Below are 144,179 nucleotides of genomic sequence, written 5' to 3'. Positions count from 1 at the left end.
AACTTCAGCCGTACGTTACTTCCTGGTTAACCTACAGACGTACGAGCTACCAGACCCGGTCTCATGATTGGCTAACTCTAGAGATCCCTTCCGTCTCCACTGACTTAGAGAAATCTGCTTTTAGTTTTTTTGCACCTCTGTATGGAACAATCTACAGGACTCCCTGCAACTTGACGTTCTGGTGTCTCTGAGGCAGTTCAACTTGTTGATTACAGACCTCTTTGCTGAGGGATGTGATTGTTTTACTTGAATGGCTTGTAGTTCTTCTATGTTTTTGTTATGTTGTAAATAGTATACATTGTGTAAATAGTATGACTTGTGTATATGTAGGGCTCCCTTGTGAAAGATGCCTTGGTCTCAATGGGACAAAAAGAATGACTTCACTGGGCCTTGTGCTGTGTAGAGCCATAGTCTTTTAAGCCTGTTTGTGTTCCCACCTACATACGTACACTGTTCACCAAACGTTGTTAGTGCATTTGCTTTCCTTTGCTATACTGTAATATGATCCGGAATCAGTAACTTTTGAACCAAGCTCCTCCATTCATCCCCCACTGTGCTGCATCCTCATTGGCATACCAGTCTGTACCACTGTGCCCTTCTATTGTCTGGCATGAGGCAATCTGGGTCTGACTCTCCTGGGTCAGTTTATGCAATACATTAGCTTTTGTAGTTTTGAAGGTTAAGCTGTATCAGTGGCTTCAGGGAGTGAGCTCCAATTTAGACACACATACACACACACAAGCAAACACACACACACACAAACACACAAGCAAACACACACACACACACACACACACACACACAAGCAAACACACACACACACACACACACACACAAGCAAACACACACACACACACACACAAGCAAACACACACACACACAGTGACATGTAAACACACACGGTGAAATGTCAACACACACACGCACACACACAGTGACATGTCAACACACACACACACACACACACACACACACACACACACACACACACACACACACACACACACACACACACACACACACACACACAAACACACAAGCAAACACACTCATCTGTTATTTAGACACACTCACACTAGCAAATATATGCATGTACGAAGCACACAGTCCTGCAACTCTCCTGTTTTTACACACACACACACACACACACACACACACACACACACACACGCAAAAGGAAGCGGGGAAATGCATCGTGTTCTGTTTATCTCCTTGATTATTTACCTCAACCTTCGGCAGTGCAGTTCCGTTTTTATTGTTTGAAGGTCTTTCCCTCCCAGAGAGATGACTCATGTTACAGCAGGCGGTCTCTTTAATTCTAATTACTGTGTGATTAGCATAACCTGGATTAGCATAGTTAAATTGTTTGTTTTTCTCTGTGACTGGCTGTGTGTGCGTGTGCGCATGTGTGTGTTCTGCGTGACTGACTGACTGCCCTGGGAAGAGGACGCCATGAGGCCGTCGGCGTTGACCCTCTGGGTTGGCGTGCTTGATATCTGACCCCGACATGACCTCCTGACCTCCCAACTGTTTGATGGGGCTTTACTTTATGTGATTTGTTGTTTTAATTCAGATACAGTTGATTCAGATACGGCCAAGATGAAAAATCATGAACTTGTATATAATGCTTAGTAACAATTTAGGCTAGTCTGAAGGAGCCTCTATGGTAGTATCCAATGTGAGTTACTAAGGGGGAGTATTTGCATATGACGTTTTCCCATTAAATATCCCTCATTGACACCACCTTTTTTTTTGCCACCAGCCCACATCAGTCAAACAAGACTCCCACTGGAGAATTCAATCTCACATTTCATTTGCCATTGTAATGCAATTTGCAACACACATTTATTTTCCCCCTCTGAGGGGAAAAAAGGGGACATTTGTCATCATCGTTTCATCTTCGAACACCGGCGCACCAATCTCCTGCCCCTGCCACCTATAACATATCAGTGTATCAACTTCAACAGTAATTCTTCCCAAGGCAACCACACACGTTAGTTAGAAAAACAGCCTCAGCACCAAAGGCTGTTGGTTTGGTTATCTTGTTTATGCCCTGGGAATGGATGTCGTTAAGTAAGTTGTTTTCGTTCCACCCAGAAGCTGTCCGCCCTGTTTCTGTTGTAGTCTTTGTTAGAAAGAGCTAGTCTGTGTTCATTCGGGCACATCGTTGCAAAACGGAAACCAAAAATGAGCATTTCTTATTGCATAGATAGTTAGTCCATTCCTGTTTCAGTCTGTTTTCTTCTGTTTCGTGCCTAATGAACATGACCCAGGAGAGTACCTCCTAGCTAAAGTGAATACATCATCTCTATCACACTGTGCTCTGAAATGTGATTATCCACTTTGTTATGGTGAGAGCTCCCCTACTGTGAATTTAAATGGCTGCCTTTGGGAAATGATCATTACATTTTATCTAGCCCAGTGGTTCACAACTCCTCAATACCCCCAGCAACACATTGTTTTTGTAGACCCAGACAAGCACACCTGATTCAACTTATCAACTAATCATCAAGCCCTCAAGGAGTTGAATCAGGTGAGTTTGTCCGGGGCTACAACTCAAATGTGTGCTGTTGGGGCTACTGGAGGATTGGAGTTGGGAAACACTGCTCTAGCCAGTGTTTAATCACAAGGGGAAATAACCTGAGCTTATTGTTTAACTTGTATCTAGCAGGACCTTTAGTGAGGCCAGTTGGTTGATTTATACCCTTAGCCTGGGTACCAATTTAATTTAAATTCAATTTAAGGGGCTTTATTGGCATGGGAAACACATGTTAACATTGCTAAAGCAAATTAAATAGATCATTAACAAAAGTGAAATAAACAATACAAATAAAACATTTAGTCCAAAAGATTAAAGACATTTCAAATGTCATATTATGTCTATAAATAGTACAGTGTTGAAACGATGTGCAAATAGTTCAAGTACAAAAGGGAAAATAAATAAACAAAATTATGGGTTCTAGTCATCGGTCCTGCTATGGCCTGCAATCGTCTGGGTCGTATTCATTGGGGCACACTGTAGCAAAACGCTTTTCAGCGTGAAATGAAACAAGTGCTTCCATTTTGGACAAAAAAAAAACAATGTTTCAACAGAACATGAAAACAAGGGGTTCTTATTGGACAAATCCAGGTAGTCCCTCCCTGTTTTAGTCTGTTTGGTGCCCAACTAAAATAAGTTCTTTATGACACTGTAGTTGGTACCCTCTTTTCAGAGATGAAGACCAACTTATATATCAGTGGAAAACATAGTGAATCGCTTAAAAAGATGATTTAAGTCAACATTTTAATAAAGCAATTTTATTATAAAGTTAGGAAATAGGCCTATTCACAACTAAAATTATTATCAATTGATTAAGTGATTCAACAATTATAAGAACAATATACATAGTAGGAAAAGTATTCATACAAGTATTAGCAGAAATCCCATATGCAAAACAATGAACTATGTAGAAATAAAGAGAATGCTAAATTGATCAAGGATATAGGAAGTAAAGGTTAGCTTTCAATTTGGAATTGGTCTTCAGTAGCAGATAAAGTTGAGGCTCTCCTGGCAGTCCCGGGCTTCCCATGCTCCCTTTGTTGCTATGGCACCACAGCGGAGGTTCCAGGCGGGGCATTGATGCAGTCCACCCTGGGGCCAGGCCTCGTACTCCAGTGGGTCCCCGTTCACCCACAACCAGCGGTTGGCCAGGTAGCGCAGGCCCGTCCACAAGTGGGTTGTTGTGGTCTGGGCCTCCCTGCTCTCCCTCTGGGCCAGAAGCAGCTCTGTCTCAGACACCAGGCTGGTGAGGTCGGTGTGCTGCTCCCTGCAGTACTCCAGAGCCTCCTCCCACGTCTTGCTCTCCCTCACCACAATCAGCTTCAAGCAGAAGAAGGGTATCTGAAGGTCTTCCAACTCATTATGCCATGTATTTCCTTTAATCATACCATAGTCTTTTCCATCGTCGTTGTTTGGTTGATCCTTGTCCCAGGTACCAAGGTAGGTTGCGTATCCACCTCCCGACCACCTCCAGCCTGTTAGGTTGTTGGGCTTTCTGTACAGACCAATCCAGGTGGAATAATTAATCCACCAATCTCCCTGCCTTTGTAGCTGCTGCTGTTCCCGCACACTGCTGATGGAGGACAGGTCGGTGTAATGTGTTTTGCAGAACTCCTGAGCTTCTAACCATCTTTTTCGGGCATGAACATAGACGTGCTTCCCAGACACAGAGATGTATGGTTGATTCCCCCCGTATCCCGTCTTAAATAATGCCTCCAACACATTGGACAGGAGGAGTACTGTGCAAACGGTCTTCTCCATGACAGTGTTGTGGTTCCGATTTGAGGTGAAGTGTGTCTCTTCTGCTGTTGCTGCTATGTCTGATGCTCTGACTGATGACGCTGGTCTGTTTAAAGGCGTGATGGACCAATAGAAGAGCTTTACAATTTAAATTTTTTTTTGTGCAAATATGCTCACCTGCACAAACATAAGGAAGGCAAATCTAATATACAAATGATGTCTCTTCGGGGGGCTCACTGAAGATGGGTGGAACAAGTTTAACAGGAGTCAGCAAGTGACACGTAGAACTTTGAATGAGGGGCCAAAGTTGTTTGCCTGGTCATTGTGTCTCCACCAGTCAAACAAATTCTCTGACACATGAAAAGGCTGCTCGTAGAAAATGGATGGAAAAGGTTGAGGTCTGTGCAAATAACACATATAACTTTGAATGAGGATTAACAGTTGTTAGTTTAGCGCCACTGCTTCGGGAGTGTCTTCCCTTGACACCCCGGCCAGTTCCTCCCTGCCCGGCTGCCTGTGCAAAATAGCCTAGAATCATAGCAAAATAGGATCTGATTTAGAGGGAAATGTAATTGTATTCGCGCTTTTTAATTACTTTCAATCGACAAATTGACTTTTAACTAACTCAAGATGGGACAGATGGGCCTTTTACAGTGGGGACCACACAGTGGGCAAAACAACCAAGGAGGTGGGCAGAGCCAAGCAAGAGCTAGCGAAATCCAATTGGCACATTCTAGCATGTACTGTATTAGCATATTTCCGTTAGGGAACGTCTCTGAAGTGCGTATGTGCAAGAACTTGAATTCGCCCTTGGATTCCTTCTAAACAACAACAATTTTAGAAATTCTGGCAAAGGGAAGAGCTGAGCGATTAGTGTTTTTTAAGGTCCATTCGGTTTACTCACGAAGTGACCCTCTGTGACCAAGAGAAAGTGGGCGTGTTTAATTTCTTCAAAATTATTTTGTATTTTTTAATGTTGAGAGCTCTAAATCCGTCTGAGAATAACACAGAGAGATGAAACCACAATTGCCGTCTCCTAGGCTGGGCTCCGTCGCTCAGAGGCAGATTAAATTGATTCTTTGTCAGCTTGGGGCCAGAAATTGTGACACGTCACTCCCTATGCAAATGTGGGGTGTGAAACCTGGCACTTCAAGTTAGCTCTGCTGACAGCGGAAAGTAGGCGGATGGGCCTTTCTGGCTGTCACACACTGGCCTCTGTTATATTGATTCTCTTTATTAGTTTAGTTAGGTCAGGGTGTGACATGGGGGATGTTTGTGTGTTTTGTCTAGTTTAGGGTGTTTGTATTGTATAGGGTGTTTTGTTGAGTGTATGGGGTTGGGCTTAGTATAGTTGTCTAGGCAAGTCTATGGTTGCCTGAATGGTTCTCAGAGACAGCTGTCATTCATTGTCTCTGATTGGGAGCCATATTTTAGGCAGCCATAGACAGTAGGTTTTCGTGGGTAATTGTCTATGTTGAACGTTAGTAGCTTGTGTGTGCACTTTCGTTTATAGCTTCACGGTCGTTTATTGTTTTGTTAGTTTTTTGTAAGAGTGTTTCGTTTTCGTGTTACGTCTAATAAAAGGAAGATGTATTTCTCTCACGCTGCGCCTTGGTCCACTCATTATCCTCAAGACGATTGTGACACTGGCACTTCAAGGCACTGGATCCTGCGACGTTCACAGAGCACTTTGTACACCAAAATGTCAGTCAGAACAGGTCCAGAACAGCTTAAATATCCCTTTGAGCATGGTGAATGAAGTTATTAATTACACTTTGGAGGGTGTATCAATACACCCAGTCACTACAAAGATACAGGCATCCTTCCTAACTCAGTTGCCGGAGAGGAAGAAAACCGCTAAGGGATTTTACCATGAGGCCAACGGTGACTTTAAAACAGTTAAAACTGAGTTTAATATCTGTGATAGGATAAAACTGAGGATGGCTCAATAACAATGTAGTTACTCCACAATACTAACTTAAATGACAGTGAAAAGAAGGAAGCCTCTACAGAATACAACATATTCCAAAACATGCATCCTGTTTGCAATGAGGCACTATAGTAAAACTGCAAAAAATGTGGCAAAGAAATTCACTTTATGTCCTGATTACAAAGCGTTATGTTTGGGGCAAATCCAACACAACACATCACTGAGTACCACGCTTCATATTTTCAAGCATGGTGGTGGCTGCAACATGTTATGGGTATGCTTGTCATCGGCAAGGACTAGGGAGCGTTTTTTTATAAAAAGAAACGTATTAGAGCTAAGCACAGGCAAAATCCTAGAGCAAAACCTGGTTCAGTCTGCTTTCCACCAGACACTGAGAGATGAACACCTTTCAGCAGGACAATCAACTAAAATACAATGCCAAATATACATTGGAGTATCTTACCAAGATGACAGTGAAAGTTCCTGAGTGCCCTAGTTACAGTTTTGACTTAAAGTGTCTTGAAAATCTTTGGCAAGACTTGAAAATGGCTGTCTAGCAATGATCAACAACCAACTTGACAGAGCTTGATAATAATGTGCAAATATTGTACAATCCATGTTTGCAAAGCTCTTAAAGACTTACTCAGAAAGACTCACAGCTGTAATCACAGCCAAAGGTGATTCTAACATGTATTGAGTCAATACATGTTAGAGGGTTGGACTACTTATGTCAATGTGATGTTTCTGTATTTCATTTTCAATAAATATGCAAAATGTCTAAAAACATGTTTTCACTTTGTCAGTATGGGGTGCTATGTGTAGATGGGTGGGAATTATATATATTTTTTTATCAATTTTTTAATTCAGGCTGTAACACAACAAGATATGGAATAAGTCAAGGGGTATAAATACTTTCTGAAGGCACGGTAACATCTAAAGTTAAAGTCATCTCCTCTCTGGCCGGGCATTAGCAGCCAGACAGACAGCCGGACAGCCAGACAACCATCAAAACATTATCTCTGTGCTCCACAACTAGCCAAGCTCCCCTTGGCTAGAGAAAAGTGTAGCCCGTAATCATTGGGTTGCCACAGCTGCCAATGCTGCACAGCTGTCTGACCAAATCCCTATTTAAGTAGTTCTTCAAAGTAGATAAGGCATACTATCAAGATTGCTACAACTATCAATCGGGTAGAGCTACCTCACGAACTGTCTCTTTCCCTCTCGTCACTGTGTTTTGTACATTCATCTCGCTCTCATGCGGTCTGTGATCGGGGCCAAGAAGAATAGGCGCAAGGGATTCTGGTGATTGTAGTTAATTGCCACATTTTCTGCACTGACCTCGGTTGAATATTTGCCTATTGAAAACTACAACTCCCTACAGCTTCCCACAGTTCGTTCTTGATTTGATTCTTGATCTCGTGTTTGATATGATTTCTCTTTCGAGAAACGGCACGTTCGGCACATTCAGCTCACTTTCAACATGCAACAATTTCAAAGATTTTACTGAGTTACAGTTCGTATATACAAATCAGTCAATTGAAAAAAATCGATTAGGCCCTAATCTATGGATTTCACATGACTGGGATTACAGATATGCACCTGTTGGTCACAGAACCCTTAAGAAATAAGGTAGGGGCATGGATCACAAAATCAGTCAGTATATGGTGTGACCACCATTTGCCTCATGCAGCGTGACACATCTCCTTCGCATAGAGTTGATCAGGCTGTTGATTGTGGCCTGTGGAATGTTGTCCCACTCCTCTTCAATGGCTGTGTGAAGTTGCTGGATATTGGCAGGAACTGGAACAGACTGTCGTACATGTCGATCTAGATCATCCCAAACATGCTCAATGGGTGACATGTCTGGTGAGTATAGAGGCCATGTAAGAACTGGGACATTTTCAGCTTCCAGGAATTGTGTAGAGATCCTTGCGACTTGGGGCCGTGCATTATCATGCTGAAACATAAGGTGATGGCAGCGGATGAATTGCATGACAATGGATCTTGTCACGGTATCTCTGTGCATTCAAATCACCATTGATAGAAATGCAATTGCGTTCGTTGTTCGTAGCTTATGCCTCCCCATACCATAACCCCTCCGCCGCCATGGGGCACTCTGTTCACAAAGTTGACATCTCCAAACCGTTCTGTGGACATACTGCCAAATTCTCTAAAACAACATCGGAGGAGGCTTATGGTAGAGAAATGAACATGATCAGCTCTTGTGGACATTTCTGCAGTCATATTTTATTTCAGCTCATGACACATGGGATCAACACTTTACATGTTGCATTGATATTTTTGTTCAGTGTAAATGTAAACTAATATACATTTGGTTAATCGTTCAGCACGAGCAAAGGGTCAAGTCTATTAAACTTGGTTCACTCTATTCCTACCAGATGTTAGTTTTGAACAGAAAACTGTACTGAGATAGGACGTCATTCGTGAGAACATTTGCAGAATGTCAGCCCAGCTTAATCTTCTGCCTCTGCCTTGCCACTGCACTTCCTCTCATCACCATATTTGGTAATGATTGGATGCCCCGAGCAGACGCTTCGAGTTTTTCTACATGTGTCCAATCTGGGTTTCCACTGTTACGTTAACACTAGTTATTATTTACCACTTAGCTACCCCATTTTGTTTGCCTTCTGTTGAAAGAGCTAACCTGGCTGGGTCAGGTAGTTTAATTTAAAGACAATCATTGAGCAAGTTCACCTGTGTAACTTTCAGAACACTTTTTCCAACCACTTTTGCATGTGCCAGGTTTTCCATACAATTTTGTTTTGGAGGAAGACACATACAAAGACATGACTGTTGCTCCTCATTCAAAATGATGCACTTCATTTGCACACACCTGTTCAAACTTTCCTACCCACTGTGTACCCACTGCATCCGTCACATTTCCAGACGTCAGACAAGGAATTTGTTGGGGTGGAAAAAAGAACACCATTTGTGTTTCTAGATTTGCTTGTCGCATGTTTGAATGAGCATGCAAAGGGACTTTCCTTTCGTCTCAAAAACAACTAAGAAATGTCCATTGTGCCTCCAGACAGACCAGCCTCATCCTCATCACTCATCAGTCAAATCATCAGACGGATCCGACACAGCAGCACAGACACACTTTACTTCACACCTCACATCTGAACACAGCACCGCCATGGAGAAGACCATCTCCACAGTGTTCCTCATGTCCAGTGTGTGTGGGGGGTATTTGGGAAGAGACTGATGAAAAAAATAATTTTGGCACAATCCAAATGATCTGGTATCTGGGAAGCACATCTATGTTTATGTTGACAAAACTTGGGCATTAGCTCAGAAGTTCTGCAGAGATCATTATACTGACCTGTCCTCCATCAGCAGTGAGTGGGAGGAGGAACAGCTAAGAATTGTTGCAGGTGGTTGGTTGTACCATTGGATCTGCATTGGTCTGTACAGAGAGCCTTACAACCTAACAGGCTGGAGGTGGTCAGGAGGTGGATACGCAACCTACCTTGGGACCTAGGCATCCGAACGAACAAACAACACTCTCTTGGAAAACTATGGTGTTCTCTATTGTGATGGGTGGCATGATAACTATGAGAATGTTCCATCCCCCTTCTGCTCTGAGCTGATTGTGGTGAGGGAGAGCAAGATGTGGGAGGAGGCTCTGGAGTACTCCAGGGAGCAGCACACAGACCTCACCAGCCTGGTGTCTGAGACGGAGCTGCTTCTGGCCCCGAGGGAGAGCAGGGAGGCCCAGACCACCATGGCCCACGTTTGGACAGGCCTGCGCTATTTGGCCGTGAACGGGGATCCCCTGGAGGGCGAGGCCCCAGGGTGGACAGCATCAGTCCTCCCGCCTGGAACCTTCTCTGTGGGGCAATTGCAACAGAGGCAGGGTGGGAGGACTTGCCAGAAGGGACTCAACTTAATCTGCTACTAGAGACTGAGACCTTTTTAGGGAAGAGGGACCTGAGAATCTCATTGGGTGCATCTCAATAGTCCAAAATGCTCTTCTCTCAAATTCGAATAAGATTTTAATAAAAAAATACATTTTACTTCACACCTCACATCTGAACTCCTCATGTCCATCTGTGCTCCTCATGTCCAGTGTGTGAGGGGTATTTGAGAAGAAACTAATGAAAGACTCACCTTGGGACAATGAAAATTCTTTGGTATCTGAGAAGCACATCTATGTTTGACTAAACATGGGCACAAGCTCAGGGGTTCTGCAGAGAGCCTTATACTGACCTGTCGTCCTCCATCAGTGAAGAGGATAGGGTGCATCTCAAAAGTTCCTCTCAAATTCTAATAACATTTTAAAAAAAATAATGATTAAAAAAATCCACCATTTTAATTTAAACATGCCCTATCTTGTGGAAATGTTCCTACGACAGTGAAAAAGTACACACACTGTAAAGTGCAAGCTCGTACAACTTTCCAATGAGAGCTATATTACTTTCAACACAGCCCTGTTCCTCCTTCAGGTTTAACTTTACTGTGAGAGTTGGAGGTAAGCAATTATGTCTGCTTTATGATATTCATATAAGCAGCATACAGTATGCCTTCGCTATTAGGCTCTAATACGCACTTCCCCAGAAAAATACCCTTCTGACAGTGAGGCTGAATATGAGCCAATTACGACTGCTTGTGCATTTCCATTACTAGCGTGTCGGGTTCTATATTTACTGTGTCAATTGAAGTAGCCGCCGGGGTGCTAATAGCTAACAGAGTCTTTGACACGAACACATTGGAGGTGAACAACAGGTTATGACCGAGGGTCCAACAGAGACCAGGCGCTAATAGGAACATGTTGCACCTCACTGCTGTACTCCTTCCCTTACAGAACGGACCTGAGTACACTTAGTGATGATCAAACCCAGTTGGTGGGCAGACGGAGGCAGCAGAGCGCCATTCAGTGCTGAATCAACCAATTGGAGACCTCTGCACCTCTTTCATGAGGTTATTAGACAGGAAGTGTGCCTCACAGTGGGTGCTTCCGCAACGCCAACCTGAAGTGATTGCCAAGGCAACAAACTGACAAGGAGACCTCAGCATTAAAAATGTTTATATTATTAGAAAAGGTTGGATAATCCATTAACTTTACACTGTTAGTTGAGATTAGAAGTCCGCCCTCACTAGTTCTTCTTGTATCTGAGTGGCTCACTGGTTGTAATAAATTGAAATATTCTTCAATTACACCAGTGTGGCTGCCCGAAGCCTTACTGCAATCTGATTGTTAAAGTGCCCCACTAATTTGATTTGATGTTGCCATACCAACCACGACCAGACAACTCTACGGGGATTTTTAGTTGGTGGCAATTCAAGTAGTTAGTCCTGTATTAGATGTTCAATTATGCAAAACAATGTATCTTTTTCAAAGGTCGATTTGATGGACGGTCCCTGTTGCAGATGATACTGCATGTATTAGTGAAATGGATCGTTTTGCGTCAAAACAGAATCAAAAGTGGAGAGTTTTTCTTCTGGGCCCTGTAATCACAAAGCGTCTCAGAGTAAACGTGTTGATCTAGAATCAGTTTTCACTTTTAGATCATAATGTTGAAGATTCTATGGACTGGTAGGATCTGATCATAGATCAGCACTCCTAGTCTGAGACACTTTGCCAATACAGGCCCTGGACCTTTCATGTCTTTGCACCTGCTTTGTCCATCACAGTGTTATAACTGCCAGGCAGGAAGAATCCCATTAGCCATCACTGTCACTGTTACAATGGTGACATACCATACCCTGGCCATTTGTTTGTTTTTGTCTGACTGGGGCTGAGGAGATATCCTTGAATGGCCCACTACGGGAACAGGCACTTCGCATGTGAGGTTAAAGAACAGGTGTGAGTTCGTGTGAGGGTGTATGTCTGCATGTGCTGAGGGGGTAATGCTCAAAAATCATACTTATCATGTGAGTTTAAAGGGCAGGTGTGTGTGTGTGAATGAAGTGCACATATGTGTGTGTGCATGCATGTGTGTGTCTCTGAGAGTGTGTGAGAGATCTGCATGTGCACACACACGCACACACACTTTCGGAGACACACTGACTATCAAAGGCACCTCGGCAACATCCAATTTGACCAGGTCCATAAATGATTGAGTGGGGAGAGGGTCAGGTGTTTCTCTTCTATTTATGCCTGTGAACAAAGGCGGCAAAAAAAAGTTCCTACCCACTCGTTTCATTGCCGCCAAGCCTGTCACTAGGGACTCCAGAGGTGCCTTTGTTCAGACAGATTACACTACAGAGAAATTAATCAAATAAATCTTTCAAATGTTTCTCCATGAATATAAACACTGTTTGACTGTAATCAACATTGGATCGGACAGACTCAGTCTAGACTTGGAGCTTTCAAATGGAAGATGTATTCCACTGAAGTGGAATAACAGAGTTTTTTTCCCTTCATTTTGAGTACAAATGGGCAGAAGAAGCACACACTCACTTTGAAAGTGTGCTTCAAAGCGCTTCAAAGTTAATCCCAATAACACAATCACTATGTACAATCAGTCACCCAAGCATACGGCTATCATTTTTATCAACATTTACTCTCCTATGTATTTATTTAGACAGTGAAACTAACATTGGTAAATGTGTCTCTATACCCCAGCATTTTGGATTTGAGATCAAACGTTTCATATGAGGTGACAGTATAGAATGTCACCTTTTATTTGAGGGTATTTTCATACATATCTGTTTTACCATTTAGAAATGAAAGCACTTTATGTATCCTGTCCCCGCATTTGAAGAAGTATTTGGACAAATTCACTTATAGTGTTTTAGAGTAGTCGAAGGTTTAGTATTTGCTACTATATTCCTAGCCAGCGATGTCTACATCAAGCGTGTGACTCTACAAACTTGTTGGATGCATTTGCAGTTTGTTTAGGTTTTGTTTCGGATTATGCAAATTCATCCAAAAAGCAAACGCTTCCAACAAGTTTGCAGAGTTACAAGCTTGATGTAGACATTGTGTGCTAGGGGACCAAATACTAAACTTTTTGGCTAAATGTCTAACTCTAATTTGTCTAACTACTTATGACACTTTCAAATGGAGGGACAAGATACATAAAGTGCATTCGTTTCGAAACGGCAAAACAAATGTATGAAAATACCCTCAAATAAAAAGGGACATTTTGTACATTCGCCTCATAAAACATTTGATCTCAAATACCAAATTAAGAGATTTAGTTTCACTGTCCAAATAAATATGTAGGGGAGTGTACCTCTGTACTAGCATTTATTTTCTATCAAAGAACCAGATAGATGCTCGGAAGGCGGGACTACAACACACACACACACACACACACACACACACACACACACACACACACACCACACACACACGCACACACGCACACACGCACACACCCACACACATTCACACTCACACACTACTTGTAATGCAGCAGCTGTATCCCACCAAAGCCAGGCACATTTTTAACCCTCGTCCATCGATTTGGAGAGATTTATATCCGATCCTACAGAGCTTTGATTGACAGTTTTCAGGGAGAGCGATCACCTATCCCTCTCCCATCCCGCCCCTGGCAATACTGTTTCTGTGCAGTTTAACGCCCAGCCATTGTGCTGGGTTATGTGTGCGTCCATCTCTGGTCCTTCTCATGAATCTCATATCGGCCCAGTGGAGTGAAGAACTGCCAGGACTTTCCTCCTTCCAGAACTTGACACTAACATAGAATACACATTTTTACGGCTTCTTCACTCCTCATTGCAGTCAATCATGCGACTGGATCGTGTTTTAATAAAGGCAGTGTTCATGTGCGGGCATATTCTACCTGTCAATCAAACATTTTTACCCCCATAATTAAAATGTCTAACAAGTTGAAGGCAATGTCCATGGGCAGCATACTCTACCTGTCAATCAATTATTGTTCACCGCCACAATCAAAGTGAATCGTTTTTCGTATGAGAAGGTGATCTTCTTATGAGAATGTGATATTCCTATGAGAAGGTGATATTCCTATGAGAAGGTGATATTCCTATGAGAAGGTGATAATCCTATGAGAAGGTGATATTCCTATGAGAATGTGATATTCCTACGAGAACGTACATTTTTAGTTCTGCTTTCTAGTTGTATAATTGCTCTACGACGGTGTCAGATCAGGTCATGTGGCTAGGGGCTAGGGAACTGGTAACGCCACGCTACATCTCGTGGTGTTGAAGCATATGTTGCCTGCCAGCATATGTCGACTGCCGAGGGAGACCAGCCAATTTAACAGCAGTCTGTGGCAGGAGGCGGCTGTCTGTAACACCGTCTCCCAGGTGCATTTGTAGCGCAGGATCACTGAATTATTCTAGACCAACCCATTGGCTGCCTCCCTTTAAAAGTGCTGCCAGAAGAGGAGTAGGGTGAGCTTATGTTTTGGCTGTGCCTTTGAGATACAGGATGTGTATAGTGTGGATGTAGTAAAAAGTCCCTGCATCCCAAACCAGCCAGTGGAACCAGCCAGTGCTGCATCCTTCCTGAGACCTAGAAGTACTGCCACCCCGGTTAGAGAAATGCTTTTCAGGGCCAGTGTTGTAGACGATGTTTCAGGAGTTTGTTGTGTCGCAGTGCGGAGGGTTGTGAGTTCGCCGTGCGGAGGGTTGTGAGTTCGCAGTGCGGAGGGTTGTGAGTTCGCCGTGCGGAGGGTTGTGAGTTCGCAGTGCGGAGGGTTGTGAGTTCGCAGTGCGGAGGGTTGTGAGTTCGCAGTGCGGAGGGTTGTGAGTTCGCAGTGCGGAGGGTTGTGAGTTCGCACCCCAGCCAGGGAGGAATTTCCACTCCTTCACACTTCCAGAGAGAGAAAGTCCAACAGTGAAGAGTTGAATTTGACCTTGGAATAAACAGAACATTACTCATCTGTGGCCGGTGAGACTTTATACGCAGGTCGGCAGGAAGACATAAATCTATGTCTTATTTATGCAAGTGTCCTTCGTCCTCCAGATTGAAAACACTTTTGTGTCAGACAGTGGTGCATCCCTGAGATGTTATTTTCGATTCTCTACAGCTCCATTCAGTACATTTGTGCTCTTACTGTGTGATCAACACTAGATAATAACAGAAGCATTTGAGATGGCATGTCTCAAGTGCAATCTTTCAGGAAGTCAGGTGTCTTTCTCTAACTGGCTATATTGTTTGGTGAGTGTGATTGGACCATTTGAGCATCCTGTAGTTACTTTGTATGCTACAAAGACGCACAACGAAAGGCAAACAAAAGAAGTCAACATCAGCACCCACCAGAGCATCTGCTCTGTCGTGCGCGCGCGTGTGTGTGCATGTGTGTGTGTGTGTGTGTGTGTGAGATACTGACCTCATGTTGAGAATTGTATGGGATATTATAATATTAAATCTGCATGGAGAAGCCTGACACAGATTCTGCTGCCGAGGTTCATACAGTGCTGACAGAGAAAGAAGCCCAGCCTAGTTAACTGCACTGGCCCACTTGGCAGTGTCTCAGCATGGGCTCTCTCTCTCTCTCTGTCTTTCTCTCACTCTCTCCATCGCTCTCTCTCTCTTTCTCTCCACCATCTCCCTCTCTGTCTGTCTCTCTCTATATCTGTCTCTCTCCCTCCCTCTCTTTCTCCACCATCTCTGTCTGTCTCTCTCTCTCTTTCTCGCTCTCTTTCTCTCTCGCTCTGTCTCGTTCTCTCTCTCAATTCAATTCAATTTGCTTTATTGGCATGACGCAACAGTGTACATATTGCCAAAGCTTATTTTGGATATTTACAATATAAAAATGAGAATCAAAATTGTCAACGGGACAACAGTAACAACAATAACCAAGTGTCAAAATAACCATACTTTCAACAATAACAATAAGCATACAGTAGAGTACATGTGTAGGTTGATTGGTCTGTCAGACACTGTCCCTCAACTCTCTCTCTCTCTGTCGCTCTCTCTGTCTCTCTCTCTCCCCACTATCTCTGTCTCTGTCTGTCTCGTTCTCTCTCTCTCTCTGTCTCTCTCCCTCTCACTCCATCTCTCTCTTTCTCTATCTCTCTCACTCTCTCTCCATGCACTCTCTCTCCATCCCAGCTGTGTTCTACAGTGTTATTTATCCTGGTCTTCTGGAACAACAGCTTATCCCACCACCCAAGCCTGTTCCAATTAGCTCTACTTCTGGGGATCATCGACACACTCTCTAAGCATCTGCTCTGTCGTGCGTGCGCGCGTGTGTGCATGTGTGTGTGTGTGTGTGTGTGTGTGTGTGTGTGTGTGTGTGTGTGTGTGTGTGTGTGTGTGTGTGTGTGTGTGTGTGTGTGTGTGTGTGTGTGTGTGTGTGTGTGTGTGTGTGTGTGTGTGTGTGTGTGAGATACTGACAGGGTTCAAACCCATGTCTCATGAAAAGTGCATTGGCCCGCTAAGCCAAACGCCTACGCCTAATTGAAAGGGTAAGGTGTGTGCTGTGTAGACACCTGCGTCTCAGTCTTTGTGTGCTATGCTTCGTTTGATAAATGTTGCTTAGCTCAACATAACTGCAAATCAGTACCTCATTTATTTCATTTGGAACCATGTCTCTCTCATTCCTTTCCAAGCTAACGTACATGATATAAGGCCGTTTTTCCCCCCGAGCTACTCTCTCGTGTTGAGACCGCACCACCAAACAAAGAGAGGAAGGAAAGAGAGCGGAAGGAACGGGAGAGGAGTGAAGCAGTAATTACTGGCTTGGTTGCTGTGTTTCAGGGCTGCTGCCTGTGTTAGTGGCTCAAGGTGCCTAGCTAAGTGAAATAGACGGCTTTCTTTGAAGGGCATATAGAGGTGTAACTAAGAACACACACACACACACATACACACACTAACTTACACTTACTTAATGAAAGAGAACGACTCTCTGGGCAGATATGTGACCCGCTAGCACCTCCCCTGGTAAGAGGGGAATGAGGCATCCTCAGAGTTCCACACAAGGATACTTGATTGACACACACAGGAGTGAAATGGTAGGGGTTCTATAATGGACAGAAAAAAGGGGTAATGAATACACTGTACACAATACAATAACTAATAGCACAAGTAGAGTCACAAAGCTATTAACAAAGGAAGGACTGTAGACTGCAGTGTATCAATGGAACATTATATCAATCTATACAGTATTATCACCTCTACTCCCAATGCCCCGCTCCGGCGCTCAACGTTGCCGGTTTACTAAACACCAGACCTGGCAACCCATCATTACGGACACCTGGCAACCCATCACTACGCACACCTGCGCCCCATCATCATTACTACCTTGATTACTTACCATTTATCTAGCACTCTATTTCTGTCAGTCATCAGGTAGTATTGTTTATATTTTCTTGTTAGACGCTTCTCTTGTTTTGTATTCCTTCCATGCGTCTACTTAACAAGTATCAGTATGTGTGATATGTGAAGTAACCCAGACTGCTATGCATTGAAAGTTACATGTGAAGCCTCGTACAAGGGATTCTTTTAAAATTGTCCCATCACTAGTGAAGTTAGTTTAATTCATGCATGTATTTATGTGTTCAGCTGGAGTAAGAACCTCTGCTGTTCAAAAGCAGACCCACTGAGAGAGAAAAACTGATCGAATGAGCGTTGTCTCCACGTCACTTCATCGTCATTTCAACTAAATGATTTGTGATGAAGTTGGATCAGCGTGGAAAACTGATTGGATTTGCAAAAAGTCATCAATGTATTGGAAAATTAAAATTCGCCCAATTCTTTTTACCGAAATCCTGTGACATGGTGAAATATTTGGTTAATTTGACGTCGGTTGACAACTCAACCAAAGTGAAATCAAAACTAGACGTTGAAATGACATCTGTGTCTAACCAGTGGGGAGTGCATGGGACTCTTGATGCTTCACCAATCCTTTATTATCAGCCTTGTCATCTTGGTATCATAGAACCAAAATGACCTTTGAACCCTTCTGTCAAATGACTTGTCTAATTCTCTGTTTGCTTCATCTGCAATTGAAATCCACTGAGCATTGGACTTTAGAAGCACGACCATGACTGATATCCCTCTATCTGCCTGCGCAGTTTTCCTACCCCATTTGTAATCCCATCCAATTCCAGGCTTCCAGGTGCTAGACCCATACGGAATACCGGGAAGAAATTCCCAGGGATTTTCTGCCTCATCTGTTCCTGGGAAGCAGATGGTGATGGAAAACTGAAAGGAGTCGTTTGTCTTCATCAGCCTCCCACTCCGTGAGGGTCGAATGGAGAGGAAGAGGAGGAGGAGGAGGTAGAGGGAGGAAAGGAGGGTGCAGGTTATCTATAAATGGCTGTGACTGAGATTGTCGTGTGAGCTGGGAGCTTGAGACATGAGACATGTCAGCTCCCGAGATTACTAATATAGATTTTCCCATACAGCCTGGGATATGGAGGGACAGAAGAACGGAGAAAGGAGGGGTGGAGTGTGTTGTGGGGGGGCGGGGGTGCTCCCAGCTAGAACATTCGGTTCTTTGGAAGTTGTGGGAACGTACGTTTTTGGTTTTCCATTGGTTCTGGGTACAAAGCCCTATGTTTCCTGACTGGTAAAACTTTCTGAGAAGTGAATTACAGTTCCCTGTTCTGGGAACCTTAATGTTTAGGTTGCAGGGAGGTTCTGAGAACGTTTTATTATGGTTCACTGAACGTTTCTTTGAATGTAAATTATAGGTTATTTGAAGGTAATAAAAATGATGTTCTGAAAACAACATGTTTTTTGATAACAATGCTAGCTTAGTTTGGGTTAAATGTTTTGAACTCCAAGCACAGATGGAAATTGATTTGCTTTGGCATTAATCATGCAAATATTGATTTATTTATTGTGGCACAGCATCGGTGAATTTCTAAGCTATGCTCTTCTGTTTTCTAGTCATGGAATTAGTCCATGGATAGATAGAGTTTTGTTGATGCTGACAACGGAATGTATATGTTTTCCATAACATTCTTAGAACATTCTCTGAAAGTTACTAAAGTTTTCTTGTGGTTTTCATGAAAAGTTTTCTTAACGTTCTCTGAACAATGTGAGAACATGAACTTGTAGGAAACGTTATACTGAAGCACTAAAATTCCCACAGAAGAATGTTGTTTCTTAACGTTCTCTGAACTATTTGACAACATTCCAATGTCAAACCAGTTGGAGAACGTTTGTAGAACATTACCAAATTGAAATAAAATGTAAACATGTTTGAACTTTCAGGAAACGTTCTGTTAAAGTAATGAAGAAGATAATGTTTTTTTGTCAAGTTCCTGAAAACCTCTAAAAAACAATCATTTAAGCTTTCTGCCATTATCAGATATATTTATGTCCTGGGAAATGTTCTTGTTACTTACAACCTCATGCTAATCGCATTAGCCTACGTTAGCTCAACCATCCCGTGGACGGGACACCGATCCCGAAGAAGTTTTCATTAATCTTCAGGATCGGTGGGTCCCCTGCGGGACGGTTGCGCTAAAGTAGGCTAATGCGTTCAGCATGAGGTTGTAAGTAACAAGAACATTTCCCGGGACATAGACATATCTGATATTGTCAGGAAGCTTAAATACTTGTTAATCTAACTGAACTGTCCAATTTACAGTAGATATTACAGTATACCATGCTATTGTTTGATGATATTACACAGTTTTGAACATGAAAAGTTATTAATAAACAAATTAGGCACATTTGGGCAGTCTTGCCACAACATTTTGAACAGAAATGCAATGGTTCATTGGATCAGACTAAAACTTTGCACATACACTGCTGCCATCTAGTGGCTAATATCTAAATTGCACCTTGGCTGGAATAAATAACAGTATGGCCTTTCTCTTGCATTTCAAAGATGATGGTATACAAAAAATGCAAAAAAGCCAAGCAACTATCCTGCACCATTCCCAGAAAGTTGTGGGTAGGTTTTATGCAAAATAACTATAGAACAACCACACTCTCACGAAGCTCTAAGTAATATATGGTTCTCAGAACATTATATGCTAGCTGGGTTATCTCTTATGTGTCTCTCTCTGTCTCTACCCACTCCTCTTTCTCCTCTCATTTATCTCTTTCTCTCTCCCTCCCTCCCTCCCTCCCTCTCCCCCTCCCCAGCGCCTCCTCTTTGACATGCTGCACCACAATTGTTTATCACTGTGCCATCTGTCCCATCAAAAGTGAATAATTTTACAACCACACTTTCTCTCTCTGCTGAGACACACAAACACATACAAGTAGCCTCGAGGTTAGAGCATTGGGCCAGTAACTGATAGGTTGCTGGTTCGAATTATGGAACTGACAAGGTGAAAAATGTGTCAATGTCAATGTGCAAAGCACTTAACCCCAATTGCTCCAGGGGTGCAGGACAATGGTGACTCTGGCTGTGACCCCACTCCCTGCTGGTGTCTCAGGGGGAGTTGGGATATGGTGACCCTGGCTGTGACCCCGCTCCCTGCTGGTGTCTCAAGGGGAGTTGGGATATGGTGACCCTGGCTGTGACCCCGCTCCCTGCAGGTGTCTCAGGGGGAGTTGGGATATGGTGACCCTGGCTGTGACCCCGCTCCCTGCAGGTGTCTCAGGGGGAGTTGGGATATGGTGACCCTGGCTGTGACCCCACTCCCTGCGGGTGTCTCAGGGGGAGTTGGGATATGGTGACCCTGGCTGTGACCCCACTCCCATGCGGGTGTCTCAGGGGGAGTTGGGATATGGTGACCCTGGCTGTGACCCCACTCCCTGCAGGTGTCTCAGGGGGAGTTGGGATATGGTGACCCTGGCTGTGACCCCACTCCCTGCAGGTGTCTCAGGGGGAGTTGGGATATGGTGACCCTGGCCGTGACCCCACTCCCTGCGGGTGTCTCAGGGGGAGTTGGGATATGGTGACCCTGGCTGTGACCCCACTCCCTGCGGGTGTCTCAGGGGGAGTTGGGATATGGTGACTCTGGCTGTGACCCCCACTTCCTGCGGGTGTCTCAGGGGGAGTTGGGATATGGTGACCCTGGCTGTGACCCCACTCCCTGCAGGTGTCTCAGGGGGAGTTGGGATATGGTGACCCTGGCTGTGAACCCAGTCCCTGCAGGTGTCTCAGGGGGAGTTGGGATATGGTGACCCTGGCTGTGACCCCACTCCCTGCAGGTGTCTCAGGGGGAGTTGGGATATGCAAGAAACACATTTTCATTACGCACTTGTACAAGTGTGTAACAGGACAAATAAAAGCACCCCCCCCCCCCAAATAGTTTTACACACCTGCCCTTTAACCTTGCATGAGAATAAAATAAAATAAAATGTGCCGAATACAACAGGTGTTACCGTGAAATGCTTACTTACAAGCCCTTAACCAACAATGCAGTTTTAAGAAAAATTATAATTAAGAAAATATTTACTAAATAAATTAAAGTAAAAAAATGTAAGAAATAAAAACACAATACAATGACAAGGCTATATACAGGGGGTACCAGTACAGAGGCAATGTGTGGGGGTACATGTTGGTAGGGGTAAAGTGACTATGCATAGATAATAAACAGAGAGTAGCAGTAGCGTAAAAAAAGGGGGGGGGGTCAATGCAAGTAGTCCGGGTAGCCTGTTACCATAGTGTGGCGCTCCAAGCTAAGCTCTCTGCCCCAATCAGATAGGTCATTTAGAGAAACAAACAAATGGGCAGGGTGTGTCACCATGACTGTGGTCATCCTACAACACATCTCAGACCAGTGAGCAGCAACTAGCAATGCTATATCAACTGCGGACATTCACTTGATCAGCTAGCTATGCAGGTAACTTGTTTGGTCCAACGGGACCAGTGGCTCATTCTAGTTAGTCTAGTTAGTCCTTTCTAGCTATAGAAACTACCCCAAGGTTCCGTGGGGTTTACAGCTACACGACAACCCCCCCCCCCCCCCCCTGTCCATGCTGGGAAGGATCCTACCCTCCCTGGGGCCTTTATCAACCTCCCTCAGTCTCAGTCTGCTCCGGAAGGTTGCTGTTCTAATGTTCTAATCAGCAGGACAGGAGTAATGGCAGACAGGAGGGGGTGCCCCGTGCCCGGAATAAAACAGGGATCAAAAGAGGGACACTCTTCGTCACTCACTCGCTGGTGATTGGCCTCCACAGAGGGAGGGAGGGTGCTCACAGCTGCAGGCAGACAGACAGACACCCAGTCAGCCCAGAAACTTTCAGTCGAGAGTAAACAGCTCCACCACAACCACCCCTCTCACACATAGCTCCGCTGATGATTGGAGTTGAATTGGAGAGGAGAGGAGAGGCATGCAATGCACCATGGTAATCAATGGAGCTGTGCTCTGGCTTTGCTCTAGTTTAGTCTGCAACTCTTGATGTCGGGGAACATCATTGTGCTGATCCTTTTTATTTTCCCTCTAGAGTTGACCTTATTAAAGGGATGCTGTGATGCTGTGGGGCTTAAGTATTATTGATATGATTGTTGTACAGAGGGAATGTAATATATGTAGACCTCCCGGGTGGCGCCGTAGTCTAGGGCTGGTTTCTGGGTTCGCGCCCAGGCTGGGCTGGGTTCGCGCCCAGGCTCTGTCGCAGCCGGCCGCAACCGGGAGGTCCGTGGGGCGACGCACAATTGGCATAGCGTCGTCCGGGTTAGGGAGGGTTTGGCCGGTAGGGATATCCTTGTCTCAGTATGTAAAAATGTAATAAAATGTATGCACACTACTGTAAGTCGCTCTGGATAAGAGCGTCTGCTAAATGACTAAAATGTAAAAATGTAAGGTAAAGGTTGGTGGTGATGGTGATGATGATGAAGCAGGTCTAGTGCTGCTGATCTCAGAACTGGCAATCTTCTTGGGACGGTAGTAGTTCCATGTAGTCTATCTTATGGCATCGCGTGATCTAGAGGGACAACATTTTCAATGGTCCATCCGTCAATCACCAAAACAGCTATCTTTAGAAGGACTTTTTCATTTACAAGTTCTGTTCATAAAATGGTCTATGGCTCCATCTAGTGGCTATTTCTTTTTAAAGAAACAGGAGACAGAAGTTCAATGAACAATGATCTATTTTTGGCATGAGTTTTACTCACAGTAGTTTACGTGATATGGATGTGCAATGTGACTGCTGTATGACGCACTCAATTAAAGAAGTTCCCGTACAGGGAAATATAGTTACTATTTTAATTGATTTTCATAGACGACATGACAAATGGATCAAATATACACAACGCAATAGGCTACCCTTGTGCACGCGCTACGCTTCCACGCGTAATCCCTCTGAGTGCCGGGAATAAAGAGGATGTTATATAACTGGATATTCTAAATCCTAACCAATGAAAATAGCTTTCTCTCCATTTTTCTTATGGCCAGAGTGTGTAGCAAACAAAGAATTTAGAATTCCATTTGGATTCCTAAGAAGTAGCCGAGGGCATAACGTTCTAGAGATTACCTAATGTTCTAGAGATGGCCCACGGTCACTGTTATATAACTGACCATGGCTCGATTTTCTCATCTCATAAAATAATAAGAGACTGATGTAAATGAGTGAAGATGAACAGATCGTATTCAGTAGCTACTACTGTAGCTTATGAAATGTAATGATGTAGAATATAACTATAAGGTCATGAAGACTTGATGAATGAAACCACAAATGCAGCATATTGCTTCATCCATATCTTTTGTTGGTTTTATACAGAGAAAAAGGCATCATACCAGAACCAATAAGGTGAGGGGGTGGAGAAAATAGACAAAAATATATTCTTAGCAAAGAGCAATTTCTCAAGCAAGAATTTTTCCTGGGAGTGGTCTGAGTATGGAAGGGGAGAAAAAGTTGTTATTGTCAGAGAGGTTTGGAACTCTTTCTTATTGGTCTATGACCTAATTTACCACCTGGTGATGTAACCAGGCAGGCCAAAATTCCAACCTACCAAAACAGGCTGAAATTTCAGGCGGCCTTTTCAAACAGCTCTTACACTAAAAGGACATTATCATTATTTTCACAATTTCACATTATTAATCAAACCTCATAGTGTGGAAATATATATAAAACACAGGAAGTGTTAGTTTTTGACTGCATTTAATGTTTCCTCTTTCCTCTTCTGAAGGGAGCAACACCCCCTCCTATTGTTGAGCATCTGAAAGAGAGTATAAAACATTATAATCACACATTGGCTTGTGGCACAATTAACATAAACAGGCTAACTCTTTAAGTAACAAATTACTTTGGTTTATCTCAATCAAATCTTTAAAGCAGTGATTTCTCCTCTGCAGCCTGCTGCTGGGCTGCCAGAGTCTGCCGATCTCCTTCTCCGTTTTCACCAGCTTTGAGGCCAGCTCAGTGCTGGCCCCAGGCTGTTTTTCGGAATGACTCTCTTCATTATTGCCATCTTGCCCTCCAGCTCAGCCTTGAGCTGCTCAAAGGAGGTCCTCTTCGCCCGCCATTGCTACACTTTGGCCACATTAGCCTGGATCTCCCTCCTCAGCTGGGTGCAGATAGTCGAGACTGTATCCCTTTTCAATCAAGTTGTTCTCCAGCTCACTCTTCTTCTCCATTTTCCCTGGCTCACTCCTTAGCTCGTCACAGGCGTTCTTCTCCTCATTCAAAGCTCTGGCCAGCTGAGAGGCCCTGCTCTCCTCGTCCTGCAGTCGTCCTGGCCTCCATATCTGCCATCTCCCTCTCCAGCTGGGAGGCCCTGGTCTCAGACTCCTCGTTGATTTTAAGTGTGTCTTTCAGAGCCTTCTCCAGCTGGGAGGCCCTGCTCGTCCTTCAGTTGATGAGATGTCTCTTCAAGGCCTCTCTCCGTCCACAAGGCTCCTCCAACTTCCTCTGCCGCTCCTCAATGGTTCTCTGCTGCATGGCCCCACGGAGCTAGCTTCTCTTCAGGCTGTCCTTGACTTTCTGCAGCTCCCAAAACATGTATTTGAACATTTTATCGTTGGTGTTCTGCTATAGATACGTTTCAACGCAGATCCTAAAAACGATCATACGATCATTGAGAAAAACTGTAAGTAAACAGATCTTATACAGCCAGCTTATATACCTCACTGATAGAATCTATTGTATACTAGTTTATAGGATGACATTTTAGTCATTTAGCAGACGCTCTTATCAAGAGCGACTTACAGTTTGTCCCACCTCGCTATGAATGCACTATCACATATCACAGGAATAGTAAGTACACATTTCTTCAATAAAGTAGTTATCAGCAAAGTCAGCGTTACAAAGGGGTGTGGTGGGTGTGAGGGGGGGGGGGGGGTGAGGAGGGGGATTGTCTATTGTAAGTATTGGTTATTCAGTACAGTACATTCCTTTGACATTCCTTATAACATATAACATAAAGTGCTATGTGTGTCAACTTATCAGGATTGAGAAGTTTTGCTATCACCTCCAGATGGTTTGATGTCTTTTCAGTACTGGCTGTGCTGCGCACTGGCCATCAGCAGGGGGATGGTTTATGTTTGTGGTAGGAACATAGCGTTTGGTGTGTGCGCGTCTGCACTAAACATTAGGAACACCTTCCTAATGTTTAGTTGCACCCCCTTTTGCCCTCAGAACAGCCTCAATTCGTCGAGGCATGGATACTACAAGGTGTCGAAAGAGTTTCACAGGGATGCTGACCCATGGTGACTCCAAAGCTTCACAGTTGTGTCAAGTTGGCTGGACGGCGGACCATTCTTGATACACATGGGAAACTGTTGAGCATTAAAAAAAATACCAAAAGAAACACCAGCGTTGCAGTTCTTGACACACTCAAACCAGTGCGCCTGGCATACCCCGTTCAAAGGTGCTTAAATCTTTTGTCTTGCCCATTCACCCTCTGAATGGTACACATACATAATCTCTCAATTGTCTCAAGGCTTAAAAATCCTTATTTAACCGGTCTCCCCTTCATCCACACTAATTGAAGTGGATTTAACAAGTGACATCAGTAAGGGATCTTAGCTTTCACCTGGATTCACCTTGTCAGTCTGTCATGGAATGTTTTCCTAATGTTTTGCAAATGAATTAACTTTTTATTTTTTTATTGGGCATTCATTCACTACAATACTGTAGCTAATGTAAAAAAGACATACATAAAGTTGGAATACCTTCAGATAAGAACCAAGTGCAGACTGTGTTGAAGTAACAATGTTTATTGCAACAACAGAGGCAGGCAAACAGGTCAAAGAAGGCAGGGGTCAATAATCCAGAGTAGTGGGGCAAAGGTAGAGGACGGCAGGCAGGCCCAGGCAAAGATCTGTAATCCAGAGTAGGGGCAAAGGTACAGGACGGCAGCCGGGCTCCGAGTCAGGACAGGCAAGGGTCAAAACCAGACGGGCGAGGAAAAAGAGTGACTTGGGGGAGAAAAGCAGGAGCTGAGACAAACCACTGGTTGACTTGACCAAACAAGACAAACTGTCAACAAACAAACAGAGAACGCAGGTGTAAGTACTCAGGGGATAATGGGGAAGGTGGCCGACACCTGGAGGGGGGAGGAGACAAACACAAGGACAGGTGAAACAAATCAGGGCGTGAAACTTTACATTAGATTTTTTTTGGCCAACCTGGAGGATGGTTTTCCCAATGGTGTATTTAAAGAGAAAGTTCAGTATTTTACAACTCCATGTTAGATGGTTCAGGCGAGTTAATTAAGAACAAATTCTTATTTACAATGACAGCCTGGCCACTGACAATTGGGAAGTGCAGAGCAATACATAAAATAACAAAACAACATTGAAATCACAGGACAAGACAGACAGAAGGACAGGGACATATGACAAACACAAAAGTCAATACAGAACAGTTATAGCACAAGGTGAACAGATATCACAACAAAACGGGACAGAAACACATGGCCACAACACAACACTTAATAAAAACAGTCAGCATAGATAGTAGATGGTCAGCAATAAATATGATAGAATATTAGGTACAGTATCTATATGAAACATTTTAAGCGTCCATTGGAATGTCCATAATTCACATGCTATTTGTTAGAATAACACGTTTTCCGTGAAAGTGTCTATGAATGACGTGATTCTGCAGAGTAACAAGTTAAAGTCAGTGAGAATGACCATGAATGACATGATAGGTTGCTGTGTATCCACGGTGGAACTCAGACCGGTACATTGATTGACCAGCTGATGGAGTGGAGGCCACTGTGGAAATGCGGGACCAGCGAATGCAGGAACAGGCTTGTACTAAGCAGCTGGGCAGCCAGAAAATGCCAGGACCGCAGAGGGGACGGTCGCCAGGTAACCACAGGTAGTGGGTGTGAGGAGCTGCGATTCAGTTTGTTGACAATCACTAATTAGGAGGAGAAATCTTCTATAATCCTAAAGATGCTCCAATCAAATCCTAAAGCTGCTCCAAAGGCCATGGTGTGACTGTGAAGCCTCCCTTTTTCTCCTCAGCCTGTTAAAAAACGTGATGTGTTTTCTCTTCTCTAGATATGAGACCCCCTTAAAGGATGTTACCTAGAGGAAGTTTCCTCCTTGGCTACATCCTGTGGCAGTTTATTGCATTCTTCTGCGTCCACGTTAAAGTGAGTATCGTCAGCCAAGTATTGGTTCATGATGAAAAGGATGATGATTACAGAGTATGCTGTGTACATCTTGGATAATGTGCAGCTCCTCCCGGTGGTTCAAAGTACTCCTGAGAAGAACCTGAACCAGCCTACCCAGGAGATGAATACTCCATCCAGCGATGATGTCCTACAGAACTCTACGGAGGGTTAAGCCAAACCCCTGGACGACAAACGTATCGATAGCCCACCTGTCAATGAACCACCACTATGTGACAACATACAGGCCTTCCCTAGGGGGAGCGAAAAACCACTCAAACTCGAAGACGTGAAGGACTCTAGAGGGTGATACTACTCCCCTCCGTGACCTCCAGATCAACGGCACACCCCTCATCGACGAGCAGCAGTGTCGGTTGGTGCGGAGCCTATGTGGACAAACTACAGCCCTGTCAGATGAGTGAAAGAGTCCAAAGTGCTGTACTCAGAACTGCTGGGAAAACACCTTGAGGCAGATCCAGGAGGACATGCGGAGGGAAGGTGCAAGCAGTCTACTGTCAGCCCAGCCACCCTCCCCTCGCCTTCACACGCCCTTGCACACACCTGGGGATAATAAGGAGAAGAGAGAGAAGAGGAAGAAGGAGAAGAAGCCAGTAAGCTCCTTTCCTATGGACAACACACAGACATCCAACCATGTCCCCACAGATGTTGAGGAGTCCATTTCACAGGACAAGGTTTGGGGTGAGGTACAGACCTCCACCCATGTCAATGGCCAGGACAACACTACCAAAGCTAACGATACAATGGAGGATGAGGGACAAGGTTTGGCGTGAGATGCGACCCTTCCTTTACTCCTACCAGACCATCACAATTCCACCCATGGCCGATGAGGAGGAGCCTATCTCCCAGGCTATTGCTCCCTCCACTGTCATTAGGCAGTCCCCAAAAGTTGACGCCCCACCTCCCAATGACGCCAGCTCATTTGCCCCTAAGACTGAGGGGTGGTTCGGCCGACTCTTTCATTGGAGGAATGGGGACTCTGCTGGCTCTCCTAAAGGAGTCAACATGTATGTACTCTATGAGACCAGGTGATTGTTTTAGTCAACATGTGGTTTTAACTCCGATACTGTCAGCCACCGTGTTACACAGATTTATTCCTGGCAATGAACGTCTCAAACAACACATTATCAGTCAGTATCTTAAATTCTCCACCTTGTATTTGTTATGAAGAAGATAACGGTTTGTTTTTCTTCTCATGCAGTAATTGACTTTTCTTTTTCAATCCTTTAACCCCAAAATCCGAAGGTCTCGAGGCATGATCATGATCAGCATCTTAAAAGGCATCTTTGAAACGTTCAAGGCACATTATGAAACAGCATCTTCAAAAATGAATAAACACAAGATGTATTCGGGATAATCGTACTCTGACATTTCTTCAACATAGGTCAAGTTTGAAGTTGTATTTTGTCTGGTTTTACATTGCCGTTGACTATTCCATGGGCCATGACTTATTGTGAATTATTTTGTTCAACTGTCTCACTCCTTGGGCTGCATTTCTCTCTACAATTAAAAATGGTAGACTTTTGCAAGCATTTCTTTCATTCTCAGAGGTGCCTAGTGAGTGTGCAGTGATGTCCTCTGCACTTGTCCAGGTGTGAGAGCTCTGGGGTATTTTTAGTACCAGAGAGGGGTGGGGAGCTCCCCAATACAGAGAAACTGAGACAACAGCTGCACAGTGATACAGAAGAAGGGGAACCGAAATGTGGTCTCAAACCACAAGTCAGTGCACATACACACCCACATTCTTTTACAACATGTTTGCGTCCCTAATGATACCTCTACCCTTTATAGTACACTACTTCTGACCAGAGCCTTGGTCAAAAGTAGTGCACTATATTGGGAATAGGCCATTTGAGATGCATAAACATTCAGATGACACAGGGAGGTGATAATAAAAGTGGTCTGTGATTTTCTACTCCAGGTCATGATTCAGCTTACTCATGAGTCCACTTTGAAAATTAAAACGAAGGTTTTCTGCGACGTGTTTTATGACCTCTATGCATTATGTTAAATTATAAACTGGGTGGTTCGAGCCCTGAATGCTGATTGGCTGAAAGCTGTGGTATATTGGTATATATCCTCTTAAGGATCTGACCCTTTTTTTTTAAATTTTCACCTAAAATGACACCCAAATCTAACTGTCTGTAGCTCAGAACCTGAAGCAAGAAAGCTGTGGTATTTTGGTATATATACCCCCTCGTGCCTTATTGCTTAAATAGATACCAGACAGACAGAAGATGCTTCTGAGAGGAAAAGAAGACGCAATGCCATACCTAGTAGATATATTCTCCCGAGACCCAGCAATTCATTTTTGTCCAAAAACATTCGTTTTTGGTTTGTGTCTCTAAGGCCATACATGCCACTGTGTTAGGGCCTGTTGTACCTATGAGAGGACATTCAAGGCCTTTTAATGATATCCCAATTTAATCAAAAATATATAATTGCTAAACTGTTCATTGACTATGCAAATGGTAGAGGAAGTGTGTGTTTATGGGTGGCTGGTTTTGGAAGGGGGAGTGGGGCTGGCTGACGGTTTCAGTACAGTAAGCTGCTCTTTATAGGAGGCATTGGGAGTTTCAGAGCTGCATTGAAGTGAAGACAGAAGTGTGTGAAGACATCTTTCTCTGATATCACCTCTGCTTCCAACAGAAGAGATCACCATGTTCCTTTCTACTGCTTCTATTACAGCTCTGCTACTCACTCTGTCTGGTAAGACTGATTTAACACTGACAACAGTATAATGGAATCACTGACTATAGATTATAATGTAAATATGGAGATTATTACTTCCAGAAGTATTAATACCAGATCCATTGATATACTCTGCAATCACTAGGAGGCACAATGGGCTTGTATTGTAGGATCATGATGTATTGTAGTATTTTTATCCCCAATTACAACAAAATCTTTCTATATTTCTGCAGGTATGGAAGCTCTCGTACTGACCCAGGAAAAGTCCCTCTCTGTGAACCTGGGAGATAATTTGAAAATATCCTGTGTTGTTAGTGATAGCTCTCAGACCTGGAGAATTTCATGGTACCGACAGAAGGCTGGAGGTGGCCCAAGTTTTTTGCTTGCTGACACCACAAGAGCAGCTGGGCTTCCTAACAGGTTCACATATTCTGAACCTGGATCTGGCTATACTGAGTATCTACACATCAATGAAATCACGGCTGAGGATGAGGCAGTGTATATCTGTGCTTGTGTTGGTGGCTGTGGCGCCAGTGTATAACACAGTGATGCAGTTCAATAGACTGCTCGTACAAAAACCCAACAGGGCTTCAGATTGGAAAATAATACTTATTAAATGTGCACAGGTCACTGAATGCCACCGTGTCTAAAAGGGGATTGCATTGGGTAACAATTCAATATCAAACTAAGTCCTTTGCTTAATTTTTCATGGATTTCTACATCTTGATGAATAGAGACTTGACAATGAGAAGAGCATGAAGAACGGTGATATGTAATGGTTAGAATATATTTTCAAATCTTCAGCATGTGTTAATTCAAATGTATATAACACAAAATATACATGATCAATAATAATGAATATTATTCATTGTTGAGGTAATATATTAATTAAAATCATACTGTACATTCATTTATTTAATTTATTTAATGGTAACAGGGACTACAGATGATAATTTGCCAGCTTGTTAAATCTGACACATTTACAGAGATGATCTTGATCAATGTGAATAGTCCCTTTCAAATAAACCTAATTAAGTCAAGTACACTAATTATCTTATGAGAAAGAGGAAAGCATGTATTTTTTTGTTTCAGGATTATAAGTGATATTCTGGAAAATATAAATAGACTACTGAGGCAGTTCAAAGTTTAACACTAGGATATTACATCTATGTTCAAAGATAAATAATGAATTGTTTTAATTTGGACTGAATTTCAAAGTTACAGTGTACTTTAAGTTAAATTCCATTCTTATTTTTTTCAATGAGAAAGTATCATGATCCATCTCACTTTTGCAGTCTGTATCTTTTGTGTCCTCCCGTCAGCCCGTCCTCCATCACCCCCTTCTCTGGTCCTGATGGCCCCAGCCCAGGCCCCTCTCTCCGGGGACAAGACCACCCTGGTGTGCCTGGCACAGGGCTTCCACCCTGACGGTGCCTCCCTGTCCTGGTCTGATGACGGTGGCTCTCTGACGGGTGCTGAGATCCAGAAGGGCGAGTCTCAGCGCCAGGCTGACGGCACGTACACCCTGAGCAGCCTCCTTAGTCTGCCCTCGACACGCTGGAGCTCCGGACAGACCTTCACTTGTCACCTGAGCCACTCAGCACTGACCAACCCACTGAGCAGGAGTGTGAACAACGGGCAATGTTCAATGTTCGGTTAGTTTTGCATTTCCCCCCCCCCCCCCCAGCAGCAGTGTTCACCCAGATAGAAGGACTGCTAGTGTGCTTCACATAGTTTAATAGATTGGCAACTTGCTTTACAAGTCATTGAAGTTTAGTTTTTTTCATGATGTTTCTTTTTGTGAATAGGGACATCTGATGATGAATGCTGTATTGCTTGTGAAGTAATCTGAGGAATTTCTGCATATTGATGTGATGAGTTGAATAAAGCATTTCATGATATGATGTTGCCTCTATTTGATATTTCAATAACGAAAGCCATTGTGCAAAGGCTTTAAAGTAGACTTTTACCATACATTTCTTCAGGGTTGGTGTTAATCCATTAAATTATTGGGACCATATTTAGCGTGTATCCAGTTGTGAGAGTATCTTTATGAATGTTTTACACAAGTTTACTATTCCGTTAGTCAGCACCTCTTCAACATTTTGGGGTGTGCGTTAACGAATGATTTATACTGCATGAGTGGCAATTCATTTTGGGGATATTTTCAACCCGCATCGCGGAAGTCCAACTTTACGGCGTGATTGAAATTTAAATGCAATGTTAAAACACTGCATTCACGGTAAACGCTGCATATATCGGCTCAATCGGAAATTGCCTTTAGGCTACATTTCTATCGCCGAATCTGTAACGCTTCAGTTTTACAGATTGAACGGAGCCCTTAGAGTACGGTTCCCCAACGCATAAGAGAGACACGTGACTATATACCAATGTAAGCAAGTGTAACAGTATAACTTTAAACCGTCCCCTCGCCCCGACACGGGCGCGAACCAGGGACCCTCTGCACACATCAACAATGGTTGCCCACGAAGCACGGTCGTTACCCATCGCTCCACAAAAGCCGCGGCCCTTGCAGAGCAAGGGGCAACACTACTTAAGTCTCAGACCAAGTGACGTAACTGATTGAAATGCTACTAGCGCGTACCAGCTAACTAGCTAGCCATTTCACATCCGTTACACTCACCCCCCTTTCAACCTCCTCCTTTTCCGCAGCAACCAGTGATCCGGGTCACGGCACCAATGTAACAGTATAACTTTAAACCGTCCCCTCGCCCCGATGTAACAGTATAACTTTAAACCGTCCCCTCGCCCCGACGCGAACCAGGGACCCTCTGCACACATCAACAATGGTTGCCCACGAAGCACGGTCGTTACCCATCGCTCCACAAAAGCCGCGGCCCTTGCAGAGCAAGGGGCAACACTACTTAAGTCTCAGACCAAGTGACGTAACTGATTGAAATGCTACTAGCGCGTACCCGCTAACTAGCTAGCCATTTCACATCCGTTACACTCACCCCCCTTTCAACCTCCTCCTTTTCCGCAGCAACCAGTGATCCGGGTCACGGCACCAATGTAACAGTATAACTTTAAACCGTCCCCTCGCCCCGATGTAACAGTATAACTTTAAACCGTCCCCTCGCCCCGACACGGGCGCGAACCAGGGACCCTCTGCACACATCAACAACTGACACCCACGAAGCGTCGTTACCCATCGCTCCACAAAAGCCACGGCCCTTGCAGAGCAAGGGGCAACACTACTTAAAGTCTCAGAGCAAGTGACGTAAAAGATTGAAATGCTACTAGCGCGTACCCGCTAACTAGCTAGCCATTTCACATCCGTTACACAAGGTTTTAAATTATTATGTTTTAGTCACATATTATATTTGTTTGTGCTTCTTACGGTCAATTTGCAGTCTACAAATTTGTAATTATGTTCCGGTACCCTGATAATCCGCTAAAGAAACAATTCGGTATGCGGTTGAATCTTGTTGATGATCCCTGCCTTGGCGGTTTCACACACAGCCTAGTTTTTAGCTATATTTCGAATCAGATATCGACAGTTTGTTACAAACGAACGAAATATTTAATCAAATGCTCGCTGTGTTTGGTCCGGACTGCGCCCCCGGGTGCAGATAGAGAATGTTCACACCAGTTCAAACGAACCGAAGTAAGGGTGTAAACGCACCAGAGTTCGGAAGTAGTTGATCTAGAAGTGTTGTAGAGACTACAGAAAGATAGGGAGGGTGTTGGTCCATCTGATTTGTTCAATAGATGTCTGGATACTGTGTATCAGGATTTTGTGGCCATTTACACAGATGGTTCAAAAGATCCAATGACAGGATGTACTGGGTCAGCATTTGTAGTGCAGGAATGTGTGTGTTTGGGGTCATTCAGGAAACGTATTGGCAGTCAGGAAACATATTACAGGAATGTGGGGTAACAGTCAGGAAACATATTACAGACAGTGGAGACCTGTCATGATTTTTTGGGGAGGGCTCGCCTGTTTTGCATTAGTTTGCAAACAATGTAAAAAATAATATATATCATTGAGTTAATAAAGCCACATACAAACATGGTCTCTTTTTTGTTTTCTCTAGTAAAGCAGCTCCAAAATGCAGGTGTTTCAGCCTAGCTCAGTGTTTTTTTTGTGGTGGTGGCAAAGCCAGCAGAAAATATGGAGCGTTGCGCCATGATTGGCTCAGTGTTCCGTCACTCATGGTGACTTTACGTCACTGCCAAGTGTAAGAGGATACATAGAAAATTCTAGTCCTTCGGCTGCTGCCATAGAAGTGCCCATCCAAGAAGGCTCAAGGTCAGTGGCCACAGATAAAATGACATCAAATCACGTTATATGTACAGTAGCTTTGATTGGACTGATCATGTCAACATCATACTTTCAAAATCTTAGCTAGCGGTCATCATCATGAATCAAGTCGACAATCTACTTGCACATCCTTTTTAATCCTTGTCATATGAAGAGAAATAACGAAGAGAAATTATAGATAAAACGTATCGGAGCTCATCGGCTATTGGACATAAACACTACACAACAAGTTAGAAATCGCAAATTCAACGAGCGGTTTGGAAGGAATCGGTGACAGTGGCTGTGTGGTCCCAAATCTGCGATTAAGGGGCTATTTTACGAGTTCAAATGATAAACATTCAACATTGGCCATGCTGTCAATGAAGTATGATTTGTGCCGTGCTCAAAACATATTGTAATGACCCGGCTGGGTCATAAAGGGAAAAGAGACGGACTCTAGGTGTGCAGGTCAGAACACAGGTTTATTCATAAACTGGGCTATTGTTCCGGCCACAACCCACGCCGCTAAATGCCGAACGTACACAATGTTACCCTGTCGGGTCAAGAGTCACTCTCATAGGAACAGATCAAGGCACGAACAGAAGAGAGCGAACAATGAGACAGTAATCCCTATTTATGCATTTCCAAATCCCGCGGTATTACCCATCATACCCCCCCAACCTTTCCATCTGTCCTGACATATTCAACCCCTGCTAGTAGCCATGAGAACCATAACACACCCACAAACACAGAACACAATACCGGGTCGTTACATAGCCCCCCCCTTTCTAAACCCTAGCCCCTAGGGTTACACAACAAAATCCTTAAAACGACCCGGAGGTCGCATCAGTCTCTTGGGCCTCCCCGTGACTCTCAGCGGTGGCCCCCCAGAACGCTCCTCTGCCCCAATGTCATTTCCAGCGCCCTCCGAAGAAGCAGCCCCCTCCCCAGGCTCAGGTTGTGCTAGAGTCTCTTCGTTAGACTGTTCCCGTGGGCTCACATCAGAGCCCTCACTCCCATTCCCTACCGTTTTCCTCCCTCTGTAGGGTGCCAATCGATCCCGGTGGACCACCACCTTCCTGCTCCGTGGGGGAACCTCCACCCGGTACGTCACCTCCCCCACTCTCTCTATCACCAGACACGGCCCCACCCATGCACTGTCCAGCTTTGGGCACCGCCCCTTCTTGCGCGTGGGGTTGTGAAGCCACACACATTCTCCCGCTCCAAAGTGCCTCCCCCTAGCGCGCGAGTCGTAGTGGCGCTTTTGGCGCACCCCTGCGTTTTCGAGTTGCTCTCTTGCGAAGGTGTGAGCCGCTTCTAACCGGTTCTGCAGACGACACACATAGTTCGGGCCAGGCAAAACCCCGTCGTCATTATCAGGAGGGTGGCCAAACGTCAGTTCGGCTGGGGTGCGCAACTCACGACCTAACATTAGTAGTGCTGGGGAGCACGCAGTCGATTCTTGAACAGCCGACCTACACGCCATAAGAATAAACGGTAAGTGGGTGTCCCAATCTCTCTGGTGTTTTGAGGTAACGATGGCCAGCTGCTGTGCTAATGTTCTGTTAAATCTTTCCACCAGCCCATCGCTCTGCGGGTGAAGCGGAGTAGTGCGCGTCTTCTCTGCGCCTAACCGTCTACACAACTCTGAGAACACCCGTGACTCGAAGTTTCTTCCCTGGTCGCTGTGAATAGACTGTGGCACCCCAAACCGACTGATTATTCCCCCCACCAACGCATCAGCTATTGTCCCCGCCTCCTGGTCTGGGAGAGCGTAAGCCTCCGGCCACTTGGTGAAGTAGTCCATGGCGGTTAGAATCCACCTGTTACCGCTGTCTGTGGTTGGAAACGGCCCTACTATGTCTACCCCCAGTCTCTCTATGGGCTCCCCTACTGGGAATTGTTGTAGGAGGGCGTGTGACTGACCTGGAGGTCCTTTTTTAGCGGCACACTCGTCGCACTGCCTACAAAAGTCCTCCACATCCCTCCTGTGCCTTGCCCAATAGAAGCCTTTACGCATGCGCTTTAACGTTTTGGAGACCCCAAAATGCCCTGCGCCTACTCCCCCATGAAGCTGCTGTAACACGCTTCCCTGCAGCCTTTTGGGCACCACTACCTGCCACGTAATTTCTCCAGTCGCTGGCTTTTTCCACCCCCTCTGGAGCACTCCCTCAGCCACTCTAAGGACTGTGAATTTAGCCCACAGTCCTTTGGTGACTGGTGATAGAGGGGCTACTTCCCCCCACGGCGGTCGTCTTCTCTCTTCCACCCACCGCAGCACAGGACGCAGCTCTGCGTCCTCCTCCTGGCGACGCCTCCACTCCCCAACGTCCACAGCCTCAAGCTCCCGGCACTCTGTCACACTCAGCTGACTCACCGTGGCGGTGACTCCCTCCTCCCTGCACAGTTCTCTCTCTCGCTCCACCCGTTTGGCGCAGTACCCACAGCCATCCTCAGCACACGGGCGGCGGGACAAGGCGTCCGCATTGCTGTGGCGAAGGCCGGCTCTGTGCTCCACCTGGAAGTCGTAGGGTTGTAGCTCCTCCAGCCAGCGGGCAATCTGACCCTCTGGCTCCTTGAAGGAGAGAAGCCACTGCAGGGCGGAGTGATCCGTCCGGACCACAAACGGCAGGCCCCCCAGGTAGTACTTGAAATGGCGTACTGCTGCCACGACAGCCAAAAGCTCTCTCCTTGTCACGCAGTAGCGTTTTTCAGCCTTATCAAAAGTCCTGCTGTAATAAGCTACTACGTGTTCCCCATCAGGACCCCGCTGAGCCAGCACAGCCCCCAACCCCTCATTGCTTGCGTCGGTGTCCAGGATGAACGGACGGTTCGGGTCTGGTGAGGCCAGGACAGGGGCCTCCATCAGGGCCCGTTTGAGGGCCTCAAACGCCCGCTGGTGCTCTTCGGTCCACTGAAAAACAGTGTCCTCCTTGAGTAGCTGGTTCAAAGGAGCCGCTACCCCCGCAAACCCCTTCACAAACCTACGATAGTAGGATGCCAGTCCCAGGAAGCTCTTAACCTCTTTTTTTCCCCCTGGAACTGGCCACCCCCTCACAGCCTCTACTTTGTCTGGCATCGTGCTGATGCCCTCACCACCCAGCTGATGCCCCAGGAACGCCACCTCCCTTTGCATGAAATGGCACTTTCCCGGATGTAATTTTAGCCCCGCCCCCGAGATTCTCTCCAACACTCGCCTAATTGCCCCCAGTGCCCCCTCAAACGATGTGCCGTGCACCAATATGTCGTCTAGGTACACAACACACTCGTCTCTCGGAACCCCCGCCAGCACTCTGTCCATGAGCCTCTCAAAGGTGGCAGGAGCATTACAGAGCCCGAAGCACAGCACCTTGAACTGCCAATGGCCCCTATCTGTGGAGAAGGCCGTTTTTTCACGTGCCCCTGGCGAGAGGGGCACCTGCCAGTAGCCACTGCGCAGATCAAGGGAGGAGAACCACGAGGACCCTCTCACGTGGTCTAGCGACTCATCAATCCTCGGTAGGGGATAAGAGTCTTTAGTGGTGACAGAATTTAGGCCCCTGTAGTCAACACAAAACCTAAGTTTACCCCCTTTCTTAGGCACCATGACGACCGGCGCGGACCATGGGCTATCTGATGGCTCAATGAAATCAGCCCGCAACATGTCAACAATAGCTGTGTCTGCTGCTTCCCTCCTGGCAAGGGGAATACGACGGGGCCGAATTTTAATGGGTCGGGCGTCCCCAGTGTCTATTTCGTGCTGAACTAGGTGTGTTTGTCCTACCTCATCTTCCCCCCAAGCGAAGCTATCTTTAAAGTCCAACAGCAGCTGCTTTAACTGTCTCTGTTGTCCCTCATCCAGACCCTGACAGTTCTTCAGCCACACAGCCTCGACGGCGTCGATAGCTTCCTCCTTCCCCCCGTCGGGCTGATGGGTTGAAGGGGCCAGTGTGTTTTGGGCTACTGGGCTGCCTGTGCCTGCACCATGATGGGGAGTGAAGGCCGTCGCCGCCGGAGACAGCTGCTGGGATGGCACAACGACCAAGGGAGCAGCCGGGATGACCGGTGGAGTTTCTGCAAGCTTGGAGGAAGACGGAGGAACAGCCCTGCCCCCTGCTGGCCCTCCCGAAGGCGACATTCCCACTGTGGGCCCCCCCGACAGCCTCAAAGTACCTGACGCTAAGTCCAACTGAGCCCCACAGTTTTTCAAAAAGTCCATTCCCAGTATACAGGGGTCCTGCACCGCTGCTACCCACACCGGACACCCCACAGTTCTCCCCCCCACAGTCACAGATAGCTGACACTTCCCTAACATGGGGGCTAGCTCCCCCGTGACAGTCCGTAGCTGGACATGGGTCGGCTCCACCCGCACCCCAACAGGTAGTATGTCTGGTCTCACCAGGGTTACTGTAGAGCCCGTGTCGACCAGGGCCAAACATTCCACCCCCTCTACCTTGACGACGACATTGCAGAAGTCCCCAACGGTGGTACGTCCCACCACAACTACCGGACTAGGAAACACGGCGGCAGCTACACCCTGGGGGAGCAGGACCCCACCCTCTTGTCTGCGCTGCTGGGTACCTCCTTTGCTTACAGTGGGTTCGGGGGCGGGGGGGTGGGCCCGCGCTGCCCCCTGCGCGAGAACCCGTTGTCGTTTCCCTGGTGACGGGGGAATCTGCCACACTCCCGCTGAATGTGGCCAGGTTGGCCACAACCCCAGCAGACAATAGGAGTTGAGCTGACACTGCGACGTTGCCTGGAGCCCCTCTCCATGACAAGCGAAGCAGTCTTGACCAGCCCGCCCAACTCGTCAACCCACTCTGGCTTTGTGACCCCTGGCACCCCAGCCACCGCTGCTCTCACCTCTGGTTGACTGGTGACTTCCACTCTCACTCCCTCACCCCAGATCAGCTCCCTCTTCCTGGCTATCTCCACTGCAGCCTGCAGAGATGGTGGGTCCGCCATCTGAACATGCTTACCCAGTTCGGTGGAAGAGAGCGCTCTAATAAAACTGTCCCGTGCCAGCTCGTCTTGCACCCCAATCGGCATAGTTGCATAAGCCCGCCTGGTCAGGCTCAGAATACCACTTGCCAACGCCTTTAATGATTCCCCCTGAAGTCTCTTTTTGTTACACAGTTCAATACGCAGCATGTTGGGCTGCGCGTCGCTGCCGAAACGGCCCCCCAATGCCTCCACTAGCGCACCGTAGTCGCCCCTATCGCCCGGGGCTAGCGTTAGCAGGCATTCCGACGCCTCCTCCGCCAGGCTCAGGGCAAGCTGTAACGCTTTCGTCTCGTCAGACCACCTCCCGGCTCTAGCCAACAACTCGAATTGAGTGAAAAAAACTTCCCATTTACCTTGTCCATTGAACTTTGGTAGTTTAGCCGCTACCGTGGCTAATGGCAATAGGTCGCCGCCATCTCTGTTTACCTTAGCAGGCCCAGCCATTTCCGCACCCGGTGACGTCGATATCCCCGTCGCCGTGACGTCAGCTCTCGAGCGATGCGAAGGAAAACCCGCCAGTTCTGCCATCTTGCTGACTGACAATTTAACTCCCGCCATGTGGCTCTCCAGCTTCCCTACGGCAGTCGCCGCCTGACCCTCCCGACCGGGTACCCCCGAGCCCACAACGGACACCTTGTCCGACTCTTCCTTAATTTTCCGCCTCGCCCCAAGCGACATGACCGTAGATGCGAGTCACGCTAAAGCCAACCCGGCCTATACTGAACAGCTAACTCGCCTAGTCACGATCCCGTAGTTCGAAAGCACTTCTGACACCAATGTAATGACCCGGCTGGGTCATAAAGGGAAAAGAGACGGACTCTAGGTGTGCAGGTCAGAACACAGGTTTATTCATAAACTGGGCTATTGTTCCGGCCACAACCCACGCCGCTAAATGCCGAACGTACACAATGTTACCCTGTCGGGTCAAGAGTCACTCTCATAGGAACAGATCAAGGCACGAACAGAAGAGAGCGAACAATGAGACAGTAATCCCTATTTATGCATTTCCAAATCCCGCGGTATTACCCATCATACCCCCCCAACCTTTCCATCTGTCCTGACATATTCAACCCCTGCTAGTAGCCATGAGAACCATAACACACCCACAAACACAGAACACAATACCGGGTCGTTACAATATGTTAACTTGGAGGACCGCCGCTCCACCTTCCTGTTAAGGTGAGCCGAGCACAGCAATGTGAGTCCAGAAAGATAGTGTATGCTACATCATAAATTATGTAATATGCCAGTGAGATATGTATACTGTAGCTAAGAAAGTAATACTAAGTGTATGTTGTGTCGTAAGATGTTAATTAAAACCTCTACAGGATCGGTGGGTCGCCCGCGGGATGGTTGAGCTAACGTAGGCTAATGCGATCAGCATGAGGTTGTAAGTAATAAGAACATTTCCCGGGACATAGACATATCTGATATTGGCAGAAAACTGAAATTATTGTTAATCTAACTGCACTGTCCAATTTATAGTAGCTATTACAGTGAAATAATACCATGCTATTGTTTGAGGAGAATGCACAGTTATGAACTTGAAAATGTATTAATAAAGCAATTAGGCACATTTGGGCAGTCTGGAGTAGGATTAGATAGGGTAAATAGTTATTTTATAATATTATTTTATTTTAAAGAGAGAGCTAATAGTTGGCAGAGTGATTTTTCTTTTTCCCAAATGTTATAGTACTGTATCACAAAGAATTGAATGTATACTGAACAAAAATATAAACAGAGTTACACAAGCATTTCGCTACACCCACAATAACATCTGCTAAACACGTATGTGACCAATAACATTTGATTATAAGGAAATCAGTCAATTTAAATAAATGCATTAGGCCCTAATGTATTGATTTCACATGACTGGGCAGGGGTGCAGCCATGGGTGGGCCTGGGGGGGCATAGGCCCACCCACTGGGGAGCCAGGCCCAGCCAATCAGATTTTTTTCCCCCCACAAAAGGGCTTTATTACAAACAGAAATACTCCTCAGTTTCATCAGCTGTCCGGGTGGCTGGTCTCAGACGATCCTGCAGGTGAAGAAGCCGAATGTGGAGTTCCTGGGCTGGCGTGGTTACATGTGAACTGCAGTTATGAGGCCGGTTGGACGTACTGCAAAATTCTCTAACATTATTAATATTAAATTCTCTGTCAACATTCCTGTAGACATTCCTGCAGTCAGTATCCCAATTGCACACTCCCTCAAAACTTGAGACATCTGTGGCATTATGTTGTATGACAGAACTGCACATTCTAGACTGACCTTTTATTGTCTGCAGCACAAGGTGCACCTGTGTAATGACCGTGCTGTTTACTCAGCTTCTTGATATGCCACACCTGTCAAGTGGATGCATTAACTTGGCAAAGGAGAAATGCTCACTTACCTGGGATGTAAACAAATTAGTGCACACAATTTGAGAGAAATAAGCTTTTGGTGCATATGGAACATTTCTGAGATCTTTTATTTCAGTTAATAAAACATGGGACCAACACTTTACATGTTGCGATTATATTTTTGTTCAGTATAGGTAGGTCGTGATTGGCCTCACTATCCAGTAGGTGGCGGTGTATGTATCTTAAATTGGATGCGATCCGCCAACACAATCCCAAAGAAGAAGTATTTTTTATCCTCGTCTGAGGCGGCAAGCTAGCAAAGCAGGGCTCATTTTTAACTTTTGTTAAACCCTTACATTGTGTTATGTATTTTGGAAAGGAGATGATTCGAATGGATGGACATGACCAAAACACATTGAACATGGTAAGAAATGTGTCCTTGCTAACCTGCCAGCCAAAAGCTAACGTTAGCTAGCTACGTTTGTTAAACGTCCAACCAGGCCAAACAAGTCTAACATTAGCTAGGACGAGGACGGGGTTACATTTTCTAAAAAACGGGAACTTGTTTCTGGTAAATGTTGTATTTATAAAATGTATCTGGCCTAAATGTCACCGTATTCGCTATTTTGACCAGGGCACATAGGAAATAGGGTGCCATTTGGCAGTCACGGTACTCTGTAGCTAATCTGGGTTTGGGCAGGTCCTGCAGTGAAGCCATCATGGCCGTAGGCTGTAGCGTGTTATAATCTGGTGACTGACGTACACACTTTAAACCACCTATTCTCATTTGAGACCCTTATTTCAAAGATGCAAATCTCTTCTAGCCATGGTAGTGAAAATAGGCGACTTTGATATTTATACATGACCCAAAACATTACGGGATGTTAATTGCTTGATGAATTCAGAAACCACACGCGTGTAGAAGTGTTCAATTTACGTTGTATAAGTATACATTTACTCAAGCGTTTCCATTATTTTGGTAGTTGCCCGTATACAATAGCAGTGGGTTCTGTGAAGCCTGGCAATTGCTGTTGTGCGCATGTATACAGCAGTTTGACGCTCATGATACTGTACACAAACCATTGTCTTTAGAAAACATACGTTGGTCCCTTCTCTCTTTTTTTTTGTTTTAATCTAAAATTCTGTAATGTATTTACTAATAAATTAAACTAAACTAGATTCGTTTTTACTAGCCAGCTATCTAATTTAGTGGCAAAGGGGTACAATAGAAAAGAGTATAGGTTTGGCTAGTACTCCACTGACAGAAAGATTCCCCTGTTGGTGGTAATGATACACGTTGTCCAGTAAAGGGTGTGTGTACTAGGATAAGATCGCCTCCCGGGTGGCGCAGTGGTCTAGCTGCGCCACCAGAGTCTCTGGGTTCACGCCCAGGCTCTGTCGCAGCCGGCCGCAACCCGGAGGTCCATGGGGCGACGCACAATTGGCATAGCGTCGTCCGGGTTAGGGAGGGTTTGGCCGGTAGGGATATCCTTGTCTCAGTATGTAAAATGTAGGCACTCTACTGTAAGTCGCTCTGGATAAGAGCGTCTGCTAAATGACTAAAATGTAATGTAATGATGTAATGATAAGATCAGGGACAGAAAATATTCAAACATATGAAACCAATGTTTATCATCTCAACAATAAACTGCTCTACTAAAACACTTATCTTCTAGGTTTCCCATCTGTAGTGGTTCAGCATATCTCAACGAGTCGGTTGTCCTTGAAGTCAAGAGATGCATGCTGACAATAAAGGTACACACATTTCTGTGGTGCCAAGATCATGGGTCCCTCTCACCTCTGCTGTAATTGGCCTACTGGGTAAGTAGAATACATGGCTTGGCCTTTAGTCTGGCTTTTCCCCCTGAAATGGCACACTATTCCCTACTTAGTACTTTTGTCTAGTGCTTTGGTCAAAATAGTGCACTATATAGGTACTAGGGTGCCATTAGGGAATCACTGTGTAAATAATCTGGTCTTGGGCAGGTGCTGCAGTGTAGCCGTCATGGCTGTATGCTGCAGCGTGCCTTGTTGGACCTAGACTATAACAGGGGGTTCTGTGAAGCTGCCCTGGCAGTTGCAGGTGTGAGCATGTATACAGCAGTTTGATGTTCATGTATGATACTGCAGACAAACTTTGTCTTTAGATAACAGAAGTGTCTCTTCTATCTTTTGTGTTGAAATAAATAAAATGCTGCAGACGTATTTACAATTCAATGAAACTAGATTTGACCAGCTAGTTAACTTTAGTGGCAGAGGGGTACTGTCGTGAAAAGGGTATACAGGTTTAGCTCGTAGTCTGTGCCCAGAAAGATTTCCCTGTTGGTGGTAATGATACACATCTTCCAGTGATGCATACCAGGATAAAATCAATAGTCATGAGGGAAAGATCAAATGGTCTGTTTTATAAATTGAATTGTCTGACATATGGATCTAATGTTTATCATTTCAACAATAAGCTGCATACTAAAACACTTCTGTAATCTTTCCCACCTGTAGTGGTTCAGGATATTTTAACAAGTCAATGTCCTTGAAGTCACATGATGGCAATGGAGCGGCAAAGCATAGAAATGGAATGACACAGATTCTATTTCCGTGGCGACAAGATCCATGGATCCCTCTCACCTCTGCTGTAATTGGCCTACGTGGTAAGTAGGCTACATGGCTTGGCCTATAGTGTATCTGTCCCAAATGACTCCCTATTTAATGCAGTACTTTTGACCTGGGCTCGTATGGCTCTGGTCAGAAGTGGTGAACTATATAGGGAATGGTGTGTCATTCTGGACGTGCATGCTTTTGATAATCTGGTCTTGGGCAGGTGCTGCAGTGTAGCTGTCATGGCTGTGTGCTGCAGCGTGCCTTGTTGGACCTAGACTATAACAGGGGGTTCTGTGAAGCTGCCCTGGCAGTTGCAGGTGTGAGTATGTATACAGCAGTTTGATGCTCATGTATGATACTGCAGACAAACTTTTTCTTTAAATCACAGAAGTGTCCCTTCTATCTTTTTGTGTTCAAATAATCCTGTAGATGTATTTACAATTGAATTAAACTGGATTGGCTTTCGCCAACTAACTTTAGTGGGAAAGGGGTACTGTAGAATAGTATACAGGTTTAGTAGTCTAGTGCAGGGATGTCAAACTCATTTTATGGAGGGCTGAGTGTATGCTTCCTTTATATTTCCTTTCAATTTGTGTAATAAAGACTTAAACAACCAGGTGACTGGAGTTTCCAACAATTAATGAGCTGAATTGATCACGCAAGTACAAGGGAGCGAAAACCCACAGACACTCGTCCCTCCAAGAAATGAGTTTGAGACGTGGTCAAGTGACAAAGATTTCCCTGTTGGTGATAACGTTGTCCAGTAGAGGGCATACTTTGTAGAAGATCAATACACTCATTAGGGACCAATCAAATATTCTTAAATTGAACTGTCTCACATATGAAAACAAAGTTTATCAGATCAGCAAACCTCTGTGCTAAAAACGTATCTTCTGTTTCTCACCTGTAGTGGGTTGGCATCTCATCGTGTCCGATGTCCTTGATGAACTCACATGATGGGGCGTCTATTGAGACCAGATGCATGATGACAATGAAGGGGCAAAGCATAGAAATATATTATTAACAGATTCGATTTCTGTTAGAAATGGGTCCCTCTCACCTCCGCTGTAATTGGACTACTGGGTAAGTAGGCTACATGGCTTGGCCGATAGTCTGTGTTTGTCCCAAATTGCACACTATTCCCTACTTAGTGCACTGCTTTTTAGGGTATGTTGCTTGGGCTATAGTCTGGCTTTTTCACAATGGTGCCCTATTCCCCATTTAGTGCACTACTTTTGTCCAGGGCTTTGGTCAAAGTAGTGCACTATATAGAGTACAAGGGTGACATTAGGGAATCACTGTGTAAATAATCTGGTCTTGGGCAGGTGCTGCAGTGTAGCCATCATGGCTGTATGCTGCAGCGTGCCTTGTTGGACCTAGACTATAACAGGGGGTTCTGTGAAGCTGCCCTGGCAGTTGCAGGTGTGAGCATGTATACAGCAGTTTGATGCTCATGTATGATACTGCAGACAGGTGTCTTTTAGAAAACTGAAGGTGTGTCCCTTCAATTTTTTTGTTGTGTTTAAATAAATCCAATGCTGTAGACGTATTTACAATTCAATGAAACTAGATTTTACCTGCTAGTTAACTTTAGTGGAAGAGGGGTACTGTCGTTTAAAGGGTACACAGGTTTAGCTCGTAGTCTGTGCCTAGAAAGATTTCCCTGTTGGTGGTAATGATACACATCTTCCAGTGAGGCATACCAGGATAATATCAATAGTCATGAGGGACAGATCAAATGGTCTGTTTTATAAATTGAACTGTCTGACATATGGATCTAATGTTTATCATTTCAACAATAAGCTGCACACTAAAACACTTCTGTAATCTTTCCCACCTGTAGTGGTTCACGATATTTTAACAAGTCACTGTCCTTGAAGTCACATGATGTGCGGCATTGAGACCAGATGCATGAAGGGCCAAAGCATAGAAATGGAATGACACCGATTCTATTTCCGTGGTGCCAAGATCCATGGATCCCTCTCACCTCTGCTGTAATTGGCCTACCTGGTAAGTAGACTACATGGCTTGGCCTATAGTGTATCTGTCCCAAATGACTCCCTATTTAATGCAGTACTTTTGACCTGGGCTCGTATGGCTCTGGTCAGAAGTGGTGAACTATATAGGGAATGGTGTGTCATTCTGGATGTGCATGCTTTTGATCATCTGGTCTTGGGCAGGTGCTGCAGTGTAGCTGTCATGGCTGTGTGCTGCAGCGTGCCTTGTTGGACCTAGACTATAACAGGGGGTTCTGTGAAGCTGTGAGCATGTATACAGCAGTTTGATGCTCATGTATGATACTGCAGACAATTGTCTAGAAAACAGATGTATGCCTTCCTAATGTATTTTATGGTTGTTAAATGCTGTAGGTGTATTTTGCAACTCCTAGCCTATTTCCTCATTGAATGTGTCATGCTTCGTAGGCTACGCCCACCATTTTCAACTTGTGTAAAAATGTGTCAATTACATAAGGGATAATCAAGGTGCTATGTGTTCTTTGGAAAATGGTGAACGACATGGAAGGAATGTTCTACGACGCGCTAGCGAAGTGGAACTTAACTCCCAGTGAGTTGCATTATTTTACAGAGAATGCGTAGAACCCCCACGTTGGTTATCCCTTGTGTCATGGCTATAATTTGACACAATTACCAGGAGAAAAGTGTTTGAAATCCACTGAAGTAGCTAGTAAGTTTAAATGATAGCTACAGTAGTTGTCTTAGTAACCAAACAGACTTGCTTATTTAGCTTACCAATCCAGAGAAGACTCCCATTGGGCAATAGAGGAATCTATAACTCCTCGGTCAGTGGATTGTCACCCAATCATGTTCACATTGTCATGCAGCATCACGTGGTTGTTAAGCTGATCGTCATGCTCCTCAAAGTTAAAGTGACTATGCATCTATGATAAAGAGGGGTTGCGGGGGGGTCACACAATGCAAATAGTCCGGGTAACCATTTGATTACCTGTTCAGTAGTCTTATGGCTTGGGGGAAAAACTGTTGAGAAGCTTTTTGACCTAGACTTGGAACTCCGGTACTGCTTGCCATGCGGTAGTAGAGAGAACAGTCTATGGCTGGGGTCTTTGACAGTTTTTAGGGCCTTCCTCTGACGCCGTCTGGTGTAGAGGTCCTGAATGGCAGGCAGCTTAGCCCCAGTGATTTACTGGGCGGTACGCACTACCCTCTGTAGTGCCTTGCGGTCAGAGGGCCGAGCAGTTGCCGTACCAGGCAGTGACGCAACCTGTCAGGATGCTCTCGATTTTGCTGCTGTCGAACCTTTTGAGGATCTCGTTACCCATGCCTAGACTTTTTAGTTTCCTGAGGGGGAATAGGCTTTGTCGTGCCTTCTTCACGACTGTCTTGGTGTGTTTGGACCATTCTAGTTTGTTGTTGTTGTGGATACCAAGGAACTTGAAGCTCTCAACCTGCTCCACTACAGCCCCGTCGACGAGAATGGGGCATGCTCAGTCCTCCATTTCTTGTAGTCCACAATCATCTCCTTAGTCTTGGTTACGTTGAGGGATAGGTTGTTATTCTGACACCACCCGGCCAAGTCTGACTTCCTCCCTATAGGCTGTCTCGTTGTTGTCGGTGTTCAGGCCTTCCACTGTTGTCGTCTGCAAACTTGATGGCGTTGGAGTTGTGCCTGGCCATGCAGTCGTGGGTGAACAGGGAGTACAGGAGGGGACTGAGCACGAACCCCTGGGGAGCTCCAGTGTTGAGGATCAGCGTGGCAGATGTGTTGCTACCTACCCTCACCACCTGGGGGCGGCCCGTCAGGAAGTCCAGGATCCAGTTGCAGAGGGAGTTGTTTAGGCCCAGGATCCTTAGCTTAGTGATGAGTTTTGAGGGCACTATGGTGTTGAACACTGAGCTGTAGTCAATGAATAGCATTCTCACATAAGTGTTCCTTTTGTCCAGGTGGGAAAGGGCAGTGTTGAGTGCAATAGAGATTGCATCATCTGTGGATTTGTTTGGGCGGTATGCAAATTGGAGTGGGTCTACGGTTTCTGGGATAATGGTGTTGATGTGAGCCATTACCAACCTTTGGTGTGAGCACATCATGGCTATGGACGTAGAGTGCTACGGGTCTGTAGTCATTTAGGCAGGTTGCCTTTGTTCTTGGGTTCAGGGACAATGGTGGTCTGCTTGAAACATGTTGGTATTAGACTCAATCAGGAACATGTTGAAAATTTCAGTGAAGACACCTGCCAGTTGGTCAGCACATGCCCAGAGCACATGTCCTGGTAATCCGTCTGGCCCTGCAGCCTTGTGTATGTCGACCTGTTTAAAGGTCTTACTCACGTCGGCTACAGAGAGCGTGATCACACAGTCGTCGGGAACAGCTGATCCTCTCATGCATGCCTCAGTGTTGCTTGCCTCAAAGCAAGCATAGAAGTGATTTAGCTCGTCTGGTAGGCTCGTGTCACTGGGCAGCTCGCGGCTGTGCTTCCCTTTGTAGTCTGTAGTAGTTTGCAAGTTTAATCCTTATTGTTGCTAGCTTCACATAGATGGGTCTGACACCATTAATCAAATAAGAACTTTCTTATAAATTAGGGTTATTTTAGATGACATGTAGCAATATAGTTAGCTAACTATAGCTACTGAAACATATGTCTTTTTGCTATGTTTTTGAGGAAGAACATATTTTGCATACATGAGCTAGCTAGCTTTTTTTATGACCAGCACTGTAGGTGCGCGAGACAACTTTACCAGCATCAAAGCATACGTATCGATGAATCGTTGTGACATTTGAAATGCGAGTGATTGTGTAATAACTACGTAAAAAAATGTATGAACGTGTTAAATTATTATGTGACGTGCGGTCATATTCAGCTCCTGATTGGTCGACAAGCTTATTTGATACTTCAAATAGTGTTATGTGACACGCAAAGACCCAAACGGCGTTCCATAGAAATCCTGGTTGAGAATTAAATGACTGAACAAATGAACAACGAAACAGCACAGCATGTAAGTGAAATAAATGGGTTTTGATTATGTTTTACTGGTAATGGGGACATGCGTAAATGCCAACAAAATAACATTTTTGTCAGTGTGTGTGTGTGTAACCTTTATTTAAGATAGGCAAGTCTGTTAAGAACCGATTCTTATTTCCAATGAAGGCCTACCCTGGACAAACACGGACAACGCTGGGCCAATTGTGCTCCACCCTATGGGACTCTCAATCACGGCCGGATGTGATACAGCCTGGATTCGAACCAAGGACTGTAGTGACGCCGTCTCTGCACATTCTCTGCAACTCTTCCACGTGTCCTTGGTCTATAAGAGATTATTTTGTCTATATAACTGTTCAAATAATGGTTAATAATCTAATGGGGGCTCCATTAAAATGTATTCTGTACGTTATTTTTTTAAATGTTACTGTCAATAGGCTTATTACAAATATGCATTGAGAAACAATAAATGATCTGAATCCGTGTCAATGTTTAAATCAGATAAATTGAGGTCTGGGGGGAAATGAACACATTTGAGTTGAATTCTCCTTTAATTATGCAAGAAAGGAATGTCAGTCTAGCTATGTTTCTGCGGTTAGCCCGCTGCAGTACAGCTACAGCACAGTGCAAAACAATGGCTACCCAATTGATGCCGATATTGTTATGTTTGGCTTTTTAAGCCGATGGTTGCTAACCAGGGGTGGGATAATGTCACTGTGCCGTTGATTGGATAGTAGCCGGGAGCTTTGTTTATGACCGTTTGCGATAGAACGCAAAAAAATAAAAGCAAGCATTTTCACAATTTTTGGAGACCCCTGGTATAAAGTTTCCTAACCCATCTGTTTGAACCCCCAAGGAGGTGATGCCCTGCTGTGCCCCTCTTCAGCCCAGTGGGTTCTGACTGGTCAGTTGATGCACTTCCTCTTGTGTTAGGTTTTGCACCACTTCCTGGTTCCAACAAATGTCCTGATGGAGTGAAGGAGCAGAATCAAACTAACGGTTGATGTTTTGACTGATGTATATTCATAGAACTAGATTAAATGTTATGTATAGTTGTGTATTGTCATCAGGAGAACCATTTGTCAAAGATTCAGTGAAGTATGATATTATCCACTTCCTCAAGGAGAAGGTAGCAAGCAACAAATGCTACAACTATGAAAAATGTCTTCATGACAATGTTATTGCAATGACCTTGCAGGGGGCTCTAACAACTTGACTCTCAGCCAAGACCATATCACATTTGTGTGAATGTATTTCCGGAACATGCTGTTCTCTTGGTGTAAACTAATGTGGCATGATGTCAGAACTGTAGTTTTCCCTTACAATTGTTCATGACTCATCAATAAAATTAGTAAACAAATAAATGTCCATGTCAATCTATTCATTTTTAATGCAGTAGAAATGTAACCAACTGAAGGCATTTGCACCACCTACTGTAGTTTGATCTTGGTGGGTTTGATGGAAGACCTTGGTTTGCTGCTGAATGGATGTGATGTTACTAGTTTGCCTTAGAATGGAGACAACTACATTTCAATCGGCACTAGCCATCTGTGCTAAATGTCTTGCATACTTAGTGTGTAATTTCATGGCCCGAAGAATAAGCTTCGTCCCAAGGCTGCTGCTTATGCCCAGAAGGCCTTGTCATTGATGGCACTGTTATGAAATATGAGCTAAAATCCCTATGTTTGACACGCACATGTGCTCAGAATGGCGAGGATAGACTGACATTGCCCTGTGTGGATCTTAAACAGGATTATCTTAGATCTAAACTCTGTGTAGATAACTACATGTGCATGATTCCACAGCCATGTGAGATGTTTACATATTGCAGCTGAATGCAAATTATTCTTACCTCTTAATTTCCCTGCTGGGATTTGGCGTTCTCAAATGGTTATCCAACAGGAAGCCCTGCCCTAGGGGAAGTGGGTAATTGTGGAACCTCACATGTAAAGCATTTGAGGACACAAGGCTATGCCTTACACAATAGTCCCCCTGTGCCATAATGTCATAACTTTATCAAATTGAATCAATGGAATGTTGATAAAGGCATTGCAGCGGTGGAAGCAGATATTACATGGCTAATGAGGTTAGTATTAAATGTCTTTACCAGCTCAGTCAAGTAAAACAAAGTTAAATACGTTTTCATGTTAGATGGAAATCCTGAAACTATCTTGTCAAATGCTTCGTTCTTTGTATCCCATGACTCATTTTGCTGTACAGTACACTGGTGATTTGAATTCCCGATGCTGACTCAATGCAGCCTACTGAACATATTGCTAATGCAATTGTATCTTATACATTAAGCATAACTTAATAATTTTGGGGGACCCTTCAACTCATGCTTATGATCTACTGTACTGCCAACTTAGGCCACACTTTTTTGAAAGACTGGCATGTGCACATGGACTTGGATAACTAAGCTGAAAGCCAGTAAATGGGTTCTAGACTGAGTTGTGAAGGTCATGTCATGCTGTTTTTTTAAATGGATAAAGCCCTCTTTTAAATTATACGAGATGGAGGGATTTAGATTATATTTGAGTGCAGAATTAGGCAAATATTATTTTATAAATGTAGTATGGATTTTAGGGGATCCACACAGTAAATTACTCATTTTGTAAACAGAAGTATGGTGAAATGGACCAATTAACACATGTCACATGGGCATATTGTCCAATATCATGAATTGATGCATGGTCATGATATGAAACTTTTTTTCAAATGTGCATATGCACAGTTCTCAGTGAAGATGACAGCTTCACTCATATCATGTAGCTTTTTCCTCTGTCGCCCGTCACAGTATAAAGAACATTTGACATTAATTGTATGACAGCTGAGTTGTAAGCATAAAAAATGTGATTTTCAATCACCAAATGCCAGGTCATCTGTCATGTCTCCTAATATTCTGTCCCATCACGCAACTATTATTTCCCTGATAGGCCTACTTATTGATTTAGAAACTGATTTATATTCAATGATTTTTATTGTAACCGCATATGCACCACACCGCGGCACTGCTGAGCTCTGTCTGTACCAAAGGGGGAGGGGCGAAACTGTCAATGAGAAAGCTCGAGCTTTCAAATACATTCATTCTCCAGTACTCAAGGCTCAAACCTTCAGCTGGCTGTCTTTAGCTCGCTAGCTGCATCTGGTATCTTTTCGCTATGAAAACCCAATTCTGAACCTGCTGTTATCTAGCTATGCCTTTTTAAAGTGCTGTTGTCGCTATCAGGTCGATGGCTGATTGGCTAGCAAAACAGCTAGCTAACGTTCAGCACTCGTTCGTCACCGACCGGCGAAAAAGGAACCGAATAAGGCTATGGATTAACAGTATAACTGTACTTGAGTTAACTCTTCAGTCAAAATAATACGAGACAAATATATCGAAAGAAGCAGATAATTGTTAAAGAAATTCCGATAATTCATTGGTGAGTGTCATTTATATTTGTTAAGTTAACGTATTACCTGCAAGGCACATGTCTGTAGTGATTGTGTACAGTGATGACTAGCTAATGTAGGCTAAATAGCCTGAACCATCCTTTTAACGACTTCACACAGGCTTCTACATGTTATAGCTATATAGGGTGTGTGTGAGTGTCACTCACTGAGCATCACTGAGTGAGTGTTCTTGATTTCTGAAGGGCTCAACTATAGGTGTTTGAGTGGCTCTGGCACAGCTTGTTTGTACAGTAGATTACAGTGCTGCTGGCCATCGCTATGGCGTATTGGTTAACAGTGAACAAAGAACCTGTATTGTATTCTGGTTTGGTTTCTGAAATGTCACCTGTTCTTTTCCCCTTGACTTACATCTTTTGTTCAACAGGGAAATATCATCTCTCTCTAATACATGACGGTAACAATTGTTCACCTGTTTTAAGTAGCCTAAATAACCCCTATAGTTGGCTAAATGGAAAGGTTTAGCCTAGTTTCACTTTAGTAGAATATGATTAGCTTTTACAGACAGTAGCATAGATGTAGCTTGGTGCCGGTCTTCTGCTCTCTTGCCAACTATGAAATTGTCATGCCAAATTTCATTTTAAAAAACAGGCTGACACCCAGGCTAGTGTGACGCTTTAGTTGAAAAGCCCCATATCCCTCAGAAGTATAGCTCTGGTCCAGTGCGTTACGTGCGGCTTATGCCTTAAACGTTGGAGTCTCAAGCCGAACCTAACGCCCTGGTTGGATCAGACCTACCAGAAGTAGTGCTGTGTAGCAAGTGTTAACACCACTATCATACAATGTCCCTTCCTTGCCGCACGGCTGCTGAAAAAGTCAAGCAACACTTGCTTAGTAACATGTATCTGCACTTTAAATAAATCAACAACACTGAACAAGTAAGGTATGCCATGTGCTAAGACTGGGCAGGTACTCCTGCCTGTCTTTACATGTCCTTGTCGGAACAGGTTTACAGCAACACTTACATTTCACAATGTGATTTTTGTTTTGATCTTGTACATCTGGGTTGTGTTCAGTAGGCACAAAGCATAAGAAAATGGTTTGAAACAGGGAGGTAGTACAATCTGAACCTGTCCAGCAAGAAGCGCTCGTTGTGCCCCAAATAAACACATCCCAGGCTTACCCAATAGCTGTTTGACAACAGGGCAATTCCACGCCTGGACAGCCCGGAAATATTTAACGTATCTCAGATTGGTCTGGCAATTCCCACATAGAAACTTTGGTTCAGAAGAATGTTTGACATGCTTTTCACATTTGTATCACAAACCATTAGAGAAAGTGGCAATTTTAGGCCCTTTTTAGACTATAGGGCCTACATTCCTCCTGTAAGACCCTATGAGCTGTGAACCGTACAAGATAACGTCTGTGTCCAAATACCCATACTAGCGTACTAAATACGTAGTATGTGTTAAAGTGTTATAGTTGCACGATATATCGGTGAACATATCGGAATCGGCCGATATTAGCTAAAATTGCTAACATCGGTATTGGCCCGATGTCTAGTTTAATGTTGTTAAAAACCGATGTCAAAGCTACCGTGCATACTTTTATAACGTAGGTACATGACGTAATGACATCACGTAAAATTTTGCGCTACAAGTGCAACACAGCATTCCTAACCTAGCCCACAATGTCTGCTGTGTGGATCGAGCAGTCAACAAGTCGAGCAGTCATTTGAAAGAGTAAGAAGATTTCAGCGAGACAACTCAAAGGAGAAGTCCATTAAAGCCAAGATAATGGAATTCATTGCCCTTGACAATCAACCGTTCTCTGTCGTGGGTGATGTTGGCTTTCACCGACTGGTCGAGCACCGGTACACACTACCAAGTGCGCTATTTTTCAGATGTTGCCCTACCGGAGATACACAGTAATAGCGTCACTGTTATTAGCTTCACAACATACATACTATGGAAGGCAGTTTGGTTCTTTGCGTGTCAAAAAAGGATACAGTAGCACTGTCAAAGCTGTACAAAAAAGTCTGCAAACACCGGCCACGAACGATGAGTTTACAATATCGCTTTGGTAATATAGCATAATTTGTTCGACCGCAACTTCTGGGGTAGCTAGCTTTAGCTTGGTACCTAGCTAGCACCAATACAACCAGCCTGAAAACAATGACCAGTAGAAACTGCAGTCATTTTCATTATTCTTAGCAATGATTTAGGAATCCTTGTAAGTCTTTGCTAGGTTGCCACTTGTTGTTCGCCTTTTGAAATTGAACTTCAGTTCATGAAAATAAATAGCTAGTCAGCTACTTAACCCTGCTGCCCAAAGCTAACGTTTTAAGAAGGCAGCTAGCTTCACAATAAGGATTAGGCACAATAGTGGAATTTGCGGTTTGCCTTCAAAATAAAAGTGTGCCGTTGACAGTGATGCAAATGAATACAAATAGTACAATTATGCCATACCTTCATTTTGAAGGCTAACCGCAAAGTCCTAATCCTTATTGTGTGGCTAATCCTTATTGTGGCTAGCTTCACATAGATGCATCCGACCACCATTAATCAAGTAAGAACTGTCTTGTAAATTAGGGTTATTTTAGATGACACCTAGCTATATAGTTAGCTAGCTAACTACTGAAACAGATGTCGTTTTGCTATGTTTTTGGGGAAGAACATTGTTTGCATCCATGAGCTAGCTAGCTTTTTTTTATGACCAGTACTGTAGATGTGTGAGACAACTTTACCAGCATCATAGCATACGTATCGATGAATCGTTGTGACATTTGAAATGCGAGTGATAGTGTAATCAATGTGTAATAACTACGTAAAAAATGTATGCAGTCATATTCAGGTCCTGATTGGTCAAATAGTGTTATTTGACGTGTATCTTTTTTGACACGCAAAGACCCAAACGGCGTTCCATAGAAATCCTGGTTGAAAATTAAACGTCTGAAAAATGAACAACAAAACAGCACAGCAAGTAAGTGAAAGAAATAGGTTTTGATTATGTTTTACTGGTAATGGGGACATGTGTAAATGCCAACAAAATAACATTTTGGTGTGTGTAACCTTTATTTAACTAGGCAAGTCAGTTAAGAACAAATTCTTATTAACATTGACGGCCCGGGCCAATTGTGTGCCATCCTATGAGACTCCCAATTACGGCCGGATGTGATACAGCCTGGATTCGAACCAGGGACTGTTACGCCTCTTGTACTGAGATGCAGTGCCTTGGACCGCTGCGTCCGTGTTAACTATTTAACTGTACTAGAATGCTTAAAAGGTTGCAAAAATTAAAAATATCGGGTATCATTTTTTGTTGGCAAGGAAAATATCGGGTATCGGACATAAAGGTAATTTCGGTGCATCACTAGTGGTGCATCATTAGTTATAGTATGTGACATTTTGAAAATGGCGAATGTGTTGCAATTGCGTTGACCCCCACCATTAGTTTATTTTGGTACAGTTTGTCAATTTATCTGATTAGCAGCTGTTAGACACGTGAGTCAGAAAAGATGACTGAATTCTACTAGATTAGCGCTCGGTTATGTTTGGGCAGGAGATCCTGTATAAACACGAACTCACATCCTTGACAACTTCCTTCACAACAGCTCTGCGCTGCTCCGCGAAACACAAGAAGTATGGATGTCCTGACTTCTGCAGATGCCGTATCACCGTAAACGTTGCAAGGCCAATGCAGACGTTGGATTGACCATGCAGAATGCACAATGCACGTCTTTCTCCGCTCATTTGTGCAAATTCATTGTTTCATAACTTCATTGTGTGAAGTGTTTGCGTTTGATTGTTAGTGTCTATCAATTCCCCATTACATACAGTAGATCACCAGTAGTACAATTACTGGCCTGCTTGCAAATGTAGGCATATAAATGTGTCCATTTGGGAATCTGATCGTATTTCTGAATTGGCTTAACGCACCACCACTAATGAGCTGTGGAGGTTCTCAAAGTAATGTTTTCTTTACATCAGACAGCATGCAAACAGTCTGTTTTTACATTAATTGAGAATGACAATAGTTCCTAAAAGTATTTGAAAAATCGTTCCAGCTTTCTCCCTTTCGATAACCACTCAGCGTGAAAGGGAAAATGTCATGCTCTGATTCAGTGGAAATGTCATACAATAGGACTACTTAATGACTTCTTATCCGTTGCGCAAATAGCCTACAGCTGTGTCTGTCCCGAGTTCAATGGCACAGGAAACTCTGAAGGCCCAGAATAATTTATCATATTGCCCATGTTAATAGTTGATACGTTTCAAGTTCGTTGCAGACAATGTGATTCATATGGTATTTATTATCAGGATATTTTCTACCTACAGGCTACAATGTTTTTATTTGTTGGCTTTATAGGCAATTTTTACATAGTTGGCATTGGCAATATAAGTTACTTTTTAGCATTGTATAATTTTCTATTAGATTTGGATATAATTTAGATATACGAAGACGTTATTATAAATGAGATGAAACGGTTTCACGAAAATATGCACATGAAAACTTTAACTGGCAAGCAGATTGGTAGAAAGGTTAAGATTATTTGGCATTCCACTTGAGAAAGATTGCCGACTCCTCGTGTAGCCTATTACAGGCAACTTCGGGAGAGTAATGGCAGAATCTGCAAAAGCCAGTAGAAGTGGGAGGAGAATGGTCAGGTTAAATTTTAGTTTTTTGTTATCTTGATCTCTGGCTCCCTCTTGAGTTATTTGTCTTATTTCATCAAAGAGGTGTGCTTAAGGCATCAGACAAGCTCAATGCATATATACTTGATTTTATTAAAACACAGGGTTTGTCCTATATATTGAAAAATACACATTTTAACATTTTGACCAATCCAAATATGCAGTGGAACATTCCAGCGTTTTCAGGGACCACATCTGTTGGCTCTATCAGGACCATAGCCTAGTCCTACTGTATTTACCAACGTCTGCACTGTGGTGGTTACCAACACTAAGTTCTTGGAATGCGCTGCTTACATTTTACATCACAGAGGATGCATTAATTCATCAGTTCTCTACGGCCAACCACCCATTCATGCGTTTACGTAGGCTGTAGTGCAGTATTAATGACCCCCAAGCTTTCAGCTCTACTGCTAGCTCCACATAATATTTACATATGCATCAATGTAGGTCTACCTGAATAGTTTATCAGTCATGCGGTTGTGACTCGTTGGCACTTAGCAGTCCCTGACTTTCCAGTATTTGGCCATGTCTATCTCTGTTCCCTATGCAGTTAAGTTCCTGAATGGGTGATGTATGGTGCAAAACGCTGCATTCATTGATCAGTTCAATGATACGCGCTTCCTCACCCACGGCAGAGGAAAGTGCCTTCCTGCAGGCAATGACTGCAGACAAACTGCCAAGTACTCCGGGCTCCCCGCCAGCTGCTACACACACACACACACACACACACAAACACAAACAAACAAACAAACAAACCTGGCTTACTTAATGACATGTCAGATGCCTCCAGCGGGGCCATCCAGAACTATACTGCCATTTTACCAACTCAAGCAATATTTTCTTTGTGTGTTACGTACCCATTCTAATGCAGTCTGGCCCATTTTTGTCTAATCTCACCAAGACAAGTCTATGATGTTGGTTATATAAGCTCTAATATCAGATTGTTTTCTCTCAGGTCGTTGGCACCACAGTCGTTCCCACCATGGTGCAGAAGTATCAGTCACCCATCAGGGTGTACAAGCAGCCTTTTGAGCTGGTGATGGAGGTAAGTGTTACTCTGCCCTAGACTCTTGACCTCAATTGACGCCCCACATGAATATTAGATGTACTGTAGTGGTTATGCAACGGTAATGAATGGGTCCCCAAGACCACCTCTAGGAATTGGTGGGTAAGGACGTTAGGGCAACCTTGTCCTTCATATGATTGACTAGAAGTTGACAACATGGTTGTTTGAGATGTAGCCTAGGTCTAACAAATACCCAGGCAGTAGTGGTTGAGTTATGTAATGGTAATGAATGGGTACCCAAGACCACCTTGAGGGAAGGGTTGGTAAAGTACATTAGGGCAACCTTGGCTTCATATTGAACATGTGTGCCACATGATGTGTGGTCGTGTTGCACTGTGGCGTACTATCTAGCTGCTTGGGTCTAACATGCACTAGCAGTCATAATACTTTGATGGTCTTCGACTGGTCTTCTTGACTGATCATTAGTGTAATCTATCAAGCATTCCGCTCAAGTATTGTCCAGCCAAGTCCAGTCCAGGATGCACAAATCACTTCTAGTCCATCTAGTATGTAGACAACTCAAACCTCCACACCATCTCAGGCCATGTCCGTGCACCAACCCTTTTAATATCTGAATAGCAAATGGTGGGCACTGTTATGTTGAACAGAAGTACCACTGCTGAATTGGTTGCTGGTCTGTTTCCTCTGTTAAATGCAGCACCTGTGCAGGCTTTTGGTGAGTGAGTGTCTTCTGGCTCCTATAGTATGATTGAGTTGTACTCACTCAGATAAGATGAGGGGATGCGTGCAGTACACAACCTGGAAGTGTAGACGTAGCGTCTGCCTCGGTCTGTCTGTACTCTCTCTCTCTCTCCTCCACTCTCTCTGCATCAATGAGTATGGTTACATGCACACAATAATGCGACCTATTGTGGATAGTCAGATTAATATAATTTACATTTACATTACATTTAAGTCATTTAGCAGACGCTCTTATCCAGAGCGACTTACAAATTGGTGCATTCACCTAATGACATCCAGTGGAACAGCCACTTTACAATAGTGCATCTAAATCTTTTAAGGGGGGGGGGGCAGAAGGATTGCTTTATCCTATCCTAGGTATTCCTTGAAGAGGTGGGGTTTCAGGTGTCTCCGGAAGGTGGTGATTGACTCCGCTGTCCTGGCGTCGTGAGGGAGTTTGTTCCACCATTGGGGTGCCAGAGCAGCGAACAGTTTTGACTGGGCTGAGCGGGAACTGTACTTCCTCAGTGGTAGGGAGGCGAGCCGGCCTGAGGTGGATGAACGCAGTGCCCTTGTTTGGGTGTAGGGCCTGATCAGAGCCTGAAGGTACTGAGGTGCCGTTCCCCTCACAGCTCCGTAGGCAAGCACCATGGTCTTGTAGCGGATGCGAGCTTCAACTGGAAGCCAGTGGAGAGAGCGGAGGAGCGGGGTGACGTGAGAGAACTTGGGAAGGTTGAACACCAGACGGGCTGCGGCGTTCTGGATGAGTTGTAGGGGTTTGATGGCACAGGCAGGGAGCCCAGCCAACAGCGAGTTGCAGTAATCCAGACGGGAGATGACAAGTGCCTGGATTAGGACCTGCGCCGCTTCCTGTGTGAGGCAGGGTCGTACTCTGCGGATGTTGTAGAGCATGAACCTACAGGAACGGGCCACCGCCTTGATGTTAGTTGAGAACGACAGGGTGTTGTCCAGGATCACGCCAAGGTTCTTAGCGCTCTGGGAGGAGGACACAATGGAGTTGTCAACCGTGATGGCGAGATCATGGAACGGGCAGTCCTTCCCCGGGAGGAAGAGCAGCTCCGTCTTGCCGAGGTTCAGCTTGAGGTGGTGATCCGTCATCCACACTGATATGTCTGCCAGACATGCAGAGATGCGATTCGCCACCTGGTCATCAGAAGGGGGAAAGGAGAAGATTAATTGTGTGTCGTCTGCATAGCAATGATAGGAGAGACCATGTGAGGTTATGACAGAGCCAAGTGACTTGGTGTATAGCGAGAATAGGAGAGGGCCTAGAACAGAGCCCTGGGGGACACCAGTGGTGAGAGCGCGTGGTGAGGAGACAGATTCTCGCCACGCCACCTGGTAGGAGCGACCTGTCAGGTAGGACGCAATCCAAGCGTGGGCCGCGCCGGAGATGCCCAACTCGGAGAGGGTGGAGAGGAGGATCTGATGGTTCACAGTATCGAAGGCAGCCGATAGGTCTAGAAGGATGAGAGCAGAGGAAAGAGAGTTAGCTTTAGCAGTGCGGAGCGCCTCCGTGATGCAGAGAAGAGCAGTCTCAGTTGAGTGACTAGTCTTGAAACCTGACTGATTTGGATCAAGAAGGTCATTCTGAGAGAGATAGCAGGCGAGCTGGCCAAGGACGGCACGTTCAAGAGTTTTGGAGAGAAAAGAAAGAAGGGATACTGGTCTGTAGTTGTTGACATCGGAGGGATCGAGTGTAGGTTTTTTCAGAAGGGGTGCAACTCTCGCTCTCTTGAAGACGGAAGGGACGTAGCCAGCGGTCAGGGATGAGTTGATGAGCGAGGTGAGGTAAGGGAGAAGGTCTCCGGAAATGGTCTGGAGAAGAGAGGAGGGGATAGGGTCAAGCGGGCAGGTTGTTGGGCGGCCGGCCGTCACAAGACGCGAGATTTCATCTGGAGAGAGAGGAGAGAAAGAGGTCAAAGCACAGGGTAGGGCAGTGTGAGCAGAACCAGCGGTGTCGTTTGACTTAGCAAACGAGGATCGGATGTCGTCGACCTTCTTTTCAAAATGGTTGACGAAGTCGTCTGCAGAGAGGGAGGAGGGGGGGGGGGGGGGAGGAGGATTCAGGAGGGAGGAGAAGGTGGCAAAGAGCTTCCTAGGGTTAGAGGCAGATGCTTGGAATTTAGAGTGGTAGAAAGTGGCTTTAGCAGCAGAGACAGAAGAGGAAAATGTAGAGAGGAGGGAGTGAAAGGATGCCAGGTCCACAGGGAGGCGAGTTTTCCTCCATTTCCGCTCGGCTGCCCGGAGCCCTGTTCTGTGAGCTCGCAATGAGTCGTCGAGCCACGGAGCGGGAGGGGAGGACCGAGCCGGCCTGGAGGATAGGGGACATAGAGAGTCAAAGGATGCAGAAAGGGAGGAGAGGAGGGTTGAGGAGGCAGAATCAGGAGATAGGTTGGAGAAGGTTTGGGCAGAGGGAAGAGATGATAGGATGGAAGAGGAGAGAGTAGCGGGGGAGAGAGAGCGAAGGTTGGGACGGCGCGATACCATCCGAGTAGGGGCAGTGTGGGAAGTGTTGGATGAGAGCGAGAGGGAAAAGGATACAAGGTAGTGGTCGGAGACTTGGAGGGGAGTTGCAATGAGGTTAGTGGAAGAACAGCATCTAGTAAAGATGAGGTCAAGCGTATTGCCTGCCTTGTGAGTAGGGGGGGAAGGTGAGAGGGTGAGGTCAAAAGAGGAGAGGAGTGGAAAGAAGGAGGCAGAGAGGAATGAGTCAAAGGTAGACATGGGGAGGTTAAAGTCACCCAGAACTGTGAGAGGTGAGCCGTCCTCAGGAAAGGAGCTTATCAAGGCATCAAGCTCATTGATGAACTCTCCAAGGGAACCTGGAGGGCGATAAATGATAAGGATGTTAAGCTTGAAAGGGCTGGTAACTGTGACAGCATGGAATTCAAAGGAGGCGATAGACAGATGGGTAAGGGGAGAAGGAGAGAATGACCACTTGGGAGAGATGAGGATCCCGGTGCCACCACCCCGCTGACCAGAAGCTCTCGGGGTGTGCGAGAACACGTGGGCAGACGAAGAGAGAGCAGTAGGAGTAGCAGTGTTATCTGTGGTGAGCCATGTTTCCGTCAGTGCCAAGAAGTCGAGGGACTGGAGGGACGCATAGGCTGAGATGAGCTCTGCCTTGTAATCTTTATTTTGTATCTTTATAATATATATAATATAATATATATATATATATATATAATATAATATATAATATATATATATATATATAATATATATATTTATAATATATTATAATTTATAATATAATCTTTATAATAGTTCGGTTAAAACGTTTACATGCTTTGCAAGAACAATTTCCTTAATAATCTTGTTTCCATGGAGACATCTGAAATCGGGCTACCTGATGGCACTCTGATAAATGCAGGAATTCCAAAATAAACGTTCTACCAAGGCGACCGTGTTATTTTTGGGAAGCATATTTAATTCTGAGAACTACTTCGCATATATTCAGCTGTTCCAAACTCACTTCACTCACGCTAAAGATGGACTCTCACTCGGCTGGTGCTGGCACATGCGCAGATCAAACGCACAGCTGGAACGCTGATTTTAAACCAGGTGTTGTAATCCGCGTATGCGTACATAGATTTTGACCTTACGCCGACTTAAGGTGTTTACATGATTATTGCATAATATGTCTACTGCCTTAACCAGTTTAAATCAAATTATTACTGTACACGTTAACGCACTCACTGTCCTTCTCTTTCATTCTCTTTTGCTCCATCTTTCTCCCTCTTTTGGCACCTCTCTTCCTCCCCCTCTCTTTCTATCTCTGCTCAGCCTCCAGAGCTAGAGGACAGGACTGTCAGGCAGGGCTGTCACAGAGGGTTCACTGAGTAAACGGTTCAGTGGCAGATGAGCAGTGGAAAAACACTGGCTTATTCAGCCTATCCACAGTACAGTGGCTACATGCCGGCAGGCGCATGCACACTACATTAAACTGTGTTATGGTGGGTTATCATCAGAATAATTCTCTGTGGTAACTTAGTAGTGTTACTTCCTGACCGTGTTTCACAAAGCTAGGAGGAGGACGATAATTCATAATTTTGGGTAACCACCTCATCTTGCTTTACTTAATAGGTGTTGTTACCCAGTTTTCATTGGGAAATCAACTTTGGCCAACTTTAAGACCTGTAACTATTTCCAGTAGACATGGAATCGAAGCATTGTTTTTTGTTCAATCCAATTTAACTGCGCTTCAATTGAATGTGATTCAATAAACTATTTTGAGTTGGGCTAATGTAGCCATGCATGCAGGTTTTATTTGCTGCCTCAAATCAGCTTTCTCCACTAAAGCGAAGAAGAGGCAAATCTCCTTAGCGCTGGGCTTGGTGATAGGTGGGCAAGCACTGGACAGGGGGCTATAAATAGTCGGTGAGTGGAGGCTGCTCAAACGCTACACCTGGGGGACAGCAGGGGAGGAGGAGGGGGACTGAAATGGCAGGAAATCCACATTGGGCTGCCTGAGGGGGCATCCGAGCTGGGATGAGCTGCCTTAAGGCTTCGGTTTGGCTAGGTGAAATGATTTGATGTTGCTCGCATGCACTCTTAAAAGACCCTCACATGAAAAACGAGAAATAAGCTGCAATAGTACTGTATGTCCATCTTGAGACGCTGTAGGCAGTGTACACTTCCTAAAAATTGTCCGAATTATTGTAACGCAAGAGATCTGTCATTCATTTTGACGTTTTTCCTGAGGAGATCTCAGTCGTGCAACTTTCTTTGGTGCAGTATTTCTCAAGTGAAAAAAATTGCATGAAAATGATTTGTGTCTCGTTGAATGACAACAAACACTTGATTGAATAATCCCTACTGTTGACCAAACATCGACGAAGATGCCAAGACTTCCCTACCGTCTTCGGCTTGCCTCGATAAATGTTTGTGTGTGCACAAACAGCCCCCCACCCCAAAAAAAAACCTTGCCGAAGACCAAAACTAACAAAAAATTCACAAAATATTATGATATAAGCACAAACTGTTACGAACTGTCGAATGGGAAGCATGCGGACGCCTTTAGAGTCAGATGGGACGGGTTCTGCAGAGGGGTAGAGAACCAACATAAGAAGCTGAGGAATCAAGGCATAGAGTTATTTGGCAGGAAAAATGGTTGCACAGTGGGTGAACGATGCACACGTTCGTGTGCAGATACAAGTGGTTGACTGTGCGTCGTCATGGCCAATTGTCTGTCTGTCCTGTCTTTTTTTTATTTTAAATCTCTTTAACAGGTCGGCCTGACTCAGTTGTCAGAATTATGTAGCCTAGTAGAAGAGCGGTGGCTCACTATGCCACGTATTCTCTAGCCTATTGTCTGTTCTTTTCTTTATTGATGTGAGTGGTACATTTACACTGACTGATAATGGCCCCTTCTAAAGCTGGTGCGTTTGAAGAGGCGGGTTGACATATTCTCTCTCCACGGGGAAATTACAAATTGGCAGACACTCAGGGTGTTTTCTGTATCAAAAAGGGGCTTAGATGGTGGTCCCCCATCTGGGCAGCGTAGAGAAATGTTAGCGTTTTTAAGACAATTTCCTGCAATTATACAGATTTCTCCATCGAGCTGAGAGATTGTTGCAGGTTTAAAGCAATTTCCTGCGACTCTAAATATTCTGCCATGGAGCTGAGAGACCGAGGGGGGGGGGGGGAAGTTTTGCCACAGTGTGCCTTACTGAACAGGACATTGCCCTGGTGTTATTGATGCCCTAGTGAGCTCACAAAGCCATGCAAGCTGTCTAACACCTTGACTGCACCTATTTGAGCCTCCCTAGTAGGGAGGCAGCGTGTTCTACTTTGTGCCACACCTTCATGCAGCATAGCTGTGGGCGTGCACCGCACGAGAATGTACATGTTTTTGCAGGGTGCGTGTGATTTGATATGTTGTTGTGTGTGTGTTTATAAACCGTGCTGTGCTGTCATCAGATTCTGTTTGGTATGACTAGGCTTGCAGTTTGACTTGAAAGTTGGCAAACATGGCTTTTCATTCTTTAAGGGATTTTATTTGCCATTTTGCTTTGAGGAATGTTGCATGTCTCTTTCTCTCCCTGTCCACTTCTCTGTTTGGAAACTGTCAGTCTTCTGAAACACCTCTTACCGTCTCTGGAAGGAGAGAACTAAAGCGCTACATTCCTCTGTCTGTCAATTACCTTTTAAAACACATTCCTTCTAGAAGAAATACAGCCTCTTTCTTTGCTGTGCCTCAACCACCCACTCAAGGCAATGACATAATTGAAGGAAAAATGTTTCCACCTCTAGCAATGTTGCCATTAGGCTCAAAGGAATGTATTAACAGCATCATGAAGTCCTTAGCCCGTTCTTGCCTTGCAGCTGTCTATTTTCTGAGAGTATTAAAATGGTTCTATCCCACTTTGACTTGGGTAATTTGAGAGGAGTTTAGTTAAAGTAGGCCTACGTTACATTAAATCGCTTTTTAAAATGAAAAACCATGTGTTTGATGTATTTGATACCATTCCGCTCCAGCAATTACCACGAGCCCATCCTCCCCAAATAAGGTGCCACCAACCTCCTGTGCTGGTGGCATGTATTAGGGGCCAATTAGGCCTATGTAGCATACTGTTATACAATATGACTCCAATTAGTTTTCTTTTGCGCCCCTCCTAAGAAATATCGGAAACACTGAACATTAATTCAAAAAGATAAGACCGCTAACTTGATTTGTCATTTTCCAAAATTACTGTTGTTTTTTTTAGGGTGAGTCAGGAAATGATTGCTCAGGACTCCTGTGAAAGTGACTGATAAGGACAGAGAATTGCTGAGAAACACCAACCCCAGCAGCCTAGAAATGGGAAACGCAACTTCCTCTTTAACTAGGCTAGATGACACTGTCAGCGGAGTCTCTCGGAAGAAAGAGTCCATCGGCTGCTATTGCAGCAGCTAACTAGTGTGCTTCGGAAATCTGGACACGTGCATATGCATGAGGTCGCACGCATACCGTCCAGCTTTCACCCGTGTAATATTTCTCTAGAGGAAGGGCTTTTGAAGGAAGTACAACAGCAATAGCTACAGAAGCACAGTAGTGGTCCATAGCCTCCCTTCAGCATACACTCCCGACTCGTGCGTGCCTTCTCCGCAATAACAGGAAGTGTAGTCGATGTTATTGTTGCTATTAGCACGCCGCGCCGGTTCATGGAGCCCATGAGCACTTAACAAGCGTTTCGCTACACACGCAAGAACATTTGCTAAATATGTGTATGCGACCAATAACATTTGATTTGAGATGGTGTTCCCAATGGGAGGAGAGGGGGATGTCGAGAGACTTGTTGTTCCAGGTTAGAGGACTCTGTGTCCTCCTTGAAACAAACAGCTGCTATTTCCCCTACGGACTATATGAGTTTTTGAAGTTTTGCCCTTGGGGGAAATTGTGTTCCCAAAGTAGGCGAGAGACGAACACTGTTTGTTGTTTCAGGTGAAGAGAGGCTCTGTGTTCTGATTTGAAGCAACCAACCCCCACCTCTCCCTCAGACTCCAATAGTGTCCAGATGAATTAGAGTAGCGTGGCTCAATATTTAGCAGACGACACCAAAAGCAACTTAGAGTACATACATTGTTAGTGGGTCGAGCCTATGTGTTTGTGATCCCTGCAGGAATTGAATCCACGTCTTTTGGATTGCTAATGCCACGCTCTTACCAACTGAGCCACAACAGACAGGGGGATGCTCTTATCCACTAGATTAGGACAAAGCATCACCGGGTCATCAGGGAAGGAACAGAGTGTCCCATGCCAGCCTGCTGCACATCTGGGCACGGTCAGAAAGGTGCTTTTTAGAGTGGCTGAAAGCCTAGCCTAGTCTAGCATGCCCATTTTATAAGTGGAGTGTTGCGCTAGGCTAATCCGCTAGGACAAAACGCCTCAGACCTTGGGAATGAACAGTGTGTCCATTGCCAGCCTGCTGTTGCAGCTGCACATCTGTGCACCGTTTGAGAAGCGGAAGTGTCCTATTTTAAGTCAAATCCTCTTTGGGTTGCAGCCTGGCTACCTCCGCACACTCTAGCGGATAGAGATAGGGTAATCTCCCTTAATATTTAATGGAAATGTCTGTGTTTTGCATTCAGCCAAGCATCTGTGTTACATAGACTACTGATGCGATTTCCATGGCACTAGTGAATTAAGTAGCTTTTCCACGAATTGATGTCATTGGGTGGATGGTTGTATGCTTCTGGATAGTAGCCTATAGGCTAATAAGGCTTGGGTTGGAGCTCTGATACTGTATCAGACAGCATCACGTTTATGCAGATGGCGTGAGAGACGGAAGGGAGGAGAGAGTAGCCTATGTTTGTCTGTGTGGTCCTGATGAGTGGATTTTCAGGCCTGATTCCAAGAGTTTCTGCATATAATTTTAACCTTCTGGGGCCCTGTTTTTGGTAGACTCTTTACTATCTTTCGATATAATTTGTCTGGTAGAACAACACACTTTAAACGTCATCTCAGAATTTAGAACTTTTCTCACCTCGAATCTCTCTACGAAAGCTTTCCATTCCGTATTATACCGTGTCTTCAGACGGTATTCACACCCCTTGCCTTTTTCCACATTTTGATGTGTTACAGCCTGAATTTAAATGGATTAAATCAAGATATCTTTTTTTGTCACTGGCCTACAAACAATACCACAAGATCAAAGTGGAATTTTTACAAATTAATTAAAAATGAAAAGCTGAAATGTCTTTAGTCAATAAGTATTCAACCTTTTTGTTATGGCAAGCTTAAATAAGTTCAGGAGTTAAAATGTTCTTAACAAGTCACATAATAAGTTGCATGGACTCACTGTTTGAAAAAATGATGTTCAAGATGTTTGATGAATGACTACCTCATCTCTGTACCCCACACATACAATTATCTGTAAGGTAAGCAGTGAATTTCAAATACAGATTCAACCACAAAGACCAGGGAGGGTTTCCAATGCCTCGCAAAGAAGGGCACCTATTGGTTGATGGGTAAAAAAATAAAATCAGACATTGAATATCCCTTTTGAGCATGGTAAAATTTGTAATTACACTTTGGAGTGTGTATCGATACACCCAGTCACTACAAAGATACAGGTGTCCTTCCTAGAGGCCGATCGATTATCATTTTTCAACGCCGATACCGATTATTGGAGGACCAAAAAAAGCCAATACCGATTAATCGGCCTAATTTTTGTATATTTTTTTTGTATATTTTTAATTCTTATTTTTTTTTATATATATTTGTAATAATGACAATTACAACAATACGGAATGAACACTTATTTTAACTTAATAAAATCAATTTGGTCTCAAATAAATAATGAAACATGCTCAATTTGGTTTAAATAATACAAAAACACTGTGTTGGAGAAGAAAGTACAAGTGCAATGTTTAAGTTCCTTGCTCAGAACATGAAAGCTGGTGGTTCAATATTCCCAGTTAAGAAGTTTTAGGTTGTAGTTATTATAAGAATTATGGCGCGTCGTCTATTTCTCTCTATACCGTTTGTATTTCATACACCTTTGACTATTCGACGTTCTTATAGGCACTTTAGTATTGCCAGCCTAATCTCAGGAGTTGATTGGCTTGCAGTCATAAACAGCGCTGTGCTTCAAGCATTGCCAGCAAACGGAGTAAAGTTTGAATGAATGCTTACGAGCCTGCTGCTGCCTACCACCCCTCAGTCAGACTGCTCTATCAAATCATATAAATAGTTATAATAAATACACAAATACGAGCCTTTGGTCATTTAATATGGTCAAATCCGGAAACTATCATTTCGAAAACAAAACGTTTATTATTTCAGTGAAATACGGAACCGTTCTGTATTTTATCGAACGGGTAGCAAACCTAAGTCTAAATATTGCTGTTACATTGCACAACCTTTAATGTTGTCATAATTGTAAAATTCTGGCAAATTAGTTCACAACGAGCCAGGCGGCCCAAACTGTTGCATATATACCCTGACTCTCCGTGCAATGAACGCAAGAGAAGTGACACAATTTCTCTAGTTAATATTGCCTGCTAACATGAATTTCTTTTAACTAAATATGCTGGTTTAAAAAAATATACTTCTGTTTATTGATTTTAAGAAAGGCATTGATGTTTATGGTTAGGTACATTCATGCAATGATTGTGCTTTTGTTAAATCATCACCCGTTTGGCGACGTAGACTGTGATTCGATGATACATTAACAGGCACCGCATTGATTATATGCAACGCAGGACAAGCTAGTTAACCTAGTAATATCATCAACCATGTGTAGTTAACTTGTTTTTTAATGTATTTTTTTAAATATGTTTAATGCTAGCTAGCAACTTACCTTGGCTCCTTGGTGCACTCGTGTAACAGGTGCTCAGCCTGCCACGCAGTTTCCTCGTGGAATGCAATGTAATCGGCCATAGTCGGAGTCCCAAAATGCCGAATACCGATTGTTATAATGTGAAATCAGCCCTAATTAATCGGCCATGCCGATTTTAATCGGTCGACCTCTATTCCTTCCTAACCTAGTTGCCGGAGAGGAAGGCAACCACTCTGGGATTTCACCATGAGGCCAATGGTGACTTTAAAAGATTGAGTAATTGCTGTGATGGAACTGAGGATGGATCAACAACATAGCCACGGGAAGTAGGGGTGCTGAGGGTGCTGCAGCACCCGCTCAAAATATCAGGATTTTTTTTTTTGTGGGCCTTTTACTAGTCCTGTATTAGTGGACCAATATAGCCGTAATTTTTTTCTGCCCCTCTCCAAACTTCTAACCGCAGCTATGATCAACAACATTGTATTTACTCCACAATACTAACCTAATTGACTGAGCGAAAAGGAAGCCTGTACATAATACAAATATTCCAAAACATGCATCCTGTTTGCAATAAGGCACTAAAGTATTACTGCAAGAAATGTGGCAAAGCAATTCACTTTTTGTCCTGAATACAAAGTGTTATGTTTGGCGCAAATACAACACATTACTGAGTACCACACCATATTTTTAAGCATAGTGGTGGTTGGCTGGCTGCATCATGTAACGGGTATGCTTGTAATCATTAAGCACTGGGGTGATTTTCAGGCTAAAAACTAAACAGAATGAAGCTAAGCACAGGGAAAATTCTGGAGGAAAGCCTGGTTCCGTCTGCTTTCCACCAGACACTGGGAGATGATTTCACCTTTTAGCAAGACAATAACCTAAAACACATAGCCAAATCTACACTGGAGTTGCTTAGACGGAGAATGTTCCTGAGGGGCCGAGTTAGATTTTGAAGTAGATTTAAGTAAAAAATGTATTGCAACACCTGAGAAAATGGTTGTCTAGCAATGATCAACAATTTTAACAGAGCTTGAAGAATTTAGAAAATAATAATGGGCAAATGTTGTACATTCCAGGTGTGGAAAAACTTTGAGACTTACCCAGAAAGACTCAGCTGTAATCACTGCCAAATATGCTTATACAAAGTAATGATTTAGGAGTGTGAATACTTATGTACATTACATAGTTTATATTTCATTTTCAATACATTTGCAAAAATCTATAAAACATGTTTTCACTTTGTCATTATGGCTTATTGTGTGTAGAAGGGTGAGAATGTTTTTGTTTTAATCCATTTTGAATTCAGAGTGTAGTATGAATACTTTCTGAAGGCACTGTAGCCTTATCTCTCCACTATGATTCTACACTGAGAATCACATTAGAGGCTTGGCTGTAGAAACCTCAGAACCTATAGAATTATGATATCATTTAAACTAGATTATGTCCATTTGACAAGACTTCCAACCCCTCTACCTCACAAAATGTAGGATTCTGAATTTATACATACATGTGGAATCTTTAGGTAGAAGCAATGTCTAGGTCTATATATTGTGAAATATAAAGACCTTTTGTGGAGAGGGTTTAGATTTCACTTGAGGTTTGAGGGTACTCGACTCACCTTGGGCCAAGGCAGCACTGGGTGTTGGATTGGCTACGAAGACGAAGAGTCTATATCTGCAGTAACTGTGTGTAACCAGCTCATTATGAGGATATCAACTGCTCTTGGCAACCGCTGGACAGAGCTGATGTCGGTCAACTAGACCGCAGTCAACTGGTTCTCATTCGCTCCATCTTTCCTCTGTCCTTTCTCCCTGGAACCTCTCTCCTTTTCACTTTCTTTCTGTTTCTCGCTCCCAATCTCTGTGCGGTGTGTAGTCAGCTGGCCGGTTAACCTTTTTTCTTTCTTACTTTCCTCCCTCTCCTTGTCACTTCTGTTTCTCACTCCTCTGTTTCTCTCTCTCCACTTTTCTCACTTTCTCTCTCTGTGGGGTGTTTGGCTTCAGTGTAAAGGTGTGCCAACAGTGCAGCAGGTCTGGCCTATGACCAGCTTAACTTCTCTAGGATAGGGGGCAGCAAATTCACTATTGGATAAATAGGGTGCCCAATTTCAACTTCCTTCTACTCATCCCCAGAATATAAGATATGCATATTATTAGTATATTTGGATAGAAAACACTCTGAAGTTTCTAAAACAGTTTGAATCATGTCTGTAAGTATAACAGAACCATATATATATATTTTTTTAAGTCACTGTCTGTTCAATGAGTTTTCATTGGAATACTGGATTTCTAATCACCCCGTTTTCAGTTCCTACCGCTTCCACTGGATGTCACAACTCTTTGGAAATAGGTTGAGGTTATTCCTTTGTGCAATGAAGAAGTGAGGCCACCTGGAAACAGTGTAACGTCATGTGTACTGTTTGAGAGTTTCGGAAGACTAGAAAAGTAGCGTGAGTTTGATCTCCTGTATTGAAAACAGATAGACCCGTCTTCAATTTGATCGATTATTAACATTTACAAATACCTTAAGTTGTATTACAGAAGTAGTTTGAAATGTTTTGGCAAAGTTTAGAGGTAATTTGAGATATTTTGTAGTGACTTTGCGCAAATTGGAAGCTCTTTTTTTCTGGATCAACCGCGCCAAATAAATGGACAATTTGGATATATATGAATGGAATTAATCGAACAAAAGGACCATTTGTGATGTTTATGGGACATATTGGAGTGCCAACAAAAGAATATCGTCAAAGGTAAGGCATGATTTATATTTTATTTCTGCGTTTTGTGTCGTGCCTGCAGTGTTGAAATATGCTACACTCTCTTTGTTTACTGTTGTGCTATCATCAGATAATAGCATCTTATGCTTTCGCCGAAAAGCCTTTTTGAAATCTGACATGGTGGCTGGATTCACAACAAGTGTAGCTTTAATTTGGTATCTTACATGTGTGATTTAATGAAAGTTTGATTTTATATAATTTTTTTGAATTTGGCGCTCTACATTTTCCCTGGCTATTGGCCAAGTGGGACGGTAGCGTCCCACATATCCTAGAGAAGTTAATCAAATAGGCCTGTTTGATGCCACGCTTGGTTGTCCCTCTGCTCTTCTCGCACTATACAGTCCCTCCAGGATTTCGCTAAATGTTTTTGTGATATCTGCGGCCAAAAGGGCGTGATTTTGCTGCAGCTTTTCTGAAATTCTGCGATACATTTTGCAATGTGTTTTTTTTTTTCACGTTAATTCCATATAAAGCAATAAAAAGTCATATGTGCTCAGTTTTAGGACAATTTTAAGCAGAATGCATAATATAACATATTGCACTCAGTGCTTTGAGCAGCGCTCTCCCTAGACAGACTGGGGAGAGCAGAGTGCTGACCACCCTACTTAAGCCAAGGTTGGCGGAGTAAAAGTTTGAGTTAAACACCACTCACCTTAATTCTTTCAGCGCTTGCCACAGTCTTCCCTGCTACCACTTCAGTCATGGTGATCTGTCGCTGCTGTGGGCACTGTTCTGACATTCTCATACGCGTTGCTGATTCCAAGTGACTGTTGATTGTCGACAAAAACATTTGAAAATTGTTTTGCACGGTCGTTAGCTGTTATTTTTGTTGGCAAATTAGATTTATTTCTGTTCATTGTACTGCCTGTCAGCCATCAACAGTCACCCATCAACTTAGCACGTGAATATGCTGACAGGCAAGGGGGAAAACTTTGTGTTTTTGGATTGGGCCATTTTCCACAGTGACAGTGCAGTAATTGGTCAAAATTACGAACCTGCTTTTGATTGGACCCTTTTATGCTCTAAAAGTGCAGGGATTGGTCAAAATTGCGAGCTCTCGTGTAATCTGAGCTAATTGGTTGATTTTTGCATTGAATTATGCGATCGCGGAATCTGGAGGGACTGACTATAGTACTGTTTTCACTGTGTACTGTATTTTCAAAGCCTCATCTCATCCTTTCAGGGATGAACCTACAGCCAAGGAGAAGAAACATTAGAGAATTGGATATGATCACACAAACAAATGTTATTAAATTAAGCAGATTACTGCAGATCCACCAAACGCACATCTACCCAGCCCAATGGAAATATAATTTGAAACCTGAAGACCAGTCGGACTAGATTGAGTTAACCTCACAACCTGTCCTTTCTCCCTTACTCACTACGACCCAAAACAACGACACCGCAGAAGAGGTAGATGGAGCGGTCTTCTGGTCAGGCTCCGTAGATGGGCACATCGCTCACCGCTCCCGAGTATACTACTCGTCAATCTCCAGTCTCTCTCTTGACAACAAGGTACACGAAATTCGAGCAAGGGTTGCCTTCCAGAGAGAGAGAGATTGTAACTTTCTCTGTTTCACGGAAACATGGCTCACTCGGGATACGTTATCAGAGTCGGTACAGCCACCCGGTTTCTTCACGCATCGCGCCGACAGAAACAAACGTCTCTCTGCTAAGAAGAAGGGTGGGGGTGTATGCCTTATGATTAACAAGTTGTGGTGTCATCATATCAACATACAGAAACTCAAGTCCTTTTGTTCACCTGAGCTAGAATTCCTTACAATCAAATGCCGACCGCATTATCTACCAAGAGAATTATCTTCGATTATAATCGCAGCCATGTATATCCCTCCCAAGCAGACACCTCGACGGCACTGAAAGAACTTCATTGGACTCTATGTAAACTGGAAACCACATATCCTGAGGCTGCATTTATTGTAGCTGAGAATTTTAACAAAGCTAATCTGAAAACAAGGCTCCCTAAATTTTATCAGCATATCGAATGTGCGACCCGGGCTGGCAGCATTCTGGATCATTGCTACTCGAACTTCCGCGACGCATACAAAGCCCTCCTTTGCCCTACTTTTGGCAAATCTGACCACGACTCCATTTTGTTGCTCCCAGCCTATAGTCAGAAACTAAACTGCCGGCTCAGACGGCATCCCTAGCCAGCTGGCTGGTGTGTTTACGGACATATTCAATCAATCCCTATGCCAGTCTGCTGTTCCCACATGCTTCAAGAGGGCCACCATTGTTCCTGTTCCCAAGAAAGCTAAGGTAACTGAGCTAAACGACTATCGCCCCGTAGCACTCACTTCCGTCATCATGAAGTGCTTTGAGAGACTACTCAAGGATCATATCATCTCCACCCTACCTGACACCCTAGACCCAGTCCAATTTGCTTACCGCCCCAATAGGTCCACAGACAACGCAATCACACTGCACATTGCCCTTACACATCTGGACAAGAGGAATACCTATGTAACAATGCTGTTCATCGATTACAGCTCAGTATTTAACACCATAGTACCCTCCAAACTCGTCATTAAGCTCGAGACCCTGGGCCTCGACCCCGCCCGTGCAACTGGGTCTTTCTGACGGGCCGCCCCCAGGTGGTGAGGGTAGGAAACATCTCCACCCCGCTGAACCTCAACACTGGGGCCCCACAAGGGTGCATTCTCAGCCATTCACGCCTCCAACTCAATCATCAAGTTTGCTGACGACACTACAGTGGTAGGCTTGATTACCAGCAACGACGAGACGGCCTACAGGGAGGAGGTGAGGGCCCTCGGAGTGTGGTGTCAGGAAAATAACCTCACACTCAACGTCAACAAAACAAAAGAGATGATCGTGGACTTGGACTAGGAAACAGCAGAGGGAGCACCCCATTATCCACATCAACGGGACAGTAGTGGAGAAGATGGAAAGTTTTAAGTTCCTAAGCGTACACATTATGGACAAACTGAAATGGTCCAACATCAGCGCCTCTTCAACGTCAGGATGCTGAAGAAATGTGGCTTGTCACCGAAAACACTCATAAACCTTTTACAGATGCACAATCGAGAGCATCCTGCCTGGTACGGCAACTGCTCCTCCCACAACCGTAAGGCTCTCCAGAGGGTAGTGAGGTCTGCACAGCGCATCACCCGGGGCAAACTACCTGCTCTCCAGGACACCGACACCACCTGATGTCACAGGAAGGCCAAAAAGAGCGTCAAGGACAACAACCGCCGAGCCACTGCCTGTTCACCCCGCTATCATCCAGAAGGCGAGGTCTGTACAGGTGCATCAAAGCTGGGACTGAGAGACTGAAAAACAGCTTCTATCTCAAGGCCATTGAGTGGCTGCTGCCAACATACTGACTCAAATCTATAGCCACTTTTAATAATACATTGGATGTAATAAATGTGTCACTTTAAAAAATGCCACTTTATATAATGTTTACGTACTGTACATTACTCATCCCATATGTATATACTGTACTCTATACCATCTACTGCATCTTGCCTATGCCGTACGGCCATCGCTCAGCCATATATTTATATGTACGTATTCTTATTAATTCCTTTACACTTGTGTGTTATAAGGTAGTTGTGAAATTGTTAGATATTACTGCACGGTCGGAAGTAGAAGCACACGCATTTCGCTACACTCACATTAACATCTGCTAACCATGTGTATGTGACCAATGAAATTAGATTTGATTTACAGGTGGATCTGCTTACCTCCGATTTTCTAAACTAGCTTGCTGACTTGACTAGCTGTGCTCTGTCTCCGTGTGGCTCTGGCTAGTAGTCTGTCTCTGGCCCAGTGTAGAAGAACAACTCCAGTATGACCTGGCAGCCATCTCATCCCATCCCTCATCCCTCTTCCTCCATCCCAGATCTAGACTATTTCAGCTGTCGCAACATTCTCACCTGAAGTGTTATAGTTTTTCTCTCCATCTCCGTCTCTAGCTGTGTTGTTGTTCTAATCTCCTTACCATCTCCTATAGGCCCCTAAACCTGGGGATTGTCCATTTATTCTCTCAATCCATCCTGTCCAGCGCGTCACCTTTCAGGCTTTTGTCATTAGGATTTAAACAGAAGGCTAAGTACAGCTGATTCATTCCTATGTTAACCTAGTGATCTAATGGGAATTCAAGTGCACTTACTGCGCTAATGAGAATTTTATACAAGACGGAGCCATTTTTCCATTCTTTCGGGTTAGAGGTCTTTTTAATTGAGGTTTTGGAAGCGTGGGAACTCATTACATATTGCCTACAGTATTATTTTCCTTCTCTGTGATGCGAGTTGTTTATGCATTATGCAGACAGTTGCCTTCTCCCCTGTGGCTGGCGTCATGCCAAAATCTTTTGGTTAGGAATTGTTCCTCCACACACTTTGTGAATGAGTCTGTCAGCGAGCAGCATCCCCCTCGGAGTGTAATTCACTTCGTCGGATACGGTTCTGTTGTAGCCCCTAGAGAAGCGCTCTGCTCTGAGGCAGCATTGATGAAAGACTGACTCTGGGCCTGCTATGTGCGAGTAAGCTGTATTAATAAGAGTTTCTAACAACTGACTCTGGGCCTGTGAGAATTATCCTGATCTGTTTCACTTATCACAGGACTCCTCATTGCAAGGTCGAGATGCTGCGACGAATAATCGACGACAGCCCTCCCCCACTCCAACGCCTCGCTCTACCAGCAGTAGCACACACACACACACGTGTCACACAATTGACCGTTAGCATATTCTGCTGCACCTGCATGGTGCAGTCTACGTAGAGCCAAGCTGCAGTCAATGTGACTCACTACAGACGTAGGGAGCCAGTGTGACATTAATAGGAAAATGATTGACCTACATATTCCCATACAGTGTAATGTTTGTGTGTGTACATAAGTATTGTATACCAGTATGTAGGCTAGGCTATATGTACAGTGTGTGAGTCCCTCCCCTATCCTGCGTCTTCAAACACAATAACACACACACTCTCCTTCTGTGCCGTTATTTCTCTGACGCAGTACACCACAAATCACCTGCGCCCTGCTCCCCCTGTCTTCCTTGTTGTCCCACGCTTCACGGCCCATAGCCTCCTGACACAGCAGCCTTTATTTCCAGGAAGCGATGACACGCTCACTAATACAGTCAATGGAGGTGCACCAATGCACCACAGCCAGTGATGATGGGAAGACATGAAAAGACGACCAGTTTCCAATAGCAAAGGTGCCACATTGTTTTCTGTGACTAATCAATGGGGATGGGAAGATGTTATAGATTGCCAATTTCCCACAGCCATCAATAAAGATGCCAGGGGTATGTGTTTCTTGTAAGTCAATGGAGGTGCCGCACTGGCCATACAGTGCCTTCGGAAAGTATTCAGACCCTTTGACTTTTTCCCCATTTTGTTAGGTTACAGCCTTATTCTAAAATTGATTGAATAGTTTTTTTCCCTCATCAATTTACACAATACCCCAAAGCAACATTTGTTTTAGTTTTTGCAAATTTATTAAAAACATCACATTTACATAATTATTCAGACCCTATACTCAGTACTTTGTTTAAGCACTTTTGGCAGCAATTACAGCTTTGAGTCTTTCAAAAAATATATATATTTACCTTTTATTTAACTAGGCAGGTCAGTTAAGAACAATTTTTTTGTTCAATGATGGCTTAGGAACAGCCTTGTTCAGGGGCAGAACAACAGATCTTTTTACCTTGTCAGCTCGGGGATTTGATCTTGCAACCTTTCGGTTACTAGTCCAACGCTCTAACCACTAGGCTACCTGCCGCCCCAGTCTTCTTGGGTATGTTGCTACAAGCTTGGTACACCTGTATTTGGGGAGATTCTCCCAAGCTCTGTCAGGTTGGATGGGAAGCGTTGCTGCACATCTATTTTCAGGTATCTCCAGAGATGCTTAATTGGGTTCAAGGCTCTGGCTGGGCCACTCAAGGATATTCAGAGACTTGTCCCGAAGCCACTCCTGCGCTGTCTTGGCTGTGCTTAGATTTCAAGGATGATCAATGGAAACAGAATGCACCTGAGCTCAATTTCAAGTCTCATAGCAAATGGCCTGAATACTTGAGCAAATAAGGTATTTCATTTTTATATTTTTTATATACATTTGCAAAAACATTCTGAACCGGTTTTCGCTTTGTCATTATGGGGTATTGTGTGTAGATTGCTGAGGATTTGAAATGTTTGATTTAATCAGTTTTAGAATAAAATATAACAAAATGTAGAATAAGTCAAGGGGTCTGAATACTTTCCGAAGGCACTGTATATAGTCAAGGGCGGTAGGAAGACATTTATTTCTCATAAACTTCAATGTACATGCAAGGGTTTCTTGTAACAGTCAATGTGTCCATAGCCAGGCAATGAAGATTTGATTCCGTCAGTATTTCCCAATACAATCAATGAACCTGCAACACTGCTCATACAAGATGCCAATGTTCCCTTTACAGTCACTGAGGACATGATACTGTCTACTTTTAAAAGTTGATGAAGATGGCCATTCCAGTTTCCCATTCCAGGAATTTCCAGTCAATGACATGCCATGTAGCCTAATACCAACCACCAGACTGGTATGTTTAATGCAGTAGTCGGCATCAGGAAATGCTGTGAGAACAGACAAAATGTAGCCAATGAAACAACTGTTTCAATTGTGACCCCCTCGTTCTGCCCTGTGACCCCCTCGTTCTGCCCTGTGACCCCCTCGTTCTGCCCTGTGACCGCCTCGTTCTGCCCTGTGACCGCCTCGTTCTGTACTTGGATCTACATTTGACACCTCTTTTTCAAGTAGCCTAACTCAGTTGGTTAAATATCAGGACTACTTTATGTTGCAGAGGTAGAACCATGTGTAGCTTTACAGTGCAACACATTAGCTTTGTGTGTCACGTTGGCAGTGGCCTCTCTAAATGCCTGTCTGGCCGTGGCACAGTGAGTGTGTACTTTTAGCTCAGCATTTCCTGTTTTGATGGCAAGAGTGTTTGACAGCTGACAGATGGGCTTCCTCAGCTCTCCTCAGTCCTCTCTCTCCCACACACACACACACACACATATACCATCTCATGCAGACTGCATTCCCAGAAAGGGGGCCCATTCCCACTATACCGTCCTTGGCAGAGCCAAGAATACTGCCCTGACAATACCCTCTGTGTTGATGAGAGCTGTAGAGTGGGTGGTGGTGGGTACTAAGTAGCTGCCCTTTACAGAGCTTAGGCTAGCTATCTAGCTATTCAAATAGTTGTAATAGTTTTCACCCCTACACACCTCCCCACCGAAACACAATATTCTTTTGTGCACCAAACTGAATACTGCAGTTAAACTCTGTAGCTACTTAGCGTTGAGATTAAGTGTGGAAACAACCAGGATATGAACAATAAAATAGCCCATACACAATGTACAAACCATTAGGAACACCTTCCTAATATTGAGTTGCACTCCCTTTTGCCCTCAGAACAGCCTCAATTCGGCAGGGCAAGGTGTCGAAGCGTTCCACCGGGATGCTGGCCCATGTTGACTCCAATGCTTCCCACAGTTGTGTCAAGTGGGTGGTGGACCATTCTTGATGCACACAGGAAACTGTTGAGTGTGAAAAATCCAGCAGCGTTGCAGTTCTTGACACACTCAAACCTGTGCGCCTGGCAACTACTACCATACCCCGTTCAAAGGCACTTCAATCTTTTGTCTTACTCATTCACTCTCAGAATGGCGCACACACAATCCATGTCTCAATTGTCTTAAGGCTTAAAAATGTTTCTTTTACATGTCTCCTCCCCTTCATCTACACTGATTTGAAGTGGATATTGGTGTTCCTAATGATTTGTACTCTGTGTATAACAGGGAAGCCATTGCATCCTGGTATGCCCCACTTTAAAGCTGTATAACCTGTTAGCCTATGCTCTGTATTGAGCAGGAGTGACAGGCCTCAGTGTATTACCCAAGGACTCCCAATGGCGCGGTTCCACCTACTTCAGGCCACATGAACTATTCCCCGTTCAACACTCAGTCAATAGCTATTAAACAGGAGAGGTGAGGGACTGGGCAGGATAAGGAAACTGGTTTTGATGAGCAGTCAAAAGACTTGTTTAAATGGAGGCTATGACACCTAGCAGGAGTTTGCCATTTAAAGGGAATTTAGGCTATTCTACACTGCCCACAGAAAGGACAAACCATAGAAATATACTAGGAATACTCAAAGGGATCCTTAAAGCCCCTAGGCTGTGTCTCAGTAGCTTGTAATGGCTTCCTTCCTCATCTCCTTTCCTTGACGCCTAATCCTCAAGGATGTGATGGTTGAACGTTTATGAAATCTATCCAGCCCCTTTCAGTACTCACAGAGGAAAGGAGACAAGGAAAGGGAGTCACTCAGGAGTATTAAGACAAGTTTTTTTTAATACCTATTTTTGTGGAACTTACCAAGTCTGGACTTGCACAAAACCACAATATTTTCTTTGCATTTCAACCATTCAGAACAGTCTGGAACACAGCTGTCTCTCTCTCTCTCTCTCTCTCTCCACTGTGACCTGCTTTTCTGGCTAAACTCTGAAAATAGAAACCATGAGGAATTTTATTCCCCGCATTACATTTGGTGCAGAGTGCAGCACACCTGAAAGCCTGCCCTGACCCTTTTAGGATGGATGCAGTCTTGTTGTGTAAGCAGGTGTGTGTGATCTCTTGAATAGATGTGGAATTATACTTCATATTTCAGCCTAAATGCCAGTGGGAGAGGTGCCTAAAATATTGCAAGTTGGACTACATTGCAGCAGCAGCACAGGACCCAGCCACTGCAGAGGACCCAGCCACAGGCATCACATATACTCTGGGGTCAAGTGGTTATTTGACCAACGCACGTCACACACACACCATCCTCTCTGCCAGCTAGGTCAGTAGACACGATCCAGTCAGTCTAATCAACAGCCACCATGTCCATGCCACCCTGTACCGTTCACCTCGCTACAGCCCGCATGTGGCACTCTGACACATTCCTCCACCCTACAGTCCTGCTTAAGAACCTAATGAACCACCATGGAACTCTGGGCCATGTTCAATAGGGGCCCTGGTCAAAAATAGTGCACTATATAGGGAATAGGGCACAATTTTAGACACACTCAAAGCATTCATTGCTCACTGCATCGTAGTCAGCAACACTGCATTCCCCTGGCATCGGCAGTACAGTACTTTCCAGAATAGTGCTGAAAGCAATCACAATAATGCTCCTTTTGTTCCTCTGTTTACAATGTGAGTGTGTGTGTGTGTGTGGGCCCTGTACTGAATTAAATTCACTTTGTGCTGGAAAAAGAGAAGAGAAATGGAATAATGGATATAGGGAATGTAAAAAAGGGGATTGTTCTCATTTCAAATATTACTATGAAATGTCATCTGAAGACTTGTGTAGGTCTATGTTGGACCTAAGAGCTTCGTATGTAACCTAACAATCTCTTTTGTACAAATAGCTTAATTCTAAGGTAAACGTCTGTCTTTTCGAACAAGATAATTGTTTTGTCAACCATAAAAACCAAAAAGAACATTCCGGCCATATCACAGACATCTAAATGCCTTGTTTTTTGCTTTTGTTTTGATTTTGCCCTGGCAACCAAGCCCTCATCAAATGTTTTAGTCTCAAAAGCGGCCCCTCACCACAATGTCGCCGTTAAACGGCTGTTATAAATATTGGGACTGATGTCCTGTTGGCTCTTGGCTCTGTTGTTCTTACACAACAATGCTGATACAGTCCGGAGACGAGACGACACTCACACCCATCTAGTAAGTCCACTGGATTCCCAGGCAATTTCAATTGCGTTTGAGATTATGTCCCTTGCAACTGTGTGAAAGTTGCTTTGTGTAACCCCAGCACTGTAGTGTTGTCACTATAAACAGTGTTTTGATATAAGCAATGGGTCCCCCCATTACTATTGATTTAACCATTAGGATACGTCAGAACTGTGCAATTACATCAATATTCCCTCTGTGTGTGTGTGTGTGTTAGGGAGAGTGTAGGACTAGGTATCTGTGATCTCAGATTGTCGTTGGGCCTGTCTGCATTGTAAATTTTAAAGCTTTTAATCAGATCATGTCATCTGATCTAGAGTCAGTTCTCAGTGTCGGCTAGATCTCTGCTGATTGCCAAGTAGGGTGAAGAACTGATCCCAGAGGAAACCTTAGCTTAATTAAAGCTGATGTAATTGTTGTGATGTGTGTGTGCCGTGCAGACAGGCTGCTCCGCCCCAAGCTACATGAGTCTCTACCCTACCCAACCTCTTTCACACATACATTAGGCATACATAGCAGAACGGGTCTCATTAACACACTGCGGTCCAGTGGTCATTGACCATCGCAGGGCACGTCAATTTCCCTTCCCAACACACACATTTACACACACTCAAACATTATCACTGCTACTGACGAACGTCATTGGCGACACTGAGGCAGTCACCCGCTCACACGTCAGCTCCAGCAGCCTGACCTTGGCCAGTGTCCTTCCCTTTCTAAAGACCAGTCTCTTTCAAAGCCACTCTCACATACGTCTAGTCCCCTCTAGTCTGGAAAAAGACGTGATAGTATCCTTCGGTTCCTTTTCCACTCAACTCATTCATTCCCCCTGTTTTCACTTCCTTGCTTTCCATTCCAAAGTGTCCTCCGTTCCCCTTCCTGAAAATACTAAGAAATAGTTCCTCTTCCAGTCTTCCATGCCCGGTCTTACTATCCTTTCCTAAAGGAAGAAGGCCTGTTTTCTATTTCCAGGAAAGGATTAGGTATTGTGTATTGTTTTGACATTTCCCCATGCATGTCTGGAAAGTGATCCTATAAACGTCCCAGCTACATTCCTGGGAATGTTGCTCACACACTTGGCCGGCCTATCCTTTAGTGTATCCTGTAGCTATGGAGACCTGAGCTGACACACACACACATGCTTTCGTGCTTATTTGGAAACCTCATATAGCCAATTTTAGTAAAAATGTCTCTTTCCGTTTTGTTTGATAGCAAGCCTGATCTGCTCCGGGGAAGAGTTGAGCTGGAGGCAATCAAATCAGAATTTTCCGTGCTGTGGTGGATCTCCGCCAGTTGGGTCTGTTTGGATTAACTGCTGCATTTGACTGACTGTAGCTCTGTTAGAATCATGTGACAATGGGGCGGTGGCTCGCGTGACTGCCTAGGCCTTTGTCCCAATTACTGTTCATCTTTAGATTATTATTAAATATTTCCCTATTCCTTTCTTATCCCTCACAATACACAACCTCCGATATGAGAAGTTAAAGCAACCGTTTAGGAAACCGTCCTGCCATTTCACCTATCAGCATTAATGATGGAAATGAAACAAGGAGACCATGTTAGAGTATTGGAACATGTCCTCGTCTTCCTCTTGTCAACGCCGAGCGTGACACACTTCTTCCATGACTTTTACCGACACCCTTATCTTGAATTGACTTTAAGAGGACCATAATGCTTTGTGTCAATATTAGACTGCCTAAGGTCTAAATATTGACCCAGTCTCCCTTGTGAGTTTCTGATGTTTGAGCATGTGCTCAGCTGTGACAGAGCAATGAGTCATGCTTGCAAATGTGGTATTTGAGTTTCAGTGATGTGACTCAGGCCTTTGATATGGAATTTTAAAATGTGTAATAAGGAGGTCATTTCCTGTTTGGAAGAGGCATCCCGGATCGATTTGACGTGTATCTCAAGGGCATCTAACATCAAGTGACACCCTCAACAAGCTAGTACATTGTCTTTGGGCTACCACTAACAACCGCTACATATTACACACTGCACCATGTTTAGAAGGCACTTGGCGGGTTACGTGATTTCTAGTTACCATCATTGTTTTCCCCTCACTGATCTGGAGTCAGCTCTTCCCCCCCCCCCCTCAGTCAGAACACTGAGTACTGTCCTGAATGGTGTTGTGTTTCTCTGTTAAAAATAGTCACTATCATGGCCTTTACATTTCCTGTTTTGCTTTCCTATTCATTGTGGGGTTTGTTTTCCCTTGTCATGTGACCTTTGTTTAGCATTGGGTGTATGTTTGACTCTAAGTACATCTAACCTCCAAAATAAATCAAACACTTGAGTAAATGAGGGATACAGAGTAGGCCTATATTAAAAGTAGTTGGTTCCACACAGGTGTGGTTCCTAAGTTAATTAAGCAATTACATCCCGTCATGCTTAGGGCAACGTATTCAAATGCTGGAAGGCCATTATTTTGGCTACCAGGGCTATGCCCCGATAGGATGACAATGCCCCCCCATCCACAGAGTTTGATGAGCATGAAAACGATGTTAACCATATGCCATGGCCCTCTCAGTCACCAGAACTCAACCCAGTTGAACACGTATGGGAGTTTCTGGAGTGGCGCCTGAGACAGCGTTTTTCCACCACCATCAACAAAACACAATGATGGAATTTCTCATGGAAGAATGGTGTCAAATCCCTCCAACAGAGTTCCAGACACTTGTAGAATCTATGCCAAGGTGCATTGAAGCTGTTCTGACTCATGGTGGCCCAACGCCATTAAGACACTACGTTGGGGTTTCCTTTATTTTGGCAGTTGCCTGTGTATATAGCCTAGTGTGTTGTTTTTGGTCTGAAGCATCATGTTTGACATAAGGGTAAATCCATTTTGAATTTAATCACTTTTTGACTACGTACCTTTTTGAATTAATGCAAAACTTCCCATACGTGTTTGCCCATGGAATAAGTGGTCATAAATGCATTTTTGGACCTTAATGCCAAAACATTCAGAAATGAAGGTTCTCAAAGTTGACCAAATTTCCATACTTTACCATACCATGAAACATCCATGTCTTCATCACTGGAAAAGAGAAACTGTTGAGTTTATCATTTAAAAGCTTACGGTGTTGTCAAACTATTTTATTATTTCATGGAGAAAGAAAAATTCATAAATTCCAAAATGTTAAACCTTTTTAAACTCCGATTTGTTTCATCTCAAATGTCGCATATTTTGTAGTTTAGACCATTTTTCATATCATCTGAGGTTTTTGTGTTGTGCCTGCCATCGGTTGAGCCAAAACATGCTCTTGAATACAGGGGCGGGTGTAATTTAAATCCATAGAATGGACCTATCCCTTCAGACCACTGCAATTTAGCTTCTTTTTTTCTTCACTACCGCAAAGATGCCCATCATTCCACCCACCGTCGAATGTCAACGTAAATGGTCATGTCTTTTCTATTTAATATTTTTTTGATTTCAATAGGTTTCCTATGGAGGATTGACAGTATAATTTAAAACAACAGATATTCCCATTCTCTGATGTGTGGACCTCCAACCATCTTTGTGTTACCATTTTGAAAGTAGAAATGTCTGTTATTCCCATTTTAGTACATTTCTTAGCCAAAACATAACACCCACCCTGTATTCAAGAGCATGTTGTCTCAACACAACCTGACGCAAAATAGGGTCTAAGCTATGGGAATGTGTAATTGACCTCAAAGGTTAAAAATGACAAATTACATTATTTTTTAACAATTCTCCAGAAATCTAAAATAGTTTTACAACCCTGTTTTGTAAGCTTTTAAATGATATCACTCAACTGTTTATCTTTTCCAGTGATGAAGACACGGATGGGGTACGCAAAATGGGTCAACTTTGCTCACCTTTATCTCATGAATGTTTTGGCGTTCAGGTCCAACAAGTCACTTTCTGACCACTTCTACAATGGGAGAATATTTATGGAATGTTTTATTCATATCAAAAGGGTTTCTGTCAAAAAGTGATTGAATTCAAATGTATTTGCCCAGAAATATTTGCTTTGTTTATGCAGTCTGGGGTGTAAATTGTTATTGGGATTGAACATGTTGGACATTGAGTGTTTATTTTATTTATATGTGTGTGTATATACATACATACATACCAGTCTGTTTTGTGTTGAGGTATGTTGTTGGGTGTGAAGAATTGTTTGTTGTATTTGGCCTACCCCTTCATATGATGTTTGGCACCGTAGAGAGGATTTGTTGATGCAGTAGCCTGTTTTGATGGGCGAACACCAAACACTGTGTTTACTCCTGCCGTAGTGCTGACTGTACTCCTCCGAGAGCCTCTGTTCTAGACCAGGGAGAGAAACAGAACTCAGCATGATGATAGTGGACACAGCTCAATGTTTGCATCCCAAATGGCACCCTATTGCCTATATAGTGCACTACTTTAGCACTTTCGGGAATATGTTGCCATTTGGGACACAGCCAACAGCCCTGGCAGTGTTATTAGGCAGTCTGGTACCATGCTGACTGGGGCTACAAAGAATGGGAGGTGCAGCTATTGCCAATTTCCAAAGCCCCTACTTAGCCTGGTTTGCTAGTCGACTCACACCGAGGCCTGAATACCGGTCCCATTTTAGCAGGGTAAGCTCTAGCCCTTATTACAGTTATATGACAAGGCCCTTTTTTTCACCTTTATTTAACCAGGTTCGGCTCGATGAGAACAAGTTCTCATTTGCAACTGCGACCTGGCCAAGATAAAGCATAGCAGTTCGACACATACAACAACACAGTTATACATGGAATAAACAAACATACAGTCAATAATACAGTAGGGGGAAAAAGGCTATATACAGTGTGTGCAAATGAGGTAAGATAAGAGTTAAGGCAATAAATAGGCCATGGAGGCGAAGTAATTACAATATAGCAATTAAATACTGGAATGGTAGATGTGCAGAAGATGAATGTGCAAGTAGAGATACTGGGGTGCAAAGGAGCAAGATAAATAAATACAGTATGGGGATGAGGTAGTTGTCTAGGCTACAGGGGTGTTTCTCAACCTCCAGTCTGGCCCCAAAAAGGAAAAAGCCATAGCTTGCGAGTCCCTGGTATGAAAGGATTGCAAAACACTGGTTTTAGAGGACCTGAGCTGAACCCAAAGCCTTTTTAGAGGACGGGGACATCTTTCTCCAGTATAACTGATGATCGAGCTGTGAACACTGCCGACCTTGAGTTTAAAAAGAAGCTTGTTCTTTTTCTCTCTCTTACTTTTAGCTTTTGGTGAGTGCTTTTACATGTATGTTTTCGGTCTGAGCCATCTTGACTAAGTGGTGGATTTGTGCCTGGTGGTTGCCTCTCATTGCCCCAACGCAAGTTCCCTCCTTTTTCTCACTCTCTCTTCTCTCGCTCTCTCGAGACTGCAGACTCCAACTGGGCCAGGATAAGAATCTGCCCATTCAGCACAAAATTAAATAAATAATGGTATCTAGAGCAGCCAGGAAGAAGTAGACTAAATTAGTTCCTTTATTACAACACAGGGCACAGACTTGGCCTAGAATTAGCAAAGACGCTGTCATAATGTACAAGTCTCTTAACTGTACTGAGCGCAATGTCCCTTAGGTGTGCTGGAGCATCACCTTGTCTCCAACACCTCTCCAAACTGATCGGGGACCTTTCGATACATGTCCCCTCATGTCCCCTGGCTGCTTACGTAACCCTGCCAATCAGGTCCAGGATCAGTAATCAAACATTATGAAAGCAATGCAGGCCCATTGTGTGCCAAAGACCTTACGTTGTGTAACAGCTGCCTTCAGCAGCACAATAAATGAGGGCTGTGTCTGAAATGATACCCTATTCCCTTCATCGTGCACTACTTTTGACCAGGGCCCATAGGGTGCCATTTTTGTCGTGACCTAGGTGGTGTTATGTGTTTATGAGCAGAACTCTACTGATATATTGTGCCTGAGGTGCCATTAATGGGCCTATTATTACTAAGGCCTATTATTTTGCATCCTAGGTAATGAAACGATGCATTGTGTAATGTTGGCATGTGTGCCAGCTGCTGAGACAATTGAATACGAGTCAACGATAGAACCATAGTGAGGGGATGTGTGGGTCGGAGTTGAATAGACCTGAAGGGTGTTTTGTCTCTCGCTGTCTATCTTCTCTGTCCTAACCTCTCATGCCCACCTTTATCTCGTTCTCTCTCACTCACTTTTTTGAAATATGAAAACAGCTGATAAAATAGATTTTGGGAACTAGAATATCCAACAATTAAATGTCATTGTTGGATATACAATGGCTAGACTATCTTGTCTGATGCATCTCACGCTCTCTCAATTCAATCAAGTTTATTAACATGGAAGGTGAAGGAGTTTGCGTTGTTAAAACAAATGAGTCCCACACTAATAACCCTTTCTCTTTCCATCTCTCGCAGGCCTACGAGAGGCGATTTCCCACGTGTCACCTGATTCCCATGTTTGTGGACAGCGAGGTGTTGGGGGAAACTGAGCGCGAGGATGGATCCATACACCAGGTCCAGCGCCGCTGCAAACTGGACGTGGACGCCCCTCGTCTCCTCAAACGGGTACGGCTAACCTGTCGCTAACTTCTCTCTTGAGTCTTGTCAGTCAATCAATCAAATGTATTTATAAACCATTGTCAGTCAATGTGAGTCTTGTACTTTAAGTCAATCAATCAACCAATCCAATGTATTTATAAAGCCCTTTTTGTACGTCAGGGGTTGTCAAAGTGTTTTACAGTAACACAGCGTAGACCACAAAGGCCAAGCAGAAGCCATATGAGTGTTAGAGTATTGTTTAAAGTTTCTGCTCAATGTTTCCAGACTTCTGTGAAATATGACCTATAATTACTTCAAATATGAGTGAAATAGTTTTCCTTCCAAAAATGATAAGTATATAAAAAAGTAGCTTTTCTGTGTCGGAATGGTGTTGGCTTACCCCAAACAAAGAGTGGTGTTGAAAAATATTGATGTGAGTAGACTGCTGATTGGCCAGCTCATCCTCCTCAGGAAAATGACATCTTCTATGAGGAAATAACTAGCATTTTTAAACGGTTTATTTAAGATACAAGTTTGAGGTGTTTTTCTCCAATTTATGCTTTGGCCACAAATACGAGTATAGGACGAGTCAGCAACATTATTTGGATACGAGTTAACAGAATATTCATTTTAAGTGAGATTTTCAGGTGACAGTTAAAATAAAGTTGCATTTGAAACACCCTTAGCTTGTATTCTAAGCGAAGCTGACATGACAAAGAAAAAATAAAAAGACCTTAGGTAACACGCAAATCAGGCATCGGCCATTTTGTAATCAGTGTATCCGTTTTTCCTTTTTGACCATTTGGTTTTGCTGCAACTGGTTTCATGAGTGTACTTTGTGTGCAGATTGCGGGGGTGGACTATGTGTACTTCAGCCAGGAGAACACGCTGAACAAGAGAGAGAGGACGCTCCACATCGAGTCCCACAACGAGACCTTCTCCAACAGAGTCATCATCCACGAACTCTGCAGCTACTCGGTGTGTTACACACACACACACACACACACACTTAAAATGTAGCTTTGGTTAGAATGGTTACATAACCTACCTGTCCATTCGCTAACACACATTCAAGCCTTGGCTTTATTTTGTCAAACGCATGCGCACACACTCGCACTCAATCACACACTCACAAAGCCCTGTTAAACCACTTTGAAGCCACCTGTCGGCAGCACACCTGTGCATTCACAATGTCTCCTCAAATGGACGGATCAAGCGGTGTTCCAACCAGCTCCTGATATGTAGCTACACACACGCCACTTCAGTCTTAGTTTTATATCACCTTATCTCACACGACACTGACACGCACACAGCCCTGTAAAAGCAAGTTGTAGACGGCACACTTGTGTCTGAAAGCCCTTCCCTCCAATGCAATCACAATGCAGAAAAAGCTGTGTTCCAACCAGCCTCTCATATGCTGCTTCCTTCCCACTGAATAATTCAGACCTCCCATTGTTCCCTGCAGCACTCCGCCTCAACACACTCACACACTGTTCTGGGGTCAGTTCTTTCACACCTCCCAGGCCTACTGCAGTGTGTTGCGGCACTCCCTACTCTGACCTCAGTGCTACTCTCACCAGGCTCCCGTGGTGAATGAATGCGCTCTGAGTTAATGAGGTCAAGCACATTGCATTAGCGTCTAACGAGGCTAGCGGGCCTATTTTAGGTCCGTTATGCAGCTTTCCTTATGAAAGAACAGTTACAGTTAGCTAGTGGATGCTAACAAGGCTAGGTAGCTCAATTAGACTGAGCTAAAGTTGGCTAAAGCTGACATATTTTGGTAGCCAGAGATAACAGGTATCCAACGCCGGAGCTAGCCGAAGAGCTACATAGTAAAATAAGCTCTTTCAGAAGTTGTGTGTCACGGCGGGATCACTGTATGACTTGCCTCGGTTTGCCTAGCGGTGTCTGACATTCAACACTCTCACTCCCAGTCCTAACTAACACACTCCACTCGCTGACATTCAACACTCTCACTCCCAGTCCTATCTAACACACTTCACTCACTGACATCCAACACTCTCACTCCCAGTCCTATCTAACACACTTCACTCACTGACATCCAACACTCTCACTCCCAGTCCTATCTAACACACTTCACTCACTGACATCCAACACTCTCACTCCCAGTCCTATCTAACACACTTCACTCACTGACATCCAACACTCTCACTCCTATCTAACACACTTCACTCACTGACATCCAACACTCTCACTCCCAGTCCTATCTAACACACTTCACTCGCTGACATTCGACAAAATCTATTTTGATACAATCTCGGGCTGTGTGTGAATGTGCTGTCTGTGCTTGATACCGTCACAAAATGTCCTCCTCCTATCAATACTTGTTGGCATATAACGACACAACCTGTCAGTATTGGTATAATGCCAGTGGGCAGTGTCATCGGTACGCGCTCCCACACATAGCTGAGGATGTGTAGCTTGTAGTGTGCGTCAGCGCTCGGCACAGTCATATTGGCGTGTGTGGTTGCCACGGTAACACGTGTATCTTGTCTTTCGCGTGTGCGCAGGCCCACCCTGAGAATGAGGACTGGACGTGTTTCGAGCAGTCGGCCAGCCTGGACATCAAATCGTTCTTTGGCTTCGAGAGCACGGTGGAGAAGATGGCCATGAAGCAGTACGCCAGCAGTATCAAGAAGGTGTGTGTTTGTGAACCAGATCGGATCAGGGTCATATTCATTAGACACTAACAGTAAGAAACAGTAAGAAATGTTGGCTTTCGTTTACCGTTGGTACGTTGCGCCCTAATGAATACAACCCAGATGTATCATATTTAGAGAATTCACCAGAGGTCAAACATTCCCCTCATGCAAAAAATAATTAATCCAACTAGGTTCCATTTCGACTCAATAAGTGAATTGAAATTCCAATTCAAAAAGAACCTAATTGTATTGGGAATTGAATTCATCTCCTGCATTGAGTTAAATGAAAAGGAACCATGGAATCCAGTGTTAATACAGCAGACATACCATTGGGCCATGAGTGGTGAGGTCTAGTGCTAAGTGGCTCTTATTATGTAATGTAAGCCAATTTGCTGACCCAATGTAAACAAATTTCCTATTTAGCCTCCTTCCATATTAATAACTCTAACTCTGTCTTCTTTTTCTCACTCTTGTCATTCTTTCTCTCCCTCCCTCCCTCATCTTCAGGGTAAGGAGATCATAGAGTTCTACCTAAACCAGCTAGAGGAAGAGGGGATAAGCCACGTGCCTCGCTGGACTCCCTCCCTGGATGCCCCCTCCTCCTCCTCCTCCTCCTCCGTCACCACCAAACCTGTCTGTGCCACCCCAAAGCTCCTCCAGCTGGAGCAGCCTGTCACGCCCGCCGTCTCAATCCCCGTGTCCACAGATGCCAATGACCATGAGATTGCCAATGCCATCAATAATGATGCCACCCAAAGTGATGCCACCAGCAACGATGCCACTAACCAACCTGACGACCAGACAGAGAACCAGACGGGCACGCCTGATGGTTAGTACTAATGGATGATTGAGACACTGTTCAAAAGTTTCAATACATTAGGGAAATGAGAGAAACTATTTTTAAGTGGTATTTAGCTGTGTGATTGATTTTGAATGAGATTGAATTGACTGACTTGAGAATTCCCTAAATTGTGTGTGTGTGTGTGTTGTAGACAAGTTGGATGCAGACTACATCAAGCGCTACTTGGGAGACCTGACGCCTCTGCAGGAGAGCTGTCTGATCAGACTACGACAGTGGCTGCAGGAGAGCCACAAGGGCAAGGTGAGACACACATACACCCTTTCAGCTTTCAATACACACATACTAAAGCATATTCTATCTTTAAAATCATACTCTGCTACTTGAGACACAAACATAGAGGCATGCGTGACATGCTCACACGCGCACGCTCTTACCCTGCCCCCTCTGAACCCCCGCCCCCCCCCCCTTGAAGACCCTTACCCTCACTCCCTCCTCTCCCTCCTCGCCACCTTTCCAGATCCCTAAGGACGAGCACATCCTTCGTTTCCTGCGCGCCAGGGACTTTAACATGGAGAAGGCCAGGGAGATCCTGTGTCAGTCCTTAACATGGAGGAAACAGAACCAGGTGGACTATCTGTTAGAGACGTGGACCTCACCACAGGTCCTCAATGACTACTACACTGGAGGGTGGCACCACCATGATAAAGGTATGGAGTATGGACACAGAGAGAGATGCTCAGGCGTACACACACACACACACACACACACACACACACACACACACACACAATTAGTCGCTAATAATTGTCATGAAGCCTTGATTTGATGTAGAGGGGTAGTCATATGATGTTCACAAAATACAGTAGTCACTCAGAATTACTCAGACACACACACAGTACAAACACTGTTGTACTCAAATTATTTACACATGGTAAAAAAAAAACTTGTTTCTCCTGTTTCTTTGTAAGTTGTTAACAGAAGTAACTTCCCAAAACGTCACTTTGTATTGCACTGTAATAGAAAAAGAAGTCTAAGCCACAACTTCCTGTCATACACCATATTCGTCCAATGAAGGAATACAACTTAGAATTGACATTGCAGTTCACCAGTCCCAATTTCAAATACGTTGTTGACGTTGTTGTTACTTCATACTTGCCCTGGGTATTTGCATGCTCTGGCATGTCTTCACGGCAGTCCCAAGGCATTGCGCTCATCACACAATTAAATGTATAAGAGCCTAGTTTGAGGAGCAGAATGGCTTATCACCTGTTAGACAGCGCGAGAGCAGCTCCGTGCTTTTCTAAGCAACAAATAACAATTCTAAATGCTATCGTGTATAAACTGTTTTGATGGCCACGATTGGAAAAAGAGCTACTTTTTGGGGGGTTTTCAATCTCGTAATTAAAGCGCGCCTCCCATTCGCCGGTGCATAGGCTAAAGTCATCGGTAGGCAGGCTATCAGCGCGTCACACCCCACTTTGCAATGTGAGCGTGAGGCAGCATACTTGTTTGAAACCTGAACGTTTTACTTTACTTCAAATAATGAGGCATGTCTTACCTTGCTTCAAAGTAGCATAGCCAAAATCCATCCATAGACATGTGGAATCAGTTATTTTATAAAGACTTCCTCATACCGTTTAACCAGCATGATTTTATAAAGAGTTCCTCATACCATTTAATCAACATGATTTTATAAAGACTTCCTCATACCATTTAACCAATAGGATTTTATAAAGCCTTCCTCATACCATTTAACCAACATGATTTTATAGAGACTTCCCCATCCCATTTAACCAGTAGGATTTTATAAAGACTTCCTCATACCATTTAACCAACATGATTTTATAGAGACTTCCCCATCCCATTTAACCAGTAGGATTTTATAAAGACTTCCTCATACCATTTAACCAACATGATTTTATAGAGACTTCCCCATCCCATTTAACCAGTAGGATTTTATAAAGACTTCCTCATACCATTTAACCAACATGATTTTATAGAGACTTCCCCATCCCATTTAACCAGTAGGATTTTATAAAGACTTCCTCATACCATTTAACCAACATGATTTTATAGAGACTTCCCCATCCCATTTAACCAGTAGGATTTTATAGAGACTTCCTCATACCATTTAACCAGCAGGATTTTATAAAGCCTTCCTCATACCATTTAACCAGTATGATTTTATAGAGACTTCCTCATACCATTTAACCAGTATGATTTTATAGAGACTTCCCCATCCCATTTAACCAGTAGGATTTTATAGAGACTTCCCCATACCATTTAACCAGTAGGATTTTATAGAGACTTCCCCATACCATTTAACCAGTAGGATTTTATAGAGACTTCCCCATCCCATTTAACCAGCATTTCTCACCTGTTCTATTGGTTTTCATATCAACTTTATTTTGTTGTCCAGAAAAGACAAAGACCCAACCCATCCTAGTTGTTGCTATTAGATTCCCCCTCTACGTTTCTAGCAGACATTTTAATCTCTGTCATATATGGAGCCACTTGCATTAGGCACACTGTTTTAGAACTGTTTTCCCACACATTGCATTTTGGTAAATGTTTGAAAAGTATGCTTGATTAGCTGCTTCATTACAGGAGTTGAATGTTCAATAATAGACTATAATTAGCCTTTTGACTGGAAGACGATAGACTTGCTATTGTTGCATGTTTCTCATAATGAAAAATGTCCATTCCTTGTATGCATAATATTTTACTGTTTGGAATTGTATTTTTTGTTGACTGGTTAATGAGGGTTGGTTAGTCGGCAGCAAAATGGACCGACATTTGCATCCCTAGACTATTCAAATTATGCGTCTGTGTGTCCTTCCAGAGGGTCGTCCTCTCTATATCCTGCGTCTGGGACAGATGGACACCAAGGGGCTGGTCCGAGCCCTGGGAGAGGAGTCTCTACTCAGACACGTGAGTGGGCCTCTTCTGCTGTCAATCACACATGTGTTAACTAAAGTGTGTGTGTGTGTAAGCATACCTACATTAAGTGTGTGTGTGTGTGTTTTTAACCCTTCAGGTTCTATCCATAAACGAGGAGGGCCTAAGGCGCTGTGAGGAGAACACCAAAGTCTTTGGCCGACCAATCAGGTACACACCCCGTTGCTATTTGGTAGTAGCTCCACCACTCCCTCTGATAGGTCAATTGGAGTTTAAGCCATATTGCATACACCTATCCAGGCCTCTCAGATCTACAGGACACGAGTTCCTGGGAGAAGGGGGACTAAACAGAGTCCTATGGGACCTATGTTGCTAAGCTAATGCGTATCATGGGAATTGCCTTGGTGCCGTGGGGTTATTAACACAGAGTGTTGGGGATGCTCTTTAAAGTTATCTCAAGGAAAGAATGGAGGGTTCCTCTTTGAAGGATTTGGGTGAGAAAGAGAGAGAGAGAGGGAAATTGATTAAGTGACAGAGAAATGGAGCGAGTGAGAGGAGAAGCGGAAAAGAGAAGGAAAAAAAGAGAAAGAAGGTGAGAATGGGGGGTGTTACCTGGCAGCTGTCAGGCTTATCAGATGGACGTGACTGTGGAGAGAAGCCATGCAGGAATCTATCTCAAGTGTGCTAGGGTGGAATGTCATGGAGCTTCGCCGACGTACGACAGGGAGCCAGAGCCCCTGATTGAGAGAGTGGGAGCAATCTGTTTGTTTCTGTTTTTTGTCGTCATAAGGTCGTATTTGGAAATGTAATGTGTATTGTACTTACAATCTGTGTAGAGTACTTAAAATCTCACCCTCCTACCTCCTCTCTCTCCCCTCTAGTTGTTGGACGTGTCTGGTGGACCTCGAAGGGTTAAACATGCGCCACCTGTGGCGACCGGGGGTTAAGGCCCTTCTGAGAATCATTGAGGTGGTGGAGGCCAACTACCCAGAGACCCTGGGACGTCTGCTCATACTGAGGGCTCCTAGAGTCTTCCCTGTGCTCTGGACCCTGGTGAGACACTATGAAATACTATTGTTTGAGACTCCTAAATGACACCCTATTCCCTATATAGTGCTCATAGGGCACTAGATAAGCTGCAGTTAGGCATGATGTATTTAGGTGGGAGCAGTAGGGTGTTGACTCGTCCCACCGTCTCTGTCCTGTGTTCAGGTGAGCCCGTTCATCGACGAGAACACCCGTAAGAAGTTCCTGATCTACGCTGGAAATGACTACCAGGGCCCGGGTGGCCTGCTGGACTACATAGACAAGGAGGTCATCCCTGACTTCCTGGGAGGAGAGTGTATGGTGAGTCACTGTGTGGGGGCGCCTGCCTGTGTGGTGTCATCACCCAACATAGTCACATTGTCGTGTGGTTGCCATGATAACGTTTGTATCCCTTTTTCGTGTCTGTGCGTGCATATAAATGATATTATGAATTTGAATTTAAGATCCTAGCAAACATGTACTTTCTATGCAGTTTTCGTTCTCCTATGGCCTAGTTCTTTGTGTGTCTGTGCAGTGTGAAGTCCCAGAGGGAGGCCTGGTGCCCAAGTCTCTGTACCGTACTGCAGAGGAGCTGGAGAACGAAGACATCAGCCTGTGGACAGAGACTATCTACCAGAGTGCCAGTGTCTTTAAGGGAGCGCCCCACGAGGTGAGCCCCAATACAGTGCACCTCGGCTGGGGCAGAGCAGAGAGGACTCGAGGAGAGCGGGGCGACTGTGGCCTTAGCTGGAGCTTTGAAGTCATTTGTGGAGAAGGAGAAATAAGAAAGAGAGAGAAGGGCAGATAGGTGGGAGGAGAGAAAGAGAGAGATGGGGAAAGAGGTATGGGAAGAATGAGAGAAAGATGTGGATAGTGAGGAAAATAATTAACAAGCCAAACGTTGGTCTGCTGAAGTTACTTGACCAACACTGCCACCCGCTGGAGAAATCCTGAAAGTGCATTCAAACTGATCTTCAGACATTTATCCACTGTTCTGTCACAAATTGAACATGAACGTTGCTTTGAGAGAAATCTGCACCCATTTGTTATTTTGTTTCTGTTACAGGAAAGTAGATATAATCTATTATAAACGAAGCCATGTGGATACTACTCGGTAGAAATCTGCTGTCTTACCTCCCTCTGTCATCTGTTCTTTTTAATTCTTTCTCTATCTCTTTAACTTCTACTCTTCTCATCTCTTTTTCTCACTCCTGATTTTCCCAACCTTCCCTTTCTCATCCCTGCCTCTTTCTCCTTTTCTCTCCCCTCATCTTCAACCCTCCTCTTTTTCTCTCCCTCCCTGCTTTCCCTCCCAGTTGGTGATCGAGATCATCGACGCCTCCTCCGTGATCACCTGGGACTTTGACGTGTGTAAGGGTGACGTGGTCTTCCACCTCTACCACTCGAAGCGCGCCCCCCAAACCCCCCGCAAGGACCCCCTAGTGGGGCAACACAGCAGCATCACCACCCCCGGGGGGAACAACGTCCAGCTCATAGACAAGTCCTGGACCTTAGGCCTGGACTACAGCATGGTGGAGTCACCACTCACCTGCAAGGAGGGGGAGAGCGTGCAGGTCAGCAATGGAACAGCAGACTAGTTGTTCATAGTATTGAGAAAGACATGAGGCATGCAGGTGGCTCTTTGTCAGTGCCTGAGAGAATCTCTTGACTGAATGAATGAATTAAGATTGACTCATTAAAATATACAGGGTTGCGTATTACACCAATGTTGTTTAGTGTTGTGATTTTTAAATGCCTTTTGATACTTTCGAACATTCAGATTGACAATGATTAAAACCTCTCATCTAATGCACCTCTCTCTTCCCCCCCCTCCTCCCCCTCCTCTCGCCGTCCCTCTCCTCTCGCCGTCCCTCTCCTCCTCCTCTCGCCATCCCTCTCCCAGGGTTCCCACGTGACCAGGTGGCCCGGGTTCTACATCCTGCAGTGGAAGTTCCACACCATGCCGGGCAGTGCCTCCACCAACCTGCCCCGCGTGGACGACGTCCTCGCCTCCCTGCAGGTCTCCTCACACAAGTGCAAAGTCATGTACTACACAGAGGTCATTGGCTCCGAGGACTTCAGGTTAGTAGCTTTGTGTGTGTGTGCTGATATCAAATGGGTCATCAAAGTAAATCTAATTCTTTTTTAAATCATACTGTATTTTGTGTTATGATTGTGTCATACTTTTTTCCATTTGATATTTTTGTACACAATATTGACGTTAACATTGTCCATTGTAGCCATTATGAAGTGCCAAGTGTTGGCTTTCTGTCCTAAAGAGAGAGATGTCCTTTTTACCCTCCACTCTTTCTTTTCAATGCGCTCCTGTCCTCTTATCGCTCATCAACCCCTCTTCCACTCCTCCTTCTGTCTCTTCTCTTTCTGTCTCTTCCTGTGAAGAATGGCTTGCTTTGATGTTCAAAGTTTGTAAGTGGACTTGTGTTCCCTTAGCTTTGCATTGCGATTGGTTGCTTATGAGAACTCCCATTTAACAGTTAACGACAGCTCTAAGATGCTAGCATCTTGACCCTTCGCTTATGGCTTTATTTGAGCATTACCTCACCAGCAATGCTAGGCTTTCTCTGTGCGCTTCAGCTAGAAAAAGGCCACTCACTCACTGAGCTAGCTAGTCACTGAGCTAGCTAGTCACTGAGCTAGCTAGTCTCGCCCTTGCATGAATGACCAACAGACACATGGCCTTGTTAGTTTGAGTTGCCTTCCTCCTTTGCCACAAAGGGCTACCTGTATTTCAGGGTTCCCCAACTGGCGGCTTTAATTTAGGAAATCTGTTCCCAAGTATTCCCATGCATAATAGAAGTACGTGATGTCATACAAATCTTAAGTACATATAACATTTATAGGTTTTAATCCAAATATGATATCTGTTTGGGCTTCTTGCGGTCAATTTGCAGTCTACAAAGGATTTGTAATTATGTTCCGGCCCCCTGACCATCTGCTCAAGACCAAATCAGCACACAGCTGAATGTAGCTGATGATCCCTGCTGTGTTTTTCTGCCTCTGCAAATTGGTTGATAAAGATAAGAAGTCTTTCATTCGTGCCCCTCAACTATCACTGAAGCATGAGAGGCCATGTTTTAGTCCCCGTGGGTTAGAAGGACAACCTATTTAGTGCAGTATGCTAAACGAATGTCACACAGGGTGGATTCACCTCCGTTTGGTTTGACTTGCTGCATGATCTACACTATTCAGCACCAGACTTGACAAAGCAGGAGCTTGAACTGGGCATCATTAATACCAGACCAGGGATCAAATACTATTTGAAATAATTTCCTATGTGACGAGAGAGAAAAAAGAAAAAAAAATGTTTATAATTCAGCTGTGCTTGATTGAGCTTTCCTGCTGCAATATAACCAATAAAAGAGTCCCACAAGTGCAAACCCCTCCCACTGGTCACTCCTAATGCAAACGCTCAAAGTAATTGAAAGATTTCAAATAGTATTTGCACCCAGGTGTGATTTTTTTTTTTTAAGCCCATTTAGTATCTAGTTCTAAAACCTTAGTTAGGCCAATAATACGTTTAAATAAAATAATCTAACCTTTTTTCTCTCAGGGGCTCTATGACCAGTTTGGAGTCGAGTCACAGTGGTTTCTCCCAGCTCAGCCACGCCACCTCCACCTCTAACCACTCCCAGTCCAGCTCCATGATCTCCAGGTAGAAGACTACATCTGCCACGGACTTACAATTCCCCCTCTGCTGAACTACAAGTCCCAGCTCCTCCAGCCTTCACAGTCCACACTTCCCGCCCTAACCACCTCAAACCTGTACTACTATTAGTCAGTCACAATGTGGATCTGAAGCATGCTTGCACAACAGAGGATAAAGAAAATGTCGGCGGTTGAAAAACTGAAAACAAAGACTTGTGATTTAAAGGGCTCCTTTTTTCTTGCAGCAGGCCATGTATATTTTTTTCCCAGCTTTCTCCTGGGCTGCTGAACAGAACGTTGGCAGAACGTTTTCTGCTTGCTGAGACTTTGGTAGGTGTGGGAAGTGTCGCACCCATGGAGCGCAATGCCAGATCAAGCAATTGTCACACTCATTTAAGGAGCTGTGGGACTGGATTAAAAACGGAATGCGTCGATACATATGTGCATTAGAACACTTTACGCACATGCACACTTCCAAGGTATTGGTGATACTGGATGCGCTGTTACATAAGAACATGGACACTTTATAGGTTGAAGAAACGGGAAGCGCTGTTACCTGCAGACAAACATGCTCAAACATAGGAAGACACACAAACTCACATACAGTATAGACACAAACCATAAACACACCTGCAATGACATGCAGAAAAATACAGTATTTGCCATATCACCAGTGGGGTTTGTCTCTACCTGGTGAATTGTATATAGGTCAGGATTGGGGTAAAGCCGTAGCGAGGTATCGTTTAGAAGCAATAAGCAGAGTTCGAATATCAACTATTGAAATAATTACATTTCTATTTATCATTAATATTTTATGTATGGAGGTTTGTCCTCATGGGTGCTATATGTGCAATGTATAGGTGACCTTTCAGTTCCCGGGTGACTACATGGACAGACAGACAGACATTTAATTTAGCTAAACTTTCATTTGGAGAAATAGCCAGAAGAAATTGCCGGAGGTTATTTTTGAAATTTGAATTGACACATTTTAAATGTGTTCGCAAATTCATCTACACATCTACTAATCTCTTTTGAGCACAAGACACTTAACCAGTGATTACATTTAAATTCTTGAATTTCAATTACTCTGACTTGAATTTGAATGGATTTCACCCCAAAATGAGTGTTTACCATTAGTCCGTCTGCAGGAATGAACCTGGCCCGTAGCTAGGTGTGGTTGTGGTTATTGGTTTGAATGTGCTACTGATGGTCAGGTGAGCTTTTGCTAGCCAATGGAATTCCCCGAACTGTCAGGGTCACAGGTTTAGGTCAAACTGCTATTCTTTATAGAGGGGTAGATAGAGAGGGAGGAAGTTAATGTTTTTTTTTGTGGTGAAGCTTATCATTTGCTACTGCGCCATTCATGGAAATGTATTGATCCATACATGTACTTGGGTTAGTGCTGGTTGGATTTCAGTGAAAGTGAAGTGGGTGGCTGCATGTTCATATTGGGATATGGTTGATTTGATGATTTTAGTTTAGGAGTTACCATAGTAACTACCCATGAGCCATTTGTTAGCACCATTTTAGCCTTTGTAACTAACCGTGTATATAAGAAATATATCTGCTTGGTTAGGGGACACCTTTGCCTCGACTGAGCGAGGTGGACGATGTTTCCATTGTAATGCAACGTACCCATGCAAATAATGTTCTGGACAGCCACCTTGTGCTTCTAAAGCACCAAAGACGACGACAAAAAACTGTTCCGTCTTATAGTTTCCATGTTGTTGTTTTTTTGTCTACTAGTTTGGAGTGTTTTAGGGGATATTGTGTGAGCTTCAAGCTCACGAAAGAGACATTGAACTTCTCTACAGATTACTGTCGGGCTGTTTCAAATGTTCGGTAAGCTTTTGCCTTGCATTTCAAGCTGAGGCTCTCTCAAGACAAGTAAGCCCATCCAGCCTGGTCAGTGTCACCATGCTGCTGCTTGATGTTAGAGGGCCAAAGACGTGTTTGTTGATGGGGCGTTGGATCTCACTCTAAGGATTATCGGCCAATCAGGCTAGCAGCACATGTCTGTTTTTAACAGCTTTTTGAGATGCTACTTTTTTAACGACGATAACGAAAACCCCAAGGTCAAAGTGAACAGTCTAATGTCTAACTGGAATAACATGAAATGCTTTGCTCACTGAGGAAAGGACCCGCTCAGAACGAGGGCTGTTCAGAATGGACTCGCTAAGTTAATGAATGAATGGAATAATGAGTAACTAAATGTCTGTAAGGGTGTCACCCATGTCAGGTCTGAGGATGTATAGTTGTACTTATTGTCTTCTGTACTCATTTTAACCTTGAAGCATGTCTAGAGATAGACTAGCGTAGTTTCCTACTTTCCAGCTCTCTATCAAAGGAAACTCATGTCCACAATGTGTACCGTGCTCAACGGTTCTCCAAGCTTTAGAGAAAGGTTCCAGTCCTGGATATATCTCTTTGAACACGACATGCGTGTGAGAGGAGACAATGTTAGTTTTTCCTTTAGCTGAGATGGAACAGTGCTTTAGAAGTGGCTCACTGTTTTAAACCAGAGGCCGATGTCTTCAGTTACCTTTCAGTTTCATCAATTGACCTCAACATAATGTCACTGCTACTACTGAAATGTATCTGCTATGTAACCTGCTTTGCTCTACTTGTCAACCTTCACTTTTTCTTATCTCATTTACATATGAGGGCTCTTTCTATCTTGTTTGTCACCAACCATATTCTGATTTCTCCATTTCTCTCATCTAGCCTCCCTTTCTGTAAGACAACGATAATGTTGCATAATCTTTATTTCCCTTGAAATTCATAATTATGTTTAAAGAAAGAACTTCAAATTAATATAAAATAGCGCCTTTCCAATTTTTCAAACCATTAAACTTGAATTATGAGAATTAAAAGTTGTCCTGTTTGTGTAACATATCTTTCTACTTTTGATCCGGCTTCAACCTGCAATGCACGCAGCAATCTTCGTTTAAACTCAATTTGACTGTGTCAATGTGCATGCATTTAGTTAGCTCAAGTCACCTACATACAGATATCTCAGGCAAAATGATAATCAGAAAGAGTTGAACATTGAGTGGATGAATAGGTGAACCGATGGATGGGATTACATGCAAGCTGAGGTTTTTAGACTGGAATGGAAGATGGTCTCTGAATTACAAGCAGATCGTATGCACTGAGGGACAGTTTGAAGCCTAAAATCTCATTTGAAAGTGCTTTCTTGGCAACATGAAAATAGTTAATTACTGTATGGCGATTGAGGAGCTGTCCAAGGTACTACTGCCTAATGCCCACTAGGTGGCAATCATCAAATATCAAACAGAATATGCACAATCAAATCAACATTTTATTTGTCACATGTGCCGAATACAACCGGTGTAGTAGACCTTACAGTGACATAATTGCTTAAGCAAAAAATACAAATTACAAATATAGAGCAACGGTAAAATAACAATAGTGAGGCTATATACAGGAGGTACTGGCACAGAGTCAATGTGTGGGGGTACATGTTAGTCAAGGTAATATGTACATGTAGGTAGAGTTAAAGTGACTATACATAGATAACAGAGAGTAGCTGCAGTGTAAAAGAGGCATCTGGGTAGCCATTTGATTAGCTGTTCAGAAGTCTTATGGCTTGGGGGTAGAAGCTGTTCAAAAGCCTTTTGGACCTAGACTTGGCGCTCCAGTAACGCTTGCCCTGCAGTAGCAAAGAGAACAGTCTGACTAGGGTGCCTGGAGTCTTTGACAATTTTTAGGGCCTTCCTCTGACACCGCCTGGTATAGAGGTCCTGGATGGAAGGAAGCTTGGCCCCAGTGATATATTGGGCCATACGCACTACCCTCTGTAGTGCCTTGCGGTCAGAGGCCGAGCAGTTGCCGTACCAGGCAGTGATGCAACCAGTCAGGATGCGGGTCCAAAAGACAAGTTAGGATTTGAACTGTTAGGATTTAGGATTTGATCTGCACATTTTGTACAATGCATATTTTATGAGTCTGTCTTAGTTGTGTTTGAAAAACAGTACAAGTGCCACTGCAATGGAACTGCTAAATGTGAACTTTTTAGTGACACTTGGTGTTAAAGACAACTGGAAACTCGGGGGGAAAACTAGGTAAAATCATGACGTCCGTGGTCGTCAGGTCGGAAAGCCGGAGCTCTAGAAAGATGCCCGAGTTTCCGACTTGGAATATCATTCAAAACAAATTTCCCTGTCGGAGTTCGTTTTTTCACCCGTTTCCAGCTGTCTTGAAAGCACTGAAGTCGGAAATGTCCGAGTTCCCAGTTGTTTTGAACGCGGTAGCGCTGTTTGGTTCCGTCTCTGTTCCGCCCACGATATTTATAACGAACCCAAGACACCGCATCTGTGTCGTTTACAGTGGGGGCAAATGCAGCAGTGGGCAGCGCACGCAAGGTGGGCAAAGTCAAGCACGAGCTAGCGAGATCCTATTGGGGCGTTGTAGCATGCATTTGCATATTTTCGTTAGGGAACGCCTCTAAAGTGCGCGTGTGCACCAACTCAATTCGACGTTGCACTCCTTTTTAAACTTAGACAAAGCACCATGTCTATAAAACTTAGTGCACAGTGTTCGTAACATATTATAGTTTCGCGAACAGAAATGTATTGAGAGCAGATGTTTCAAAGATGTCAAAATCGGCCCAGTTTCACCTAGTTCCATCCTCTTCCACTCCCCGGACTGTACTTCCTCTCACTACCATATTTGGTGATGAGAAAACGAATGTTTTAGCTTTATAGCCCCTGTGAAGTGTCTTGAGTTTCTCCTGTCTGTGGTACAAAAGTTATTTTTAAACGTCAGTGGTACACACAAAGAAGATCTTCGCTGCAATAATTTGACACTTCTGTTTGTTCATTTCGAATAACGACATGTCTATTCTTCCTCAATAAGAAATGGGAAATGTCAAACACGTTTCTCCTCTCAATTTGTAATAATATAATGGCTATTTGTAAACTGTGTTTCACAGCTACTCGCAGCGAAAAGGAGCACGCGCTGCTCCACCTCACCTGTGTCAAATTGTAGAACACCACAGACAGGTGTGACTGCTAGCTATCTAGCAAGCTCACATCATTTACTAGCCCCTTGGTAGCTACAGTGCTTTCTAGCTAGTTAGTATAAATAAAGCCAGACATTTCAAGAGGCAGAGCTGTTGTCTGGCACATGGAGCAGTGGCGGTCAGTGCCGTTCAAGATGAGAGAGGATGATTTTCTTTTCATGAGCATGGCCTTATTTTTCTATTAAAGCATATTGGATGAATGCCATTCGTATTCCATTCACCCAGTTCAATGTAACAGCGATATGTTTAGGCAACTACATTATGCTCAAATTGTCCCTATATCCATCATGATGTTGCTACAACCTAGCCTATGAATGAAGGTTAACGTAGGTGCGTGCACACAGGCCGAGAGATACATTTGAGGTGACAGTGACATTCAATACTGCCTTGCGCACTCTTGCCTGTACCAAGCTTATATTGGATGTAATCATTAGTCCAACAGTTGCAAGAGTTTCTGTTGGACAAATTCAAATATTTTTAACCCCGTTTGCTTCCGTTTAAGAAACGTTTTTCAACAGAATCGGCGGAATGAATACACCCCTGAACGCTGTAGTCCTTCTCACATCCATGCGCTCCCCTCCTCTCACCTCTTCCCTTCACTTGTGGACTTCAATGCACAACACATCAGCTGTGTGTGACCAGGCGGGAAAACCTTTCCAAGCCAAACCATATCCATCTGGTTTGCTTAATATAAGGAATTTGAAATGATTTTTACTTTTGATACTTAAAGTAACATTTTTCAATTACATTTACTTTAGATACTTAAGTATATTTAAAATCAAACACTTTTAGACTTACTCAAGTAGTATTTTACTGGGTGTCTTCACATTTCTCAAAATAGTTTTAAAAAAGCAAACATAAAATAATGATTAATTTAATTCATATGAAACAATTTTTTCATGCTGTCAATTTTCAGTCTTTTTCCCCAAAAACCTTCCTAATTAAATGTTGACTGGAAAGTAGGCCTACCTGGCAGAATGATATCATGATCATTTGTATCAATGTGGTGCACATTTATTTTGCATGCTCAGCCATCATATGTGCCGTACAGAAACCTGACGGAAACACTGCTAGCCTAACAAAAAATGTTCTGTGACTAAAACTTGGTTGGAACAAGCTTTCAATGGTGCTCTCCAACACCTGACACTAATATAGTGGATTGGGGGGGGTAAACGAACTATGACTCAAACCCTGGTCCCTATGACTGTCATTACAAAAAACATTATACTGTCACAATCCTCGCTAACGTTATATGAGCGATGATGAGGGTGGCTGGTAGCCTAGCGGTTAAGAGTGTTGGGCCAGTAACTGAAAAGTCGCTGGCTCGAATCCCCAAGCCGACAAGGTGAAAAGTCTGTTGATGTGCCCTTGAGCAAGGCACTTAACCCCAATTGCTCTGGATAAGAGCATCTGCTAAATGACTAAAATGTCAAATGTAATGATGCAACTCCTACCAAGTGGATTAACCCTATTAGCACGATCCATAGGGTGTTTGCCTTTCACACCAGAGACTCGGTTTCACTTCCTTGTCCTGCCGTTTGCTACATTGGTGTTAGAAGTGGGATGGTGGGAACGCACGGCTCGGATGTGCTAGGTGGCTGAGTTGTCGAAGCACAGCGACGTGCCTTCAAGTACGGAGGGGGCAGTTTAGCAAACCTCACTATATGAGCCACGTTACAATTCCCAGCAACTGGGTTAACCCTATTGGCACGATGTTTGTCTTTCACGCCAGCGATCTGAGTTGTATTCCCTGCCCCACTGTTCGCAACAATACCAAAAGGCAAAAGTCTCTAGTTGCTAGGTGTTGTACAAAGGTTGTTTAGTATTATTGCAAGGGGTGCAAGTTTAATTTCATTTTAAAATTATGATTGTTGTTTTTTGCTGGCTCGCTTTTACATTTCAAAATGTTTTATCCGTTATACAGTTAATTAAATTTGTAAAGTCTTAGGGACATTATTGTTTTCAAGTCAGTACAGTTCTACTATAGACTGCAAATTGCAGTGAAAATGCAATTGAAATAATGGTGCAAAAGCCCTGTTATTTGAATGTTTAATTCCAGTTGGATCAATTGTGGGTCTACTCTCAGATTCTAAAGTCTAGAAAGGCACCGTACAGGACAGTCTGGCTGTGTTTTTACTTCTGATACTGATGCACTGTCTGTTGCAGATCATCATTCCCCGAAGTCTTCCTATATAGTGAAGCCACAGGCCTATGCTCCCAGCAGGCCCTGTTATTCAGGAAAGTTTAACGCGCGTTCTTCCTCCTTTCTGATCCGAGTGGCTATTCCTCGATCTAGAACCTAAGGCTTCAATATAGACTAAATATTTGTCACTTAACTTTTAAAATGTATAACCTTTTTTGTGTGTCAGAAACACAACTAGACGCAATGTTTTCGTCTGATCAGGCTACTTCAGAAGTCTCCTGTAACCTACCTCCGCACGTTATCCACTCCACTCAAATATAATTCCAGCATCCAAACTACACGCTGGCCATTCAATCAATGGCAAGAGACATCTGTTACCAAACACCCAAAAGTTCATTCATAGATTGTCAAGCCAAGCCTTTGATACTGTGTAGGGAGGGATCTATGTTATGTTTGTCGAGATTGACGTACTCTATTTGACTGTAGTGTTGAAAACGTAAACCAAGATGAAGTCGATAATCGGTATGCAGTTATGCATTGCTTATTGGCTTGTGTGGTGCATTGGCACAGAAACCTGTTGGTAGGAAAGCAATGCATATGTTTGATATACTTATGTAATAAGGCACACGGGGGTGTGGTTTATGGCCAATATAACACAGCTAAGGGCTGTTCTTATGTTCTTAGTGCCTGCATACAGCCCTTAACCGTGGAATATTGGCCAAATACCACAAACCCCCAAGGTGCTTTATTGCAATTATAAACTGGTTACCAACGTAATTAGAACAGTAAACAGTGATTTCAGCTAATCAGCGTCCAGGGCTCGAACCACCTGGTTTACAATGATAGATATATCATTAAATTCTACATCTGTTTTCCCCATCTCTGATTGTATTGTAGGGAGACAGGCAGGGAGAGTGAGCTCATCAGTGGTGGTTGGCAAACCCTCAACCTTCTGGCCTGTTAGCCCTGCGTGGCATCGACTGTGCCACAAAACCATGCTGAAGTGCTCAATTCAATATCCACATTTACTCATTTTTCAAGGGGGAAGAGACACAGTTTTGCCCGTTTTAAAGCTAATTTCCTACATGGCTTATGCCATGTTAATGATATCTGAGCGAGGGTGACTAACACAATCAAAGGGGGACCCCTGGAGGTCAGCGCCCCTGGGGGGCTGACAGAACAAGAGAGAAACTGCTGATGCACAACCACATTTCGAAATTGCACCTTGCGTATTCTACTGTTCTAACTCTCAACAGTAAGCTGAGACCCAGACTGAGTTTCTAGGTGTCCGCTTGTGCTTGGAACCAGCCCTGCACAAGTTGGTATTTTAAACCCTATGAACTGTGCTCGTGGAATATCACACATCAACCACATAACCATGTAAAAGGTCTGAACGTAGGCCTAGTTATCCTTGTTCAATAGTGGATAGCCCAGAGGTTCAGGTAGGGTTGTCTTGGGAGAACAGTAGTAAGTTACCCTATGACACCAGCAGAGGGACACAGCAACTGGGCAGGTGAGGTGAGACCTTTCTGCAAGAGAGAAGTTTCCTGCCAACAGTAACCCTGGATTGCTGCCAGTATCAGCTATCTCTCTCAGCCATTGACTTGTGAATCTATTGTGACTGTCACTGATAGTAGTATCATGTCCCCTTTCCCAGCGCCGCCTTCTTGGTAGATTTGTGTCTGACGCTGGAGATGTAGAAGCCAAGCAGATGGTGTAGAGGGACCGGTGCTGTAGAACGCCTCATTACTACTAGAAGTCTTCATCTGTTGGCCGGTCCAAATTGTCTCCCAACCTCTCCCCCTTGGCCACTAACCCTTTGCTGTTTTTTCTCCCTCTCCTCTTTCTCTCCTAGTGAACAGGCCAGCCGGAGGCAGCAGGTGAAGGAGGAGGACACAGAGGATTGGCAGAGAAGTCCAGACTTCACCGGGCTGGAGAGGGTTGGAGGAGTGGACATGTTGTTCATCGAAGGAGATGTGTGCCCAGCTAGTGGTGCTCAGCTACCCAGACATAAAGTACAATTTCTATGCTAATGCTAACCATAGGCTGCATCTTAATGCTATAAAGCCCAAACGGACCATATCTATGCTAATGCTAACCATGGGCTGGGTCTTAATACTATAAAGTGGTTTCCTTTTCTCCTCTTGACTCATAGGCACTTTTTGAGCATACTAGATGAAAGAAAGATGGTGTTCTTTTTGTATTTCACCGGAAAAGCTCTTCTGTATTAGTGTAGATCAAAGAAAGGAGACAAGGAAAGGAAGTGACTTGAAGGTATTGACACACAGGCCTTGCCTCAACTTTTCATTGCCTCTATTTTTTCCTTCTTAACCGTTCCAGTCCCTCTATTGGACCCGACCCTAATTCTCCATCAAGGGCTTTCAACACATTCTGTAACACAACCCATCATAATTAATGATATTTTTCAGCTTGTTTTGTTGATACATGGACCAATTTTGTTATAATGTTATTATACTAAGGCTAATTAAATTGTCCCCCAGTCAGTGCAGACACAATAATTTACCCAGAGTCTCTCCCATTGGTTTTTATTGGATTAATTCACAACATAGTGGTTTTTGCATCATCCGCCCAAACAATTTCAGAATAGCCAAGAGCCACAATGAATCTTTACAAATTGGCTGCTTGAAGTTAAAATAGTTTTCAATATCTGAGTAATTTTCTGAGTCATTGTAATTTATGTGACATGACAATTAACGTAGAAGACAGTAAAATACTAAATGAAAATTCTGACAATGACGGGCATTTTAGCAGGAGTACTCCGACTCCTCCTCAATCAAATAAAATTGACTCGATAGAACAATGTGAAATAAATCAACACAATTTATTAAACAAAAAATACACTCGTGTGATACCCATTTCCCAACAAGTTAATCACAAAACTTGAAGCTCTCGGAAATAATAACTTTTACTTATGAGTACAATATGATGATACATTTTTATTTTCCAACACAGCCTGCAGCAACAGTATTTTACTATAGCTGCATTAGGCAGGAGGAAGAGGAGCACCATTGCCGACAACATGGTGATGACATGCACTGAGTGGTAGCTGTATCATGGCATCCTGTGGGACTCTGAGCCGAAGTCAGCAGCTTTTTTGTGTCTCATGACGAACTCGATCCAGTAGACGGCCCTGTCCAGTGGCTTCATGGTATGGTCTCCTTGCAGTCTAGAGTGCTTCTGCGTGTTGAACTTGTAGGCCCCGTTGTGGAGAACTTCCTACAAGCCCTGAACAAAGATCCCTCTATTGAAACTGCCAATGTCTAAAACCTTGGCTCCTCCTCTCTCTTCCAGCCGGAGAAGATTGTCAAATTGGTCTTGAAACAGTGGCAAACCCAACACCATGGTAAATGGCCTCCTTGACAACATTAGTATCCCCATGTGACACAAATGCTCTGATCTTGTTATGACCAAGGAGGTCAGACTGAGCCAGCCATTTTACCAGGAGTGTATTGTATTGTTGCCCGAAATGGAGGGTTTTTCGCTAACATGTCTCCACGTGACTTTCTGAGGCATTGGGAAAAGGCAGAAGCAATTTCAGTGGATACATCCCTTGTAAGACTAAGGATCCTAACTACATTATAATGACCCCATGTTCTCTAGAGCTCTGAACAAACTCTTCTTGCTCTTTTGAGAGCGGTAGAACAGGCTTGCAGTAGAAGCCATCAATGTGTATGATGTTTGGTATAGTTGGACGTGGAGACCCGAAAACAAAATCAGAGCGAATCAACCATAGGTCAGCTGAACAGAGCAATCTGTAAAAATGAATATCTCGGCCAAAGTATTTATCACAAAGCTCATCATAGTATATATTGAACTCTACAATTTCCTGGAAAACCATAATGCCATAAAACATATTTCTGAGCCTCTAAGAAATTCATATCTTCCGATAAACCTGATCTAAAAATTGGAACAAATAACTGGTGAGGGAGAAAGAGCAGAATGTGCCATACCAGCTGTGGTCCAACGAGTGCTGTAAACTAAAGGCAATCTAATATAATGCACCAGCAAGACTCCCCCACCACACGCAGATCTGTGAGCACCATGTCATACCTCGCTTCCACAAGGCTTTTTATGAGTTCTTTATCCTCAAACATTGCTCTTACCATACCACACATACTTTCTTGAACCTTTGAAAGTATATCAACATCAGTATTTTGTTCTCTGCAGAATTTCAGAAGAAATGTGTCCTCTCTGTGTTTTTGAAGGATTGTTTGCACAAATTATATAATGGAATTTTATCAAGCCCGTCTATTGTTGAGATGCTTATTAAGGTGTAGAGCAAGGATAGGCAACTGGCGGCCCGGAACGGAGGCCGCGGCTCAATTTCAACCCCCCCCATCCCCAAAAGCCACCGTAATTCAAGAATGACTCTGATGATGGAATTTCCAAAAACAACACATACTTACTCTCTCCAGATGTCATCCCTGGGGACATATCAAATACACCAAAACATCTCCATCAATCAATAAATATTTGTATTTATTGCATTACCGCGTCAATTAAAATGCATCATTTAAAAAAATTCACCCCCAAAGATGACATTAATATTAAATACAATATATATATTCTGAGGATTTTTTATTTATCATAATGTTCTTACTAAAGCAGGGTAATTAAATTCCAGGACTCAGGAGCCTCTATAAACCTTTTGGTAGACTTGAACACTAGGTTTTATTTTTAATTTAAAAAAATAACTCGCCCTGTCTAACCCGACAAGTCACAAAAGAATGAGGAAAAATCCCAAAGACCTTGTCATCGACAGCAGGTAGATGCCATCAGCTCCAATGGATCCATCACTGGGGACCAAGATCTAGATCTCTGTTCAATGATTAACAACATTTTTTACTTTGGAGCCAACTTTGTCAAAATGGTTAAGCCAGAACACTGTAGCGAGAGTTGTGCAGGTCAGTGGAAAGATATTCTGGTTTAAACAAAAGTCCCTCCTGAGACATCTAGAAAGACCACACACACAAGAGAGGGAAATAACAGTTGATCAATCACATCTCCTTTAACAATGAGTATGCAGTCAGGGACTCAGGTCTCTACCTCTCAAGACCAACAGAGAGGTTTTGTTTTGTACCAGAATCAGTGCGGCTTTAAAGGGATAGTTCTGTGAAATTACATATTTATAAACCCGTACACTGAAAAAAAAACGTAAACCCGTACACTGAAAAAAGACAGGTGACCGACCCTGACTTTAGTGCTTATTTATTTTTCATATTTGAACTGTTTGTAAGCAGTTAAGTCAAGGTCGGTCACCTGTCTTTTTCAGCGTGCGGTACTGTATATACTCTTGTGTTTTAATGCTAGTTTCTGACCAAACCAGCACCTGGACCTAGACACACTGCTGTGCACAAGCATTTCTCTTTCTTCGTTTATTTAGATATTTGTATATACAGTGATGTCCATAGTATTTGCACAGTGATACATTTTTTGTCCTCCAGCACTTTGGAATTAAATTATACAATGACTATAAGTTTAGTACAGACTGATTGTCAGCTTAAATTTGAGGGTATTTTCATCCATATCGGGCGAACTGTTTAGAAATATCAACACTTTTTGTACATAGTCCCCCCATTTTAGGGGACGAAATCATGGCCTGGATAAAGGCAAGGTTCTTGGCAGTCTGGCGAAGTACACTTTCAAGCAAGGGCTTTGGGATGGAGATGCAATATGGCAGTCGTGCCAACATATCTCATCAGCCTCCTGGTGGAAGGGACTTTGTGGATCTGAGGCTCTTCCCCCTGTTGCCTCCATCCTCCAAATCCCACCAACTTCATCCACCTCAGAGCACAACTGGTCCTTGTTTGGGAACACACACACCAAAGCACGCAACAGGCTGACCAATACAGGGGTTGAAAAATTGGTGGCCATCCGGGCAAATTTGAGGCTTTTTGAGCCTGACAACGAGCCATCCTCAACAAGGTTGGAAAGTGACAGTGAAGATGAGGCCTCAGAGTCTGATGTTCAAGAGGTGGACATTGAGGAGGTCCAGGGAGAAGACATGGAAGCCTGAGAGGATGACAACCAAAGCTTTAGTTTCTAGACTATAATTTTACAGATGTATGTTGAAAACGATTTTGGGAGATGCGATGGATCATTGGGGATCATTCAATATTCCCTTTATTTTGTTGTTCAGTGAAATCATCCCATGTGAACTGAAAATGGTTGTCTAGCAATGATCAACAATCAATTTAACAGAGCTTGACGAATTTTTTTGCTTCCACAAAGTATTGGGTGTGAATACTTAAGGAAATGAGATATTTCTGTATTTCATTTTAAATACATTTGCAAACATTTCTAATAACATGTTTTCGATTTGTCATTATGGGGTATTGTGTGTAGAGTGAGAGAAAAAAATGTATTTAATCTATTTTGAATTCAGGCTATAACAACAAAATGTGGAATAAGTTTAGGAGGATGAATACTTTCTGAAGGCACAGCCTTAGCTAGAACACAGGCATACATTTATGCCGTTGTTCTCTGTTGTCTGTTCCCTGTGTCCACTACCAGCTGCTGTATGAGGACAGTCAGATGGTGACCCTGACCGCCCCCTACATCTCAGGGTTCCTGGCCTTCAGGGAGACCCCCTATCTGCTGGAGGCCCTGCAGCGCCTGGAGACGACCCAGCTCTCCCTGCTACCTCAGCCTGCTACCTCTACCTCAGCCTGCTACCTCAGCCTGCTACCTCAGGTCAGGTTCTGGCCACTTTGGCATTGCAGATGATGCAGTTTAACTGACGTATTTACTGTTATACTCAGAGAACACTAATGTTTCAATTTAGTTTAAACTAAATCTCACTCTGACATGTCTCATACTGTCTAACTTCTGTTGAGACTAAAGGTTAGTACAGTTTCATTGATGTTATTGGTTTGCTGTGTCCAACTGTTTTAACTGTTCACCTCAGAGCGATGCATCTCTGTGTGTTAATGCCTTTCTTTTCAGCTGTCCAATACCCTCAATCTTCCTCTCCCACGATGTGTGTCCATAATTCAGCTCTGTACCATCCATACCTTCCCACTCTCCTGTGTTAGTCACGGCCCACACAAATCACTCACTCCCACACTCCCACCTCAAGTCGGGTCCCTATCCACACATGCACACACACACGCAAAACACCTCTCCTACACGAAACACGCACGCACACTCGCCGTCTTCTGCCTAACACATGCACACTGCCCTCGTGAATTTATCACTGACATTTACCCGTGGACACTGACAGACCAGTCCCTGCTGCTTTATGTTCAGCTCCTCAATTTATTTCGACATGGCTTATGATTCACAGCAGAAATATGCCTGTACATCCACTTTGGCACTGTAACACGTCAGTGAATGGGCGGTTGACGTAGTTCAATACATCCATCCAACAAAATCTCACTAAGTCTTGTGAAAACTCTTCTTTTGTTAGCCTGTAATGAAGAAAGAACTCATGCTTAGAAGCACAAGTGACAGCAGAGAGCTGCTTTGAGCCTTGCCCATCTCTCACCCGTCGTCTCTTTCTGTACTTGCCCATCTCTCACCCGTCGTCTCTTTCTGTACCTGCTCATCTCTCACCCGTCGTCTCTTTCTGTACTTGCCCATCTCTCACCCGTCGTCTCTTTCTGTACTTGCCCATCTCTCACCCGTCGTCTCTTTCTGTACTTGCCCATCTCTCACCCGTCGTCTCTTTCTGTACTTGCCCATCTCTCACCCGTCGTCTCTTTCTGTACTTGCCCATCTCTCACCCGTCGTCTCTTTCTGTACTTGCCCATCTCTCACCCGTCGTCTCTTTCTGTACTTGCCCATCTCTCACCCGTCATCTCTTTCTGTACTTGCCCATCTCTCACCCGTCGTCTCTTTCTGTACTTGCCCATCTCTCACCCGTCGTCTCTTTCTGTACTTGCCCATCTCTCACCCGTCGTCTCTTTCTGTACTTGCCCATCTCTCACCCGTCGTCTCTTTCTGTACTTGCCCATCTCTCACCCGTCGTCTCTTTCTGTACTTGCCCATCTCTCACCCGTCGTCTCTTTCTGTACTTGCCCATCTCTCACCCGTCGTCTCTTTCTGTACTTGCCCATCTCTCACCCGTCGTCTCTTTCTGTACTTGCCCATCTCTCACCCGTCGTCTCTTTCTGTACTTGCCCATCTCTCACCCGTCGTCTCTTTCTGTACTTGCCCATCTCTCACCCGTCGTCTCTTTCTGTACTTGCCCATCTCTCACCCGTCGCCTCTTTCTGTATCTGTCCCCAATATGTGGTCTTGGTGGATGGGAATGGTCTGTTCCACTACAGAGGTGAGTAGTGGAACAGACGGTCTCGGTCTCAGACTGAGACCGGATTCTCAAGCTACATACTGTCTTCTAATAGCATTGACTATTTACTACTAACAGTAGCCTGCTACGTACTGTCTACTAATAGCATTGACTATTTACTACTAACAGTAGCCTGCTACGTACTTGCATAACAATTCAGTCTTCAGCTGGTTGTGACGGTCATGTCTCTACTATACATATGGGGTTGTCTTTTTTCCAGAGTTTGGTCTGGCGTGTCACCTGGGAGTTCTGTCAGGGCTTCCCTGTATAGGTGTGGCGAAGAACCTCCTGCAGGTGCAGGGTGTGGAGAAGAACCTCCTGCAGGTGCGGGGTGTGGAGAAGAACCTCCTGCGGGTGCGGGGTGTGGAGAAGAACCTCCTGCAGGTGCGGGGTGTGGAGAAGAACCTCCTGCAGGTGCGGGGTGTGGAGAAGAACCTCCTGCAGGTGCAGGGTGTGGAGAAGAGCGAGAAACACTAGTCACAGGTGAGAGCTCCACCACTCACATTTCACACTGGTAGAGACCAAAATGCTGAACAGATAAACACATTTTTGCAGAGGGGTGGAATTGCATTGAATCAAAAGACTAGTTTCCAATGATTTAAGGGCGGAGTGTTCGCTAGTTATATTTCATTTGTTTTTTGTTTTTACAAAAACAACTGGTTCAGACATTCTGATGGATATAGCACTCAAATGAGATCTGACATTGGACTACTAAACTGTAGCTACAGTAGGTCTGCATTTGAGCAAATTTCTGACCTCCAATGTCAAGCTTTTCTTCTCCTCTTCTGAGGACCATACCATTCTGGGGACCATACCATTCTGGGGACCATACCATTCTGGGGACCATACCATACTCGTGGCATGGTCACTTTTCCTGTGGCTGTATCAAACAACATTTGAATGCAACAACAAAATAATTATTGGCCTACAGTTTTTTTTGTGTTAATTTAATCTTCATGAATCATTCATGTGGGCTCTTGTCTACCTTTGAGCTCTATTTGTCACACTTAGTCATACTGTAGCTGTGTTGAAATTGGAGTACAGAGAGCACAATGCATCATTATTCATCATTCTATTGTGATAAATGTTTTTAAGGTAGTGTGTTTTCTTGCCAGGATCTATTGTAATATTTTCTTTTGGGATGTTAGTTTCTCTCCCCAGTGTTTCTGTTGCTTGAACAGTATTATGCAAAAACAAAAAACCTGTTGGTGAAAACCGTAAACCAGCTCTTATTGAAGAGAATACTGGTGGGAGAAGTCTCCGGTAAATACACTGCTCAAAAAAATAAAGGGAACACTTAAACAACACAATGTAACTCCAAGTCAATCACACTTCTGTGAAATCAAACTGTCCACTTAGGAAGCAACACTGATTGACAATAAATTTCACATGCTGTTGTGCAAATGGAATAGACAAAAGGTGGAAATTATAGGCAATTAGCAAGACACCCCCCAAAACAGGAGTGATTCTGCAGGTGGTGACCACAGACCACTTCTCAGTTCCTATGCTTCCTGGCTGATGTTTTGGTCACTTTTGAATGCTGGCGGTGCTCTCACTCTAGTGGTAGCATGAGACGGAGTCTACAACCCACACAAGTGGCTCAGGTAGTGCAGTTCATCCAGAATGGCACATCAATGCGAACTGTGGCAAAAAGGTTTGCTGTGTCTGTCAGCGTAGTGTCCAGAGCATGCAGGCGCTACCAGGAGACAGGCCAGTACATCAGGAGACGTGGAGGAGGCCGTAGGAGGGCAACAACCCAGCAACAGGACCGCTACCTCCGCCTTAGTGCAAGGAGGTGCACTGCCAGAGCCCTGCAAAATGACCTCCAGCAGGCCACAAATGTGCATGTGTCAGCATATGGTCTCACAAGGGGTCTGAGGATCTCATCTCGGTACCTAATGGCAGTCAGGCTACCTCTGGCGAGCACATGGAGGGCTGTGCGGCCCCACAAAGAAATGCCACCCCACACCATGACTGACCCATAGCCAACCCGGTCATGCTGGAGGATGTTGCAGGCAGCAGAACGTTCTCCACGGCGTCTCCAGACTCTGTCACGTCTGTCACATGTGCTCATGTGCTCAGTGTGAACCTGCTTTCATCTGTGAAGAGCACAGGGCGCCAGTGGCGAATTTGCCAATCTTGGTGTTCTCTGGCAAATGCCAAACGTCCTGCACGGTGTTGGGCTGTAAGCACAACCCCCACCTGTGGACGTCGGGCCCTCATACCACCCTCGTGGAGTCTGTTTCTGACCGTTTGAGCAGACACATGCACATTTGTGGCCTGCTGGAGGTCATTTTGCAGGGCACTGGCAGTGCACCTCCTTGCACAAAGGCGGAGGTAGCGGTCCTGTTGCTGGGTTGTTGCCCTCCTACGGCCTCCTCCACGTCTCCTTATGTACTGGCCTGTCTCCTGGTAGCGCCTGCATGCTCTGGACACTACGCTGACAGACACAGCAAACCTTTTTGCCACAGTTCGCATTGATGTGCCATCCTGAATGAACTGCACTACCTGAGCCACTTGGGTGGGTTGTAGACTCCGTCTCATGCTACCACTAGAGTGAGAGCACCGCCAGCATTCAAAAGTGACCAAAACATCAGCCAGGAAGCATAGGAACTGAGAAGTGGTCTGTGGTCCCCACCTGCAGAATCACTCCTGTTTTGGGGGGTGTCTTGCTAATTGCCTATAATTTCCACCTTTTGTCTATTCCATTTGCACAACAGCATGTGCAATTTATTGTCAATCAGTGTTGCTTCCTAAGTGGACAGTTTGATTTCACAGAAGTGTGATTGACTTGGAGTTACATTGTGTTGTTTAAGTGTTCCCTCTATTTTTTTGAGCAGTGTATATATTTTTCAGCAATTTTGCAGCAATTTGTATTATGTAAATGTACCCTTTGTTTCGTTGTGGGAAATTCCAATCCAAAGTTACAAATCATTTAATTTGAAGGAAATGAATTGCATGCTTCAGGCTTGCAACAGAGCAGTACTATAGTGGGATGGTTTGGTGTCTGTAATGACGGATGGGAGGGGTGGTAGTAATGACAGAGGTAAGTGTTTCACTCTCTTCTGATGAAGGATTTTGAATGTGAGAGATGGAGACAAACAAACAGACAGACAGACAGACATGGCACTAACATGACTAATGTGACCACCATGCTAACAGATTTCCATAGCAAAAGGCCATGGGATTTAGCGCAGTACCCTGAACACACGCCACCAGCAATCAACTGCCAAAAGGCTCCACACCCTAAACTCAATTACCAGGCAATAACCGCAGCTCAAACGGTCCCCGCGACGCACATCTATGTTAGCACACCTCACTAATCTTACGTAACACTTTGTGAAAAACACTTGATGTCCCTCAGCTCTGCTTTAGCTTTAACGGCTGTTATGTGTAGACTCAGATTAGGTTTCCACTGTTTATGACCAGAGAAACAGGTAGCGACTCCCAAGTTAATTCGATCTCTCTCAGGTGACACTTGGCGTCTCACAGACGATAGCGATCTCGTTAGCCTCGCTAACCGAGCTACTGTAGCCGCGGTGTGGATTGCATTGGCTGAGATTTGAGCTAATGTCCAGTATCTGTCAGTAAGCTACTGTTAGCTGAAGCGTTGGCTCTTAGCTAGTCTTTCATTGAGGTATCAGGTAGCTTTTAGCCGTCCAGATACATTTCCCTCAGGCTTTTAGCTAGCGACGCTCCAGTTATTTTAAATGGAACATTAGAACACCTCTTGTCTTGACTTTGAGACTGGCGTCAGGGTCTGTTTTCAAACGATGACTCACTGCAGATTGTAGAATGATAGACGGGACCTCCCTGACTTCAATATTGCTTAGATACAAGCGTAGCGTTAAACTGCCATGTTTGTTCCTCCAACTGCTCTCACCTGAAATTAGATCAGGGGAATCTGTGTTCATACGTCCAGAGTGAAGGCGACGTCAAAGACACACGCAGACATCCAATGTGTCTCTGGGGTTTTGAGAGGTCCAAGTGTTTTTCCTAACAATGCGATGACGCCCAATAGGTTCACTGTTGGACAATCAATTCAAATCCAAGCAAAATGTCCATTGAAACAGCGCAATACAATTCACGTGAATTGTTCATGGGATTTCAACGTGAAGGCTTTTATAGAAGTTCCCTTAATCATGGAGCCTCTGTTGTCACGGTGACACATTTCTGTGTACCTGTTACCCCCCTGCGTCTTATTATGGGCTAAAGGTTTGTATGGACATGCCGCTGGTCTTCTCTCATTGTGTGTGTGCATGTGTACAATATGCGTGTTATGCGTCACTGCAACACATTCAGGTGTACAGGCCATCAATGGTTCTATTGTGTGCATTGCAGGGAGTGACTCACCGAGTCCTGTTGAATGAGATGAGCTCGATGGATAGAGTCTTCGTTCCGTTCACACGACAGCTGCTGCCCCTGCCTGCTGCTAGGTGGCTGAAATTCCTCTCTATGTCTCTCTTGTTCGCTTCTCTTTCTTCGGCTCCACTCTATATCCCAGCTCTCTCTCACTCCTTTCACTCCTTCTCTCTCTACAACTGCCGTCTCTCAATATTTCATCATTTTTTAACTTCTCCTAGTTCTCCCAGGCCCCTTCACGCACTCTTTCTCCCTCTTCCTCTTCCTCTCTGGTACTGAGTCAAACCACTGTGTTATTGATGGTTGGTTTGTCTCATGTCCTACTTCCCAGATAGACACACTAGTCTCCTAGATGCCACCAGATGGGCCCTGGGCCCTACCTGGCCCCTCACCTGGCGTGTCTTCTTGTCCTGTATTATAATTAGTTATAGTGAAATGGATAGGACATCAAAGCTTTCATTAGTTTAAAGCCAAGTCCTCATCTCCAACGAGACACCTGTTACAGCATCAGTCTTGGCAACAGGGATGAGGATGGTTCGTTTTGATCTGAATGAATCTCAAGCTGATTGCAGGATCTGAGAGCTCTCTCATCTAAACACTGCATCATCCAATATGTGAAATATCTGATTTTTACCTTTCAAGTTTCAAGTCGAGTGAAGACGGGATTGTGCGGTTTTTCACGGACCGATGACTCACGCCATCCTATGCACTTCAAATGAGATATATACTACATTACCAAAAGTATGTGGACACCTGCTTGTCGAACATCTCATTCCAAAATCAAGGGCATTAGTATGGAGTTGGTCTCCCCTTTGCTGCTCTAAAAGCCTCCACTCTTCTGCGTAGGCTTTCCACTAGATGTTGGAACATTGCCGCGGGAACTTACTTTCATTTAGCCACAAGAGTATTAGTGAGGTCGGGCACTAATGTTGGGCGATTAGGCCATGCTCGCAGTCTGCATTCCAATTCATCCCAAAGGTGTTTGATGGGGTTGAGGTCAGGGCTCTGTGCAGGCCGGTCAAGTTCTTCCACATCAATCTTAACAAACGATTGGACCTTGCTTTGTGTACGGGGGTATTGTCATGCTGAAACAGGAAAGGGCATTCCCCAATCTGTTGCCACAAAGTTGGAGGCACAGAGTTGTCTAGAATGTCATTGGACGCTGTAGCGTTAACATTTCCCTTCACTGGAACTAAGACGCCTGAACCATAAAAAACAGCCCCAGACCATTATTCATCCTCCACCAAACTTTCCTGCCAGATGGGGAAGCGTGATTCATCACTCCAGAGAACGCATTTCCACTGCTCCAGAGTCCAATGGCGGCGAGCTTTCACCACTCCAGCCAACGCTTGGCATTGCACAAGGTGATCTTAGGCTAGTGTGTGGCTGCTTGGCCATGGAAACCCATTTCCTGACAAAGTTATTGTGCTTGTTGCTTCCAGAGGCAGTTTGGAACTCGGTAGTGAGTGTTGCAACCAAGGACAGATGATTTTTACACACTTCATTACTCGGCGGTCCCGTTCTGTGAGCTTGTGTGGCCTACCACTTCGCGGCTGAGCCGTTGGTGCTCCTAGACGTTTCCACTTCACAATAACAGCACTTACAGTTGACCGGGGCAGCTCTAGCAAGGCAGAAATTTGACAGACTGACTTATTGGAAAGGGGGCATCCTATGACAGTGCCGTGTTGAAGTCAGTGAGCTCTTCAGTAATGCCATTCTAATCTATGGAGATTGCATGGCTGTGTGCTCGATTTTATACACTGTGTGGCTGAAATAGCCGAATTCACTCATTTTAAGGGGTGTCCACATACTAAACTCAGCAAAAAAAGAAACCTCTCACTGTCAACTGCGTTTATTTTCAGCAAACTTAACATGTGTAAATATTTGTATGAACATAACAAGATTCAACAACTGATACATAAACTGAACAAGTTCCACAGACATGTGACTAAGATAAATTGAATAATGTGTCCCTGAACAAAGGGGGGGGGGTCAAAATCAAAAGTAACAGTCAGTATCTGGTGTGGCCACCAGCTGCATTAAGTACTGCAGTGCATCTCCTCCTCATGGACTGCACCAGATTTGCCAGTTCTTACTGTGAGATGTTACCACACTCTTCCACCAAGGCACCTGTAAGTTCCCGGACATTTCTGAGGGGAATGGCCTTAGCCCTGACCCTCCGATCCAACAGGTCCCAGACGTGCTCGAGATCCGGGCTCGTCGCTGGCCATGGCAGAACACTGACATTCCTGTCTTGCAGGAAATCACTCACAGAACGAGCAGTATGGCTGGTGGCATTGTCATGCTGGAGGGTCATGTCAGGATGAGCCTGCAGGAAGGGTACCACGTGAGGGAGTAGGATGTCTTCCCTGTAACTCACAGCATTGAGATTGCCTGCAATGACAACAAGCTCAGTCTGATGATGCTGTGACACACCGCCCCAGACCATGACGGACCCTCCACCTCCAAATCGATCCCGCTCAGAGTACAGTCCTCGGTGTAACGCTCATTCCTTCGACGATAAACGCGAATCCGACCATCACCCCTGGTGAGACAAAACCGCGACTCGTCAGTGTAGAGCACTTTTTGCCAGCCCTGTCTGGTCCAGCGACGGTGGATTTGTGCCCATAGGCGACGTTGTTGCCGGTAATGTCTGGTGAGGACCTACCTTACAACAGGCCTACAAGCCCTCAGTCCAGCCTCTCTCAGCCTATTGCGGACAGTCTGAGCAATGATGGAGGGATTGTGCGTTCCTGGTGTTACTCAGGTAGTTGTTGTTGCCATCCTGTACCTGTCCCGCAGGTGTGATGTTCGGATGTACCGATCCTGTGCAGGTGTTGTTTTTTGTTGTTTTTTTACCTTTATTTATCCAGGTTTTTCTCATTGAGATAACATCTCTTTTCCAAGAGAGACCTGGTCCAATAGCAGCAGGGGGAACAACGTTTCAGACAAAACAACTTACATACACTAACACAACGTTAAACAAAACTATAAACACACATACAGTACAACAAAAACATTTAACGTTAAAAACACGAAAGTCTTGACAAAAAAAAGCTGGCCTAAGGACAATTACACTCTTCTATGATATATATTCATCGATCAAGGGTTTTAAACTCCATCAACGAAACTAGATCATCAAATTTTTTAATATTCAGGAGAGAATTCCAGGACAACGGAGCTAAGTAACTAAAACTGTTTCTACCATGTCCTGTTCTAATTTTTGGTACTGTTAGAAGCAAATGGGACAGTAATTTATATTTATTTACCGACCTGACTAAAAAAGAACAGAGATAAAATGGCAGTTTACCCAATATGGCCTTTGTTACGTTCCCCAGTTTCTGTGTTGTATTTGAGTGTGTGTGTGTGTGTGTGTTTGTTTGAGGAGATAGATTCCTGAAAACTGTTCTCTCTTTCCTTCTGAACAGAACACTGGCTTTTATATCTTCAGGTGGCAATGGTGATTAGAGTCAGCTGCTTCTTGACGAGGGGGCGGGGTCAGCTCTCCAATCATCAATTAGCCTGGGGTCGACCAATCAGCTGCTTGGGGAGTTTTCAGGAATCTATCTCCTGAAACACACACACTCAAATACAACACAGAAACTGGGGAACGTAACAGCCTTATAAATCAGTTTATACCACTGTTTAAGCCTACGCAAGGTCAATGATGACCAGCCAACAGCGCTGTAGAGATCACAATGATGTTAGACCTGAGGGCTGCATGATACACGGAATCAAGTGCTCTCAGGGTAGTGGTTGAGGCCTGCATATAACCATCCGCCATTATACAGTGTGTACAATTTGATCTTTTTTTGGTACACGTGGTCTGCCACTGCAAGGACAATCAGCTGTCCGTCCTGTCTCCCTGTAGCGCTGTCTTAGGCGTCTCACAGTACAGACATTGCAATTTATTGCCCTGGCCACATCTGCAGTCCTCATGCCTCCTTGCAGCATGTCTAAGGCACGTTCACGCAGATGAGCAGGGACCCTGGGCATCTTCCTTTTGGTGTTTTTCAGAGTCAGTAGAATGGCCTCTTTAGTGTCCTAAGTTTTCATAACTGTGATCTTAATTGCTTACCGTCTGTAAGCTGTTAGTGTCTTAACGACCGTTCCACAGGTGCATATTCATTAATTGTTTATGGTTCATTGAACAAGCATGGGAAACAGTGTTTAAACCCTTCACAATGAAGATCTGTGAAGTCATTTGGATTTTTACGAATTATCTTTGAAAGATAGGGTCGTGAAAAAGAGACATTTCTTTTTTTGCTGAGTTTATACATAGTATATTACCAGGAAGGGAACAAGACAGCTACTAGTATGTTGCCTTGTGAGAAAGACAGGAACATGGCTGACGGGGCTGTGAAGAACATGTCAGGGCCTCATCCTCCCCTCGAAGAAAAGAGAGACCGAGGAGATGGGAGAGAGAAAGACTTCGCTATTGCAAGACAAATACACCCGCGCACAGACAGAGAGAAAGTCAGACGGACGGACAGTAGTAGTGTGGATGAAGGATGGTCTGACTCCACTCCTCCTCCTCAGATTGCTTCATTGCAGAATGGAGGAGACAGCTTCCCTCTGACTACCGACTCGGGAAAAGTGCTGGGGAGGGTTAGACTCACACACATGTTCACCGTTTGCACACAAACACGTAATCAGTAGTTCCAAGCATACAGTCTCTCCTCTGTCTGTTTCTCCTCTCTCTCGCTCCATCCCTTTTCGTCCTCGTTCTTTCTAGGCCAAGCGTAGTCCTGACAGCAGTACCAAACCAGTGTGTGTTTCAGTGGGCCACAAGATCAGCCTGGACACGGACCTGCGCCTCACACACTCCTGCTACCGTGTCCCAGAGCCTATCAGACAGGAACACACACACACACACACACACACACACACACACACACACACACACACACACACACACACACACACACACACACACACACAGAGTCAAACACATACACATTCTCACACATACACATGCACACACGCATACCAAAATATAGCCACCAGATTAGAAGTCTGCCTGATCAATGAAAGCCAACTGTGATGAACCCTGTTAAATGTCAAATGGCTGGGAGGAACAGAGCAAATCAATACGGTTTGCTGGACACGGGACACCATGTGAAGTTAACCTGTCTGTCTATGCTTCTCTCATAGAGAGGGATAGAGGCCGCACTTGCCACAAAGCCTGTTGTAGCATGGGCAGCACCATTGAAGTTCATAATGGCAAAAACAGGGTGGGCTGGCTCTCTTTCTAACTTTATGCTCATCTCCACCTGCAGTCTGTTAGTGTTATTTTGCATTCCTGCCACTAGACTGTGCTGTTCCCTTAGAGAAATGTGTGGTGGCATAACTCATCTGCCTTACACACTGTGCTGCTGTCAAAACCAGCCCTGCACTGCACCCAGTGCTCTCACACACACACATGCACATAAACATGCTCACTCACTCACTTTCTCTTTCTTTCCCTCTCTCTATCTCTCGTTCGCTCTCTCGCTCTCTCTACCCTCTCTGTCTTTCACTGTCATTTTTCTCCACTGCAGTCGGCACACACACACACACACACACACACACACACACACACCCCACACACACACACCACACACACCATTTCATACCTCTATTCTCAGTATATTGCCAGGAGAGCTGCAGCAGTAGTGTATCCTTGGCTAACTCATATCCTCCTGTGTGTGTGTGTTCATTTCATCAGTGAGTGTGCTAATGTGTTTAGTGGGTGCTGGGGGTTCGTCCAATTAGATTGAACCTGGACATCGCTGAGAGCAAGGGGACTGGCAGAGAGATAACCGCTCTGTTCTTTCTCTCTTCGTACCTCTCTCTCCCTCTCTTCAACTCTCTCCCTCTCTTCAACTCTCTCCCTCTCTTCAACTCTCTCCCTCTCTTCAACTCTCTCTCTCTCTTCAACTCTCTCCCTCTCTTCAACTCTCTCTCTCTCTTCAACTCTCTCCCTCTCTTCAACTCTCTCCCTCTCTTCAACTCTCTCCCTCTCTTCAACTCTCTCCCTCTCTTCGTATCTTTCTCTCCCTCTCTTCGTATCTTTCTCTCCCTCTCTTTGTATCTTTCTCTCCCTCTCTTCGTATCTTTCTCTCCCTCTCTTCAACTCTCTCCCTCTCTTCAACTCTCTCCCTCTCTTCAACTCTCTCCCTCTCTTCAACTCTCTCCCTCTCTTCAACTCTCTCCCTCTCTTCGTACCTCTCTCTCCCTCTCTTCGTACCTCTCTCTCCCTCTCTTCGTACCTCTCTCTCCCTCTCTTCGTACCTCTCTCTCCCTCTCTTCGTACCTCTCTCTCCCTCTCTTCGTACCTCTCTCTCCCTCTCTTCGTACCTCTCTCTCCCTCTCTTCGTACCTCTCTCTCCCTCTCTTCGTACCTCTCTCTCCCTCTCTTCGTACCTCTCTCCCTCTCTTCGTATCTTTCTCTCACTCTCTTCAACTCTCTCCCCCTCTTCAACTCTCTCCCTCGTCTCTCATTCCCCACTTTATTTGGTTCATCTCACTTATCTGTCTATCTCGTTCTCTCTCTACACCTCTCTCTGCCTCTCTCTACACCTCTCTCTGCCTCTCTCTACACCTATCTCTCTGCCTCTCTCTCTACACCTCTCTCTCTGCCTCTCTCTCTACACCTCTCTCTGCCTCTCTCTCTACACCTCTCCCTGCCTCTCTCTCTACACCTCTCCCTGCCTCTCTCTACACCTCTCTCTCTGCCTCTCTCTCTCTACACCTCTCTCTGCCTCTCTCTCTACACCTCTCTCTGCCTCTCTCTCTACACCTCTCCCTGCCTCTCTCTCTACACCTCTCTCTGCCTCTCTCTCTACACCTCTCTCTGCCTCTCTCTCTACACCTCTCTCTGGCTCTCTCTCTACACCTCTCTCTGGCTCTCTCTCTACACCTCTCTCTGGCTCTCTCTCTACACCTCTCTCTGCCTCTCTCTCTACACCTCTCTCTACCTCTCTCTCTACACCTCTCTCTGCCTCTCTCTCTTCACCTCTCTCTCTCTACATCTCGCTCTGTCTCCAGACGGTCATCAACGTTGACTCTTGATAAGCTGTACTGCTGCCAGCCAGCACTCAAACACGTGTACACACACACACACACACACACTGATGATAGCTCAGAGCCAGCAGCGACAGGTTGCCAAGTTTTCTTGTGCTGTGGAAACAACAATATGCTCCTGCTCCTCAGCGTTTAATTGCAGTTTACTGTTGGGACCCAAACACAGGAGCAGGTGGCGGGGGTTTGCCAAATAAGGGCACAGGCATCGTTTATGCATTCAGGAAGAGGGACAAATTGGAGCGTGTACGTTAATGAGGTGTTTGGGGCACCGGAAGTAGGGATTTGGGTTGACAGGTTGGGTTAAGGAGCTGGGTACGTAGACTGTTCATGTGAGATTGGTTGGGGATCATACTGTAGCAAAATCATTTTAACTAGGTTTCAGTGGCACCTGTTCAGAATGTAAACTTAAACCCCTTGCCTCTTTTTCCATTCCTCCTCTCCTCTCCTATCTTTTCTTCCACTTCCCTTCTTTCATCTTCTCCCCTCTTCTCCTCTTTTCTTTCCTCTCCTCTACTCTCCTGCCTTCCTCTCTCCCCTCCCCCTCCTCACTGTACCTGTTAAAGCCGAGAGAAAGAAAAGCCCCTCCGTCTGTCTGATCTCTACAGTTAAGAGAGCGCGAGAGAGAGATGAAAGAGAGAGGTGACATCATGGTTGGAGTCTGCAGTGAGGAGTTGATGGTGCAGCGGGCTGAAGGCAGAGGCAAGGCACTGCAGCAGAGTCTGTGTGCACCGTGCGTTGAGTGCGGAGGAACGCACGCTGTTACACGGACGTGACGAAGCTCTCCGTCTCACCCACTCACGCTCGCACACACTTTGAAACTCTCCTAGACTCACCGTGCAAATACACTCATTGATGTCAATGTGATGCACAGCCACTTGCTCATACACTCAGCCACTCACGCATATTCGTCTCAGTCGCTGAGGAAGCAGGAGACGGCGTAGCCCATTGCAGACCTTCACCCTTTTCCATGAGTTAACACTCTTAGAGCCCTGAGAGGAAGATCGACAAGTCTGTGTCAATAACACACACACACACACACACACACACACTCCCTTCTTCCTAGTCTTTCCTAATGAGGCCACAAACAAAGCTAATGGACAGTAGTAGTCCTTTCACCTAATGATGGAGGCCAGGCAGGCCGTATAGTGCTTAACGCCGTACCATTCACACTCCCAGTGGACCCTGTGTGTGTGTCTCTCTCTCGCTCTCTCTCTCGCGCTATCTCTCGCTCTCGCTCGCTCTCTCAGGCCATATCCGCTTGTCTGGTAATTATCTCCGCACAGCAGAAATCCATACTAAGTGACAGGAAGACACGAAGTGTTAATGGACAACAAGGAACTAATGCTAAAGACATAACACTACTCTACTCTCTTTCCTTTAGGGAGGAAGGAGGGCTCACCAGGGAAGTTGATTGGCGCTGTCCCTGAGCTGCAGTAGTCTTGTGGCACTGACCATTGCCAATCAGTTAGGACTAGTAGTAGTAATCAATTCAATTTAGTTAAGCTTTACTGTACCCAAAGGGGTGAATTGTTGCCAAGGCAAAGCACACCGATGTGTCCAGTGTCACACAAAGTCCTGCAGACAGGGTCACGACGTTAAAAGGGTAGACCTGGTGAAAAACGCCTCAAACAATCAATGCCTTGCTGCTCTAGTGAGGTAGTCGTTCTATTCAACAGCAGATATGTACCGAAAAGGCAATATTTTTTATGGAAATTTTGCCTCGGCAGTGTAAATGTCATGATTCCGGTAGGAGTTCACAACTACAGTAGGAGCTCCACTCTGGGTGGCCGAACAGGAGCTCCACTCTGGGTGGCCGAACAGGAGCTCCACTCTGGGTGGCCGAACAGGAGCTCCACTCTGAGTGGCCGAACAGGAGCTCCACTCTGGGTGGCCGAACAGGAGCTCCACTCTGGGTGGCCGAACAGGAGCTCCACTCTGAGTGGCCGAACAGGAGCTCCACTCTGAGTGGCCGAACAGGAGCTCCACTCTGGGTGGCCGAACAGGAGCTCCACTCTGGGTGGCCGAACAGGAGCTCCACTCTGGGTGGCCGAACAGGAGCTCCACTCTGGGTGGCCGAACAGGAGCTCCACTCTGGGTGGCCGAACAGAAGCTCCACTGGGTGGCCGAACAGGAGCTCCACTCTGGGTGGCCGAACAGGAGCTCCACTCTGAGTGGTCGTTCTAGTTCTACCATAACTCTATGCCTATATCTGCTCTGCTCATCACACCTGCCCTGTAACAGTGTGTTTCCCGCGGCCCTGAGAGCCCCGAGCTGAGATACTCATCCATTACTCTGCTCTGCATCTGAATCAACAGGAAATGCTAAATCAGCGTTGCTTCTCCCCAGGTTGTTGCCGTAACAAATGGAATTTCAATGTGAGCGATTGTTGAAGGTAGCGTTAGCGGTGGGCCGTGGTTGGTCTTTGTAGACCGAGGTAAAGGGATGCTGATGGTAGTTTTGTGTGCAGGTGTCCCCGCTGAGACTCTGGCCTCTGTGTTTGTTTAAAGGGAAGGCTCTAATCTGTGTTGTGTGTGTCTCTCTCTTCCTACTGCAGCAGCTACACACACAGTTTGCTTACAGAAACTCATGCCTATTGTGTCTCTCACTCTCTTTGTTAATGTGTGTGTGTCTGTGTGGGAGCGCATGCCTGTCACATTTCTCAGCATATATCTGTCTCTCTCCCTTTCTCTCTCTCTCTTTCTCTCCCCCCTCCAATCTATTGCTGTCCTTCCCTCACCCCCTCTCTCCCCTCTCCTTTGAATAATTCAACCCCACAGAGCTTTGTGTTTCTGTCTGTTGACACATTAACAACACCCACCCACCAAAACAAACCCAAACACATTCAGTCTACCGCAGACCTGGGTTCAAACCCAAACACGTTCAGTCTGCTGCAGACCTGGGTTCAAACCCAAACACGTTCAGTCTGCTGCAGACCTGGGTTCAAACCCAAACACATTCAGTCTACTGCAGACCTGGGTTCAAACCCAGACACATTCAGTCTACCGCAGACCTGGGTTCAAACCCAAACACGTTCAGTCTGCTGCAGACCTGGGTTCAAACCCAAACACGTTCAGTCTGCTGCAGACCTGGGTTCAAACCCAAACACATTCAGTCTACTGCAGACCTGGGTTCAAACCCAAACACATTCAGTCTACTGCAGACCTGGGTTCAAACCCAAACACATTCAGTCTACTGCAGACCAGGGTTCAAACCCAAACACGTTCAGTCTACTGCAGACCTGGGTTCAAACCCAAACACGTTCAGTCTACTGCACACCTGGGTTCAAACCCAAACACGTTCAGTCTACTGCAGACCTGGGTTCAAACCCAAACACATTCAGTCTACTGCAGACCAGGGTTCAAACCCAAACACGTTCAGTCTACTGCAGACCTGGGTTCAAACCCAAACACATTCAGTCTACTGCAGACAAGGGTTCAAACCCAAACACATTCAGTCTACTGCAGACCAGGGTTCAAACCCAGACACATTCAGTCTACTGCAGACCTGGGTTCAAACCCAAACACATTCAGTCTACTGCAGACCAGGGTTCAAACCCAAACACATTCAGTCTACTGCAGACCAGGGTTCAAACCCAAACACGTTCAGTCTACTGCAGACCTGGGTTCAAACCCAAACACGTTCAGTCTACTGCAGACCTGGGTTCAAACACGCCTGCCTGGAGTGTCAGATGGGCGAGAATAATTTTCTTGGACTATTCTATTGGTCCATTGATCCAGGCAAGCTCAATCAAGCTCAGCTTTGAAATGATTTCAAATAGTATTTGAACCCAACTCCTGTATCCAGTACATTTGATCTCCTCGATGGAAACAAATGACAGTGCAGACGCAGAAAACACACAATGCAGGAGAGAGGCTAGACACTAACTATGAGGAATTACACCGGCAGAGTCATCACACTAACTTCTGTCCTCTTCCTGCTGTGTTATCGTGGATGGGGATTGAGTGCGACAAATGCATCTCACTTTAAGGTGGTTAGTGTGTTTAGTGCATGCCATGTGTTCTACTGGAGCGGGTGGTCAGGGTGTACGGTAAGATTTCTTGACAAAGGCTCGGAGATGTGACTCAACACTTGACTATTTACTTGAGTGCATCATGCCCAATGATGTGTGTCCAGCTACGGTCTTACCAGGGATTTGAACTAGCCTACACGCCACACAACTTGCGTTTTACCCCTGAGAAAATATCACCCGTTATTAATATTTTGTCATGTGTGAAATATTGCCCGAAATAGTTCATATTCATAATATAGCAGAAAAAAAGAAGTTGCTTTGAACGATTTCCTTCCGCAGGTGTGCTTTCTTTCTGAGGGCGGGGGCGATACTACTGCAGCATTAAACGGTCCTGCTTGTTGAAGCCCTCAGGTTTTCTAAATGTTAATATATTTCTGTTTGACATTTTCAGCTCGAACCAGAAACCCAGTCCCACTGGAGGAGTAAAGAGAGGGAGAGGGATGGCGGGAGTGAGGAAGAGTCTAGCCAGACAAACTGCTGTGGGGGGAAGCAATATCCGTGCCTCAGGCCAGTGGAACGAGGCCAGGGCGCAGAGTTCGAGAGGAGAGTGTGCGTGCATGCATGCCACGTGTGTGTGCGTAAACATGTCTGCATGCATGCGAGTGTGCATGTGTGAGTGTGTGTACATGTTTGTGTGAGATGGTGCCAATGCCAAGGTCCACAGTTGAGCCGTCCTGTGCCCAGTGTAAGAGCTCTACGGGTGACAACGGGAGACTGGGGGACAAAGCTTCAATCAGATCCCTTCCTTTCTGTTGCCACGACCTTTTCTACCTTCCACCTCTCCCTCTGTCAACCACACGCCAATGCATCATCCACATCTCCATTCTCTCCCACTCCCATCCAAAGCAGTGACAAATCAGCCGAGTGTTGTCTCTGTGCTTCGCTGAGTGTGTCACGGTCTTGGAAATGAGCGGACCAAGGCGCAGCGTGAGTATAGTTCCACATATTTATTGAAGTGAAAACTAACAAAACAAAATAATAAAACTTACAAAGACCGCGAGGACGTAGTGCCCAAACACACTAACAAACAATCAATATCCCACAAAACACAGGTGGGGAAATAGCTACCTAAATATGATCCCCAATCAGAGGCAACGATAAACAGCACCAACATAGAAATAGATATACTAGATAACCCCCCAGTCACACAATCAAGGGCTCTCTATGGTCAGGGCGTGACAGAGTGCTATGGGAAGTTATGATAATGAGGAAGTTGGAACCCACCTGTTATTTCTGCGTGCCCCGCGCCACACCAACAGCTACTGGAGCAGACTCCAGATGTATCAAAGTTTAACACTGGTCTTTTATGATGTTTTTGTGATGTGAAGTTTTTTGGGGTATTTTAAGATCTGTTTGAGTGCGTGTTCACCACGGTTGTTTCTTTTGTGTGTCTGTGCACAGTGTCTGTCTATGTGCCAGCGTATGTGTACACATGTTTTCATGCGGGTTCTGGGTAATTCAGGGGCTACAGCTGCAAATGGAGTGACTCAGGTCCTTGCTGATTGATAGAGAGAGAAGAAAAAATCCCCAGTGGAATTCACACTCTGACTGTTCTCATTAAGGTAACTGACACTGGGGTTTACCAAGGCCACACATTCATTACCAAACACATTCTAAACCCCCTTTCATTCTAAATCCTCATACCCACCTTATACCATCCATGACTTAAAGCACAACCGCACACGCACAAACAAATCTCACACACACACACACACAATCCACGACTCTTACTGAGTCACGTAGCAAGAACAAAGGCAGGTCGGAAATCAAATAAACAGTGCTAGATGAGTTTTTAAAGCAATTGGATGGATGAATGGTTAGCATTGTCATGTCGAGATGAAGCACGCAGCGGATCTTTGTTGTTGATTTGTTTTAGGCTGCTTTCTTCTAATCCTGTGCGGGGGAGGACAGGGGATTCTAAGTTGAAGTGTGGTGTCATAACTCAAACATTCGCCGGGATATTGCAGAATACACAGGTGTGCGGTTTCATGACAGTGGGAAGACGAAGAGGCCTAATCGGTGTTGTTGACGGCAGCAGAAGTTAAAACCCCTCTGCTATCGTTTTGGGATTGCAGGCGGACATGCGCTCCAGAGAGTACCTGCGTGTCCACTTCCCAACTGCTGCAGACACCTGGGCATAGAGGAGATTGGGTAGGTGTTTCAGCAGACACACACACAGAGGTAAAGCACTCATTGCAGGCATTTGCTGTGGCTTACAAATAATAACACTTTTGCAGTCCCCAATGCTGTGGAGGGAGATAAAACACAGTCCCATTTCAAACAGATATATTGCTGGTATTGATGTGACTCTTTTTCTCTGTCTGTCTCTCTGTCTCTCTGTCTCTCTGTCTCTCTGTCTCTCTGTCTCTCTGTGTCTCTGTGTCTCTGTGTCTCTGTGTGTCTCTGTGCACTCTTTGGATCTGTGCCAGGCTGCCAGCCCAGTGCTGAGCCCTTAATGTCCTTACAGAGGGTATACCAGGCACTAGTGTTATCCCAGGACAGCCTTTCTGCAGGGGGAGGGGTGGGAGGTGAGCCAGTGGGACCACCTGGGGTTGAGCTCTGAAAGAGGGAGGAATTGAGAGAGGGAGGGAAGATAAGGGGGTGTGTGGCGGTTTGTGCCGTTCAAGATTAGGGAGAGGATGTAGGTGCACAGGTTCGTGAGACAAATTGGAGTAATCAATGTGGCAGACAGTGACTTGTTTAATACCACCGTGCACACTCTTGACTGCATCTACCTGATCTGGGGTGTAATCATTAGTCCAAACAGTTTGCTTAAACAAGTTTCTTTTGGACAAATGTAGGTAGGTCCCTCCCCGTTTCATTCCGTTTGCGTTCATTTAAGAAACATTTTGCAACAGAATCTGCGGGAAAAGTACACCCTGATCACCCACACACACAGTTCGCTTTCATAGCAGCCACATACAGCATCATCACTTTGCTCGTTGTATAATTCCTTCTCACATCTACACGCTCTCCTCCTCTCACCTTTTCCCTTCGCTTGTGGACTTCAGTGCACAACACAACAGCTGTCTGTGACCAGGTGCAAAAACCTCTCCAAGCCAAACCTTCATACCGCTAACCGATAGACAGCCTACACCATTGTCACTTTATTAACAAACTAGACCTAACGCGTTAATAAACTCACAATGCAATCCATGTGTACAATCACGCAGTACAGTGTATGTACAGCATGCAGTTACACCGGCGAACCCCGGTGGCAATAAATAATCAAAACCGAAAGCTTACCTTGACTTGGAAGTGTTGCATTGTTGGATAGCCTTAGCCAGCTAGCTAACATAAATAGCATTCCTCTGTTTGAGTCAGTTGGTTGAGTAAGCTAGCTGCATTAGCTAACTAAGTGAAAGGTGAACTAAGAAGAAAGAAAATACAATTAAACATAGCTAGCTCTGTCTCTGCTGCTTCTCCTTAATTTTTGAACAAGATAATTTGTTCGCAACTGTTTAACTATTGTCATTCTCTCTCTTTGAGTCAACTACTCACCACATTTTATGCACTGCAGTGATAGCTAGCTGTAGCTTATGCTTTCAGTACTAGATTAATTCTATGATACTTTGATTGGATGGAGAAGATATTAGTTAGTACTGCAAGAGCTCTGATAGGTTGGAGGATGTCCTCCGGAAGTTGTCATAATTACTTTGTAAGTCTGGGTTGAGAACCATGAGCCTCCAAGGTTTTGTATTGAAGTCAATGTACCCAGAGGAGGAAGGAAACTAGCTGTCCTCCGACTATGGTTCTAACCTACAGAGTGCTGTTGAGGCTACTTTAGACCTTCATTGCATAACAGTATGTTTTAATCAGTTATTTGGGGATGTGAATATATTTAGTGTAGTTTTATCTGAAAAGTATAATGTTTTTTTGAATGTTTCACTATTTTTATGAAATTCACTGAGTAGGATGATCCTCCCCTCTGAGGAGCCACTGGTGTGAGGTGAGAGCTCCTCGGATGGAGAGGGGGAAGAAAGGACGGAAGGCTAAGGCAGTCTTAGATCCAGAGATCATCCTCCCAGACAACAGCCAGTGCCCCATCATCCCCTCCTTTTAGTGAGTCATCAAAGCTCCAGCGCTTCAAGAGTCATGTGGGATGCAAAGGATGTTCGCATGCCCAGTTACAGTACCGGCACGCGCACACATACAGACACACATAGAGACGTGCACGTGTAGCGGACACTTGCACACTCTTGCTTAGTCACACACATACATACACACACACACATACACAGAGAGATGCATGCATCCACTGGACACACACAACCTAACACCAATTTGAAATGCAGCCCGTATTCTGACATTCCAAAGTTATCCCCCTTTGAACTCCCCCATGGCGGGAGCGATGCTCTCTCTCTCACCCGTCGTCCTCTTTTGATCATTCTTTCAACAAAGGGAAAAGAGACGGGAAGGTTTTTGCCAAGTGAGCAAAGCTGCCCTTCTCTGAATCTCCAGGCTTTATCTCCCTTCCCCTTTAAAACCTCCCCTCACTCCCTTCCACTTAAAAACCTCTGTGGATCAGCTATTGCAGGGCAGATATTTTCCGTCCTCTGTACTACTGTAGTGGGACTTTCCCCGGCCCAGAGGTCGAGCACGGAACCTCTGGTTCTGGCACTGTTCTGATGAGGGCTGGAGTGTGCTCAACCCCTCTAACTGTACAGTATGCTACTGTCTCCGACATGGTGGGTGACCAGAAAATGGGGAGGATTTGGTGCGTCACGGATCAGTAGTGGTTTCTAGCAGTGGCAATATGGTTAGGGGTTCGGTCTTCCTGTTGCTTTATTCATCAGGCCTCTGTCTTAAGTTTATCCCATGCCATTTCTCTACTAACAGGGATGGTGGGTAATCTTACTCTGCGAGGGCCAGTATAAGTGCAGGCTTTTAAATACTTGGTACGATTGCCTAACCCTGCACTGTAGCCTTCTTATAGAGTTTAGTCAGAGAAGCATTGTGCTCTATCTCAATAGGATCTCCAGGTTTAGATTAAAGTAATTCAAGAAAATTGATACTTCTACGATTGCACTCCACGGGTTTCTTGTGGTGGTTAGGCAGAGAATCGTCATGCTCCCTTCCCATAACTGGTCTCCCTTGAAGTCCACAGTCTCTATCTCAATGGAATCCCATTACAGAAAATGTGCTCCTCTGTTGGATACCCAGAGCCTATCATCCCCTGGACCACTGGGTAGAGCTGTAGTACCCATTCCTCTGTTAGATACTCTGAGCCTATCACCCCCTGGACCACTGGGTAGAGCTGTAGTACCCATTCCTCTGTTAGATACTCTGAGCCTATCATCCCCTGGACCACTGGGTAGAGCTGTAGTACCCATTCCTCTGTTAGATACTCTGAGCCTATCATCCCCTGGACCACTGGGTAGAGCTGTAGTACCCATTCCTCTGTTAGATACCCAGAGCCTATCATCCCCTGGACCACTGGGTAGAGCTGTAGTACCCATTCCTCTGTTAGATACTCTGAGCCTATCATCCCCTGGACCACTGGGTAGAGCTGTAGTACCCATTCCTCTGTTAGATACTCTGAGCCTATCATCCCCTGGACCACTGGGTAGAGCTGTAGTACCCATTCCTCTGTTAGATACTCTGAGCCTATCATCCCCTGGACCACTGGGTAGAGCTGTAGTACCCATTCCTCTGTTAGATACTCTGAGCCTATCATCCCCTGGACCACTGGGTAGAGCTGTAGTACCCATTCCTCTGTTAGCCTCTGGACTGTGAGCCTCCGGTTGTCTCTCACAGCCCCCTCATAGCCCCCTGCAAGGCAAAGGGAATGAGCGCCTCTCTCACTGACTCATGCTGGAGGGAGAGAAAGCTTGGCAGGAAAGCAATAGGATTCTGACAGAGAGAGAGGACGGGATGATAGATGGATCAGCAGGAGAGAAGATGAAGGGATCTGAGGGGAGGAGAGGGACGACAGGAGCGGAGACGGGGAGAAATGGAGGACAGGAATTCAATGCAGATGGGAGGGAGCTATTGTAGTGGTTTGAGGTAGGTGTGTGTGTGTGTGCATTCATACCCGAGTTTAGCTTTTTCATCTACTTAAGCTTTTACAAACAAGAACCCTGAGTATTTTCTGATCATGTGACCCATCCGAGGCGGGGGGAAAAAATGTCTCTTGTATTTATCCTCATTGATCACCACGGTAACATTACCGATAGTCCCTCACAGACCTGTACAGCTCTTCCCTCCCAGAACTGATGGATGCTTCCCAATGCTGTGATTTCTTAACCAATCATTTCCCTCTATCCTCCTCCATTACCCCAGTCCTAACCAATAACTGGGGACCTCAGGTTAAACTAAATTAAATGAGTTGAAGTTTTCAATTAGGTTCATGCTGATATACACACTGCTGCCCTTTCCCACTGATCTGCAAAATGTCAGGGAAATGTTGTGGAGATGAATAGACTCGGCAGGGAGGAGGATAACTAATTAATAAGAAAACTTCTTGGTGAAAGTAGGGATTCTTTTGGATTATTTAAAGGCCAGTGCAGTCAAAAAAAATGAGATTTCCCTGTGTTTTATATATAGTTCCACACGGTCAGGTTCGAATAATACTGTGAAATTGTGAAAATTATGATAATGCCCTTTTAGTGAAAGAGCTGTTTGAAAAGACCGCCTGAAAGGTCAGCCTGTTTTGGTGGGATGGAATTTTGGCCTGCCTGGTGACATCACCAGGTGGTAAATTAGTTAATAAACCAATAAGAAAGGGAGTTCCAAATCTCTCTGCCAATAACAGCTGGTTTTCAGTTTCCCCCTCCCCACCCAGACCACTCCCAGACAGTCCTAGCAACATGTTTGCTTGAGAAATTGCTCTTTGCTAAGAAGCTATTTTTGTTTATTTTTAACCATTCTAATTGAAAACAATAAGGTATTTAATTGTTACTCAGAAATTGTTTGATATTGAGATAAAAACTGCTGCATAGGACCTTTAATGATAAAACACTGGCTTGATCGTATATATGAATTTGAATTTCCCCAGGGATTCAGATGCACAAATAAAATACAGTTCAGTGACAACACACCTTTTTAATTAGACAAGAAAAGTGTGTGCTTGTTTAGTCATGGTTTCTCATTGTCACGTGGTGGACCTTCGACTTCAAAGATCAGTGTCAGCCCTCAAGCCAAAAGGAAATGTTCTCTTGGTCCAAAGGTCAAGACGTTGGCTTCTCCCGTGGGAGAACAGGGTTCAAATCCTGACAGTTACACGGATGTTATTGTGCTTGTCTGATAAGGGCAAAAGGTGAGTGTTCCTTTTGATGTTGAAGCCGAAGACATGATGAGGGGGTTTGATCTCCAAATAGGAATAACCTGAAGGATCCTCCCATCCTCTCTCTCTCATCCTTCTTTTGTTTCTCCTGTGTCTCTTTATCTTATCTGCTGTCCTCACATTTTTCTCATTTCTCCTCTTTCTTTCTCTCGCCTTTAACTCTCCTCATTTCTCTTCCTTTCTCTCTTCCCATTCTCTTTTTCTCTCCGTCTGCCCCATTTCTCTTTCTTTCTCCCTCCCTCCCCCCTCTGGTTATTTCCATCGCCCCTCTGCCCCCTCCTCTCTTTCCCACCCCTCCCTCTATATGAGGCCCATTGAGTGTAGACTAGAGTAGCACAGTGTGCCAGAGGCAGCAGCAGGCATCTGGGTCCTTCCTGGCAGACAGAAAGAGGGTTGGCAGGATACCCGGCGCCTGCCTCCATGCCTCTCTTCCCCAACACGCACTGGGACTGCGCAATCAAAGACACGAAAAAGAGAGAGATGGGGAGGGAGGGAGAGTTGTCCATCTTTCCAACGATCCATCTCTTGCCTTTTCTACTACTACTCTGTCATCAATTTCCACCCGAATAGACGGAGGCGAAACACAGTGAATAAAAAGAGAGGGAGGGAGATGAGCATTTTGTACCGCAACCTGGAGAGGCGGGGGATGAGGGATGGGTGGGGGGGGTGTAAGGGGAGAGAAGCTGATGCCAGGCAAATCAGCGGGAGGAGACCCCCAATCTAGTATCTACCTGTCTGTTTGATGCGGCAGAGTGGCTCCGCAATCGTTTCATCATGCTTGGCCTCAGGAACGAAAAACCCTGTCATCCCTTCTTTTCCCTTCCTCCTCCTCCTTCCCCCCAGAACACCACCGCACTGCGCGAACCTCTATCTTTGATAAATCGCTACCACCTGCCTCATTTTTCACAACCCGTCCCACGATAACAAGAACAATCGCTGAGCCCCCAAGAATGAGAGATGGATAGAGAGAGAGCGGAGGAATGTAGAGAAGAGGAGTGGCAGGTAGTCTAGCCGTTTAGAGCGTTGGGCCAGTAACCGAAAGGTCGCTGGTTTGAATCCCCAAGCCGACTCGGCGAAAAATCTGCCAATGTGCCCTTGAGCAAGGCACTTAACCCTAATTGCTCGTGTAAGTCGGTCTGGATAAGAGTGTCTGCTAAATGACTAAAATGTAACGTGTGGAACAGTAAGGAGAGCCGAGCGTAGAGAAAAAGTGTTTTTGAACAAACGGGAAGGGGTTCAGAGGGAATCGATGTGTGCAAAGGAAGTATAGCAGCGAGAGAGAAATAAAAGACAGACTGTTGTGCTCCTCTGAATTGTTGACAATAGCTGCTTTGGTATCAGTTCAAGGTCAACACACTCCCACACACATATCAAAACACAAAATGCCACTGGCATGGAGCATGAAAAAGTTTACTCGGCAAGTGTAAAATAATTGTGCAACCCCACAGCCTGTGTGTTCACTCTTCATACTAAATGGACTCCCAACCCATGTTTTGCCTGTTTCCGGCTAACTGGTGCACCGACACAACTCAATGCAGCCCAATGGGCATCTGCTTGAATTTGGGTCAAAAAGAACTTGTTTAAAACTCCCAGATGATTTTTCCCAGATTGGGGATGCTTTTCTTCACGTTGAGAGGTAGTGAATGTTTTATTCTGCATTGATTCTTACTCTGAAATGTGCCAAAATTCTGACCCGTTGTGGCCTGGCTGGTGTAGAGGTAACGCCACAGTTTCCTGCACACGAGTCTACGGTGTCGGCATGCGTTCAAATTCAGCCTACTGCCCTTTGACACCGCCTCCCTCTCTCTCCCCCCACTGTTATCCTCTCTCTCTCTATCTGTTTAATCAAATCTGAAAATACCTTAAATTCAAATCTGACCCTGAAATGGATCAATCAGAAGCAGTGATTTATGCCAATGCCTGAGTACAATGGGGGCTGTACTCTACATTTAGCAGATTGGAAACACGGTGTTGGAGATGTAGAGAGAGATGTATCGATTGACGAATCGATAAGGGATGCCCTGTTCTCTTTCTCCAATGATGCACCTTTCAGGAGTTGACCTTTCCTTCTGGTTCTGTCCATTCCAGAGGAGAGAGGAAGAGACACCTTGGGTCAGAAGGCAGAGAAGGTCAGTCATAGTTTAGAATTGACAAAAGTTCCTGTAGGTTTTCACCCAAAAGGAGAAAATAAAGATTCCAGAAGATCTAACATCGTTTTTTTTTATATACGCAGCTGTTTGCAGCTGAACTTTCATGCCCTACTGTTCATCTAAAATAGAACAACAGTCAACAGTTGTGAGCAGCAGTCCAGGGAGCTGTTATTGATAGATGCCTTGGCAGAGATGGGCTGATACAGGTGTACATCTGAGATGGATGGCCTTGTTTGCCTTTTAAGAAAACCGACTTTGTCTTCATGGGACTTTAGTCTGTGGGCTTCTACTACCAAAACCTAGTACTTTCTTAGGTGCTCCTTCCATGATTCCAGAAGATACAGGATAATAGTGATGATAAAGATGTTGTAGCAATGATCACATATTATTCTATAATAATATGCTGTATTATGCTGCCATAAATCTAAAGCCTTTATTAAAAGTATATTTGTATGTAAATGTTAACTTTATTTTTAGTTTCAAAGGATTTAAAATGACTAAAATACACACTCTCTTGACTACTCTCAAATCCAAATCAAATTTTATTGGTCACATACACAAGGTTAGCAGATGTTAATGTGAGTGTAGCGAAATGCTTGTGCTTCTAGTTCCGACAGTGCAGTAATATCTAACAAGTAATCTAACAATTCCCCAACAACTACCTAACACACACAAATCTAAAGGGGTGAATGAGAATATGTACATATAAGTATATGGATGAGCGATGGCAGAGCGGCTGAGGCAAGGTGCAATAGATGATATAAAATACAGTATATACATGTGATATGAGTAATGTAAGATATGTAAACATTATTAAAGGGGCATTATTTAAAGTGACTAGTGATCCATTTTTTAAAGTAGCCAGTGATTGCGTCTCAATGTAGGCAGTAGCCTCTGAGTTAGTGATTGCTGTTGAGCAGTCTGATGGCCTTGAGACAGAAGCTGTTCTTCAATCTCTCAGTCTCAGCTTTGATGCACCTGTACTGACCTCGCCTTCTGGATGGTAGTGGTGTGAACAGGCATTGGCTCGGGTGGTTGTTGTCTTTGATGATCTTTTTGGCCTTCCTGTGACATCGGGAGCTGTAGGTGTCATGGAGTGCGGGTATTTTGCCCTCGGTGATGCGTTGTGCAGACCGCACCACCCTCTGGAGAGCCTTTCGGTTGAGGGCGGTGCAGTTACCGTACCAGGCTGTGATACAGCCCGACAGAATGTTCTCGATTGTGCATCTGTAAACGTTTGTCAGTGTTTTGGGTGACAAGCCAAATTTCTTCAGCCTTCTTCACCACACTGTCTGTGTGAGTGGACCATTTCAGTTTGTCTGTGATGTGTACGCCGAGGAACTTAACTTTCCACCTTCTCCACTGCTGTCCCTTCGATGTGGATAGGGGGGGTGCTCCCTCTGCTGTTTCCTGAAGTCCACGATCATCTCGTTTTGTTGACGTTGAGTGAGAGGTTGTTTTCCTGACACCACACTCCGAGGGCCCTCACCTCCTCCCTGTAGGCTGTCTTGTTGTTGTTGGTAATCAAGCCCACTAATGTTGTGTCATCTACAAGCTTGATGATTGAGTTGGAGGCATGCATGGCCACGCAGTCGTGGTTAAACAGGGAGTACAGGAGAGGGCTGAGCACGCACCTTTGTGGGGCCCCAGTGTTGAGGGTCAGAGAAGTGGAGATGTTGTTTCACCACCTGGGGGCGGCCCGTCAGAAAGTCCAAGACCCAATTGCACAGGGCAGGGTTGAGACCCAGGGCCTCCAGCTTGATGATGAGCTTGGAGGGTACTACGGTGTTGAATGCTGAGCTGTAGTCAATGAACAGCATTCTTACATAGGTATTATTTTTGTCCAGATGAGATAGGGCAGTTTGATGCAATCTGGACCACAGTCTCAAAGAAAACCATTAGTAACACACTACGCCGTCATGGATTAAAGTCCTGCAGCGCACGCAAGGTCCCCCTGCTCAAGCTAGCGCATGTCCAGGCCCGTCTGAAGTTTGCCAATGACCATCTGGATGATCCAGGTGAGGAATGGGAGAAGGTCATGTGGTCTGATGAGACAAAAATAGAGCTTTTTGGTCTAAACTCCACTCACCGTGTTTGGAGGAAGAAGAAGGATGAGTACAACCCCAAGAACACCATCCCAACCGTGAAGCATGGAGGTGGAAACATCATTCTTTGGGGATGCTTTTCTGCAAAGGGGATAGGACGACTGCACCGTACTGAGGGGAGGATGGATGGGGCCATGTATCGCGAGATCTTGACCAACAACCTCCTTCCCCCAGTAAGAGCATTGAAGATGGGTCGTGGCTGGGTCTTCCAGCATGACAACGACCCGAAACACACAGCCAGGGCAACTAAGGAGTGGCTCCGTAAGAAGCATCTCAAGGACCTGGAGTGGCCTAGCCAGTCTTCAGACCTGAACCCAATAGAAAATCTTTGGAGGGAGCTGAAAGTCTGTATTACCCAGCGACAGCCCCGAAACCTGAAGGATCTGGAGAAGATCTGTATGGAGGAGTGGGCCAAAATCCCTGCTGCAGTGTGTGCAAACCTGGTCAAGAACTACAGGAAACGTATGATCTCTGTAATTGCAAACAAAGGTTTCTGTACCAAATATTAAGTTCTGCTTTTCTGATGTATCAAAAACTTATGTCATGCAATAAAATGCTAATTAATTACTTAAAAATCATACAATGTGATTTTCTGGATTTTTGTTTTAGATTCAGCCTCTTACAGTTGAAGTGTACCTATGATAAAAATTACAGACCTCTACATGCTTTGTAAGTAGGAAAACCTGCAAAATCGGCAGTGTATCAAATACTTGTTCTCCCCACTGTATGTCTCGTGTCTGAGCCGTTGAATTGCGTCTCCACCTTGTCCCTGGGCCGGCATTTCGCTTATTTGATTGCCTTGCGGAGGGAACAACTACACTGTATATATTCAGCCATATATCCAGTCCTCTTTCCATGGTTAAATGCGATGGATCGCGCTTTCAGTTTTGCGTGAATGCCGCCACCCATCCGCGGTTTCTGATTAGGGAAGGTTTTAATAGTCACAGTGGGTACAACATCTCCAATGCACTTCTTTAAAACTCCCTCACCGCTTTAGCGTATAGGTCGATGTTGTTCTCTGAGGCTGAACGGAACATATTCCAGTCCGTGTGATCAAAACAATCTTGAAGCGTGGCTTCCGATTGGTTAGACCAGCGTTGAATGGTTCTCGTCACTGGTACATCCTGTTTGAGTTTCTGCCTATAAGTGGTACGAGCAAGATGTCGTCGTGGTCGGATTTGCCGAAGGGAGGGCGGGGGAGGGCTTTTTATGCATCGCGGAAGTTAGAGTAGCAGTGGTTGAGAGTATTGCCCCTGCTCGTCGTGCAATCAATATGCCGATAGAATTTAGGTAGCCTTGTTCTCAAATTTGCTTTGTTAAAATCCACAGCTACAATAAATGCAGCCTCAGGATATATAGTTTACAGTTTACATAGTGAAGTTCCTTGAGGGCCGTCTTGGTATCTGCTTGAGGGGGAATGTACACAGCTGTCACTATAACTGACGAGGCTTCTCTTGGTTGGTAAAATGGCCGGCATTTGACTGTAAGGAATTCTAGGTCGGGTGAGCAGAAGGACTTGACTTCCTGTATGTTGTTATGATTACACCATGAGTCGTTAATTATGAAGACTACACCCCCACCCTTCCTCTTCCTAGAGAGGTGTTTACCTCTGTCGGCGCGATGCGTGGAGAAGTCCGGTGGCTGAACCGAATCCGACAACGTATCCCGAGAGAGAGCCATGTTTCTGTGAAACGGAGAATGTTACAATCTCTGATGTCTCTCTGGAAGGCAACCCTTGCTCGAATTTCGTCTGCCTCTGTTCAGGTGCGAAGTGCCAACACCTGCTTCTGCCTCTCCTTCCACTGCGAGCACAAATACCCATACCTTGCTCTAAAATGGAAAATCAATTGGGCTTCTATGGGCAAATCAATGCAGGCCGATTTGTTGCAATAAGGACAAATCAGCCTTGAGATGGGAGAGGAGATGCATCATGGAATGCGTTTTTAGATTTTACATTAAGCAGAGAGGAACTGACTGGGTGAGGTCCAGCCATTCCTTTTGATTTCAGTCACTTAGTGTCTCTTCAGTAAGCTACAGT

At 44.6% G+C, this 144,179-nt stretch overlaps 2 protein-coding genes and 1 pseudogene across 6 annotated transcripts; all 3 read left to right on the top strand.

Annotated features, from left to right (window-relative positions):
- Nucleotides 1-30,152: 30,152 nt before the first annotated feature.
- On the top strand, nucleotides 30,153-32,205 carry LOC129834354 (immunoglobulin lambda-1 light chain-like). Its single transcript, XM_055899270.1, is given in 3 exon segments — nucleotides 30,153-30,319; nucleotides 30,535-30,870; nucleotides 31,624-32,205. Coding segments are annotated over 3 exon segments (723 nt in total). The 5' UTR covers nucleotides 30,153-30,270; the 3' UTR covers nucleotides 31,962-32,205.
- A 9,385-nt stretch (nucleotides 32,206-41,590) lies between these two features.
- On the top strand, nucleotides 41,591-102,519 carry LOC129837863 (SEC14-like protein 1). 5 transcript variants are annotated; one of them, XM_055904356.1, is made up of 21 exons: nucleotides 41,591-42,313; nucleotides 43,566-43,710; nucleotides 44,389-44,537; nucleotides 45,398-45,570; nucleotides 46,331-46,497; nucleotides 58,484-58,573; nucleotides 88,469-88,618; nucleotides 89,438-89,569; nucleotides 91,123-91,251; nucleotides 91,762-92,083; nucleotides 92,247-92,356; nucleotides 92,529-92,763; nucleotides 94,899-94,987; nucleotides 95,094-95,164; nucleotides 95,836-96,007; nucleotides 96,167-96,301; nucleotides 96,516-96,650; nucleotides 97,297-97,554; nucleotides 97,884-98,062; nucleotides 98,381-98,407; nucleotides 99,552-102,519. In XM_055904356.1, the coding sequence occupies exons 6-21, from the start codon at nucleotides 58,511-58,513 to the stop codon at nucleotides 99,655-99,657; spliced, it is 2,313 nt and encodes a 770-aa protein (XP_055760331.1). In that variant the 5' UTR covers nucleotides 41,591-42,313; nucleotides 43,566-43,710; nucleotides 44,389-44,537; nucleotides 45,398-45,570; nucleotides 46,331-46,497; nucleotides 58,484-58,510; the 3' UTR covers nucleotides 99,658-102,519. The 5 variants fall into 5 exon arrangements, with proteins under 5 accessions (XP_055760331.1, XP_055760349.1, XP_055760322.1 ...); XM_055904374.1 differs by lacking the exons at nucleotides 41,591-42,313; nucleotides 43,566-43,710; nucleotides 44,389-44,537; nucleotides 45,398-45,570; nucleotides 46,331-46,497 and adding an exon at nucleotides 52,502-52,866 and having other exon boundaries at nucleotides 92,574-92,763; XM_055904347.1 differs by lacking the exons at nucleotides 41,591-42,313; nucleotides 43,566-43,710; nucleotides 44,389-44,537; nucleotides 45,398-45,570; nucleotides 46,331-46,497 and adding an exon at nucleotides 52,502-52,866.
- A 1,983-nt stretch (nucleotides 102,520-104,502) lies between these two features.
- Nucleotides 104,503-132,742, top strand: LOC129835114 (endonuclease V-like; annotated as a pseudogene).
- The last annotated feature ends 11,437 nt before the right edge of the window (nucleotides 132,743-144,179 follow it).

Source organism: Salvelinus fontinalis, chromosome 3, assembly GCF_029448725.1.
Source record: "Salvelinus fontinalis isolate EN_2023a chromosome 3, ASM2944872v1, whole genome shotgun sequence".
NCBI lineage: Eukaryota > Metazoa > Chordata > Actinopteri > Salmoniformes > Salmonidae > Salvelinus > Salvelinus fontinalis.
Note: the sequence above shows the minus strand (reverse complement) of the source record. Positions and strands in the feature narration are given on the sequence as shown.

Coding starts and splice junctions, on each gene's coding strand:
- LOC129837863 (XM_055904356.1), top strand. CDS start 58,511: ATGGTGCAGAAGTATCAGTCACCCATCAGGGTGTACAAGCAGCCTTTT. Junction 92,084..92,246: donor CCAGACGGGCACGCCTGATG/GTTAGTACTAAT, acceptor TGTGTGTTGTAG/ACAAGTTGGATGCAGACTAC. Junction 95,165..95,835: donor GTCTTTGGCCGACCAATCAG/GTACACACCCCG, acceptor TCTCCCCTCTAG/TTGTTGGACGTGTCTGGTGG.